Source organism: Falco cherrug, chromosome 10 (genome assembly GCF_023634085.1).
Source record: "Falco cherrug isolate bFalChe1 chromosome 10, bFalChe1.pri, whole genome shotgun sequence".
In the NCBI taxonomy this organism is placed as follows: Eukaryota; Metazoa; Chordata; class Aves; order Falconiformes; family Falconidae; genus Falco; species Falco cherrug.
This window is the reverse complement of record NC_073706.1, coordinates 1,423,616-1,564,318: the sequence shown is the minus strand read 5'-3', so window position 1 is coordinate 1,564,318 and position 140,703 is coordinate 1,423,616. Positions and strand designations below refer to the sequence as shown.

The following is a 140,703-nucleotide window of genomic DNA, read 5'->3' as shown; positions in this document are numbered from 1 at the left end:
AAGGAGGTACATCCTCCACACAGCTACAGAGAACAGAGCTAAGGGTTGAAGTGGTGACTGCTGTCTGAGGCTCGCTCTGTGCAGGGCCTGTGGCTCACATCGAGAAGGTGAAATTGAAGAAATGTGTCAGTGTTTAGAATTGAGATTATTAAGATACTTGAATGGTTCTTGATTTCTTTACAAGTTCAGTCACAGCCTGCATGTAAATGATTTCTGTGCAAGCAGGCATTACTTTTTTGTGGGCATTTCTGTAAACAGCACCCCCCAACTGCCCTATCCTTGCCACCCTGATCTGCTGTCTTCGTTACTTCTGCATTAACTTCCAGGTTGTCTGAGTAAGTAACCTTGGAAATAGGTACAAGACTGCAAATTTGTGCTGCCTCAAAGTGGGTCTTGATGCCTTTGAGGCGATTAGTGATATTGAGGCATGAGATGCTGTAGTATACAAGTACTAGAGACATGAAGGGAAGGGGATTTTTTGTTTGTTATTTTTTGTTAAAATTAGCATTAGGTAACTGAAGTTAATTTCTGTAAGATGTCTGTAGTGTAGAGAGAAAGAGTTTCCCTTGGAAGCAGTTCAGAGCAGTTTATACTAAGCTACTTCTCTAAATCTCTAAAGGAGCATAGACTATAAAGGGAATCTAGGTAGATTAGCCATATGGGCTTGAATTAGTCTTTTTAAAGATGTAGTGCAGCTGAGGTGAGTGACAAAACCACAGGAGACAAAGTTGTTATTTGTTAGAACAGAGTGGAGTTCACTGGCCAATTGGAAATGATAATATCTTTGTCTTAAGTACTGTTTTGTAGTGTAGTGTTGCCAAGGGATCCAAGAACACTCCTAATCCAAGAGTCAAATGTTGGAGGTAGGCTCGTGCATGCTGCTTTGGCTAAATGGAGGCAACATAGCCATGGTGTTTGGGACACGAGCAGTGCAGTTGATGGTGAATGTTCAAAAAACAAAAAAATGACAAAAAAACCCCCCAAAACCAACAAAAAAACCCAAACCAAAACCCAAAACAAAACATACCCACCCATCCACCCAAATTAAAGCTCTGGAGCTGCAAGTCCTGTTCAGGTTTTGTTCTTTCTAGAACAGTAAGTAGTTATTGAACTCAGAGTTTGCCTTTAGTTGGCTTTTCTGTAAGTTTGCTTTGATACAGAAAACTTACACAAAGTGCTTTTTTATGTTCTTTTCACCAGCAGTGGTAGCAATTTTCCATGATTCCTTATATGAGACAGACAGATCATGTTTTCAGCTTTTTAACAAGCAAGTGCAATAAACTCCAGGAATTCTCTTGGCTGGTGATAGACAGAAGGAGATTTAGAGGATATTTTTCTACTTTCAACACCTAAGTGCTTTTGTGGATATAATACTGAATGTTATTAATTACGGTGTCTGATGTTATAGAAGTACTGTTGTGTGATTTAGGCATTTGTGTGAGCTACAGCGTTGTATAAAATGATCTGGAATGCAAGAGTATTTTTGTCCATCTAATGTGGTTTTTTTTACTTGAGTGCTATTATCAGTCATCAATGACCTGATATTTGAATACTGAAGCACACAACTCAAAAATATTATTTGCAATTCAAATCTTACTGAATAGATAATTGTTTTTCTCTTTCTGAACAGTTATTTCAGCAAAACTAAAAGAAAAAAATAAATGGTTTGGACCTAGCCCTTATGTAGAAGTCTCAGTAGATGGACAGTCAAAGAAGACAGAAAAATGCAACAATACAAATAGTCCGAAGTGGAAACAGCATCTTACAGTGTAGGTTTGACGTTGGGGTTTTTTTTCCTTTTATTTGAGCTAAATTAATGCAATTGACAATGGACTTAAGGGTTGTGTTTTTATTTTAAGCAAGGCATTCGATGTTACATGATATGTAGGTATTTGTGTGATTTTTTGAGCAAATATACTACAATCTGGAATACATATTTACAAACTATTGCATTATGTCCTGTGGAAAGGACCCAGTGCTTACGAAGGAATATATTCTGTATTAATGTATGTGGCATATGAAAGGAGCTTTAATTCTGTGAGTGGTAAGGAAAGTAAAGTAATTTGATATTAAAACTGACAGTCCCATGCATGTTTTTGTTGTCACGTTTAAGGTTATAGTGTTTTAGAAATACTGCGGCTGAAAAGTGCAGCTGTTCTTTGTGTACCACTGTTGTATGTCATGCCATAGCATGGGTAGTTAGCTCTGTGTTGCGCCTGTCTAATTTCAATCATAAGTACAAAATCTCTGATTAATTGGTGCCTTCAGAGTACAAAACTAACATTTAAGTTCAAGGTGAACACAGCTGTTGATGTTTGCTTGGCCCAGTATTTCTGTTGTGAGATGATCTGCAGCTTCTATAGAATTTAGTTTTCTCTTAATGTGTCACATGGAATGCTGGCATAGAGGTCAGTCTTGTGCCAGCAGGTTTACTTGTGTTTAAACTCTAGATTATTATTCTTAGGGCACCTTGAACATTCCTCCCTGATAAAAACAGTTTCTGTGCCTGTTCTTTTCTTCAGATTATTATGAAGTTTTAGTTATTACTATTTACCTTACTTTCTACTGCAAAGAAGTATTTTAAGAAATACAAAACTTGGTGCTTTACATGCCTATCTATGTGCAAAAGCATAATTCTACCTTTTTAAAGCCTGCCTTCCTTCTTTTTTTTTTTAATTGAAATATCTGTGGCTTGTGTTGTGCGAGTCCACACAATAATAGATGGGTGATTTTTGCTCTTGTTCAGTAAGCGCTGAACAAAGACACCCAATGCATAACAATTTCACTGAAGATTGCATTAATGCTGTGTGGAATTTAGTGGAGTGAGTACATTGTTTTTTAGGAAGTATTTTGACACAGGTGCTTACATTCAGATTCAGAACAAAAAGGGAAAGTGTAATGGCTTCTGCAGGGTGGGTATGGGTGGGTTTTTCTTCTACGAGGCAGTCTGTTAAGTGAGCTGCATATTCTGAAGGGATTGTCTGACACTGGAAGTCGGAACTTAGCAACCATATACCATTGAAATTATCCACCGAGAAAATCAGCAGTCATTTGTAATACTTGTTTCATACAGTTAAAATAATTTAAAAATATACAAATATTAGAATGCTCCTTATAGAAAAAGAATTATCAGTATTAAAAATTACTTTGAAATTGCTGTTGGGGATTTGTAAAAAAACAACCCAGAAATGTGTTCATACAGTATCAGCAACTGATATTGGTATAAATTTGTTTCTCTGTCCTAAGGCTTCTCAAAATTCAAGGGAACATGAGGGGCAGGTGAATATTTTAATATAAGAGCAACTTCTCAGAAAAAAAGTTTTGTGAGTCTGGTCTTAGTTGTAGTATCAGCTATTTTGTGGTGCTCACCTTTCTGCTGTTGTCAGAATACTTTTAAAAATGAAGAAAAATTAGGCGTTATTGGACATGTTATATTATTCTCCAAGATTTGCCCCATCACATACACTATCTCATCTGTCATCATCTTGCTGCGAAACGTTTAGTGAGATGTGGCAGTTTTGAAATGAGCATTGTTTGATTCAGCTTGTTTTGAAGCTAGGGGGAGGAAGACTGAGTCACTGCTGTGGCAGAAAATATTTCTGTTTGCACATGTTTCTTCTCCAACAAGGGGCTCTCCCAGTTCCTAACTGCTGGCATAGATCTGGGAGTGGAGGGTCTTGTCATAATATGATGGAAGTATGTGCCAGCTTATTAGGGAACAGTCATCTTCTAAAAATCCTTGAAATAATTTTTAGTATTTTTGAGTACTCCCCTTTGTATGGGATGTCTTAAAAATTTATGATAACATCTTCAGAAAGAAAATTTGCTTGTCTTCCCTCTCTGTGTGCAAGAATCTGACATCAAGGTGCACAAATGCTGAACACTCATGAAATGTGATCCTGCAAGAATCGGTCTTTTCTTCTCATCCTGGTTACACTCAGATGCTGATTGTGAGCTGGTAGTTTTTCTATAGATATTTTCCTTAAAATGGTAATAGTAAACAATGTACTCAGTCTGTGATCAGTCTTGCAACAGTCTTGATTTACATGACACAAATGTGACTGCATACGTGAATGTGATAATTACAAATGGTTCGATTTTACCACCATTATTTCTTTATTTTTAATTAATTTTAAGTGACAGTTGAAGTAGAATTCTTAGTTAATCTGCTTCCCCTGGCAACAAATGCTCTTACACAGTGCTTAACTTTTTCTTTTCAGAATTGTCACTCCTGTAAGTAAATTAAATTTTCGAGTCTGGAGCCATCAAACATTAAAATCTGATGTCCTTCTGGGAAGTGCTGCTTTGGATATTCATGAGACTTTGAAATCAAACAGTATGAAACGTAAGAATAAGATTAACAGTACTTTGGAATGCTGCAGAATTTGTCAATAATTGTCTGTTAATGACTGCTGTGTGTAACTCTCTAGATGGCCCACAAGAATTCCTTTTGTTGCTATGGATTGCATTAATGAGCTTCCTTCTACTTTTTCAGTGTAATCTTTTTTTTCCTTATACACAGTCTGCCGCGGTGTCATTGAGAAGATGGATTTTATCATTTTGCTAGTGTGTGCAAGAGTGAAAGCCTAATTAAAGAAATGAGTGTTCCCTTTTATATAGCTTAAAAATGAAAACTGTGATATGTTCCTGGTGCTAGACCAGGAAATGTGTGAAGTTATTTTTGTTCTAAATAGTGTTACAGGGCTATGTTGTATTGTTTCATGCATCTCGGAACTAGTTAGCCTTTAGGCAATATGTGCATCCTATGAAGCTGAAAGAGAAACAGGGAATTCTACACAGCCATTACAGAACTTATGTTGCTACAGCATGTAGCTTTGTGCTGTCATACTTAGGTTTTGTCCTTTCAAGAGTGTTTGCTTCCAGACTTTCAGATGTGGGCATTGTAAATGCAGCGTGTTGATTGCAGTGTAATAAACTGTTCTCCTGACAGAGTGTTACTGTCCTGCTGAATCTGGGTGAAAATTCCTCTGGGTAGCTCATGGCTCTGTATGACACCAGATACCCTGCAGTGTTTCACTGGGTTTTGTTTCAAAACATTTCATCAAGAACATTTATTTACAGTTCTGTTTCACTGAAAAACAGTTATTTACCCTGAAAATACCTTTGATCTGGGAGTGTGATGCAAAGTCTTCACATTCTAATTACATAAGTGAAATATTTTAATCAGAAGATAGAATTGATATCTGCTTTGTATGAAGATTAAGTTGAATTACATTTCCTAACTATATTTTTTTGAGGACAGATTTGTTAATTGCTTTAGAATTGTGGGCAGAAACGTGAGACTCAATCTCTGCTGTAGTAATTAGCCTTTCTTTAGGCAGCAACCAGCTTATGCTCCCGTTTTCCCCTTTTTGTAGAATTAGTCACTTTTTACTGACATCTGGAAATTATTAGTTTTACTGTAAAAAACATAAAACATCAAACATTATGGAAAGACAGAGCTGTAGCTCTGAGGTTTGTTTTGTGTTTTTTCCCCCTTGATCACTGTAGCCTGTTACTGGCTTCTTGAATAAAAAGAGCTTTTTTGTCATGTAGTAAGATGAACTCCCATTCTTTTCTGTACTTTTTCAGTTGAGCAGGTAGTGGTGACATTGCATCTTGTTGGTGACAGAGAACCAGCAGAAGTGGTAGGAGATTTGTCTGTCTGTCTAGATGGGATGCAGGTAGATCCTGAGCTCCTAACCAATGGTGATGCCTCAAGTACAAGAAGTAAGTACCTGTCAGTTCAAATGTGCCCTCTACGTATGTTTAATATACAAAGCTTTTTTTGTCTGAAAGCTTTAACACAATGTTTTAATAATCATAATAACAGCAGTTTCTATAACATTCTGTTTGGAGAGACTAGAACTCATGCATTTTTATTTGAGGTGGAGTCATAGTTCACAGTGAAGATTTTCAACCTTATTGTAACAAAATAAAATCAACATCTTTATTTTCTGGACTTTGCGAACTTATATCTAGCAATCTCAAACTTTAATGAAAGCCTCTAGCTTCCCTGAATGTTTAATAACATCATATGTTTAATAATGTTAATGTTTAATAACAACAGTTATTCTGTTCAATAAGTTATTATGATGCTAATGATGATATCAAATTAAGTATTCTGCTCACTAGGAGACATGGATTTATATTAAGTTTTTCTTAAAATCTCATTTAAATAAATGTTTTCATAGATCTTGTTCCCTGTGGAGTGCTGCAGAGAGGGATCCACTATTCTGTTTAGTTGGTGTCTTCAGTTTCAGATAACTAGTATGATTTTTAGCTGAAAATCTTGAATATGTGTAAAATGTGTAATTACACTGAAACAAAAAGTAAGGGAGTCTAATTCCGTTGGTGCAGGACAGGTGGTGGAACATTTTTGAGGGTATTGTACATTAAGATTAGAAATAGATGTTATTTCTCTAGAAGGCAGCACTGGAGAGACTGCTGTAGCAGCTAGCTAAGCAGTCAGCGGGCAGGTTTTAGGCTTTTGGATTTGCTGGGTTTTTTAGAGGACTGTAGGAAGTTGCTTTGAGATTCCATCTAAGTACCACAGGAATGCTGAATTAACACACTAGCTTGGTAACTGTTATTTTGTAAAGCTTTTAATCTGTCTTTCTTTGCATCTTGTTAAAAGGATCAATCATATGATGTGATGGTGTGGGATTTTTTTGTAAATAAAAGCCTAGTGCTGGGATTGTGTGGGGCTTGTAGGGCAGGGCTGAGGTGTGTTTATTGAAATAGGTAGTGAAAGTAACAAGTATCTTATGCCATACTTTGTTTCCGTCTGTGCTTGCTGCCATTTCCTGAAATTCACCTTCTGAGGAAAAGCTGCTGGCGAGTAGGAAGCGGCATGCAGGTGGTGGCATTGCGGGCTGCACGCAGCGTTGTGCCTGACAGTGCGCACAGACCTGACATACCGAGCCAGGTCAGCCAAGGGTTCCCAGACAATCAGGGGACTGGAGCACATGAGGAAAGAGTTTAATATTAGTCTAACACATTCTTACTGTACAGGCTAAAGGTACTTGCAGGCAAATACATTGTTTGTTAAATAGCTTCTGAAGTTAAGATTTCTGGTTCTGGTTTTAAAATCACTGCTGTGCACAACCCGCTAACAGCACATTATCATAAACCTTTACATGACTACATACGTGTCTTTGGCATAGATCTGTACATAGTTCCCATCAGAATTGATAAGTGTTTTCTTTGTTAATGGTATTTGTTTAATTCTATGGAAATAAAGTATTTGTGCTGTCTACGTGAATGAGTGGTTCTGTGCTGCATATTCAAGTATTGCAAATGCTGGCACAAAAGGCAAGTATTTCCAAGCTGGCAGGATAAACAGTTGCAAAATGTTTGCAAATCTAGGCTGAGCTGCTATAATTTGGAGTGCAGCCATATTTTATACCTGCTTGAATGCCTTTATGCTAATTAATTTACAGAGAAAGGGAAGGGTCCAGGCTAGAGTGCCCCAGAAAACAAAGCCCCTCAGCTGCTTGCAAGCCAGCTAGAGAAGATTGTAGGGAAGGTGTTGCCCTTCCTGCTTTGCCTGTCTTCATTGATAAGGGAGAGAATACAGAAAGCCAGCTCCACTTGAAGAGTGGATAACACTGCTTGATACTGCTACAAAGACAGGAGGCAATGTTATTGATCTGTGTGTATTAGGGAATATTCATACAGTCATATGATATCCTGTTATAACTTCCATAAGGTGAAAATATTATGGTGACAGTGGTTTAAAAAAAAAGCATATGCACATGCATATAGAGACATGCAAAATTTATATAGCTTTGAAGTAAGACAGTAGATAAGCAGCGCATAGTGTACTGCCTCCACATTTGATAGAAACGTGAACATTAAAGGCTACCTCTTTTCTTGGAAATGATACAGAATGTTGCTTAAACTTTTATTGTCTTTTTCTTTCTGGTATTTAAGGTCCTACACAGAATGATAGCTCCAAAATAAGGAATGATACACGGTAAGACTTTTTTCTTCTTTTTATATGGCCTTTTAGTGTTTACGGTTTTGAAAGAGGAATTGTATGTTTTATAAAGAAGACAATTTGAAATTCTGAGTATGCCCTGCAACAGTGCCTGTTAAGATCTGAGCATGTCCTAAACAAAAGTACTCTATATCTGTACATTTACATCTGAAATTGTTTTCTGTATGAGCCCCATCTTCTAGCTTCAGTTTACTTCCATACAAAACCTAGATCTTCTAGTTTTTATCCCTTTGTGTTCCTCATCCTTCTCCCAGCGATTAACCAAAGTAAAATACATTTAAAAAAAACCCCACTGGTGAGTAAATGGCACTGGTTATTTTTATACTGTTTTGCTTTATAGCTTGGAGGTATCAGAATTATATTTAGCTTTGTTAAGAAGATACCCAAAGCTGTCTAGCAATTGCAGTGTTTTAAGGTCGATACTGGATTATGTACCTTGCTGCTTGGTAGGATAAAAGTGTGGCCATACTTGATGGTGGATTAACCTGTGTTGTACAAGTATTTTAATGGTCTGTACTATGCATAACACTCTTGGATGACACCTGGAATAGCTAAGTTAAATTTCACTTTTTTTTCAATAGATAGTAACTTTCTTAGCTATGTTGTCTAAAGTCTTCCTTTGAGAGTTTATTTTTGTTCTGTTTCCTTTTCATGCTCACAAGAGTGCTTTCATGCATGGGTATTCAGAATGCCTGAGCGTGTAATAGTACAATAATAATGGTAATAATAGCTGATTTGGTTTTAGTACGAACCAGTGGGGGTTTTGGTGTCCATTAAAGGTCCATTTTGAGGATCATGTAAATGATCTGCAATATGTCTAGTGGTGGTTATTGTTACATGTATAATAATGTTTTGGTATGCACTGTTATACCGTAAGCCAACTGGTCAAATACACTAAAGACGAAAGGTTACATTTTTTACTTTAAAGTTCAAACAGCAGTATGCTTTCTGGGACTGAGGAGAACCTAGGCTATGGCTCATAGAAACTTCTGATCACTAATGATTTGTACATACTTCCATAGCCATTTACTTTGGGATTAGTGTGGTGTGGTATGAATTATGTGCACCGCACCTGGTATAGAGCAAAAGTGTGTTTGACAATGATACTGAGGTCAAATGTACATGATTCTGCTTGATCCTCTATGACTTGGGCTTGCTTACTGGTTTTTTGTTTTGTGTACATATAAAGGAATATAATTTTAGAGGTACTGGGCTGAAACAGTAACTTGTGGTTTTATTACTGATGGCCTATGTACTTGATCTGACAATCCACTAGAATTTTAGTTGACAACATTTTTATTTTGCTCAATATATTCTGAAAATAAAATGCTTTAGAAGTAGATGTAGATACCTGTAACTTTGCTCAAGGAGCTACAAGTATATCAGGATAATACACTGCTAGGTATAACTGAACAGTACAGAACGGGTGAGTACTGCTGTTTACTGCCTTAATTCTTGTGAAGTTGAAAAGTTTGTATTCATAGCTGTTGGTCAGAACTTTAATGCTTAGTCCTAAGTTCTCCAGCTCTTTCCAGAATTGAGTTTAGGGGTGAAACTGATGTATGCATAATTAAGTTTTCTAAAAATACGAACCATTTTGTTCTGAGCATACGCTAACCCTGTGGAGTAAACACACACAGGCTGTTAGGCTGTTCTCAGGTCTTAGTCAGCTTCCCATCTCGTTAGAGGTACGTGTCGTTCATGGGCAGAAATAGCCAAGCACAAAACCCAGAGCCCGGGTTAGAGGCAGGTGTACTGAGTTGCGAAATGAAAGAGGACAGCTCAGTGACAGAGATTACATGCATCCATTTCACAACCTCTTCATCAATCGAGGTATCATACACCTCAGGAGATAAACTCTAGTATGTTTATACAGATGTACAGGTTTTTGTAATTATTATGAATGTAAGACTGTCACCCAGCCATAACTATTACATTCCAGTGTCTTGCATAAAGTCTTAACGCCATCCGTACACTGTTAGAACAGTTCTCCTCTGTCTTTTCCTGCAAAAGGACTAACTCAAATGGCCTCGAAAGCTGTGAAGACGTTGTTCCCAATGAAAACAAGACTGTTAATGGCAGCGATTCTCCGTTGCTCACAAATGGAAACTGCAAACCTACTAGACCTCCCAGGCCTTCCAGACCACCTCCGCCCACACCCCGCAGACCTGCATCCGTAGCTGGTATGTTCTGGGGCCAGGCACTCATTTCAAAGCTGTGCGCTCTTTGAATGAACGTGGACATTTCTGATGCTGATTTTTAACTACATTTTTTCATGGTAAATCCTTTGGCAGATAACTTTTGAAGGAGTAATATTTTTTTTTAGCATTCAGTGTGTGCTTAATCATTTTTCCTATTAGAAATTTTTTGTTTCCATGTCTGCTAAGTAGTGATTGCAGAGGTACTGCTGCGTGTAGTGAAGCTGGGACAAAAAGAACACAATGCTGTTGCTGCACTAAGACATCCACTGAGTTTGAGGCTTGAGATGAAATCTACTAAAGGACTTGCAGAGCTGTCTCAACTTGATAATACTGGGTTTTGGAATACTAGTTATTTGTTTCTGTGATTCTAGTTAAATTCTGTGAAAAAGAAGCACTTAAAATATTCATTACTCTCTTGCATGGAAGTGGATAGATGATTTTTTTTATTTTGTCTGGTTATTTAAAAACTACAAAACTTTAAGAGAAGTAGTCCTGAAAAGTTTTTGGTGGTTTTAGTTTGTTGCTGTACCTCCTTTACCTCAGTACACTACAGTCTGTTTCAGTAGTCCCATTATTACTACTGATAAATGCTGGGACTGGATGGGAAACTGTGACACAGTAATTGCTTTAAAAGGTTAATCCAGTGTAGTTCAATAATAAGGCCTGACTTGTGTACAACTTTTAATCCTATCCATCAAATGATAGGAATTTTTCATTCAGAAAAAATGAAAACATTTAGAGAATGTATATATTCCTCTTTCATTCTGATAATTTCTTTCTGTGTGATGTCAAATCTCTTGCAAATTGTATGCTTATAATCTCTTAAATTATTATTCCAAATAATAAATGGGAAACAATTAACTCATCAGTGCAAGAAAGTAGGGTTTTGTTTATAATTTTTTAGTGTTTACAGAACGCAGACAACTTGCTTTGGTTAATATGATTTATTCTATTAGAAAACACAAAATTGTGCTGTTGATGGCAGTTCTTGGATTAAAGCATTTTTACAAAGTGAAACAAAATTGCTTTCTAGTTCTTGTGTAAACTGTAAAATGTGACTGCATGCACTTTGAAATACCAGTTTACTGCATGTTTACTTTTGTGATTTACGACTTCTAAAATACATTGGTGGTAAATATCGGTTAAAGGCTTTTTTTCCTTCTGTCTTTGATATCTGTGACATCATAGCAAGCGTAAATGGTCCTTCATCCACATCCATGGAAAACGATGGGGCCAGTGCAGGATCACTGGCAGGTACAGCTGCAAATACATCTTCAGAACAGAGCCCTGAGGGGGCAACAGCTGCAACAACAGCTCCTGCAACTGCTGCACTCACCACTCCTCCTGTATCAAGACAAGTCCAGCCAGTAAATCCTCCACCTCAGGCACTTCCTACAGTCAGTCAAGGTCCTCTTCCACCTGGGTACGAGTTGAGTGATTTATATTTTTTTTTTCTTATGCTGACATTTCTGGTTTTATTTTTTTATTTACAGTAGGTGTAACAAAACATTCATAACATCTGCCTTTTGCTGCGTAACAAAGTCCTCCCCCACCTGATACTAGGTTGGAAGTGTTCATAACTGTTTTGTCTGGTAGGCCTTCAAGCATGGTTTATTCAAGAGATGAATTAATCTTTGAGATATTTTTGATACTTGTCGTATCTTCCCATGAAAGCAAAACATAGAAGTTTTAAATAGCGTGGCAGCTTGCTGTCTTCAAGTTGGAATGAAGTCAGGTAGTAAAATACTGGTACAGGTAAGCTGAAGAAAAGCTGCTATTGCGGTACATAATCTGCGGTATGTCCTGAAGTTTTGGACCTTCATACTGCAGCTCCAGGGGGTACTATGGGCACACTATTGTGTTTCAGGCACATGTGGAATTTGCCAGATGGTTGGTCTGTTGCCTCAAAGCTCTCATTTAGATTCTAAACGCTGGGGGGAGGGTGAAGTTTCTGGACTCTCAGTAGTGGAAAGCAAAAGCTTCCCAATGTGAATGGTGCAATATCTGCCTTAATTTGCAGGCAGCTGAACCGAAAGGTAGGAGGGGTCTGATTTACCTCGCTTACTCATAGGATTACTCTGAAACACAAAAGCTGTCTTGAAAACATTAGTAGCTGCTTTACCATTTTAATTTCAGCAGAAATGGCAAATTAGCATGCTTTTTTCCCAACAATGTTGCATTTAGGTTGATGCAAATACAGGGGTAAGTCAGTATCCTAGATGCTGCATAAGTAGAAAATATGTGCCCTTATGATGAACATGGTATGTGCAAAATTTGTATATTTTAAGGATTTAAATTGAATAAATGTTACTCTAAAAGGGGATTATGCCCTGCAGATGATTGTTCAACAGGTTATTGATATACTTGATATTGAACACAAAACTTAGCTTCATGGCTTGCTAAAATCATATAGGTGGGCATGAATTTTAGCATCAGTTTCCCAGAAAGTGAAGGTGGTCATGTAGAATGTTTTTTGTATTCTAGTTAATGTAGAATTATTGTTAATAAGAACATTGTACTCCAGTATATTGTACAACATTTTAGTGCATCTTGTGAACCAAGTGTTTCAAACATCTTATTTAGAAATAAGCATTTTATGGAAACAAATACTTCTCACCTTTATACTGTAGATGAATAGTTGAAGTAGTTAGATCTGAAGAAAGATAGATAAAAATAGCCTTTTTTTTTTTTCAGTTGGGAGCAACGAGTAGACCAACATGGTCGAGTATATTACGTAGATCATGTTGAAAAAAGAACGACATGGGATCGGCCAGAGCCTCTTCCTCCAAGGTGAGCCAGGATAAGTCATATGATTGCCTAGGATATGCCTGGATTTTTCAGAAATTGACTGTCAGTTTACTAAAGCTAGGAAGCATGTTTGTAAATAGAAATGCAAACAGTTGCTCCAGGTTGTCTCCAAGGAGTTCTGCAAAAATGCATACATAGTACATAGTAAAGAGTTGAATGTCAAAAATAACAGAATTTTAATTTCTTGTCAATGATTAAACAAGTATATCTTTACTGAGAAACGGATTTAAGTTAAAGACAGTAGGCACTCCCAACTGTAAAAGAGAACCAAAACCACTGAAAAGTATTTTGGGATTGAGGTAATTTATCAGCTTGAGCAAGAATGCCCTTGGTTACTTCTTTATCCTGAGGTTACTGTTTGCAGTCCTTTGATCTTGTCTCAGGGTTCCCAGCTGCCAATTTACTATGCTCTTATAGAACAGCTTTGGTTAGTGTGCTTTTCCAGCTGTTAGCATCTGAACAGCCACTGATGTTAGTCTCTAAATGGAAATGGTGTTCACATTTGTTCTATGTTTCTTTTTTATTTTTAAATGTAAGAAAAACTTAAGAATTTTTCTGTTGCACTTCATTCTCAAGCGGTTCAGATGCTATACAGATTTACAAAGTAAAAACATGGGGGATAGAAAAGGGAACTTGATACTAAAGAACAAAAACTGGCAGACAGTCTGACAAATGGGAACCCAGCTATCATACTCAATTTATTTTTAACTCTTTGAGGGGATTGACTAGTGTATTACATAAACTTAGAATGGTAGTGTTTTCATTCAGGTTTTGTAAATATTACTGATTTCACATGAACTGAAAATAATAAACCAAAGCAAAATCCCAGCCCAAACCCCAGCGCCCACACCTTCCTTTTCTGCAAAATCAGAGGGTGAGGAACTCTTTCATTCTACAGCCCAAACCGTCAGGGTTTTTGCTGTCTTTTTAGGAGAAACCAGCAGGCTGTTGTCTTACGGGTTGGGCAGGATAAATGCAGTAATGACAGTGTATATTGACAGTGGTTTGTGTAGCTCTTGAAAACTTATATTTTGGAATGGTCCGACTTGATACGGTATGCAACAAAGTAAAAGTGATTTTCCTCAAACGATTTTAGCTCTTACATAGTTTTGGTGGAGAGTAAAAGGAGGAAAAAAAAAAAAAAAAAGTCTGGTGATGAGCTCATGCTTTATAATCTGCTTCCAATATATGCCTGTTTGCCTGAAAGTGCTTCCGAGTCCTGAAAGTTGTGTGCTATTGAGAACTGTTGCTTGTAATTTTAAAAGCTGGGAGCGACGAGTTGACAACATGGGAAGAATTTATTACGTTGACCACTTCACTAGAACAACAACATGGCAGAGACCAACGTTAGAGTCTGTCCGAAATTATGAGCAGTGGCAGCTTCAGCGCAGTCAGCTTCAAGGAGCTATGCAGCAGTTTAATCAGAGATTTATATATGGGGTAAGGCATATAATGATGACTATAAAGGTTAAATAAGAGAGCTATCTTTTTGAAATTGTCAACCCATTAGTCTCTCTTCTGCATATTGAAGGTATGTATATGTGTGTTTGGGTTTTGGGCATGGTCGTGGGCAACTTTTTCTCATAAAGATACTACACTTTTATGGTTTTTTCGTTACGATAATGTAGTATCTGTGCATATGTAGCATGACAGGAAGTAATAATTGGTAACCTTAGGTCATGTCCTTGCAATGACTGCAGGCAGTGTGATGGGTTTTGTCAGTTGCGTGTAGGTGGTGTTCTTTCATAAAATTTATGTACAATATTGATAAAAGCCATTAGTTCACAACAAACTACAGCTTAGTAATAAGCTGTTTTATTTGTACTGTGACTTGTATTGGCTTGGCCAAAGACCGGAAAGGAAAGCAAGCTCACAGGACATATATTTCTGCTGTTGGTAAAATGAAATATGCACTGTGAATGTTATGAAAGGAAAATTGAAAATAAATGTTCCAGAATTTTAAATCCATTGTTTATCTCTGATGAATAGCAGACTTTAGATAACTCCAGCTTGTCCTACTTGTTTATCAAGAATGGTGTAGATTCTAAATTTGCTGTATGTGTAGAGAACAAAAATGGACCTCATAGATGGCGGTAGGAAGAAGTGTACTGAATGCAGGAATGAAGTGGTTTGCTTTCTGATTGTTTTGGGTGCTACTGCACTAATTTCCCTTCTGTGTAGGCAGGGGCACTAAACAAAGAATAATTATTTTCTTGGCACTGTAGTTAACGAAGCATGCCAAGGTCTGTAAAATAGGCCTTCTCTGTGGAGAAAAATAAATTGTTGGTATCTTTGCTTATATGTAACATAAACAAAAATGTATTTATTCCAGTAATTCGTAATGGCTATGGTAGAACATCTGGAGAGCAAATGACTAGTCATTAATGCACCATTTGTTTGTGTGACTTGCAGAACCAGGACTTTTCGTCCACACAGAACAAAGAGTTTGATCCTCTTGGCCCTCTGCCACATGGATGGGGTAAGACTGACTTGAAAGTGTTTTGTAATGCAGTGTAATTAAACATTAAAGCATACTTCTGCCAAATTATTTTGTCAGCTGTTCTAGACTAGTTTGATAAAATAAAAATCTAGATTAAAAATCTTCTAACATTAAATGTAATCAAATATGACGTTAAAACAGAGTTGCAACAAGGATATCCAAAGTAGATATTTCAAAGTAGATTAAAAACTGTAAAGTATTGTGGTTTAGTCCCTGTAACTATCATAATAGCTTCCTTCGTACTGTCATCCTTTTTTTACCACTTTCATTAGGCAGGATCACACCACCCCCACACCCCCATCCTGTTCTTGCCAAATCAGACCCAAATCTCCTCTAAATCAGACTGCCAAATTCCTTCTCCAAGCAATCCTTGGGAAAGTTTTGTTGGTCTGAAAATGCTTTTGATAATGACAACTAACCACTTGTCGACTTGTCCCTCTCTCTGGAGTAAATTTGGTTTTGTACTTTACAGTTTAATAATTTACAGTTAATATAATTGGGTGTGTGTGTAAAAAAAAAAAAAAAAAATGTAAGTGTAAAATTAATTTCTGGTGTGACTATGAAGCAGATATAAGAATTCAAGTTTCATGATACACAGGTAAAGTTCTCAGAATTACATAATTTTAAAGCAAGTAATTACTTGGCAGAGTTAAACCTGGGATTTTGGCTCATCTGTTTTTCAAATATAACTATTTGGATTTTTAGTTTTGCTATTGATGCAATTTCATGCCATGAAATTATTGTTCCCCACACTTGTGCTTTGTTGCATTACATATATAACATTTCAAAGAAAGTTCCCCAGGCTGGCATTACCCAGGAAACAACAAAACTGAGTTTCCGCATCGTATTGAACTCTGTTATCAGTGTAACTCTTTAGACAAGTGTCTACTTCCAGTCTTCTCTTGTAAACTGAAGCTTTTTACCTGCAGTAGTCAGATTTTGGGTTGTTTTTCATAATTTGTAGTCTATATTCTGTATTTCTTTTGCAACATTGAATAAAAATTGCATAAAGAGCTGCAGAATGGCGCAGAAGTCCAAGCCAGGCCATTTATGATAAGTTTTATTCAGTCATGGGTATACACTAAACTATCTGAGAGAAAACATGACTGTAGTTCCTTGAAAACTACATTGATGATTTTTTATTCCTTACTCATAACTTGAGTATGGTGCCTTTGTGCTTTCTTGATACTGGCGTATATCTCTGATCCCTATTTTGTGTTTACTGTCTATACTGCTTGTAAGGTATGTCACAGTAATGGAAGCAGCTGGAATTCCCTGTGGAGAAAACAGCTTAACTTTTTTCTTTCTTCAAATTGATCTTTTCCTACAATTGAAAGATAAATAGCATAGTAAAGGACCCTAAGAATCAAAGAAGGTACAGAAAACCTGAAGACTGTAGAGGCTGTAACAGGGTCTGTTGATTAATTTTAATTATTTTATTTGATGTAGTCTCAGCAACACATTAAGCAGGGTTTGATTTTTTTGGTTTTTTTTTTTCCTTTTGTCTTTTCAGAAAAAAGAACAGACAGCAATGGCAGAGTGTATTTTGTCAATCACAACACACGAATCACTCAGTGGGAAGATCCCAGGAGTCAGGGGTAAGAAATCAGTTGCAGCTTCATCTAAGTCTGGAATGAAAATGTAACAAAGTAGTGAAACTGAGAGCTAGGAAATGCTGCCCACAGCTGAAACATGGACTGTCCTGTGCAAACTTCAGACAGCCTGTTAAAATATTAAAAGATACTAGCCAAGATGGAAACTGTCAAAACACAACTTAGTAATAGTACAGTTACCGGGAAAGTCTTGGTCAACATCAGTAGGTTCACTCCCCAGAGCAGCTCCTGCTCTTTTTCTAAATAAGATATGCATGTCTAAACATTTGTGTCACTGCGGGAGGGATTTCTTTCGTACTGCTGATGGGGTAGTGCATTGGATCCTGAATAAGAATTTGATCACTTTCTAGACAGTCAATAGCTAAGAGACAGAAAGAAGACAAACTTGAATAACAGCAGCACTCCTCCTCACAGCTTTTAAAAAAAGGGAATAAAAAAAAAAGTGACAGAAAGAACTTGAGGCATTACTAAAAGTAACAGAGTACTGCTTATTTTGGGCTCTGGTCACTCTGACCCTTTGAGGTAGGGAACACAGGCAGGAAATTGAGGATGAAGGGTGATCAGGCTCGGCTCCTCCTGTTGGAGCTGAACATTTCCATTTGGTGAAGCAGCTTCATCTGTCCTCCCTAGAGGAGGAGAGGAATTGCCTAATATGTATGGAGAGGTGATAGCTGTAGCCAGAGATGACATATTTTCCATCCCAGTCACATTTGCAGCAGCTGACCGTGGAGAACACTTATTACTCTTAATACAATCTGGCAGCCAGCTGTGCGGGCCTCCCAGTTAGAAGCGTGGTCCTACGGTGGCGTTTTATGGTGGGAAGTCACTATGCCAGCACGTCAGGGTGATGCTGCTCAGGCCTTCCAGATACATTGAGATCTTTCTTGTTTATACTAAAATTGAGTTGGGAGTTGTTGAAAAATTATATAAGATCGGTATTTGCATTTTCTTTTATTTTTGTGATTCTGGAGCTCTTTTTTTGGCTGCAGTGATGATACATGAGGTACCAAAAGCTACTTATTAAAACTGTTGTGTTTAGAGTAGAAACCCAATAGTTAGAGGATAAAATTCTGTTGTTCAAGTGGGGGAAACATCCATAAACCTTGCTTACATTTTTCCCTTATGTTTCTGTTTGCTGTTATTCCAGGTAGTGCAACCAAATGAGCTAATATTTATTTAAAACAGTCATTTCTGCTAATTGAGAGCTGACATGAAAATTTAGAGGAATCAAAGGCAGAATAAATACTGGATGGAAATTTTGTCAATCTGTAGGTTTTCTAGATCTGCCAAAATTTTTACTGTCTCGGGTATTGTTCAGTTGACTTAATACCTTAAGCTGGTCAGTTACCATATGTTCTCTTGTTTCCGTAGTCAATTAAATGAGAAACCCTTACCAGAGGGCTGGGAAATGCGGTTTACTGTGGATGGTATTCCATATTTTGTGGATCACAATAGAAGAACAACTACATATATAGATCCCCGCACGGGCAAGTCTGCTCTGTAAGTGTTTTTAACATTATACTAGTTTTTCAAAAGTGAGGTTTAGTATGCATTGGTTTTGCATTTTTTTTCTCCTTTGTATGCTTTTTATGCAGAAAGCTTTACATGTAGTAATCCTTCTTAACTTCCTGGGGTTTTCTCGTGCGCTGATAACTGTCCCTGAAGAACGTGGTGTTTTGAACATTTTTAGAATCCTTCTTGCCAAGTAGTATATAAGATTTGAGAGTAGTAGAGGAGCTTCATCAGCACTGTTGATGACCAAATCCCCTCTGTCCAGTTACTATTCTTTCTTTTGAAAAGTACACTCAACCCTTTCTTTCTTTGATTTTTAGGAACCAGATTGGAGTTAAAACAAGAATTTAACTCCCAGCTTAAATTACCTGAATGTCATCCCATCCTTATTGGTAGAATGTTTTTTTGCAGTTGTTAATCAATACCATTTAAAAAGTACCATGTATGCAGTCCACAATTTACAAAGGAAGATTTTTTTTTTTTGTTTGGAAATGGCACCGCAAAATGGAAAAACGTGAATAACTGTCTTCCAACTAGATAGCCAACTAAACCAAACAGCTGTATGACTGATACATTTACAGGCTTTTACTTAAATTACAAAAACGCTTTTGAAATTCATTTTTTTTTTCTCTTTTTGGTTCCAGAGACAATGGACCCCAGATAGCTTATGTGCGTGATTTCAAGGCAAAGGTCCATTATTTCAGATTCTGGTGTCAGGTACGGATTAATTCCTTGGCAGTATTTATTTGTATTTTTGAGTTTTGCTTATGTGCTTTAAATGAACTCTTCAGTGCCTTGCAAGTAAAGGTAATAAAACCACTTTATTAAAGGCGAGTTAAATTAGAAGGGATAAAAACAGGACTTGTATAAATCCACGTATGCTTTAAAGCCAGGTAAGCTATGGCTTTAAAACTTTTTAGAATAAAGGAAAACATCAGTTTAGCTCCATTTTTTTAAGTGTGGGTTTCAGAACAGTGTTTTCTTTCTGCTGTTAATAAGGGAATATATGGAGGCATAGTATTTTTATAGGTAATAGAAGTTCTAATTCCTGCACAAATACATACTTCTGGAAGAAAATGCAGGGCATTTGACACAGAGTGTGTCTGTCTGAACACTGAAGAATAATAGTGTTGCACATTAGTGTGCACTAACTTAATATCAAATTTCGGTGTGTCACTCTTGGTCCTCTAAACACTACGTGTGTCAAAAGATTAAGTAACTTGGTGTTTAGGAAAAAGTTTTAAGTTTAAATGTTCCAGTTTTCAAGAGTCAATGAATAATCCTTTGAAAACGTGCAGAGACACTAGCCTAATTTTTCACTTCGAAATTTGTGCAGAATAACCTAAATTTCCTGTTTGTTTTTTTTTTTTTTTTAAATTAAGTTCTGGAGTAGAAAACCTTGCTGAGTTCAAATGTTGTTAAAGTTTTCTGATATCTTGTTAGCGTGTACTGTATTTGAACCTGTTCTAAGCAGGATCTGGAGGCATGTGTACCTCACTGTAGATATCAGTGTTGGAAGTAATTTGGTCATTGAGAAAATGACAATTCAAGTATCTTGATTACTGGGTTTGTTTTATATGGATTAGTGAAATTCAGCTGTACCTCTCAAAACAATGTATACAACAGATAACCATCCAAAGTCAGTATTAGATACTTTAAGTGATTGTACATTTCACCTCTGAAAAATTTCATTTCAGCAACTGGCAATGCCACAGCACATAAAGATTACAGTGAGCAGAAAAACGTTATTTGAGGATTCATTTCAACAGGTATTGTATTAAAACATGTTAGTACTGGGCATGAAAATTTGAGTTAAATAAGTAGTTATGTAACCATCAGCAAACGTAGGTTTCCGTAGGAAAATGAAGTGCCTTGTCAATAATTTAGAAGACATAATCACAGAGACCTGAGTTCATTTTGTTTGTACTTGTTAGTCGTTCATCATCGGCAGATAGCTCTGTTGGGGTTATAAAGTTTTGTGTGGTGATTACCACAGACATCTAACAAGATTTTAAAATGCAAATCTTCACCCAAATTCTGTGCCTTTCACTGCAAACAAAAACTTAAGGTATCTTGGGCATGCAAAAGTGTTGTGTGAAATTTCTTATGTAAACCTCTGACAATTGACCAAATCAGCGTAATTACAAATTTGGTCATTGTATTAAACCCACCATTAGCAAAGTTCCTTAGCATCTGTGATTCTTTCTAACTTTTAAAAACCAACCAACCAAAGCACTTTGATTTTTATCTCTTTAGGAGATGAAGCTATAAAATAAAGAAATATATGATGTATGTTTATTATTGTTTTGTTTCTAACTAATTTCTTTGAGTTCTTGATCATGTCTCTTCATTATTTGTAACTGGGGTACCATTAGCGTGGTGTTCAAGAAATACTGAATTTGCTCACTTTGGGCCCTTTATTGGCTGGCTTTCTGCCATATACTTACAGGCAGACTGCTGGCCTAAGCATCTCGTCTTTAATGTCATAATTATTATTTCCTTTTCTTTTACATGTTTTACTACTTAAGCTATGGAAATAGGTTTGCACTAACGCGTCAAATTCCATGAACGTTCCATGAGCAGGACAGTTAATTTTATGGTCTGAATTATTAAACACTGTATCGCTCGCTGACTAATAGTGATAGCCTAGCCAGTGCTTATAACTGTTTTCTTAAAAAGAATTGATTGTTTTTCTTTTACTAAGATAATGAGCTTCAGCCCTCAGGATCTACGGAGACGTTTATGGGTTATTTTCCCTGGTGAAGAAGGCTTAGATTATGGAGGTGTTGCAAGGTAAACTAAACTGAAATGGCAAATAGTAGCTTTTTCTGCAAGTTGTTGGTGTGGAGAATATCCCAAACTATATACTTAAACTGCAGTGCTTTCAAAATATTAGTGAAGTTTATTCTTTATCTTTCCTTGGAATATCTGAGGAAGACAGTTCCTTAGGGATGTATGCATGTCTTAGAACTGTATAAAATTATTTACAGTTTGCATTAGGAATTAAAGTGATTGAAGAGATGCAGTTTAGTGAACTACAGTAAGCGTTTGGCACAACTGTTAATATCAAAGTAGAGGTTTATTTGAATAGACATCTACTTTGGAGTCAGAGGTCTTTACTGGAATGTAACCAAGAAGTGCATATATTCATCAGCATTCCCTAAAACCCTAAAGCTTAAAAACAGTGGTAGACTTTTAATCTGCACATTTAGATAAGGGAGGGTTTTGTCCAAACTACTGACAGCATAATGTTGTAACTTCGCATATTAACTTGTAATTTGTGTTAGTTTCAGTTTGGTTCAGGTTTGGTTTAGCATACTTTCTGGTAAAGAAGTCAGAATGACTGCCTATGTGCCAGCAAGTTCCTAAGTCAACATGAGTTAACTGAAGTAATTTTTAAGTTGATTTATTTTGAAATGTGTTTTTGTTGTTTGTGTGATTTCAGGGAGTGGTTCTTTCTATTGTCACATGAAGTTTTGAACCCAATGTATTGCCTGTTTGAATATGCAGGAAAAGATAACTACTGCTTACAGATAAACCCAGCCTCTTATATTAATCCAGACCATCTGAAATACTTCCGATTTATTGGAAGATTCATTGCCATGGTAAGTTCAAAAGTAGAAAGAGGTTCTCTGATGTAATTTTCCTATAAATAAATATTATACCATCAGATGGATCATTAATTCATTTTTTCAACTGAAACTACTATCAGGTGTTTGGATGTAACTACTGTTGGTATAAGTTAATTCAGCATATTAGCAATCATGATATTCTAGGTTGTTTTAATTCCTTGGCTGGCAAATTCCATTGGTACAAAGTACAGAATGTTGTCATATTAAGTATTCAATCATCCTTTGCATTATTTTGTCTGTTTTCATGTTCTTCAGGCTTTGTTCCATGGGAAATTCATTGACACTGGTTTCTCTCTGCCGTTCTATAAACGTATCCTAAACAAGCCAGTAGGACTCAAGGATTTAGAATCTGTTGACCCAGAGTTTTACAACTCTCTCATCTGGGTAAAGTGAGTTTGACTTGATTTTGTTCTTGCAATAGCAATAAAATGTTTTTAATTTTCACTTATGCCAGGAAGTAGGTGTAAATTACTAAAAACCCCACTGGAAAGTATAATCTATTAATTTCAGAGCAGTACTGGAATTTATACTGTAATTTTAGGTACACAAATAATAATTTGATAATGCAGAAGCCTTTCTGGTTCATTGAATATTCTGCACAGCATCTTGCGTTGCAGTTTTGCTGTTTTTTGATAAATCTAGCTAGACGTTATACAGATGTGGCAGTCTTGAACACTTACAAATAAATGGCTTGAGTAAATTCCACTGACACTTCTCAGATAACTGGTTAGAAGAAATCATCAAAAATCCTCTCAATGTTTATCTAGTACCTGATTTAGTTAGAAACCGAAAAGTTTAGTGCTACGATAACATGAAGTTAACAAATGTAGTTTATTATTTGCTACCACATAATTCTTCTGTTAGCCATACCTGAAATTTGACTTAAAGGTTAATATTGAAGATCTAATGGTTTAAAGATGTTAATGCTCATGCATTTTTCTAGCTGTCCTTGTTTTTACGCTCCTTTCGCTCCCAGCTGAATGATTCAGGACCATTCCTATGTATAGCCTTCCATGTATGCATTGTCAGTCATCTGTCTATTCTACATTCATACTTTTTGAGTCCTCCTTCTCCACTCCTTTGCAGATTCCTCTCCAGAGAGCAACAAGTAAAAACGATCTGGAGTTTGTGGACCATAACTATTTGGAATTATGAGCTGAAAATATTTTCAAAGCCACCCCTTAGATCTAAAGCACTGTAATTCTGTACTTAATAGCAGGACTCCAGAACGTTGTAGTGCATGGTTGATGTACACAGATTTTCCTTTTCCAACAGTTAAAAAAAAACAGAAGGAAAAGACAAATTCAGTTAAAACATTTTTTGCTTCTGCTATAGTAAAAACAATTTAGCAGAAAAAGTTTTCTTTGTAGCTAGGGAGATTGTACATAAGAGTCTTACAAAACCAGAATAGTTTTAAGAATGCTTTGAGAAATTCATAAAAGGTGTGTGGGTAGATTGGTTTTTTAAATGCAGAAATAAATATAAAAGACAAAAGATTCCTGTAGCAGTGAATCTTGGAAGCACTACCTTGAATACCAGGGAGCGGGGACAGCAGCTGTATGAGCTGGTTACAAACTTGAGACAAGAATTTTGATTTGGTTTTTGAACAGTAGTATGTTCTGTAACCAATATATGTGCTGCTAAAAGGTGTAGCAAATTAAAATTCCGTTAGGAAAACTTAAAATAGTTGCTATTTGATTAAAGGTGCCATGAAACTGGGACCTGAAAGGGAAGAAAAGGTCTCAAAGCTTTTCAGTCCTGATTTCTGTAGGTAAGGAATCCTGTTACCTGTTTTGTAGTCGGAAAATGTACATGCAGTTTTTAAAAGAAGGGCCCTTTTTTGTCGTCTTGTGGCTTATGGAGACTTGTGGCTTTCAGAGACAAAGCAAATGGGAGTTACAGAGAAAAAACTCGCATTACACCGTGGGGGAAGGTATTACAATTCTGACTGAATTGTAGCAAGTTGCACCCACAGCAGTGTTTACCTTGTGAACAGCATCAATCCCTTAATGTTTTGTGGAAAGTCTAGAGTGGCAGGGTGTTATTTTAAGCCCTTATCTGTAGACATAGTTGCATCTTTGCATGTCTGTGCATATAAGCTGGCTACTTCTCACGTTGCAGAGCAATAGGTTTGCTTTGTAACGTCCCATAATTCCAAGGGCTTTCAGTGCTGCCCGAGTGTGGTACGTTTATTCTGTGTGTGGTGCTTTTGGTGCACGTGTGATTTATAACGGTCTAAAAGGGAGCTCAGAGGTTCCTGGGTGTCAGTGCTGGGCTGCTAGGGTGGCTCCTGCCTGCTGACACCTGTCACGAGGCTGGAGTTGACCTGAGCAATGCTGCTTGGCCACAGATCGTACCTGTCCTGAAACTGCTAAGACGACTTCACTTCAGCAGGAGTATTTGTACCCTGATAAGTCAGGAGCTTGGGACGTTTTACTGTGTGCTCACAAGATAGTCCCATAGATATATTGGAGTTGAAGATAATTCATTAAACATGCAACTTCTTTCTTAGTTGCCTACCTGCTATTGTCTGACAAAGTGACAGCTACATTTTCACACAGTCCTTACATTACCTGTTAGAAGAAGCAGTCAGGCAATGAAATATGCAAAAATGTCATTACCTGAATAGTTTTTGTATTCCATAGACATTCCACAGGTCACAGGCGGCAGGTGGTTTGTCAGCCTTGTCATTGGTAAATTTAAGGGTACTACTGATCAAAAATCTCTGACCAAGAAGACAATTAATGTATGCATATTTGTAAAATGAGTCAGTACGTCTTGCAAAACCGTAATTACTGTGTAAAGAACGTTGCTTTATCTTGATTATTTAGTTCCAAACCTTTTTTCTTAAGGTTCTTCATACTCATCTCCTCTACTGAGTATAAGGTCTTGACACACTTATTTAAAATGGTATTTTTTTCTTACAGAGAGAATGATATTGAAGAATGTGGCTTGGAAATGTTTTTCTCAGTTGATAAAGAAATTCTAGGTGAAATCAAAAGCCATGATTTGAAGCCAAATGGTAGCAACATTCTGGTCACAGAAGAAAATAAAGAAGAATACATTAGGTAAGAATAAATGAAGATTTTAAAATACTCTTTTCTCCATTTTCTTTCTTTAGTTCTAGCAAGAAAAGGTTGTCAAACTATAATCTGAAGTATTGTTGAAATTCTGTCTCTGAGTAATTGCAGATGTTGGCAACAAGTAGCAATTGTTTTGATATCGTATTTGAAAGAAGAATATTGATAGAAATGGGTTTTTAGAATCCACTTTTTCCAAAGTCTACAGTTAGCAGAAGGTCCACGTTTTCCTAGAGATAAATATAAGTTAAGCAGAACATCATGACAACAAATGTGATTGTCAGGTATTTCACGAAATTTTTGCATATGTTTATTATTGGAATTATATTGCTTCATAGTCTGCTGATGCTCTACTCAGCCATTTATGTTTGGGGGCTTTTTTAAACTTAATGTTTTTGGATGCTTTTGTGGTAATGATTATTTTTTTAAAGATACTTGGGATCACTACTGGTTTTATCTGAACTGGTCTTACAGTATAATGAGGTCTTGGCATTTGTAACGGGACAGTGTTGTGAATGATGTCGTAAGTTGTGTTGTCATAAATGAAGGATTATGTTTGCAGAACCAGAATGTTTTAAAGCAATAGGTTAAGAGGGAGGGAGCCTAAGAGTGATTAAAGAATAAAAATGAACAGTGACCTGCTTTGCCTTGAAATACTCCCTTTTTCCTCAATGTGCAGCAGTACATAAGCTCTGCTTTAAGGTGTGAACTTCAACCTATAAGCTTGGAGGATGTGCTTGCAAAAACAAAAAAAAAGTCATACAGTGCACACACAAAATAAACTGAATCACAGAAGTTTCCTCCCTTTCCTACAATGTGTTGTGTGAAGGTTTCTTTCACGGGAAGGGGTGAGGGAGAAGGGAGTGGATTTTGTTTGCATCGTGTAAGTAATCTGAAGAAATTTCACAGGAAGGGTGGTATTTGCAGAACAAACATGCTGACATTTTGCAGTTCTGCAAAGTATTAATATTGGGGTTGAAAATAGGGAAGATCTGCAGAAAACCATCTCTTCCAGTTTCTAGGAACCCAGGGAGAGTTCGGATTCCAGTTTCACTCATACTCTTTAGTTTTACTCCGAGTCCTGCTTTAAGTCCCCGAAGTTTCTAGGATTGAAATCAGAAAGTAGCCATCTCTCCTTTAGACTCCAGTTCTCCTGACAGGTTAGGCTTGAATTCAGCATAATATCTGCTTCTCCCTGGGTTCAGGTTCTTCGGGTCTCCTGCCTGCTTTTCACCCTTTTATTAATGGAGAGTGGAGTTTCTGCCACAGAGCAAAGTTTCATGATTAACAGAAACAAATATGGAACTTTCCAAATGGACATAGTCATTTCTTGGTAAGCTAGCAGTCCTACTTATCTTCACCAGTACAATTTGACCTAGTTTTTACCTTTTCCTGGATAATGACTGAGATTTCTGGGGAGAATATTAGACAAATACAGCTCTGCATTTTTTTTCCTTCTCCAAATACCTAGGGACTGCTGTGCTCTCATTAATGTAATCAGTGAATAGATGCTGCCTCCTCCCTCCTCTTTGAGTCTAAACTACTTTCCGTAGCAGAATGGTTGGAAACATAGGGTTTTAACTTTAAGAAAAAACAAAATTGTTTGCACAGAGTAAAGGCTACTAATAAAATTATACAATGCTCTGTCCCCAGAACTTTCCAGACTTTCCATATTTTTTTAACTTAGCTTACAGTTCATCTCAAAATAGGCTAACAAAGATGTGGACTTAGGTTACCATAAGCCATTTAAATTATCTTTCTGTGTCTTCTTTCACAGGCTAGTAGCAGAATGGCGACTTTCCCGAGGTGTTGAGGAGCAGACACAGGCTTTCTTTGAAGGCTTCAATGAAATTCTGCCACAACAGTATTTGCAGTATTTTGATGCTAAGGAACTAGAGGTAAAGGATTGTTTGGCTATTGCTAGATCCAAGTAGTTACACGTAAAATACTGAAACTCCAGTCATTGTCTGAAGAGCAGAACTAAGGCTGACATCACCGTTTTATAGGGCGTTAGGAGGGAAACTTCTATAGAGTAGCATTTCATTAGTGTGCTTCCCTTCACTTTCCTCTGTACAGCCTATTTACATGTTTCTAAAGGTTAAGATTCTACTGGTAGAAATTTCTGATCGAATGGCTTTTGTAATCCTTAGTGATTTGATTTGCCTGTGTTCAATGAATAGGTGACAGAAAGGGAGGTAAAACCAGATATGCAGTGGGTGATTGCACATTGATCGGACCAGGTTCTAGATAGCTTTGATCTGAAAATTACACTTTCTGAAGTATCTCTTCAACTTGTAAAAACATAAAACCAAACCTCCTGTTCCTAGTGGAGAATTTATGCCTGGGCAATGATAAACTGTTCCTGGCTTGAATGTCTAAATGCAAGCAATTATTCCATTTTTCATGACAGAGGAGCTTTCTGTTTTGTGGCATCTCCAAATCCACTTCATGAGCAGTCATCATTCTTTGTTGTAGAAGTTTTGGATAAAGTTTAAAATTAAAACCAAGTATACTGTCATTGCAGATGCTTCTGAGTATGGGTGCAGTTGATGTTCTGTTTTGCTATGTGGGAAGTCATAGAAGGAAAGCTGCAGCTTGTACTCATATGTTTATTTCCCTTTTTCTCCCCTAAAGGTGCTTCTGTGTGGAATGCAAGAAATTGATCTGAATGACTGGCAGAGACATGCCATCTACCGGCACTATACTAGGACCAGCAGACAAATAGTGTGGTTCTGGCAGGTTTGTAGCCTTTGTTTTAGTCTCGGACTGACAGAATCACAGAATCATTTAAGTTGGAAAAGACCTTTTAAGATCATCAAGTCGAACCGTTAACCCAGCACTGCCAAGTCCATCACTAAACCCTGCCTCTGAGCACCACAGCTACACATTTTTTAAACACTTCCAAGGATGGGGACTCCACCACCTCCCTGGGCAGCCCATTCCAGTGCTTGGCCACCTTTTTAGAGAATATTTTCTAATACCCGATCTGAACCTCCCTGGTGCAGCTTGAGGCTGTTTCCTCTTGTCCTGTCGCCTGTTACCTGGGAGCAGAGACCGACCCCCCTGCCCACAGCCCTTGCCAGGCACCTGTGGGGAGCAACAAGGTCCCCCCTGAGCCCCCCCAGCTGCCCCCCATCAGCCTTGTGCCTCAGACCCTTCCCCAGCCCCATGCCCAGCTCTGAACATGCTCCAGCCCCTCAGCATCCCCCCTGCAGCGAGGGGCCCAATCCTGCACACAGGGTTCCAGATGCGGCTGCACCAGTGCTGGCCACACTTTCAGATACAAGCCAGGATGCTCTTGGCCACCTTGGCCACCTGGGCACGCTGCTGGCTCATGTTCAGCTGGCTGCCCACCTGGCTGCGCCGCTTCCCTTGTAGTCTCCTGAGTTGCCTGCCCCTTCTTCCAAAGGTGGTAAATTCTTTTTTTTCCCCCTGAATTCCAGCCAAAGCTCTCTGTTCAGCCAGGCCAGTCTTATTCCTTGCCAGCTCATTTCAGCATGTGGGGATGGCCTGCTCCTGTGCTTTTAAGATTTCCTTCTTGCAGGACATCCGGCCTTCCTGGAGCCCCTGGCCCTTCAGGGCTGCCCCCCAGGGACTGTCAGCCAGGCCAGGGTCTGAAGCTGCAGAGCACAGCCCACTAAGTAAACAATCATCAGAATTACTGAACAGATCTGTAGTGTGTAAATATAAATTGTTGCCAATCCAACTATTCCTAATAGTCAGGTAATTTGTTAATGTATGGATGATGTGAAAATCTGACCATCAAATCTGTACCTAAATGTTTATTCAATTACTGTTTTTCAGTTTGTGAAAGAAATAGATAATGAGAAGAGAATGAGACTCCTGCAGTTTGTTACTGGAACCTGCAGATTACCAGTGGGAGGATTTGCTGACCTCATGGGTATGCATTAATAATCCCTCTAATGCAGTAGATTTTTTTTTTTTTTTTAAAAGAAGCAAGTTTTATGTTTGCAGACATTTTTCATTAATTTTACATGGAATGCTGTTTTGTAAGTCCTGCATATGCTTCAGCTATGATGGAAAAAGACATGGAAGGAGTATTTACACGTGTTGTGTTGAGTTTCAAAATCACTTCAGATTTAGCATTTCACCACATGCATACTCTGATCTAGACATTGTATAGTGAAAGACAGATGTCTGGGGGGAGTTGTGCAAGTAATGGTAACCCCGTCTTTTGCTTAAGCCTGTTGTTCTTACCTTGCAGTGTGTTACCTTCTGGTACAAAGGTAGCGAGACCTATGCCTTGTTTGTTTGAATTTGTTACAGGGAGCAACGGACCCCAAAAATTCTGTATTGAAAAAGTTGGAAAGGAAAACTGGTTACCTAGAAGTCATACCTGGTGAGTACGTAACAAATCGTGATACTACTCTTGTTCTGGTTTTGCTGACAACAATCTACTTGGAGATTTTAGTAAATGGGTAACATCCTTAAGTGGTTGAGACTGTGAAAGCAAACACTAAGTTATGCCAATAAACTTTGTTGTTGAATAATAGCTGAACTTCGAGAAACTCCTGTGGCGTGGGGTACATTACATGGTAAATTCCATGGATTTGTGTATTACTGAAAATCTGAAGTAATAACCAATACTGCCTAAAGAGGCTGGGATTGAATGTCTGTTACCGCAACGCTCTGTCTTGGTAGTGAAGTAGCAGGCTCACACTCCCTCTTCCCTAGGGAAAAGGTCGCTTCAGTTCCTCAGGGGTGTTAGTGGTTAGTAAAAAGACGCATTTAAAATTTCAAATGTGAACAACTACTCTAGTTAACCAAGTAGGAAAATTAGTAAAACTTCTTACCAAGTACAAAATTATCACTGTTCAAGTGCTTGAACTCTTAACTTTTGCTGTCAAATATATATATTTATGTCAGTAGCCAGCTTTTTAGAGGGTATAAATCCAGGTATCTGTCTATACTGCAAAACGTTTAATTACCCATATTCATAATGGATTTTTTAGGATGGTTTAATTATTTTTCAGTTCTTAAGTTTTTTCTTTATTTTCAGTTTCAATCGCTTAGACCTTCCACCCTATAAGAATTATGAGCAGTTGAAGGAAAAGCTGTTGTTCGCAATTGAAGAAACAGAAGGATTTGGGCAAGAGTAGCTAAAATTTGCACCTTGAAGAATGTGAACTCAACACGATGTATGTTCTTCACTTCTTCTGCTTGTTGCACACTTCATTGTAAAGTAGACTTGACTTGGATTAATTTAACAATACTAATGTGTAAGTAAACGGATGTTACCCTGAGGTTTTATCCACATTAACTCTGGATTTCTACAGAGCACTTTCAGAAATCAAATGAGCAATCAGATACAGCTACAAATGAATTACGACCTAAGTAGAGGTTTAATACAGCTTTGGGCTCTGCTTTGTTTTACCATTCATTAATTAGAATGTGTCCTTAATGACTGACAGATTTTTAACAATAGTTTTGTCTTTCCTTTTTAGTAGCATTTTTTGCTACTGATGCACTGGGAAGTTCATTGGTAGCTGCAATGCTGCAGCAGCATCGTAAGCCTCTTTACAGCGGTGTGACTAGAGACAGCCTTTAACCATCCTCCATGCACCGCAAGCAAATTCATTGCTTAAGCGCTTTTCTTTTTTAAACTTGAGTGTGGCTAGACTGTTTTTCCCCCGCCGGGAGCCTGCTCCCATGCCAGCTGGACTCAAGCTGCTGCTTAAGGGGATGTCAAACCGTGGCACAAATCCAGGGCATAGCTTTGCTTTGTTTTTTCCCAATCCTGCTAATTTCAGCAAAACAGACACCCGCCCAAAGTTGTTCAAACGTTTCTGTGTGCCCTCAGAAGAATTCTGATCTTTTTCTGTGTAACATGTTTAACTTTTAAATCAAGATTAACACTGTGGTACTTCACTTGTATTGCAAAAGACAAGGCCACCTGGGATTGCACTGATTCCATTTAGGTTCCTGTTTGCAGACTGATGTTTCTTGTCAACAGTGTTTGCGGACATTATTCTCAGTGTTATTCTTACATGTTGCAGTCAGTTTGCTCGGAAGACTTTATTGGGTTCTCAGGAAGAGGTACAAAACAACTGGATTCAGAAAATGAATTACTATTTTTGCTGATGAAGTGATAAGCGATACTGGCTAAGGCTTAAGAGGATTATACAGTTCAGACATGGATTGCAGATCTTTGAAAAGCTGGAGCATCAGTAAATAGTTCTATGAAGACTGAAACTAGTTTTTTGCAGAGGTTTCTAAGCCAATTCACCCTAAGCTGCTTATAGCTAGTAACTTTTGTAGTGAGTACCTACTGGATTAATTACATCTTTTAATTCCTTTTAGAATCTGTTAATATTCAGTTCACTTCTGGTTTACAATAACATTTTGCATTTGATGCTCCTTTAGACTGAATGCACTTTTTGGGTATGGTCAGCCCTTTCCCTATCCGAGGGGTGTGAAGTAGCCTGCAGCAGGTGAGCTGTTAGCCATGGTAAGAGACAGGGCGCTTGAAATGGCATGTAGCACATATTAAAGCATAACACAGCTCACAGTGTTGGGACAGGAGCTGTTTTTAAGAGGCTTCTGGGTATCAGAGCTGAAACAGGACAGTGGGAGACTGTAAAACTAACTTCCAGTCTTGAGAAGAATTCTTTCCCGCCGTCCCTTCTGGCTAAGCTCCAAGAGGGAATAATTTTTTTCAGGCCTAAGAACCAAGACTTTGAAGTTTTTAACTGACTTGAACGAGAGTTTTTTCAGGGCATACAAAGTGGTAAATGCTTATTGGAAGGCAGAATCATTAGGCTTCAGTGTGAAGAGCTCTTTCGTCACTCATTGTAAGAAAGGTGTGCAAAGGAGTTTCTGACAACACAGAAATGACCCTCTTACAGCTTCATTGATGGTGAGAACTAACCTGGCTTCATGGTTTTACTAGGAGAAAAACCTGCCAACTTCAAAACATTTGATGGATAGATTACAGTATACAGCTCATGAGGAGAAAAAAAGCCTTATAAATATTTTCTGTTTATATTAATTCTTACAATGAAATGTAGTTATCTAACATATTTACAAGAGGGATTAAATTAAGCAAGATAATGCAAGATTAAGCTATGAAAAATAGTCTGTGTTCTGCATAATGCTTTATGATTCATGTAGGGAACCTAGAACTATTGTTAATGTATAAATATCACCCAAAAGGCTTTCAGCCCTATATTTTTAAAATAAAAGAATAGTTATAATTGAAATAGCCTTAGCCCTAGTTCTATAGGGTATGGCTGTTTAATATTTTTATGGTTGAAATGTTTAGTTCGGGAAAAAGGTAAATGCTTGTATATATTTTTGCAGTCCGGGATTCCACTTATTCCATTTTTCTTTCTTTAATTTAAATGGCATGTTTGTATGTCTTTTCTGCTGTATTAGAATTGGGAAAAGGGGGCTGGATATCCCAAGATACAGTTTTTAAATACTGCAAATAAAGAATTCAGTGTGTGTGTGTGTGTGTAGGGAATAATCGGTGAAAGATTGGATTTGGCCAAAATATGAAAAAATTGAAGCAACTTTACTGTGTTAAATTGGCAATATTGCTGAAGTCAGAGGTTAAGATTACTTAAGCATTTTACTTCCTCAGCATTGTGAATGCTAACCGATCTGTTAACTTTTTACAGCGTGTTGTGTAGAAATAAAAAAGGAATCAATATAAGCCACTGGTACACTTTTCTGTTCTTTGTGGGGATCTGGTGAGAGTGTGGATGAGCCCACAGCATCCACTATCGCAGAAAATATGTTGTTATGAATTGGACTTACAAGCAAGACTTGCAGCAGAGATTAATGAATTGGTCTCCCACTACTTCAACTGATTTTAGCAACCTGAGCTGCATAAATTCATTGTAGTCGCAAATGTATATCTGTATGCAGCTGGCCATTGATACTAATTTTCAAGTATTAAAATAATATTCACTTAGAATTTTCCCTTATGAGAATGACATGAGCCGCTGATCTAAGAATTAACAAAGCCTTACTGTTCTGGGTAGCTCAGGAAATGTTAATATACTAATGAAATACACAGTAAATGAGTCATGTCTTCATCAGATCTAGTATGGAAGTTGGTTGTTTTTTTTTTAAATCCAGTTGCATGTGTTTTTTTAAAAAAGCTTTTTTTAATTATTCTGAGAAAAATATCACAAAAAATAGCTTGTTTAATTTTTTTTGTTTCCATTTTTATTACATGCTGCACTGGATTTGTAATCTCAAGCTATATTGGTATCTCCAGCCCCCTTTTTGCGGTGTCTATTAATTTTCTTCAAGAATCCCTGTTTGTGTATATGTGCTCTAGTGAACTCGTATATAAACTGGGATCAGCAGCACTGGATTGTAAAATACTGTACTGAAATTCATTGTTGAAATTTCCTTGCATTGTAATTTCAGATACTCAGGTAACTGTAACAGTATCTCAGTAAGTCAAATACTTTTATAAAACTACTTAAAGAAGCTGGCAGTCTCGTCATTATTCCTTCTGTGTTATGGAGCATACATATGCAAATAACTGGTCTGTCTGCTCTCCTGGGGGTGAGGGATCGGGCTGTTCTGGCAGTTAGTCCTTCTAGCAAAGATCTTCAGGAATGGTTCTTTCCCCAGCCCTCGGCTGCCATTGTTGGTTGCACTGGAAGTTCGTTAGGGGATTTCGGACCCGGCTGCCTTTGTGACTGGGTAGAAACTGCAGCTAAAAGAATTCCTGACTGTTCTGTGCCCGTGGTGCAGGGGGTGCTGCTCTGCTGGGGTGGTACTCAGAGGGAGGCAAGAAGCCTGGAGATGGGTTCTGCAGGAGCCGCAGCTTCAGCGTTTTCTTGTACGGCTACTGCAGTAATAACAGAAATGAGGTGGCACTGCACATTTGTGTCTCCTGTTCAGGAATGACAGGGTGACAGGGAGAAGGGAAAAAAAGCTCAGACGAGGCTGACCCTCCCTGAAGGGAGAAGTGGTATTGACATTCTTTCTGTCATGAGGGACCTCTCCTTATCACCATGACCTTTTGAAGATCGTTGAGATTGGCTTTACAGTGATGTGGGCCGGGTCCCTCAGACATCATGGGCACATCCCATCAGGTCTCACGCTTTGTTCAAATGTTCCCTGAACTGATCCTCCTCCACTGAGGGCAATCTTCCTTGCTGCAGCCCTGCTTTCACTCTGCTCACTTTCTCAGCTGTTCACACAGGCTGGGTTAATGCAGTTGTGTTGGCAGCAAATCCCAAGTATGCTTTTCTATGCCAGGTAAATACATGCAGTAACAATTGCCCTTTTCCTGTAGTGAGGGAGGTTAGTTTTGAGTTGCTGCTTCCTTCATGCTTTGCATTGAAATCACTTAAAAGCTTGTTAGTAAGTTGTGTAAACCCCAAAACTGACGCTGCTTGGGGTAGTTTGTAGCACAGCTGTGATTCTGTATTTCACATACATTTGAAGTATTTAAAAAAAAAAAAAAAAGGGCAAAACACCCAAGAAGGAATCGCAGCACAGTGCATGATAAATACACAACTGGGTGCCGCCACCGTGTTAGCTCCTTGCTCTTTTCTTCTACGATGAGGTTGTGGGTGGGGACAGCGGTGGGTTTGTGCGCGGTGGGATTCACACGCAGGACGCGCTTATTCACACAAAATTCGGTTTGGTTTCGGCGCCGGGGGCAGCTGGGCACGGCGGCTACCGGGACCGTCCCGCCGCCCCGGCGGTGCCCATCAGCGGAACCGACCTGTGCCGGAACCGCCTGCTGCGGCCAAGGCTTGACCCGGACTGCTGGGCCGGCGGGCAGAATTGACTTTAACGGGGTTGCAGCGCTGCGCAGGCCCACGGGAGGAGACACTGACCGTCTCTGCTGGGTCCCAGCGAAGGGTTTGTTCCGGGCCTCAGCAGACGCCCGGGGCCAGCGGCGGGGCCGCCCTGAGGCGCACCGGGTCGGGCTCCACGGCGGCAGCGCCGGGTCCCGCCCCGCCGGGCACAAGTGCTTCCGGGACACAAGTGCTTCCGGGGCAGGCGGCGCGGACGCGCGGGGCGTGGCCGGGCGGAGAGGCGGCGGCTCGAGATGGTGGGTGCCGGGGGCCCGGGCCCGCTCCGTTCCGCAGGGCCTGGGGGTGGCGCGCCCCCTCAGCGCCGCCCTGGGCCCCTGGGCCTCCCTCCGGGGGCCCGGCGAGCGGAGCGGCCGAGCTCGGCCCCGGGCAGCGCCCGCCCCGCGGCAGGGGCAGGCCGGGGGAAGCTGGGGCGGGGGGTCGGGACCGGCCTCCTGCGCCGAGCGCGAGCGGGGCCAGGCCGGGCGGTTTGACCCCTCTGGTTCCTCGTAACCGCCGGGTTGGGCCGCTGTGCCGGGGCCCGGGGCCGTGCCGTTGTGCGGAAGGCGGCCGGCTGTGCGGGTGTTGGTGGCTGGCGCGTGTTTGTACACTTGGGGATCAAAATGTGGGGGAAAGTCTAAAGAAGCAAATTCCGGCCTAAGCCGCAGCTGGAGGGTGCAGCGGTCCAGTCAGACGGTGTGGGGGTTAACGCTTTCCGGGTGAGGCCGGGAGGTGAAGGCTGCTGCTGGGTGGGCAACAGACGTCGTAGATGTGCAAATCGGTGGTGGCGCAGCATTTATGTTCATTTACCGAAGCGCATCTCTCCTCCCTATACTGTCTCTTGTAGTTATTCAGCCTTTTTTGTCCATTTCACGAGTTAAATCTACAACTTTTTTCTCAGTAATATTTTTTCTGCTTTGGTGAGCTGAACTGACTTGCGGAGGTGTTGGACAAGCACCAGAGGTGGCGTGTGCCAAGTGGTACGTGGGTGTCAGGGAGTAAGAGCAGGAGGAGCAAGACCCTCCCGTGCCACCAGCAGTGAACTGCTAGAACAGATCACCGCACCTTGTGACTTAGATTATCTGTTGGTTGTTAGAAGAAATTTGAAAATGCTGTTGTTCCATATGGATGCTTCTTTGCATCCAGATAGGTTTCTTAAGGTCCAGTGAAGGAAAGTATTTAATGCATCGGGACTGAAATGCTTGTAAGAAGTCAGGAGATTATTTCAGACTTAACAGTGTGCCACCATGTTTCTCTCGGCATTTTTACACCTTGTACCTTGTTCTTTGTTTCACTTTTCTTGTCTTCCATTGGAAAATAGTCCAGCATTCAGAAATAATCCAGAGCTGTGTTGAAACGACTGAATTTTTCTGTGCTGGATAAGACAAAAAACTGCTTCATAAATACCAGTGATGGTTCTGGAATTATCTCTTATTGGCAACAGCTTATGTTCCTCCAAGCCACTTACACTAACAGCACTCTGCAGAAAGTCTGCTGGTAGTTCTGAGGTTGAGGCCATGTTTTGTTAGCACAAGTCTGCTTCCTAGGGAACAGGGCTTTAACAGGACCGTGCCCATGTGCTGCAGGGTGGAAGTGGAGAGGGGGTTATTTGCAGCGCCTGAGCAGCGCGGTCCTCTTTGCCAAACGCCCCATCTGGGTCTCGCCTTCCCTCAGTTCAGGTGGTTTCTGTAGGACACTGTCTTGCAGGATCTGAAAGATGCTGCGTGTCTCTGTTTCCGTTAATGGGAGTAAAAAATTGCCAGATACTCACCAAGCTGTGGAAAACAGCTCAGGTGCTGAGGTTTTATGATCCTATTAGAGAACCCATAGTTAAATTTTGGCTGGTGTCTCGTAGCAATGGGAATTGCGCAGAAGGGTTTGAAAGCTCTTCTGAAGTTTATGGTGATTTTTACAGAGAAGGCAGAGGGACTACTTACCTTGGCCTTCATTTTGCATTTTTTCTTTTTTTTAAGTTGATTTTTCAAAGTTGTAAATTGTTTTTAGTGGTTATAATCTTGTAGCTATCCCAGCACAGATCGTAATTATAAATAAATAGCGTGTTCTAATTGGTGTTTCCCTCACTTTTCTTATTTGCAATTGCTTTTAGCAGTCATTTGACAAAAGGGAAGGTAGCCTTGCACCCAGAACGTATAATTTTCTACTTTTTTCATAAATTCCATGCATATTGTTATACGTGATTTTTGCTCAACATCTAAATTGTAGTAGTCTGACTAAGCAGTCTTCCAGTTGCAAGGCTACAGTAAGGATCTGACGCGGGAGGTTGGGGAGGGGTTGGGGAGGAGGAGAGAGGGAAAGATTTGAGGAGACCTCCAAGTTTTCACAAGATTATAATCACAGGTGAGTAAAGAGTGAAAATCAATGGAGAGCAACTGAAAAGGTCATGCAGAAAAGGTAGTACCCAAGGACAGTCACTTTGCTGTATAGAACGGTGTGGGTAGTTTGTTTGAATCATCTTTGTACAGCTTTATTTTCAGACACATGATTACAGAGCTTTAGTGGAAGGCAAATAGCAGCTGTGGTCTTCTATTGATTCTCTGTTTGCAGGCTGAGGTTGAAGAAACGCTGAAGCGAATTCAGAGCCAAAAAGGAGTGCAGGGGATCATTGTTGTTAATTCTGAAGGTACTGTCTCATTTTTCTGAGCTATAACTTACTCTAAACACGCACTTTAGGGACCACTGATTGTGCTACTTGCATTTAAATTACAGTCTGTCTTTAGCAAAGGTTTTCCTGTAGCCAAAGCAGATAGACAACAGTTTGACTACAAGAGAAAACTAGATTCCCATTTCTGCTGTTCTGCAAGCTCACTTTATTATTTAAAAAAATAAATTAAGTAAAATAAATTGCAAAAGCTTGGAAGTATTTGAGTTATGCCAGTGCTTGAGACTGTGTTCTGTCAAAACCTTTATCAGTAGCACTAAAACCTCTCATGACATCTGAAATCTTGCTGCTGTGCATGTCCAGAATGCTGCTGTCTTGGCAGACTCGGGTAGCTTAGCAGCCATCGCGTGCTCATGGCCTCACGAGACTCACAAGCTAGTTGTCTCTTTTCGGAGTGATTGAAGGGTCCAACGGAGCAGACTTGTTCAGAGCACTCTAAATACTCCGTGAGCAGCCCAGCTTCTTAAGAAGGTGACATCCTTAGGAAAGGTGACAGATAGCTATATATGAATCTATGGAAGATCAGATCACTGCATACTTGTATGCAGCTTGTGTTCCTGCTCGCTGCTTGTTCATGGCAGTGAATAATGGATTGTGCTCTGTAGGCTGAATCTGCGCTTCTCTGTACATACACCTGCAGCGGTTTTTCTGCCGTGCCAGTGTTAGTAGTTGGCTGCTGTGTTGCTCTGACATGTGAGCTGAATTTTGGCTGGCTTTCTGTGAGGAAACATGTCTGCTGGGTGGTGGAAGTATAAGGGAGGGCAAGCTCTGGCCAAGGAGTGTGTGTGCTCTCTTGGCTGGTGCACTGGAACTGAACCAGGGACCTCACAGTCTGCATCAGCTCGTGCAGCTAAACATTGGAGCCTCAGTTTTGCCACTGTATGGTGCAGCAGCTGATGCCCTCTATAAGCAGCACTGGTCCCAGCCTAGCTTGCTTGAATATCATTTAACTGTGATGTTCAGGAGCCTTTCTGAAAGGAAAAGCTGTCCCCAGTCAGAGGAAAAAAATTGAAAGATTGGTATTTCCTCTCTCCCCCCTCAAATGCTTGGTTTTGTTATTATTTTTGTTTCTAAATGTCAGAAATAAATGAAAAAGCAAAAGTAAAGCACTGATGCTACTAGCAGTGAACAGTTGTTCTCAGCTATGCGTGTGGTTCCAGATCTTAGCTTTTTCACATCTTATTTCTGTTCATGTTGTTCTTTTAAGCCTTCAAAAGAATGTTTCTAATCCTGCTGTAGCGACACCACCTGCTTAGGTTAAATAGCCAGCCCAGCTGAACCTGGTGATGCTCGAGGCAGAATTAGTTCTGGAGTTTGTCACCCACCCTTGCTGTCCCCTGTTCCTTGCAGGTATTCCTATCAAAAGCACGATGGACAACTCCACAACGATTCAGTATGCAGGCCTCATGCACAGCTTCATCATGAAGGCAAGGAGCACTGTGCGAGACATTGATCCCCAAAATGACCTCACCTTCCTGCGGATCCGCTCCAAGAAAAATGAAATCATGGTTGCACCAGGTAATAGTGAGTGGGATGAAAGCAGACGTCAGGGAATCCAGCAGAATTCTTTTCTCATGTGATTGATGCTGTCAGCCTGAGAGAAAAGTTCTGCCTGCTGCTTTATTCATATTACATAATCTTTTATTTTCCAAGAAGCTGTTTTACTTTGTTCAGTCGAAAGCTTTTATCATTGACCTAAGTTCGCTTTTTCATGTTTGAATGTGGGAAATCACTTTCCTCATTTCATGTTCATTGAAGTAGAAAGTGTTAAACAGTGTTTGAAAGTGTCTTGCTGCCTCTCGTGCTTTGTGTTTTTCCGTATAAAACCACAAGAGTTGGTAAAGGAATCTGGTTTGAGAGCGGTTTCGGTTCAGCCCTGTAGACCAAGTGATAAAGCAAAGCAGTCTAACAGATTTGTCAGTTCAGAGAAAAGTAACAGAGCATATTGTAGCTGTAATCATGAGTGGTAGAATGTAGCAGCAGCGACCTTCTTTTCGGGAAACATCCCCAACATTTCATCGAATTATGAAACGGGAAGCAGTGAGATGAGTGCAGTTCACTGATGTGGCAGGAACTCACCTTTGTTCCTTCATGCTGCACTGGCTCTGTGGTGGGATCGTGCTGGTGGAGAGGCAGGGAGAGCGGAGGATTGCAGTTGCAGCAGACTGCTCTGCAGGGACTGGTCAAGGCAGATCTTAAGACAGGCTTGGGGGCTTGTGCTGAGGCAGCCTCTGATTTCCATGTGAAGGATGAAAAGAGAGGAGTAAGTATTGGTCCAGAAAAAATGCAGCTACAGCTGCTGCAGCCCAGCAGTCTGCCTGAGGGAGAGGTTACCGTTAGTTCCTAGGCACAAACTGAGTTAAATTCAGTTGACCTGGGAGCATGCAGTTTCTGGAGCTGAGCCTTTGTCTCAGTAACGCTGATAAAAACAAGTGACCTGACATGCCAAGCATGTTTTGCTCATTGAGGATGAATGTCAGGTCTCTATAGTTCCCTCAGTGTGTCAGTGAGATGTGAAAAAAATGTTGAAATTTACTGTTGCTGTGAAAAAATACAAGCAATGAAAGAATAACTTACGCTTTTTTTCCTCCAGATAAAGACTACTTCCTGATTGTCATCCAGAATCCAACTGAATGATTACACTGACTTGGTCTGGTTTTTTTTCCCTTTGCCTGTTTTTGGGGTGTTTTTTTTTGTTTTTTAATTTAATGTTAAAGAATAGAGCATTAGTGTTAACTCTGCTGTACCACTTCAGTAATGTCTGGAAAAACAAAAGCAGGTGTTTTTGTTGTTTACAAACAGAAAAGTGGCTTTTTTTTTGTATCACAATTCGTTCTGAGGAGAAGTTGGTGAATTAGAATCAAGCAGTAAACACATGCTACAGATCCTTTTAACAGTTAAGAACATAATATAATAAAATTCTAATAATGTTCTAAAAAAGATTATTCTTTGTATGCTTCCATGCTTCTGTCACTACTATTTGAGATATGCTTTTATGCTATTACTTTTGAATGACTGTAAATATGAAACTTGCCTGTCCTCTAGTTCTGTCTTACTCTGTTGGTTTTACAAGTTACTTTGAAAAAGTCTGACCATATCAAATTAAAAAGTGTCATCGGTGACTGGTTTTGTCTTACGTGTTTTCTTTCTGATTTTAATTATTCCCATGACTGACAGAGTTTTTTCTTCAAAACATAGAACCTTCTTAGGACTAATTTTACTAGTCTGTTACTTCCCCTAAACAAAGATTTAGGCTCAGTGCATGTGCAATGTGCTCGGAATTGTCTTGTAAGTTGGAGCATTTTCCTACCACTTCCTTTTTGTTTCAGACAGAGGAGTGTTGTGGCTCAGGCAGGCCATTGGGACTGCCTGATGGAGCTCTCATACGGTCACAGTTCGGTAGCCAATTTGATCTGCTGTCTTCCTTTAGCAATTTTTTTATTGATGGCCATTAAGGACAAACAAAGGGTTCTCTGGTTGTGCCAAACAATAAAGCGGCTATTTTTTAGCCTTGAAAGCACCTTGTAATTGCATGCAGAGCTCAAGAATTTATGCAAAATGTCTTCCTTTTGAAGTTGTTTGTCAAGTGTGTGACAGACACAACTCTGGCTTGTACTGAAGAGTCCTGGTGATGCGCTGAACGTCATAGTCCAGATTCAGAAATTATGCCGATGGTCTTGTGCTGCGTTTTCTTTGCGTACTCAGGTAGCTCGACGCAGCTAACCGCCGAGAGCAGCTCCCTTCCCCAGCGTCTGTCCCGCAGAGAAGGGGGCGCTTGCGCAGGTGGTGTAGCTGCCTGCTTCTGCTTCAGCATCCTCTTGTGTTAGTGTTACCAGCCTGAAAAGGAATTTCTTCTGAAGTGCACCTGAGCCTCAGGCATGAAACATACTCTACAATTAAAGAAAAAACGTGGACTGAGTGACTGCAGTTTTGTTAGGGGATGCTGTTTCTTGTGTTGGTGAGTGATCACTTGTGGCTCATGGATTTCTGTTACCAGAAGTGTATAAACCATGTTTAGCCCTGCTTTTTCAAAATTACAATCAGTAGTAGGAAGATGTGATACAGTCCAGTTCTACACTGAGGAACAGACTAAGGGTTTATGGGTGATCTCAGCAGGTTAGCAGGAATTCCAGGCAATTGGCTGCAGTGCAGTTTTGGAGTCTTTAGCAAAAATTGGTGTTGACTTGCAGGCTTTCATGGATTTCACAGCACAGAGTGATGGGGTGGGTATGTGGTGACTCAAACAGCTGAGATAACCTGTATGTTTGGCATTTGTTTTCTGTGCATTTTCAAGCTTGGGCATTAATGTACTGACTAATTTTTTAGGTAGTGATTGTGGCCGTGAAGGTCAGAAATGCTTATTGAGATCTGTAAAGTGGTCAGTCCTGCAGCATCTGGGCAAGGGTGCTTTACAGTATTTTGGGTATCTCAGCTGTTATCATGACTCACTGTCGGCTGTTACTCAGTTTATGAACAGTTTCTCCCATCAGCATATTTCTGACCACACTAAATTGGTGTAGCCTTGGGATCACATTTTGTGCCAAGAAGTGACTGATGTTAACATCCATCTCCTAGTGTTAGCAAACCGACAGATAATTTGCATAGCATGTATTCACTGGCCCTTTTATTATTGAATCTTTGTTTAAGCCATGCCATCAAACCAAGGAATAGGGTTTGGAATAGTTCCTGTTACACAGCAACTTGCTGCCTCTGCACGTGGTCTGTCATCATTTTATTGAATGCTGTCTCCAAAAAATTCTCTCCAGCAAGCAGAAGTCTCTGGATAATAACTGAATAGTGAGACAAAGCAGAAGAAAAATGTGACTTCAGTTATCTCCTCTATCTTTTGTTATTCATAGCCATAGTTCCTTGGAGGTGGTGACCTGTTTATGTATGTTGGCTTTCCCTAGCAGGTGGGAGTGTTACTTTTGAACAATGAAGAATTTCTTCAGTGTCCTGCATTCTTTTCGACCCTTCCTTAAGGATAGCTATCCTACCAGTGATTTTGTGTCATACCTGAGTTTGGGAACCCTATTGCAAAACAAAGATTGTGCTTGTTTTCTGCATTGTGTTGAGAACGTTGCAGTGAGTTTACTGAGTTCCTGCTGTATGCTGATTGTTTGGGGTGGTTTGGGGTTTTTGCTGGTTTTTTTTCAAGGACTGTTAGCTGTCTGGCTTGAAATATACTCAGGAATTTGAATAAAGGAGTCTTTGAAGAAGTTGGTTTTGCAGTCTGGAGGAGCTTGTTAAATCCATCTGGTCAGGGCAGGACTCTGCTTATGCCATGCTCGCACTACCTTTATGCTCACATTTAAAGTTAATTCAATTTTTTTTTAAAAAAAGGGGAAAGGGTGGATGAAGCTGAAGAACAACAATAACTTCCATTTCGGTGCTTACCATGGAGAAGAAGTGTCTTACTTGGATCGGAGCATCAGAGAGTCACAGTGGTCTGACCAGAAGCAATTCCTCCATGTGCAAGTTAGGGGAGGATTTCGCTTGTCTTAAGTTACCTTAAAGAGAGTCAAGAGAGATGGGATGAAGCTTAGCTTCTTTCCAGTGTTGCTGAGTCTGGGCCTGGTCATTCATACAGTAAAATTACTGTCAAATTGAGGAAGAATAGAAAAATGTATGTTACAGTTCTAGTCCTTCTTTCTAGGCAGAAAGCATGATGAGGTGGTTCAAAGTAGGGCTTGAATAACCTTTGCGCTCTGTGCCTTAGAGATGCTTTGTGTTGTGGCTGGAAACTGGCCTAATTTGCTGTCTTGGAGAAGTCAGTTTTGATGGATCCCTTTCTGAAGGCAGGGGAAACATCTGCTGCTGAGATGTGGAAAACAGACCCCGATGCATTAACAAGCTAATGAAAGGAAGTTTGAGGTATGGCTCTGGGCTATGAACAGCAGCACTTGAGGCCCAAGGACATGCTGTCTTGTGCTGACTCTGCTCTGAGATAAAGTTCTGGCAGAGAAATGGAGATGATAACACATTAATACTGCAAAAGCTAGGCTTGCAGGAACTAATCCACAGGTCTTAGGGCAGCTGTTTTATGCTGCTGCAGCTTGTGTTTGCTCCAGCACCCTCCAGAGCAACTCTTTGCCCGAGATGGCTGAGCTCTCATTGTGCAGCGCTCCTCTTCACATACAGGACATTTATGTTTGATCTTGTCTTAACACTTCTGTTATGTATAGGTACAGCTATAGGGGATGAAAATCTGGCATAGATAGTTATACCACTATAGGCTGGCCTTATATTAGTAGAGCTAGAGCACCTCTGGGAACCAGTATAATCTGCAGGAAAAGCTATGGCAGCTGGGGTGTGCAGGGGCGGTGAGCTCTGACAAACGCTACCATGTCAGCAGAAGCCTGAGTGTCAACACAATTTCTGTTGACAAAAATACACTTCCTTTACCAGCATTACAGGGTTCCTTCAGGGAGATTTCCCTCTGCTAGCATGGTTTTGCAAGCATCCAGGGCTGCTTATTATCAATGGTGTTTACCCTGTAGGAGTGACGGCGTGTGTAGAGCTTGTTGTTGATCCTAGGTCATGTTAAGACAGCTTGCTGGTGCTGGGTTGATACAGCTGGTTCCTCCCATCTTCTTTAAATTTTTGACTGATCCAGGATTTTTTGGATCTGAAATGCACCTCCTTAAATAAGGAGTTTTGTCAATGACATCTGTAAGAACAGGCAAGAGAAGTATTAGTCTGTGCAAGATTTTTCAGGAAAGCTGAAGGAAGAAGTATGTGCTGTATACATCCTACGCTGCTGTATTAGAAGTAAAATCTCCTTGAGCCGTGTCCCATTTATGCAAGTACATTAACGTGCTGAGAAGTTACAGAGCTTCCACAAACCAGTGTCTTTTCTCCCACTCTGGCTGTATGAATGATCTCTGGAATTATGGCCTCAGTCCTGCATGGATAAAATCAGGGTTCAAGTCACTAAATTAGAAAAAGTTCCTAATGCCTCTCATTAAAACCACTTTATAACAACAGTAATAAAAAATAAAGTGGTCTGTAAAGTTGATCAGCTTGCCACGTCTAATTCAACATTGCTGCATTCCCTCATGTATTTTCTGATTAAAAGGACCTACATGGCAAACGAAGGTCTTTACTTGTGAATCTGAAGAGTTTACACTTCCTTACCAGTATGTGTGTAATTGACTACTGGTACTGGTTGGTCAAGGAAAATCCGTGATGTTAAGTCATGGAAGCAGTTGTTTCCTTTCTTTTCTCCTGGTAGAGCTTACCCAAGGATTTGTTTGGTTGTAGTTAAATATATTTTAATTTGTGACGCTTTGAATAATTGGAGCAGGTTTTTAAGAGATGCAGCTTTCGTGTCTTTTTTTTACTAAGGTTGTACTTAAGATTTTTAACATTTTGTGTTTGTTCATGTTTCACACCAGTTCACTGTAAACAATGAAACATTGCTTTGGCAGAATATAGCTTTTGCTGCTGCATGTGTTAAGGCGGGATATTAGACAGGGTTCTCTGTGAAAGGGAGATGTTGTTTGCTGTTGTTTCTCGATTCCTTTGCAGCAGCTCCAGAAATAGCCTGACCTATTTGTAGTCATGCCGTGGTCTTTAAAATATTCAGCATGGACGTGGCTCTGAATGCCGCAGGGAGAACGGCAGGCTTATTAGTTGAGAAACGATAGAGGTAGGTGTGGGAATTGCAGATACTTGGTTATCTCGGTGAGATCGGGTTACGGCCGCGTTCAGTGCCCGCGTCAGCTCGGGAGGCCGCCGGCGTGCGGGCAGCGGCCGGGCAGGCGCCCAGTCCCGGCCGGGCAGCCCCGGGGGTCGCCGCAGGGAGCCGGCCCGGCCGAGCGCTGCTGAGGCGGCCGCCGCGCCTGGAGCCGCCGGCACCTCCGTCCTTCGGGGATCCCGGCCGAGCCGCCGCAGCCCGCCACGGCCTTCCCGCCTCCCGCCGCCCGAGGGGAGCGGCGGCGCTGCCCCGCGGCCCGCTCGCTGCGGGGGCACAAAGAAGCCGCTTCCTGTGGCCGGTGGGGCCAGAGAGGCCCGGTCCCCCTCCCGTCGCCGCGCCGCGCCCCGTCCCGTCCCGGCAGCGCTGGGGGGCGGGACGCCCCGGACCAAGCCCCGCCCCTTCCGGGCGTGCCGCAGTGACGTCACGGCCCGCTCCGCCGCAGCCCCAGTGCAGGCCGCGCCGCCAGACGGAGCCGCCCGCCGGCCCCGCGCCCCGGCCGCCATGCCCTCGGACCGGCCCTTCAAGCAGCGCCGCACCTTCGGTGAGCCGGCCGGGGGTGGGCTGCCCCGGCCCCGCTCCCTCCCCGCCGCGCCGACCTTGGCCCCCCCGGCCGCGGGGCTGCCGGAGGCTCGGGGGCGGGGGATGTCAGCGTGGGCCGCACCGGGCGGCGGGGCCGAGCCGGGCTGGGAGGCGGGCGCCCCCCCACACCCCCCGGAGGCGGGTGGGCTCCGTGCCCGCCCCGGGACCTGGCCGCCGGCGCGCGGGCAGCCCCTCACCCGGCGGGCTCTCTGTGCCGGCGGTGTCAGCCCGGGCGCTGCCGCTCGGCGAGCCCAGTTCCTCAGGGCCCGCGCTAACGGGGCTTTCCGGCGGGGAGGGCGGCGGCCGGGGCCGGGCTGTGCCGGCCCGGAGCCGGGCGGGGCGGGGTGGTGGCCGCCGGGGCTCGGAAATCCACGGGGGGCGGCGGCCGCGGGGCGAGCGTTGCTTCTGGGTCCGGCTCCGCGGTGCTGGCGGAGCGCAGTGACCCGCTCCCGGCGCTAGCCTGGGGCAGCTGCTGTTCCAGCATGGATCCCAGCGCGGATCGCCCCCGACCCTCTTGTTCCAGCATGGATACCCCCCGACCCAGCTCGGCACCCAGAGGCGGCGCTGGCATCGTGCCCACCCCTTTGCTGAGCGTTCCCGGCGGGAGAGCTCCCGTGGAGGCGGCTGCCGGGGCAGGCACCGCATCTCGCTGCCCGAGCGGGTGGCGGAGCCGGGTGGGACCCCGGGTGCTGCTGGGCCTGGCCTTTGCCGCGGGGAAGGTGCTTGCTGCTGGCGGGGTGCGTCCCGCGGGCCGTACGGCCTGAGCTTTATGGCCTGAATAACGCCAAAATCTGTGTGCTTGTGCCAAATAAGGCTTCATTTGTGTTGGATACTGTCCAAAAGCAGGTGAGGGTGTGTTTCCTACAGGAGTTTTAAAACTGGAGCTTTTTCATACTGAACCACTGATCCAGCCTCTTGCTGCTCTCTTGGAACTGTAAATATTTGGTAACTTCTTGGTACAACCCTTCTGGCCTTGAATGCTCACCCAGCCTCCTTCTGCCACAGTGACTGAGCCAAGCGAACATGCACAAACAAGAATAAAATGCAGCCAGGGTGCCTTGGGAGACTTGCTTGGGACCCTGCTGTGTTCTCCTAAGCTGCTGCGTATTACAAGCAGCAAAGTCCTAGATCAAACCCTTAGTAACTACCTACTGTTAAACTGGTGAGAATCGGCTTACTATGGGCAGGAGGAGTCTGGTTTGCCTTTGCAGATTGCTCAGACTTTGCATGAGCCAGAAGGAAAACAAAATCCGAGGCTCTGAGTAGTTGAAAGAAAGCAGGATTAAAATAGCCCAGGAGGGAAAGAGGGGGGTGAGGGAGTTTGGTGCCGGCAATTGCAAGTGCTCCTTGTTTCTGTGTACTTTCCTTTGCCCTTTTGCTCTCTCAGCTGACTGGTCTGCAATGCTCAGCCAGGAGGAGGAGGCCTGGCAGCCCATGCAGTTGCTTTGGGTCAGGGCTGGAATTACTCGGTCAGAGAAAGTAAATACAGCTTGTTTTCGTCTTCAAATCATTACACAACAGGAGCAGGAAGCGATTGTTTACAATGCAGTTGGAAAGGGCTGATGGAAAACGTTGCCAGAGACACTGTACCCTCAGAATGGCGTAATTTTTAAGGCTTCAAAACTTTATAGAAGTGGAATGGTGCCTAAAAAACAGAGAAAAGGCAGTCAGGAATACGAATGTTTACAAAAGGCACCCAGGCTCCAGTTTCATGGTAAGTGGCTTGCTTAGGTCATGGTCTGCCACTCCTTGCTGAAGATTCTACTTTCCTCAATGCATGTTTTCCTCCTTGTATTTTTGAGATCTGTTTTTCCATTCATTGCCTCTGCTTGTTTATTCGCTTTGTGTTGGGTCTGTTCTGAATAAAATTTCTGCATTTCTGTTCATCGTTGTCGAGGACTTGAAGAAGGGACTGGCTGGGAAATGCCAGGGGTTTGAGCCAAGGTGTGTTGAGGGCACTGAGTGCTGACTTCTCCCGTGATCTGATGTGCCATTAGTGGTGAGAGGGTGATGCTCTGTGACCTGGTCCGGTCCTTGGCACGTCAGCAGCAGAGCATTTTTGGTCTGGGTGCACGGGATAAGATCTGACAGTAACCCTCTGCCTTCATGTGCTGAACTCGACTGTAGATGCTGAGGTGGATGTCTCCTGTGGAGTGAGGTCACTGTAGGAGTGCAAAACAATTCCCAGAACAAAGCTGTGGTTTGTATCAAAGGAACAGGGTGTTCTGTCTGTAGCGAGAGTGTGCAGCAGCCTGATGACACCATTGCACTTCCCATAAAGAGTGTGAGTCCTCTGGAGCATTGGGTAGTGCTTGCACCTCCCACTGTTCTTGAAGAGATTGTTTTGAATTGGCTGCTCTGCCGTTGCAAGGCTGCCAGCAGGCTTCAAGCTTTGATTTCAATGCAGTGCTTAGGCAGTGTGGTTACGGACGCGGACCTTAAACCTAGACCGGTCAGCTAACTGAAAGTGAGTTGGCCTCGTGCCCCAGCATCCTGCCGAAATGGAGGCGCTCCGCAGTAAGGCACAGATGTGTGTGCACTGTTGGTCAGCTGGAGCCCCTGGCTAGGTGACAAACAGTGGTTTGACCGCAGCCCCTCTAGACTGAGTGTTCCGATCCCAGGTTCAGTCCTCTGGGAGATCTACTTTAGTTCTGGGAAGCTGCTTCTCTTTAGAGGAAAGGCAGCACATAGAGCTGAACTCCCTCTCCCCTTGGCTCTGGGGAAAAGCGAAGCATTGCCTTCTCTAGGGAGTCATCTAGTGTAAGCCAGCCATGCTTGTACCAGCTGAAAGATCAACGGTGCATGAATTGTACGTCTGGTGCACCATCCTGTGCTTGTAACAATTTTGCTTGTTCAGGGCTTGAAAAAGCATCTTGATCTTGACCTGAGGATGGTTAGTGGGTCAGCTTGTCGTTAATGCTGTGCTGAGGGTGGTTAGTGGGTCAGCTTGTCGTTAACGCTGTGCTTGGGATATCCATGCTCTAGCAGTTGTGCTTTAAGAGCTGGAATTCCTTGAAACAAGGCTGCTGTTGCAACTTGATGCTTTGCTGCATCTTGTATTAATTACCGAGAATGTGATTTGATGTGGGGCTAATTATCACCATTGAAGAAAATACTGGTACAAGAAGAACTGAATAAACATCCAGAACAAATGCCAACTAGACATGTAGTCCACAAATACTGGTTTATTATTATTCTTTTATATAACAAAAGGTCCTGAATGGCAGCCAGGAACAATAAAACCTGTATGTACTTTGTTACTTAATACTTTCGTCACTACAAAAAGTTGGGAGAACCCCTTGAGCCAGAAGGGTGGAGTGATGAATCTACCATCTGTAAGACTGGTAGACTCTTGCAGCCTCTGTCATTGAGTAGCCATGAGCCACAGACAAGTCATCTCCCTTGGCTTCTTTGTTCCTTCCTCGGTCAGTCCCAGTAGGGATTACGGTCAGGAGAGTCACTGGGAGGCCTTCTGATGTGTCACCCTGCTTGTGACGTTCTGTGGTTGACCTGCAGTGTGTAAACACCTCCGTCTGTGGCCATGCAGTTGTTTGCTGCCTTTTGTTTTCAGAAGGCAGTTTGGAAATAGACTGCGAGAGATGATGAAGGAATAAAATCAAGACTGTTGTGGCTGGCACGTCTCCCCGAATAGGCTATGCATGTCCAGGCATGTTTGTGCACAAATAGCAACGACCCGGGCTGTGCAAAGTCTTTGTGCATGCACGTGTGTGGTGTTCTGCATTAAAAGACAGTTCTTTGTTTGAGCAATTTGAAGTGTCCTGAGTAGTTCTGAGAAATCGGAGCGCATTTGTGCTGTCATGGAGGCTTGTTATTGTGAAGGTTGTTAAGACAGAAGAAAAGGTCAAACAGAAGCTAGAGGGAAGCCCTTGTAGAGGACAGCCTCCTGACCGCTCTTACGGAGGGAACCTGCTGTTCTTTTTCCAGGGCTAGTGAAGCTATGATTAAACATTGAGAAAAAAACCAACAGTTCCTTATCTGGAACTCTGATGTAAATACTCCATATGCCATCCAGACATGACGCAGAAGGTATTGCCCGGTTTGCACCCCGTGCTCAGGAGGTCTAGTGAGTAGGAAGCCCTTGTTTAAGCTGTTTGAATGGTGGAGGCCCAGTGCTCATCCTGCGTGGTCCACAGCAAGGGTTACATGGTACTGTGCAACCAGAGAATGAGCCTCTTGACATGAATTTAGACTTCACAGTTGTATGGAGCCCTTATCATGGATTTGCCAGATACAAATACTCTTGCCTGCAGCCAGGTGCAAAATTGTTCTCGGTTAAATTTTGAAACTGCTCAAAAAAAATGAAGGTGGTTCCTGCTTGTCTTATAAAATCCATTTTCAAGCTTTACTCTGGAGCCAGAAAGATTGGGAACTTACGCAAATGAACAAGGCAGCTGAGATCCTTCTGCAGTCACTGGGCTCCAGGACCTAGACATTGAAAAATCCTTCCAAACGTTACACCTTGTACATTACGCCCATTAAATCTTGTAATGAGGCTGGAACAGCATTGCTCCATGGTCATGCTGGTAATACCTTCCTGTGGCAGTGAGCATCAGGCTCTGCCTCCACCATGTTGCAGAGACATGCTTTCTGTCAGACACTAAGTTCAAAACAGTGTATTTTTTGTCCCAAGTCATTCATCCTGTCCAGAGCCCCCCCAGCTTTGCAGACAGAAGTAAAATACAACCAACAATCACAGTCACTGTCAAGTTTCTGCAGTGCTGCTGTCCTACGAAGCCTGGGACAACAACCCTTTCTTACTAATGGGGGCAGCTTCTCCGGGGCACGGCTCACCTCATGAGCTCTGCCCCCCTCCCTGGGTGTGGGAGTCTGCTCTTGCTCCTCCTGCAGTGCCACTGGCCTGAGAATGAGCTCTCCAGTATTGGGCAAGGATGGGTCAGGTCAGCTGTTGTGTGAGCTGTGACACATACGCAAGGGCTTATTTCCTGGTGGTTAGAGGTGTCTGGCCTTATGGTGGTGTGATATTACAAAAATACTTATTGACATTCAACTGGAATGACCTGCATAACTTGCCTGTGTCTTCAGTAGTTGCCAGGTTAATCCAGACATACCCTGATTTCAAACCATCCAATTCCTCCTCTCCTTGCAGAAAATCTCTTGGAGAGAGGACCATGTTCTAGCAACCCTCTGCCCTGGGACTGGCCGCAGCAGTTTCTTGAAGAAGCATGTTCGTTCTTGCATCTGCCTCAGATCTGAGGCAGATCCCCCCGCAAGCTGGCCAGCGGAGTGTCTTGTGGATGGCAGTGGGAAAGCCACAGGGCTGGCAGCCTGCTGCAAGTGGAAGGGATGTCTGCATGTTCCCTTCGTGCCATGGGCAGCTGGACCTGGAGCCCCGGGATGTGGGACTACAGGGAGAGGCAGTTGCTTGTGGCTGAATTTCTCCTCTCTGCTTTGCTTTCCATGCACAGCTTTTGCTAGCTCAGGAGCTGTTGACTGATGGCATGTTGCTGATGTTTCCAGGTGGTGGTTTTTTTCTTAATGGTGTTTTCTTAACAGCATTCTAGTCATCGCAGGCAGCAGGGCTGGTTGTAGAGCCTGTCTGCTGCCCCTCAGCAGCACTAGTGCTTGACCAGTGTTTGTCTAGTGTCTCCTGAAAAATGCTGTCCCTTATGCAACTGCACTGTTGGAGGACTTGCCATGTGTTTTCCTTCTGTTCCACCATCTGTATCTTTTGTCTGATTAAGCTCTTTTGCATCCAGAGCTGTCCTTTCGTCCTGTGTCTGCACAGCCCCCAGCACAGCAGAGACCCGTCTCCCATTGCCAGAGTTCCTGGGCACTGCTGATAAAAAAAAAAAAGCTAATGGTCGGAAAGTTCGGCTTAAAATTTTCAACTGTTCTCTTTGACCATCATAACGATCTCATCCTGTGTTACCATGGGATATGATGTGTGCCCACATCTTTGAGAGAACAGCTTGGGAAGGACTTCAGTCAAGGAACAGCTGAGATTCTGGTGTTTTGGACAATTTGCAGGCTTTGCTGTTGGTACTTAACAGTTGAAACAGCAGTTGGAGGAGAAAAAGGCATATGGAATGCTACAAAAATACTCCTGTCTTTCAATAGGCCCTAGCAGAGAAATTTTTCTAGGAATAACCAATAAAAAGTGTGTGTGTTTTATCTTGATGCCACCTTGAGCTCTCACATACTGGCATGGGGGAAGAGCCTGGCTTCTCTCATGGCAGCTGTGCAGTGCCCGCAGCTGGGAGCAGAGGCGACGTGCTTCCCTCTGGGTGCAGTTCATTAATCTTGGCTCAGCTCCTTCAGAACAGCAGCTGCTGTAGCCCCTTCATCCCCTCCTGCTTGGAATCCCTGAGCTGCTGGAATCAGGTGTGGTGGTCCTGCTTCTCCTTGCAGTAAGGAGGGGCCAGGGGAAAAAATGTAGCTACAGACTGGGTTGTGTGAATGGTTCTGGTTCACTTTACATATAGGCTAAGTATTAACTGTTGCCAGGTGCTACAGAAAAGGGGAAAGTCTTAACCTCACTTTGCACAGCTATAATTTCGGAGAGCTGCCCGAGAAGAACAAGGCATGTAAAATCAGACCTGTCATGTATGTAATGTGAGCGTGCAGACACTGCTAGTGAAAGGGGGGAGGGAGCAGTGCCGTATGTGGCGTGAGCTTGGGTGCTAGGCTGACATCTCTGTTGGCATCTCTCTGAAGTGCCCTTTAATGGTTTTCTCTTTATTCCTGTGACTTAAATTAGACTACATGTACATTAAATTAAAGGTGGTATTTATAGCCATTCGTTGCTGTGTGATGTTGAAGATGCTTTCATGAGACACAGGATCAACCTCTAGTTCCCACTCCAGGCTGAGGAGGGTGTGGGTGACCATCACCTATTTCTTGTGGAAGATCTCTAGCCCCTGAACTATTGCGTGCACAGAAATTACCCTTGTGCAGGCTTTGGTGCAGGATACTTTCTCCTGATTCCTGAGCCTGATTGGCTGGATCTCCAAGGCTAGGATAGAACTGAGTGTGCTCCTTAGCCGAGCTTCAGATGTCCTGGAAACTTCTGTTTGAATCTTCAGGCACCTGAACAGCTTGGGTGGGTTGCTCCTAGCTGCCTTCCTGAATTAAGTTTCCAAAATGAGCGTCTCCTGGCCAGAGGAAGAAGTGCAGTGCTTAAGGTGCTTGTAGTTGCAGCACCTACTATCGCTGCATTGTGGTAACCTGCAAATCGGGCACCTCCTGCAGGGTCCCCTGAGATCAGAAAGGCTGCAAAAGCCCTGCACCCATGTGAGCAGAGGGGTCCTGGGCCCTGCACCCATGTGAGCAGAGGGGCCAGGTCCTGGGCACGCAGCAGGTCTTCAAGCATGGGACAGGGCAGCTGCTGCTGTGGTGCATCAGACTTCAGGCTACAGCAGCAGCTCCCTTGTCCCATGCTTTTGAGACCTTTATCACTGGTGGCTCATGCCCTTAATTCCTGCTGAGCATGGAGTCAGCAAGACCTGCAAGAAATGTGCTGGAGCAGCAGCAGCCTGGCATGCTTCTGTCAGAGACACCTGCAGTTTCTACCCCTTGGGGGAAAAAGGGCTTTGGTTTCAGGGGTGGGATCCTGAGATGGTGACGTGTAGCAGGGTGTATGATTTACTGTTTTATTCTCTGTGTGGCATCTTTCTCAGTGTGATGGGCAGGGAGCACCTCTGGCTCCTCTGTGAAAGCGAAGGTGGTGATGGCTGCCAGCCTTGTGCTGAAGTTGGTGGTGCTTCCAGGGAGCAAGAAGCGGGTATCAGGCACGTGACTGCCCTTTGGCACGTGCAGTATAGACTGGTTGGATGCTCTGAGATTATCTATGTTACTAGCCATAATATGCAGAGGCTGCAAATTTTCCTTTGGTGAATTGCTTCTCAGACCCTTCTCATAACTACCTGCACTGTTGGGGCTTCCTATGCAGACAGTTCTGTGATCCTACAGGGAAGTACATGATGTCTAGGAAGTTCATCCATGTGGCCATCTGATGGCATGGAGAGGGATGCAGTGTGGGGTGGATACTGAAGCTGGAAAAACTAGCTAGCCATGAGGGCACAGCTTTCTGTAGGCTTCGTCAATACCCAGCAAGTCAGAGTTGATTGCAGCCGAGCTGCCTAAAGTACTTAGGCTGGTAAGTGTTGTCTGCTCACGCTCTGGGTCTCCAGCCTTTCAGATGCCCTGTCCTGCTGAAGCTTGTACGCACCAAACACTTGAGAGCGGAGCTCTGCAGAAGGGGGTGCACATGCTTCTGGCTGGCTGCCCAGGTGGGGTGCTTGTGTGCTGGGTGCTTCTGCCACTGTGTGCTTCAGCGTTCCCGAAGAGGCGTTGCTGTGCCAGTGTTGCATGCAGTGCTGATTTCTGCGTAACTCCTTGCTGATTGGGACCTCAGAGGAAAATGGTCTGTATCACAAGGATAACTCTGGATGCCCTGGAGCATTGGGTTGGGTGAAAAGGAGACGTGAGGAACTCCATCTTCAATCATAAACCCCCCAAAAATATGCCTAAATTTTCCATTAAATCCAGATAATCTTGCTCTGTCTTGCTAGCCCATGGAGTCTTACAGAAGAAAGGTCTTGCAATTTCTGACAGAGGGATGTTTTCCCCTCGGAGGAGACAGAAACGGTGCTCAAATGCTTCTGTGATCAGGTGATTTTGTAGTCTTGTGGCCTCTGAAGAAACTTCAGACTCTTCCAAAGTAGTCTCTAGCCAAATTTATATGCAGTAAGGTTTTATTGAATGGTTAGAGGAGAAATCCTGAACATATGTGGGGAGAAAACACACTCAAACACATCCACTTACCCTGCCCTACACAATTCTGGTGGGTCTTGAGAAACTGGGGCTGTGTGAAGCAGGTAAGGGGAGTCAGACTGGAAGCAGGTGGTGCGCCAGCGACTGTGTGTGGCAGGATGATCCCATGACAGATCCTGTGCTACCCAGATCTTGCATTTCTAGCAGTCCTTAGTCCTTGGCCTTCACTGCCTGTCTTACCTACTGCAATCTATGAAACTGCAGCCCCTGGGCACTTCAGATGGGTCTTTGTAGGCTGTGAAGCACTTCCCAGAGTAGTGGTAATGCAAGGAAGAGCATAGGTCTGTAGTGTCTCAGGAGGAGCATGCTGAGCTGTACCTGGCCCTGGTATGGCTTCTTCCTCTCCTTTCTGTGGCTTTGAATTGTGAAAGTGGAGGGGCTGCTGATAAAGTGGTGAGGGGGCATTGAAATTCTCCTATAAGCTTGAAGAGCACGCGAGCTTTTATGTGCTGCCTGTGGTGTGTGTCAGTAAACATGAACTCTGGAGGAAATGGGTGAGGAAGTGTGAAGACAACTGCAGAAAAAAATCTTTTTAGTACACAGGTCATCTCCTTGCTTAAGTTTTTCTTCCTGTTTCCACAGCAGGGCTAGGAATACTTTCAGTCAGGCCAATAGCTGTTGTAACTACTGTGTAGATCTGTGATAGTGAAGGAGTCCTCCTTGGCAAGGTGTATCTTTGGGGCTGAGGCACTGTGCCAGACAGTGCTTGAAAGTGCACAACAGGCAGAAGGAAATGGCTAAAACCCAGCCCCAGCTGGAGTGTCGTCTCCTCTGGGGAAGCAGCCAGAAGACACCAAGAGCCTGAACTTGCAGAGCTGAGACCCTAAAGCCGTGCTGCTGCCTGGTGCTGATGGTCATGAGCTGCATTTGCTTAAGGCAGATTTAGGCATACAATTTCATAATCCTTATGGTCCCATTTAAGTCACTTGGTTTCTATGTGCGTTGCCCAGTTTTACCAGGCAGGAGAACGTGTCCCTACCTCGGGGATGATTGGGGTGGTGGGAGGCTGTGAAGGGTTGGTCACAGAGGCTGACATCTGGCTGACCATCTCATTGCTGCAAAATGTTCAGAAAAGGCCTGATGAACAGAATTTACATTTCTTTTCTAGTGTCCCTCTTTGTCGGTTTGTGGCTTGCAGGGTAGTTACCTCGTTTTTGCCTGACCTAGCACAGCCAGATGTTTCTAACTTCATTTCTTTACTTCTTTCTTCCCAGCGGATCGTTGTAAAGAAGTACAGCAGATTCGAGAGCAGCATCCAAACAAAATTCCGGTAAGTTACTACTCTTGCCGTTCTACATTAGACTTTGTTCTCATGACCCCTCTGTGCTGCTGGATAGCCTCCACCAGCCAGCCCAGAGGTTACAAAACTGCTCCCCAGAATGAACACAGGACACTGTCCAGCAGCCTCCCGCGCCTTGTACATGTCAGCTGCTCAGCAGCAGGCCACATTCTCAGCAGTGTGAAATACAGTCTTTCTCTTAAGCTTCATGCCTTCCCTAGAGGCAAGGAACTGATTTGATGTCAGGTCTACCTCCAAGCTAGTGCACAGGAGGAAACAGTTTTGGGTTTTGGGTTTTTTTTTTGGTTACAGTAGCTACCTGACTTTTCCTGGATAACCTGGTAAGGATTTCTCTGTACCTGCCTGGAGAAAGATGTGTGAGTTGATCTTTGCTGTATTGAAAGCAGAGAGACTCTGTTAGTGTAATTCATACGACAGCCAAAGTGTCACACCTGTTCTGTGCTTTCCTAGCACCTCTTGTTGACGTGTAGGTGAGACTCCATGAATTGCTTCCAGTTCTTTCTGCCCATGTCAGACCATACTGCCTTGCTCTTTGGCTGAGGGTGTGCTTCTGATATCCTAGCTGAGTATTTGCTGCTTTTCCTGAGGAGGTGGACAATTTAGAGAAATAATGTGCTCAGGGCTTGCTTGAGTTAGTATTTGCAATACCACAGCATGTATGACCAAAAAATGGGATGTGTTCCTATTTCAGCTTGCTTTCAGTATTGGATGAACATCAGCCTTGTCTTAAAATTGCATACCGTCTTTCTGTATTTAGCCATCAGGGCTTAATGTCTCAGACTGCTCTGGGCACGTACTAGTCCATTTCTGCCTCACTCTTCTTTTGATTTTAGCACAGTGTTTTCTAGCAAGAAGAAATCTTTCTCTTCCTTCTTTTCACCACCACTGTGGTGTCCACGTGTTGTCAGCCCAGCAGAACAGGACTTGCCCCTTGCAGCACACTGAATACCAGTGTGCCATATCATCTACACGTTTATTGACCCCAGCTTTTAGCATTGTTTTCATGGCATTAGGCTGGCCCTGCATTTCTCTAGAGCTGTGGCAGAGCTAATTACAGTGCCTTAAGACTCTAGCAATAAGGACAGGCTAGAAATAAGTTGTACATAAAATATGCGCACATGCATCTATCAAGTGCCTGTATGCAAATGCGTGTTGCCTGGGAAATGGAACAGAAGGAGCCAGAGCTCTGCATCCACATGCAGAATTTTACCAGCACTACTGAAACGTGGTGGGAGAGCTCCCATAGCTGGAGTGCCGTTTGTGCTGGGGTCAGACACCACGTGCCCCAGGAGAGGGCGGCGGTGCCATCAGGACCTGGCTGCTGGTGTGGTTGTCTGGGGAGCTGTGTGTGTGCGTGGAGGTTTAGCCATGGCAGAGACCTGAGCCCTCCCGTACCTGCTCCAGTGAGCTCTGTTCAGTGCTGTATTGTCCTTGGTAGTGTCCTGAGTGCCAGCATCGTGAGAGGATGAGGGACTCTGCTAAACGCTCAGCTGCTTTGCTTTCCTGGCCTGACTGACACAACAGGGGAAGGTATGTTTAGCTGCAGGCTTTGCTGGAGCAGTAAAAAGCATTGGGAGGAGAGGTGGCTGTTGAAGGCGTCGGGGTGTCCAGCTGTGTTTGTGTCACTGGTATCTCTGAAGGCCTGGTCTCAATTAGACCTTGACACCAAGTTTGATGCTGTCCCTTCTCCTTTTTGTAGCAATGTTCCTGAAAGTCAATGTACGTTGCTTTCAGCGCTAGGGCTGAGAGCAAAGCCTTGCGCTGCAGAGCAGAGCATGGTGTGGGGCAGCCATGGGTCTGAGCAGTGAGTGCAGGCCAATGGGCTGTAGAAAGGTCTCGGCCTTTTGTGAAAGGCAGGACCTGGAGAGGAACTTGGGATTGGCAAGGGGGGTTGAGCCCACAGCCCAGGGGTCGTTAGGGAGAAGATGGCGCAGGCCGCACCCGTACTGCTGGCAGAAAGCACAGTGTGCTGCAGCTGCTGCCCGCTTCTCCCATCTCCAGTTTCCACTCAGAGCCCTTGAGCGAGTCCCCTGAGATATACTGGAGTCTTCTGATTCTCTCCCCCACCCCACCGTGACGCCAGCCAGCTGCGTGGGGCCAACTTGCCAGCTGGGGTGAAACCATGACACGGCCCCAGTGCTCTCTTTCTGGGGCCTGTTGAGGAGCAGCTGCAAGTTTCAGCTGGCTCTGGTGAGTCTTGGAGAGCCTGATATCACTGGGGTGCAGCTTGTGCTGGGCAGCGACGGGAGAAAACCATTTCCCAAAGCACTGTAATGCTAAATTCAGCGAGGCCTAGGGAGTCACAGGCTGTACTGCTGCAGAGGGTGGGCTGGGGAGAGCCACCCCTCGTGCCGATAAGGAAGACTGTGGGTGTTTGGGCCATGCAGAGAGCTCTCTGTTAGGTGATGTGATAAAAAGCTCCTCTGCACACCCACAGAGAGGCAGTGGCAGGTGAGGGAGCCCACATAATGCCCTGGCCTGGCACATTGGTGGGTGGAAACCCAAATTATGGACTTGGAGGAAGGGACAACCTTCTCTGGGCTCCTGTGAGGGCTGTTCTGAGGAGCGGCAGGCCCAGTGTCCAGGGCTGACGCAGCTAAAGATGGATCAGCACCAGAGCACCTTTTGTACTGAAGGGGGCTGCTGTATATATTGCCACTAAAGGACCACCTGCCTGCTCAGCCGCAGGGGACCAGGATAAGGCTGCTGGTGCTGCCTCTGTGTGAGTGCTCTGCATGTCTGGGTTGCTCTCTGTGGCTGGCCGTGTATCTAGGTATGTATGTGTTCATGTGTGTGTGCCTGCTGGGAATACATTCTCAGCTTTGCTGCTGGTTGGACCTGGGGGCATGGAGCAGTGGCAGCCTTGCCTCTTTTGGGCTCCCAGATCTGGCCCCACTCCCTGCCAAAATCCCTTTCTACCTCTTTAGACTGGCCCCAGAGCAAGGCTTGAGTTTATAAATGCTGCCCAAGTACCCTCTGTGAAGGGACTGGGTCGCCAGGCTGTGCCCTACACCGTTCCGCCTGTGCCCAGCTCGTGCTGTTTTTGCAGTGACATCTATGGTGGGTTCCCACTGCAAGAGCAGGTGTCCCACAGTGAGGAACCCCCTGGTCTGAGGCAGCAGCTTGAAAGTGGACACGGAGGGGAGGTGGCTTTGTATACAAGCCCTGTGGCCAAAGGGATGTAATATTAGCATATGATCATGCATTTCCCTCCAAAGCTAGACAAGAATGCTTTGTCCACTGGCCACCTGTTCCCATAACTGGGTTACCCAAATAGCAGCTCATGTTCTGGAAACAGAAGCTCTTGGAGCTGTTCTACATGATAGGCCCTCTGTCTGCTCAGGGCACAAGACAGCTGCTGCTTTAACAGCCACTATATCCTTCTCGGCCCATCCTGGGACTATTGAGAGGCTTTTCTTTGTGGCATGAAACTGGCTGGTAATTAGAGATGCCTGTGCCAGTTTGTGGTAGGCGTTAAGTGAGAAATGAGGCACAGCCCAGGTATACGGGGGCCTCTCTGCCTGTAAAGGTATATGCACAAACAAACAGTTGCTGCGTAGCTGCCTCTTTGTGCAAGCTACTTTAAAACCTCGAGGTCCTGCTGTTGCCCCTGTGTTTTCCAGTGGCCAAGGCACTGTCCTTGTATGTGACTTGCGAGTGTTCAGCTCCTTGAGACTATTTATCTCCCTGTAGCCAAAATACTCATCTGTCCAAGTAAGGCTCAAATTAAATACAGCAGGGTGGTTGTGCTTATCTTTGTCCCTCCTCTGCCCTCCTCTTGGAGGGAGGAGGGGCATTAACAGGTTGGTAAGGGGCACCCTGATGCATAATCTAGTCTCTTGCAGAAAATTGTTCTTTCATCAGGTCCCCATCTTGCAGAAGGGGCCAAAGGAGCAATATGTGGCTTTCCCTGATGTTTTTCTCTGGCACTTTTGCTCTGTATCAAGAGGATACATGGCCAAGGTGAGAATACATGGGTGGACTCATGGGGGCTTTCATCTGCTGCTTGCCTGGCCCTTAGGCTCCTGGGTTCCCCTGGTGTGAGCTTTGTCCAGGATGCGCTTCTGAGAGGGTATTTAGGTGCAGAGCTCTCACCAAGGAGCTTCACACCCCTCCCTCACCCAGGAGCTGCCTGCAGCACAGCTTTGCCCACCCTGGTGGGCCCTGAGATAAGCCCTGCGGCCAGGGGAACGCATCAGACACTGCCAGCTCGCTGTGGTGCCGCAGACCCCAGCCAGAGGGGCTGGTTACCTGTGGTGTAGACAGGCAGCAGGAGGTGATGCTGCCGCTGACAAATGAGGGTGGGAAAGGCCAGTCGGCCTTCCCAGAGGTTTGCCTGGTCCGGTTGGCTCCGCAGAGCCATCTTCTGGGCATCCGGATCTCGGCGCGTGCTCCATCCCTCCACTGACCGAAGGCATTTGCAGTCTCCCATATATTTTTGGAAATGACCTGGGAAAACGATTTACGGGAGCTCCCGATGAACTGATAAACACGCAAGTGTCTTTCTGCGGAGAAAACAACTAGGTAGGTACTGGAGAGATGCGAGATTCGGAGTATCGCTGTAATGGGAACATATTGAGCTTTCTAAGTAATATCATTACTTACTTTAACTGCCTACCACCTTGTTTCTTAGAATACAAATAGTAAATTTCCAGGCTGTTTTAGAGCAGCGATTGTAGCAATCAGCAGACACTCCTTAACAGAAGATACTCATTAATTATCACAGTAGGAAGACTGAACAGAAATCGTTGTTTAGCTGTTACAGAAAGTAGATGCTGTAAGAGCTTTCCCAGGCAAGACCTCTTGCAGGCGAAGACAGGCTGGGCTGTCCCTGTGGTGGCACCATGCTGAAGCGCCCTGGGAGCTCACCACACAGTTGTGTGTGGCATACGGGAGAAGTGGCCATGGGTTTCTGAGCCTTTTTGGAGTCAGTGTGTCTTGAGTGTCAACAGGAGTGGGACTGGCAAAATCCAGACTGCCCCTTTCTGAAGGAATGCCTTGGGTGGCTTCGCAGTGATTTCTAAAACCTGCTTGTTTGGGAATATCTGCAGCAAATTCTAAAACCTGCTTGTCTGGGAATATCTGCAGTTCTTCCTGAGCAAGCAGGGTGATGCTGAGCGGCAGCAGCTCAGAGTAGTGGCACAGAAGGGAAGGAAAACATCTCCTGCTGTGCACTGTGAGTTCAGTCCTTAGATCAAACCAGCAAAACCTGTGGTTTTGGTCAGCCTGAAAGTGATGTTAAAGTACACTTCACTCCTCTTTCGGACCTCCTGCTTGTCAGGGGAGGTAGCTACATAAATCCACTATGCCTGCTGTTCTCAGCCAGCCCAAGCAGTTGGTGGTTTAGTTCGCTTGGATGCTCGCCACTGTCTGGCTCGGGCAAACAGATGAAGAGCTGTCTGCAGCCAACCTGATGGTCACTGCTCACGTCCTTGGTTTTGTTTTCCTGTGAGAGTGAAGCAAAGTGTGGCCTTACCTCAGCTTTTCCACTTGTGCTAATTTGATTTGTGTTTGCCCTGGAGGCCAGTGCTGTGAACTGTGGCTAACCCTACCATTGCCTTTCTCCCCAGGTCATCATTGAACGCTATAAAGGGGAGAAGCAGTTGCCAGTGCTGGACAAGACCAAGTTCCTTGTCCCAGACCATGTCAACATGAGTGAATTGGTCAAAATCATCCGGTGAGTGGGGTGGCCCCAGTGGGCGTGCTGCGAACCTGTCTGCACCCCCAGGCCCTGAACACGGGGTGGTGGGTGAGGATGAGGTGGAGGTGGCTGCCGGAGATGGGGATGTGACAGCCACAGCATCCTTGTGCTGTGGTACAGACTGTCTGGGGAGTCCAAGGGGGAGAAGGTTCTTAGCAACTGGTGATGGGGCTGTGACCTGTCCCTCACAGGGACACTGTAAGTTCATGAGGGGGAGCTCCAGTCCCCTTCTTTTATTCTCCAGCTCAGATGGAAGAGGCCTCTCTGCTCTGCCCTTGCCAGCAGCACCTGGAGAAGGGGGCTGTGCGGAGTCCTGACTGAGGTGGCCTTGGAGCCCCAAGCAGCTCAGCTGGGCCCAAGGAGACCATGTCCTGAGCGTGGTGGGGAGGTCCCAGCTGCGCAGGCCTGGCCCCCAGTGAACAGCATCGCTGGGGGGAGGTAGAACTTGCTGTTGCAGAGTCTGCCGCAGGTGGGCTGACCCAGGCCCTCCTGCCCTTGCCCCCACAGGCGTCGCTTGCAGCTGAATCCCACCCAGGCCTTCTTCCTGCTGGTGAACCAGCACAGCATGGTGAGCGTGTCTACCCCCATCTCGGAGATCTACGAGCAGGAAAAGGATGAGGATGGCTTCCTCTACATGGTCTATGCTTCCCAGGAGACCTTTGGCTACTGAGGCGTGCTGAGAGGTGGCATGTGGAGACAGATGAACTGTGGCGCACAGGCCCCCCGTCCTTGGAAGACAAACAGACCAGAGGCTCACAAGAGGGGGGACTCTGCTGGCTCCCTTTTTCTCCCTCCCTCCCCTTCCCATCATGCTGTCACCAAAGAGGCTCGTGGCGTGTGTTGGACTCGCACAACCCTTCAACTCTGTGTAGATCAGTCCCACTCCCTCCACACACGCACCCACGTGTGCGCATACATGCAGACACCCACGCACACAAACAGGGCCTCGGCTTCCCATCCCATCCCCTTCGTGTAACCTTCAGCTGCTCTCACTGTGCTGTGTACATGTGTGTGCCTGCGTGTGCGTGTTTGTAGCCTGCTGCCAAAACAGTTCGGCCGGTGGTGGAGAGAGGACAGGACACTGTCGCCTTCGCTTTCAGCACAGGGAGAGCCACCTCTCCTCCAAGACACCAATAAAGGGCAGGAGGTCTGCAGCAAACAGATGTTACCATTGCTCCCAAATTTTAATTGATTTTAATTACACCCATATCAGATTCTTGGTGCTACTGAGTAGATGTAGGCATCTCTGTAGGACTGTGGATAATGTATATCCTTTAGATTTATTAGGGTTTTTGTTTGGTTGTTTTGGGGTTGTTTTTTTTTAGGGATAGATTGGAATGGGGAGAGGAGGTAATCTTTCCTGTATTCTGTAGGTAAATCAGGCTTCGTTGCACTTTAAAGCATAGTAGATGTCAGAGTGGAATTTACTTTTAATTTATACAGGTTTGCCATATATAGTGCTGCTCCTCTGTTGACAGTTGTACTTGGTTGTCTTAGTTTCTTTTTTTTTTTAATAAAATTAATTTCCCTTCTCTCTGTCTCCCCATTGCATGCAATTTTTCAGTCTCTGTGTGGCAGAGTTCACTCAAGGAATGTAATGATTTATATTTGCTATGTTCCCGTTTCTCATGTATTATACCAAAAAATGTGTACGATAAAATCCCACCCAGTTTAATCTATACAAAGGTATATATATAAATATATAAAATAAAAAAATTCAAGTCGTGTCTTGTAGGAATGTTCTGTTCCCATCTCATTTGTCTATGTTAATGTCCCTAGTATCAAGTAAGAGTGATGCATGTTTCCCCTGTGTGCTGGTGCATCGTGTGCCTGCTTGGGCTTTGGAAGTGGTTGGTCCAAGCTATGGCAAAAGTGGCTGGCTGGGGTTGAGGCAAAGGCAGAAGCTTGGTTTAGAGGACAGAGCACTGGATAGTATGTGGGAAATGTGGCTATCCTTGCCCTACCTGTGGCACTGTGTTAGGTTAAGTGTCTTGTCCTGTGACCAAGTTTCCTCATTTGGGGGGGAGGGAGGGCATTGAGGTGGAGGGCATTTGCAAAGTCTCTGCTTTTAAAGGAAACTTTGAGCAGTGCAGGAAATCTCCCCAAGCACTGTCAAAACTTCCCCAACCATCAGTAGAAGCTGATGGCCATTGAGCATTTCCATGTGTTTCCCTGCCCCTCACTCACTCTGCTTCCTTTGCACTTCCCAGGAGAAAAGGGTTTTGATACTGTTTGCCTGAGCTGCAGCTCTGTGTCTTGTTTTGTCCTAAGCCTGCAGGGAATCTTCTGTCCAGGGAAGGAGCTGGCGTAAGGGACAGATCCAGCAGAGCACACATAGGTGGGTATGTAATGAACAGAGATGGTGGGAAGCCAGCTGGAAACAGAGCCCGGGCGAGAACAGTTGCCTCAGTGCTCTTGGTAGCTGGAGCAGCGGTAGGGGTTGCCCCTTGTTAAGCACCCACCTTGTGTATTTAAACTGTCGCTCCTGAGGTACGTCTCCGGGCCACCTCCCTGTGGGATGGGCTCCTGCAGGAAACGGGGCTGTGCTGTTTCAGTGTCAAGAAATTCAGGGTCAAAATTCATTGGTTAAGCCAACGACAGAGCAAGAGATTTGCCTGGTGTCATGGCATCTCCCCCTGACCAAAATCCCTGATAAAAATAATTTATTAAGCTCTTGTGAAAGCGCAGGCTGACGACTACCCTTTCAAACGCTCTGAACTCAGTGAGGCTGGGCCAGGGCGGCTGCCGCCTCCTTCAGCCTCTCACCGTGAGGCATCATTTTTGGTCCCAAGGAAGACGAAGGAGAGAAATGGAGTGTGACCTCGGGCCTCGCTGAGGCCGCACAGAATCCCACGCCTCCCCCGGGCGCACACGTCCGAAGCGCCCCGCTGCTCAGACCGGGAGGGCCCCCGGGCAGGGCCGGGACTGACCGGCTGCCAGCCCCGCTTGCTCCCCTCGGGCCCGCTGCCAGGCGCAGCCCCCCCCAGCCCGGCGCTCCCGCACACCTTCGGGTGCGGCCAAAGGCAGCCCTGGCCGGGAGCGGGGCCTCTGCGGACGGGAACGGCCCCGCCGGGAGAGAACAGCCCGCAGGGAACAGCCCCGGCCCTCCCGCTCCGGTGCTGCGCCAGGCGCGGGGCCGCCGCCAGCCCCGCCGCGCTCGCCCCGGCCTGCAGCCACCGGCGGCTGCGGGGGCTGCCGGGGCCCGGCTGCGAGCCCTCCCCGCGGGGAAGGGCGGCCAGGCCCCCCGCCAGCCAGGCACACCTCCCGGACCCACACTGCAGCCCCCGGCGCCACCCGCCGACGAACTGGCCGTGTGGCCGCGGCTTCCTTCCGCTTCCGGCCGCCCTGTTTTCCGCTTCCAGCCGTTCTTCCGCTTCCGGCTGCCCCGCACAGCCGCAGCCCACGCCGCTGGGCTGGAGCCCCGCCGCGCTGCCATGGCGCCGAGGCGGCGCCGGGGCCTGGCCGCGGCGGGCTCCCTGCTGCCGCTGCTCTGCGCCCTGCTCCGCGCCGCCGCCGACACCGGCACCGGCCGGGTAGGTCTGGCGGGGGCGGGGGGGCCGGGGGCGTCGCGGGGGGGCCGGGGCGGGCTGGGCGCTGCGCTGGCCCGGGGCGCGCTGGGAGCTGGGTGGGCAGCGGCTCCCCGGCTCCTCCGCGCCCGGCCCCTCCGAAGCGGCCGGTCGCGGTTGCTGGGGCCGGGCTGGTGTGCGCGGCCGCACCGCCGGCAGCTTCTCCGGCCGGGCCTGGGCGGGCCGGGGGCCGGCAGGCGAGGGCAGCCGCGTCGCTCCGGTGGCTCCTCAGCACCAGCCGCCCGGGAGCGGCTTCCCGGAGGGCCTGCGCGGGCCCCGAGCGGCCTGCCCTTCGCCTGCGCGCTGCCGCGTCCCAGCCTGGCCGGGAGGGACGGGGGCAGCCGGGGCGGCCCGGGCTGGGGCCGCCGTGGGCAGGGTGCCTGCCCTTGCCGCTCAAGGACGGCTCATGCCGCTCAGCCGCGGCCCGTGGCGGGGACAGCGGTGCCAGGGCGGGTGGCACATGTCCGCCCCTCGGGCAGTTTGGCAGCTTCGCTTTGCCTTGACCTGCTGGCGATGTCCACCCTGAATAGCGCTGCGTGTCCCTTTACTTGGTGAGTTTAACGTGCCCGGACCAGGTACTTTCTTGTACCTTCTTTCTCCTGCTTTGGAAGTAAGGCCTTTCTCTCTTTCCAGTGGATTCTGGTATCTTTTTGTCGCCACAAGGAAATGGAGATTGTTCTCCTTCTTGTGTTCCTCCTGACCCAAGTCCCTTTCCCGTTGCTGTGTTATGTTGGGGGAGGACATACCGCTCCTCTGCCCCCAGCTCTGAGGGATCAGGCTGCTGGTGTGAGAGCAGCGCAGGCGGGTGGCTCATCAGCACTTGCGTGTTGAGGGCTGTGTCCTGTGCGTCGGGTGGATTGTCCTCCTGGCTGGAAGAAACGTACGGGATACAGGTCAATCTCATAGTAATCATGACCTAAGTATTGAATCAGAGAGCCAGGGTATTGGCCAGAAGAAAGGAGCGTGGGAGTGTGTGCATGAGAAGTTATGGTGAGAAGTTTAGGAAAGCAAGCCTTCGTTCAGGTTTTATTGCCATTTGCCAATGGTCAATTAATATTCCTTTTTCTTGTGGTATCAAAGCGGGGGGCGGAGGAAGAGAGGGGAGGAAAAAAATCCTGAATTAATGGGTGTTTTTGAAAATGCTGTCCTTAGGATTTTGACAAGTTTGACATGTGGTTTTATCTAAGGCTGCATTTTAGGGGGGAGGTGGGGAAAAGGGACAAAGCTCCTTGAGTAGACTTGGCTTGCTTTCCTGTTCTGACAATTTTCTAGATATCTGCTGTTAGTAGAGGAAAAGTCTGGCCAACCAGAGTCTGCAAATTTTCTGTGTGGGTTTTTTTTATTGGGGTTTTTTTGTTGTTTTTGAAATAAATACCTCTGTGCTCAGTGCAAGCGTAAAGCTGACCTGTGTCTGCAGGGATTGCCCAGGCCTGTTAAGCTGTTTGCTTGGAGTGATGGTCCAGAGGCAGCAGTAGGTGGTGGGCAGTGGGTTATTGGGAGCATGCTGCTGTGGGACTGGCAAGGTGACAGGGTGCGCAGGTCTCTGCAATGAGGACAGAGCTTCTTGGGCGTTTCTGGTGTTCGGAGACCTAAGTCTGCCCCAGTTACTCAGCAGGGACGATGGCCATTTTTAATTGGCAGATCTGCATTGTCCTGTCAGGACAGGTGATATTAAGCTGGGTCTTCATCCCTTCCCGGAGATCAGATGATATTACCAAAGCTAACCAAAAAAAGAGAAGTGGTTGATTCTTTGGGGGCTAGTTTGTCACTCTCTTTTGAGGAAGCGTTCTGATCTGTTAAGTTGAAAACTTACTGTGGCATCTTACCATCTGTTTCTTTCTTTTTCAGGGTTGGTTAAAAACTTACGGCTACTTACTTCCATCTGACAGCCAAATGTCTGCCTTGCAGTCGGGAAAAGCTGTGCAGTCAGCAGTTGCTACTATGCAACAGTTTTATGGGATCCCAGTAACAGGAGTTTTGGACCAGACAACTATTGAGTAAGATTAACGTGGGCCAATTTTGTCTTTCCCTTTCTTAATGCATTTTCTTATCACCTGGGTAGTTATTCCAGCTACAAGAAGCCCTCAGAAGGGATATAGTTCCAACATGAAGTCAGTTGTTGTAGTCTGATGATGATAGTCAAGACTACGTAGCTGTCGATAGTTGCCATTTGTTGGACATTAGATGTTCTCTGCTGTATGTTGGCCATGTGTTACTTGTTGTTTGTGATCAGATAGCACAGAAGCATTGGTCTAAATCACCTAGGCTGGAGAAACTTTGTTCTTTGCAAGATGTTGCATTTAGTTTGCTCTTCAGTATACTGCAAGGTCTGGGCTGGAGGTGGTGGTTGTTGCTGCTACCTGACTGGCTTCTGAGGCGTCTGAGTGCCTGGATGTCATGTATTGGCTGAATCTGTACGCTGTTGGTCTGGACTAGGGGAGCATCTATTGACTGAAGTAGAAGCCAATAAGGTCTTACTAATGCTTTCTGGGGGAAAGAAGCATCTCATGGTGAGCAAAAAAAGAAAGGACAAATAATAGAACTTGCTTAGGCCCTGCCTGAGAGTTTTGCCTTGACCATTTCTTATAGGAGACCTTTCAGAGTGTGCTCTGCCTAGTTCTTAATCTCTGCTGTTATGGCGCTCTGCTGTCAAAAGGGACCCAGCAGCACAGAAGAAGGGGGCACAAAGTCAAATAGTGTGAAGAACAAAGGGGTTTGGTTGTGCACCTTTCACAGTACAAGAAAGAGGGAGAAACAGAAGAAATTAGTGAATTAGGCAGGAGGGGGGACATCTTGGACCAGGAGTGCCTCTCTAGTGAATGTAACATTCCCTCCTTTAGCTCACAGGAAAAGCCCCTTGTTCTCCATTGACAGATAGAGAAAAACCTGTTTGTTTCCTTTTCAAATGAGTTGAAAATTAAATGCTTTTTAAAGGTGGGGATTTTCCATCCAAGATCTCTTTGCTGTTAATAGCAACACAGTTTGTAAGTGAATGCTGAAGCGGAGCCAGAGAGCAAGGTTGTGTATGTGCAGTTGGTGTGTGGAGGTTTGTGGATAACTGACTAGCTGAAAAGGGTCACATAGACATAGTCCAGCTGGCTGGACAAAAATGCACGTTGCTCTCAGCTTATCTGAAGTAAAGCAAAAATAACTGTCTTTGGCTGTTCTTGTTACACAATAACAGGAAGATTTTGGTGGGAAAAGAATGTTGCAGGTGGGAACAGATAACTACAGAAGAGAAACTAGGGGCGGGCTTGGTATTTAGGCAACTAACCAATAATGAGCTTAACTTTTGTAATATGTATGAGCTAATTATAAGAAGGCATAAAAGGTGACTGTAAGGGACAATAAACGAAGTCTGCTGATCACTCATATTGAGCGACTGTGTCTTCCCTCCGTCGCAACAGAGGTTTGCAGCTGGGATGCTTAAGAGTTGGGAGGGGGCAGGGGAAGAAGGGCCTATGGTATCTGGGTGCTAGTTTGGAAGGCTAGGGAGCTGCTTCTGCTGCCCTGTGGGTGATGGGGAAGGGAGCAAACTGCATATGGGAGTCCCTGCTTTACTAAGTGAAAGTATTTTTCTGGAGGAAAGCAAGGTGTTGCCCCGTGTTTTACTGAGTTTATGTTTGGGCAGGGGTTTATATAGTGCATGAACTCCCAAAGGCTGATGGGTGAATAACCGAGATGGTTCCCTCTTCTGAAACTCATGTCTGCAGAGGCTTGAGCCCTCAGCTGCAACAAAATGTGGCTGTGCTTTGCAGGTAGGCGTGATTGCTCTGCCTCCATCTGTCCTGAGTCGGTAGGTCCATATGTTGTATGGCAGGGTGGAGCAGGAGTACCTACCTAGAAATTACGTGAAAGGAAGAAGAGGCCCTAGTTGCTGTTAGCCCTGAGCCTGTATTTTGAGCTGGAGACACGTCTGGCGAGGCCTGGCTGGGCTGTCACTTCCTCGGACCTGGTTGCAGAAGCTGAGCAAAAGAAGATCTGGCAAGGCAGGCTGGCTCAGAGCGCTCTGAATTGCTCAGGCATTTGCTAAGCTGTTATTTCAGTCTGTTAAGAGTTTTGAGATTGCAGTTATGATTTTTTCTGTCATTTCTGTCAGCATCATGAGCCCTGTCCCTTCAAAACGACTTTAGAATAAGTCAAAGTGTGAAGTAGGTGATTGAGAGTGACAGCTTCCTCTATTTAGGAGTCTTGTGAACAGCTTGGAGCCTGAACTGGGGAAAGCAGGTGTGTCTGGATGTCACTGCTTTTGGACATTACCTGTTTTCTGCATGCCAAGCAACTGGAGGAACACAATAGTCTACTCATAAACAGTGCCAAGTATAAATTTTGGTGATCCAGCATTATTGGTGCCCCCATTTAAAAAAGAAAAAGCGGGGTGGGGTGGGAAGAAGGAAGCGACCATAAGTACCTGAATCCTGCTTCATGTAATTGTCTTTTGTTGTTGTTTCTGATGTGATGTGTTTTCATAAATCCCCTGGAACACAGAAAGCGTTATCCAGACTACTCAGTAGAGAATGGCTGTCAAAAAGCTCAGCTAAAGAAGGTCAACGGCAGCGAGCTGCAGCTTTGTAATTATTTTGTGGTAGATCTGCCCTGCTGAGAAAAAAGAGGTGGCTGGACTTGTACCCTGGCCCATGTGATCAGACTAGAGCCCATATGTCAGGGAAGTAAGTTGAATCAGGGAACTGATCCAGATAAACATTCTCAGCTTGATATTAGCACAGGCTGTTGACAACTTGTGTACTCTCTAGCTCTCATCAGGTAGTTGGGCTTTTTTACTGAGTCTGTTTCAGAAAGCCTGTGGCTGAGCTCTGGAACAAGCTGTGGTAGAATGTGGGCATTTGGACAGGCCCAAGTGTAAAGGAGTTGAAAGAGGAGTGGGGCAGCCGTGCGTAGCGTAACTACCAGCAGCTCTGCAAATGCTGGTACCTTGGAAGCTTTGGCTCAAGAAGCCCTTAAAGCCCAGGATGCCGGTATCGCAGCTTGCCGCTGGCACAGCCCTGTGTCCCTGCATTATGATGGAGCTGGCACAGGGACAGAGGGGTTGACTGTATTTGAGGGAATTAACTTTTGGGCGGGTCTCTGTGCAGTTCTGATTGGCTTTGATAGCGTGGGACTGATGAGGGGGGCTGATTTCCTGCGGCCTGCTTGGCATAGGGCAGGGGTTGGGAAGGGCAGTGGTCTTCATATGTGACACAGATGTTGAGATGTGAGGAAACTGGTGATGTATTGCTGGTGTGTCAGCATAGATAGTACTGTCCTGGAAAGTCCTGGTGGCTTGTCCTACACATCCATGTAGGTTTGGTAGCTCTCTCCCCTGTTACCTTTTTTGTCTTCTAGATGATACTAATAAAGATAAAACAGAAGGTAATTTTATGACTGTAGTCAGAGCCTGATGATGGTGATGTTCAGAGTACTGGAGTCCTCATGAAGCTCAGGAGATGAAAAACTAATTCACACTGAGGTTTGTGTAAGGTTATGCTAAAACCTCTGTACCATTTGATACAACTGCAATTTTTTTTAAAAAATACTCAGGAAATGTCTAGGAGAATATAGGCTACTATAAGCCTAACGTCTCCCTAGAAGAGTGGTAGAAGCAATGCAAAAGGACACTTGGAAAACCACAGTGTATTGAGGTTGAATTAATATGGTTTTTCTAAAAGCAGACTTTAGATGTAACTGCTTTTCTTTGAAGGTGGCAGCAGTTGTGTGGGCAAGACAGATCTGATTTCTACAGGTTGCTCAGATTTCTGAAAGACAGGCCATACTGATAAATGTAAGGTAACCTAAGTGGGGAAGATCTGTGCTAGTTTTATTATATGCAGCTTGGGTTCTTGTCAGGTACAGTACAATATGTGTAACAGTTTTCATTTGCTCTGTTCTTGGTGGAGAGGAGATGACAGGTGACCGCACTGAGATTTGTAAGAACCAGTAGTTTTTACATCTCAGAAGTGGACTAAGGAAAGGTCAGCTGCTTGGCTGCTGTGTGTGTGTGTGCTGTGAGAGAATGTTCTTGTGAGGCTGTACAAGTGTCTGTTTGGGTTTTTATTTAAAAGGTGTCCTGGAAGGAGGTCTTGTAAACCATCACTGGTGATGGAAAGACACTCCCTTCCTAAAGCTGTGGAGCTAATATTTTTGACGGATAATATGTACATTGTTAGACTCAAGCATGTGGGCACACATGTGCTACTTGCCATTGGCTGGCTGCAGGTGAAGGAAAAACATGCATTTGGAGGCTAAAATTGTCCTCCAGGTGCCCAGGGATGTGGGGGAAGCCCTGCTGAGGAGATAATTTGGTGTCCTGTGTGAGAAATCTGCCAGGACTGGCTACGGTGCTCTTCTCGCGTGTGACCAGGCAGTGGCATGTTTCTGCATCCCATGTCCTGCAGTGTGTTCCTGGGGGACCTAACAAGGTTTGGTGACTGTGACCCACAGACTGGAGTGATCTGTTCTGGCCGTTGTGTGAAAGGTGAAAGCCTTTGTCGTTATCTGGGAGGGTTGTGTCTGCAGTGATTCAGTCGTACCTAGTGAGTTATGAATTGGAGGTTTTTTACTGGCACATGAGCACTTTAACAAATGGAGAGTGGGTAGAGTAGGTGGTAGGAGAGTTTGATCCCACTGCACGTGCAGTTTTGATCTGGGTCTCTTGTGGCATTATCATCATTAAGCTCTTTTCAAGCATAAGGGCTACTCGATCTGTATCTGTGTTTCCAAAAGGAAAAATGAATTCATTTTGGTGTGCTGAGGTGTGTGCATTGCCAGCAGAGGTGGGGTGTACAGCTCTGTGCAAAAAGCCTAAACTCAAGAGAGAGAAGACTGAGCCTTTCTTGGTCATCCCTCCGAGGTCTTCCAGTCACCCTCTGAGTTCTTTTGAGTCTCTTTTCAAAACTCTTTGTTAGGTTGCTTTTTCTTTCTTTCCCTTCCAGGTGGATGAAGAAACCTCGATGTGGAGTTCCAGATCATCCCCACCTGCGCCACAGCCGGAGGAAAAAGCGGTACGCACTAACTGGACAAAAGTGGAGACAGAAGCATATAACCTACAGGTATAGCCCCTTCCCTGCCCCTTTTTATTTGGGGAAAAAATTGTTCTGTACTTGTGTGGTATGCAAATTTTGGAAGTACTTTTGAAAACTGGATTTTCCCTGTAATGCCGAGCTGAGGCTTTCATTCTCAGAACATGGAGAGGGGGAATACTTTCAGAGCACTGGAGTAACTGAAGAGTCTATTCTCAATGATCAGTAAAGATGCCTAAATCCCAGCCATCAGTTGTGTAATTTTGGCAGGAAAATCCTAGTAAGCCCCTTTCTGTTCCCTTGGAAATCTAATGCTGTAGCTGTTGGATCATTTGTCGTCTTTAAGAAACCATTAAAGCAGAAGGAACATCATGTCTAGAGGTGCGATGCTTTCTCCCTCTACTGATTTGCAACATTTTACTGAATATTTATTTTTGCAGATGTTTTACTTTTGCTCATGTAGTAGAAATCTTGCTTTTGTCCAGCCTTAGGCCTGCTGAGGCAATACGCTGAAGGTGGGCTCCAGGTGTCAGGTGATGATTGTTTCCCAGAGATGTATTTTCTTTGAGTCATTTAGGCCCTTAGCTTTTGAAAGGCAATTGCCAAATGACGCCAGTGGAAATTTCTGACAATAAGAATGTCAATTCAAAGTAAAATTAACACCCCCCCCTAGCTGAAAGTTTAGCCTAGCCTTTTAATTTTTTTGGAGGGGGAAGGGAGGTTGCAGAGGAGTAAAAATTAGGAACGTAGACATTAAGGAGAAGATATGGGTGAGCAAGGCTAAGACAGTGAGTTTGTGGTGAAGAGGCTGAAATGTGAGTGACCAGCATGGAGAGGGTGCCAGAATGTGTGGGAAGAAATATGATGGTGTGAAGGGAAAGAATCGGGGGCTGGGGCACTCTGTTGCTTCTGCTGAGAGCTCTGAGATAGGAGGAAGGGGATTCTTCAGGTAACAGTGAAGGACTTGCAGAGACTGGAAGGAAGGACTAGTTCAAAGCTTCCACCAATAATAGTTCCTTCAAATTGTAAAGGGACGTGTTCTTTTATGCAGAGATCTGAGAGTCAGATCCTGCTTCTAACCTGTTCTGGACCTTAGAGAAAACTGGTCTATAATCATATGAATCAAGTATATCTTGAGCATATGTGTAACCACGGGAAGCAGGTTGTCAGGTGGCTTCACTTCTGCCATTGTCAAACTAGCAGTTGTTTAACTTTCCAATTTCAGAATTTGTAGCCTGCCATTGAAGTGATAGGTATCTTGTTTTACCACTGGATGTGTTTCAGCTGTCAGTCATATTAAATTAAGCCAATTTCATTAAAGACTGGAAGTTGTTTCTATGACATAGGTATTTCATATTCCCCAAGCTAAGCTTAATAGGTCTTGAGTCTGTTATATGCACGCACAAAAACCACCCTAGGAACAGCACTTTCTAAGCTAAAGTTTACAATTATGGGAAATTTATGTGCAGTTAAACTCCACCTTACCCACCCCCAAACTCTGTATCATCAGCTGACATGGACTGGGTTGCACAAAACTGGTAGGTCAATCACTTCTGGGAGCTCTTAAGTATTTTGAGTAGTCCTGAGAATGAAGCTGCTCATGTAACTAAGGTTGTGCAGTTTACTGAAAGGTTTGTTTCTCAAGAAGAATTTTAGTAAGCCTTTTTCATACACTGGATTCCATTTTAGCGTAATAATTTCAGACAAAATCTGAATTTTTAAACTGAGTTACTTAGCTGTCTACACCAAGATTTTAAAGGTTGTCAGGTTTTCAGAAAGTGGTAGAAGATTGACTAAAGAATTGGGAAGATTCTTATTAAGAAATGTAGCCTTCAGATCAGGGCTGTAGTTTTGTTGGTAACTTTGTTTGTAAGAACAAAACTTTGCATGCACAAAGTAGTGTCTGCAAAAAATAAAGACCCTTTGGAAATGGAAACTATGTAGGTGTAGCTATGTATTGGAATTATAATATGAAGTCATGAATATATTCTGCAAATTTAAACCACCCTTCTTTCTCATTCACGCAGTGTACACAACTATACCCCCAAGGTTGGAGAGATTGATACAAGGAGAGCCATTCGTCAGGCATTTGATGTTTGGCAGAGAGTGACACCACTTACCTTTGAAGAGGTCCCTTACCATGAAATTAAAAATGACAGAAAGGAGGCAGATATTATGATATTTTTTGCTTCTGGTTTCCATGGAGACAGCTCTCCATTTGATGGAGAAGGTGGATTCCTAGCTCACGCTTACTTTCCTGGACCAGGAATAGGAGGAGATACTCACTTTGATTCAGATGAGCCATGGACCCTGGGAAATTCTAATCATGATGGTAAGAGTGCAGGTCGTTTTTCAAAACAAGGATGAGTTGAATGTAGACACATGGACAGGCTCTCAACTAGAAAGTATTTGGGTAATGGAGCTTTCCCCTCCCATATAGCGGTTCAAACATTTTCTAAAATGTGTATTCTGTCTTAAGTGGGGAAATAATTTTATTAGTAAGCTTGTGACTCTGCGTGCCTCTGTGTGAATGGTGAGGAGTGAACAGAAAAGTGTGTGCTGGCTTTTTACATCTCAAGATTTCGACCATAGTTGCTACAGAAATCATGGCTCTGGGAGGAAAAAGGTGAACAAGAGTGTTGAAATGTGAACTCCGTATGTCGTGGAATACTTAACAAGGGCAGTTAGTTGTAATGGTGATTAGGAAGTTGATAGAGTGAAGACATTTGAATGTCAGGTTGGTTTGATCCATATTTGTTTTCCCAGTCTGGGTATGGTCATAATTCCTTCCATCAGAGGTTTGGGGCTGGCTGATTACTAAGGAAGACTGATGATTAGGACAACTGGATTTTGTCATATTAAGCAATGAAGTCTGCATCTTTCCAGCTTTATCTTACTCCAATGGCAATGAGCACTTTCTGATCTATTGTCAAACCTTTGAGGATAGTGATGGCTTGTAAAAAGTTCAAGTTGGAAAACCAGAGTTTTACAGTGGCCTCATAAAACACCACACCAATTTCCACAGTCTTAGTAATTTGGGAAGGACAATACATCTTTAAACTTCTAGGGATTCAAAATCACGTTTTGAAACGTTTATAAAGATGAGAAATTTACTTGGAATGTAAATATGGCTTGATTTTTGAACTGCGTAAAAACCATAGTAGTGTTGTTGTGGCCGTGATGTCTAAGGACATACGCAGAGGTAATGTCTTTCATTAGATCGGTATAATTTGAAAAGCAGAAAAGCTTTCGGGCATGCAAGCCACCTTCAGGCCTGACCTGAAGGTGACAGCTTTCTTTGAGAATGGAATGCAAATTGAGAAAATCCCTCAGAGTTTTGAGTCTGTATTTATTAAGTCATCTTTGAAAGGAAACAGGGCTGGCAAGTTCAATGTGGGAATGCTAATTTGTGGGAAGGCAGAAATTATATACTTGTCTTCTTGGGGAAAGGGAAGTAATGCTTCCTGGCAGGTTTAAATGTCTAGATTGGATGTAGACAGAGAGAGAAAGAGGCTATAGCCTGTGGGATGGAGAGTGGGGAGAATGTGGAGAGTGTGGGAGAGAAGCAGTGTCTTGCTGTTTTGAAACGTTACGAATTTTTATTCCTGTGTTTGCGGCTGGAGGGCAGCCTTTGAGGATCAGGACTGACAATCAAAGGCTGAGTTACTACCTTGTGAGAGCTGCTTTTGCAGCTGTTAGGTGTGTTTGTGCTTGGTCAGTGGTCTGTGCGAGTTCATTCTGGTCTTAGTTATTTGATCTCAACTGTGGGGTGTGAGGGCGGCTTGTGGGCTGGGTATGACAAGGCAAGCCTGTGTGCGACACCTGGGAGCACTGGTGTCTGGCATAGAAGGTCCTTACAGGAAGGTGGAAGGGAGGGTTTTGACAAGTTGTACATGTTTGGGTTTTTTTTTTCTTTTCTCCTTTTCTGCACAAAAGGCTTCCTTCTGATGATAAGCTTAGAAGGGTTGGGAGGTAGCTTAAAGACTGGCAGGGATGGCTCTGGGGAGGATTTTCCACTGGGTGGGATGTTCTAACACAGTTAATCACTTTTTTGAAGTTTTTTCTGGTATAGTTTTTTAGGATGGTATTTGAGAACAACGTATACAATGAGTAGAGGGTCTTTTTTTTTTTTTTTTTTTTTTTTAATAAAAGCTATTTCTTATGGAGTATCCATGTGGCTCTTTCAGAAACATGATATATTTCTCTATGCTGAGTGACTGTCATGAGTAATGTCCTCAAAGTGCATGTAGTTGGTATTTATGGGGCTGGTGTGCACTCTGAGTGTGAAAATTGATAGAAGGGTTGAGATTTCCATTCTGGACGATAAACACCATTTGTGTATTTGTTTTCAGATAAAGTGCTGCATAGACTGGGTGGCACAGTTATTTGAAAACTCTTTTTAAAAAAGTCACCAGTGAGGGTGTTGAGAATGGTGGGGTCTTATTTGTCCCCTCCACTGGGGGAAGCACTGATGACAGAAAGGGAATTTTGGTTTGGGTATGATGGGGTAAGCCTGTAATCAGAGCATTATAGATGAGTGTTAAATGCAAGGAATTTGGTTTTGCTTGTGTTCTTAGCCTTGGTATGCAAATATGACAATGTCCTGTCTCCTCGCTGGATGCTCCAGGGCTTTTTAGGAGGGTTTTTCCTTCTCTTTCACTATTTCTTGTCATTGAAGCTATTGGCTAGCTCCAGGTTCTTGTTTATGATGTGTTTTACTTGAGGTGCTTGTAGCTGGTCTCAAAGAGTTTCTTCTTGGTCAGAGGTTTCCTGCACTGTGACCAGTTCACTGCCTTTTTTTTTTTTTTTTTTTTTTTTTTTTTAATTGGAAATAAGGTGTTAGCGAGGACAGTATTGTCTTTTTAACAGGAAGTATTTCTTCAAACGTGCTCTTGCTTGTCCTTGTGATATGTCTTGTGGGGCAGTGGGGTTGTTCAGTCGGGAATTGAAGAAGTCTCTCAGTGAGAGAATAAAAATACCCTACCATGAGCTCAGTAGCAAAATTCTCATTCAGACACAAATAAGGAATTGTTTTGGCCATTGAGCATCTGTACACTGATTACAGAAACCTTAAAATAGTCATGAAGTAACAATAGTATCTTTACATCGACCTGCAAAGTAGCACCACGTAAAATGTTCCATCCGGACAGGAACGTGTATTGGTTGAAAGGAAGATACGAACAATCAGCCTAAAAGCTCTCGTAGCATTGCAACAATTGTGAAGGTAAATCTCTGCTCAACAGAGTAGGATGCTGAGACTGGCACCGTAGGTCCTTAGGTTATTTGGCTGATCTATTCAGTCCATATAGTTTTGTTACAAACTAGTATGAACTGAAGCTTTTCTTTTGTTGGTCTACATCTGTCTTACTGTGTTGTGGCATCTGAGGAGTTTCAGTAAGTCCATGTTTGGATGCAGCTGTCACACCACAAAAGAACTGTTTTGGAGTCTTCATTAGCAGTGCAAATTATATGGATAAAAGTGAAACATTTCGCATGACGTTTCATCCAGTCAGGAAGAAAGAATTATTTGAACAGATTTTCTGTGAAAACAGCTATCTCTGATTTGTACCTCAAGAATGTGATATATCCTGTTGATGAAAACTTCTGCCTTGTAAAGATGCTTTGTGGTAATCTGCTGTGGTTCAGTAGCAATTTTATCACACCAGCTAGTGGACAGTTAGTTGAGATTTATATACTCATTATTGTTTTGCATGATCGTTATAATACTGATTTTGCCCTTTGTGGACAGCAAGACCATTACCACGTCCTTTAAAATTACTAGTATAATTGTAATAGCTGTGATGCGGTTTGTTGTCTTTCTGAGACCATGGTAATAGGAGCACGTGCACCAACACTTCTGTTACTGTCTGCTGTGAAGAGTGATCCTGCCTAGGCTTTCAAAGTAAATGCAAAGCTTCCTTCCCCCTGGATATTGGTTACAGTTCTGCTCATGCATACAGTTCCCTTAGCTGAGTAATACTGTACTTTCAATTCATGATAGCTGATTTATCATCTTCGTTGTACTGCCTTCTCTGTCATTCCTGTAAGCAAGCTGTGTAAGATGAGTTTAGATGGTATTGTGATGAAGATGTGTAGAACCAGGTAGGAAGTTGGAACTCCCGGAGCAGCCCTTGTTAACTGGGGTCATGGGGTATGGAATGCATTTGTTAAGTTTTCAGATGAGAGCGCAAGTGCTAACAGCTAGAAGCATGAAGCAGAGCACTGGAATTTGGAGGGATCCAGGCAAATCAGAAGTGATATGGCAAACAATGCAACTGAAAAAGAGGAGGAGTGTGGCTTTACATTTAGAGATAAATCATCTATACAACCACACAATGAGGAGCAACTGGCATGGTCACAGTTGGAAGGTGCTCCTCAGCAGAAATGAAGGCAGCTCTTGGCCTTTAGCTTATCCCAGACTTGTAGCAGCAAGGGCTCCAGCTTATTAGATTTTGATGTATGGGCACTGGGAGGTAACTGAAGCTGGTTTTGGAGTCGTTGTCTTTTAGCGGTATGTGGTGTAGCCGTCGCAGGCCAAGCGGCCCCTCCTGGCTGCTTAGACGCAGCACGTGGTCACCGAGTTACTGAGACTGCCCGCATCGACATGCGTCCCAGCTGCTTGCATTACCAGAAGGGACACCAAAGGTGACTTTGCTCTACTTTCTTCAAGTCTTGGACTTTTTTTGCTTGAAATGTGCTGTAGGAACAGCCAAGCAAACTTTAAACCACCCATCTCAAGACTCGCAGCCACTGACATATGTTGCTCGCTGTAGGCAGCAAAGCCTGTGCCTGAAAGAGGCAAACAGCCCTGGCTGTGCTGGGATCTCTTGGCTGCCTCAGGGTCTCCACTTGGCTCGGGCACAGAGGTGCTGCACGAAACCCACTATTAACTGGCCAAATCCAGTATTGCCTAGCCTTTGTATGAAAATAATAGTTATATGTGTGTGTATCTCCCAACAACAGGTTGAAGAGGAATCCTGAGCGGCTGAAAGTAAGTTCTGTCAGTTTAGATATCCACATTGCACGTGGCTTCTCTTTCACTCCTCTGACAACTCTAACATTTGTTTAAACCAGGTTAATTACAGGAAGTAAATCTTAATCTCCGGTTTAACATTTTAAATAGGATCAATAATAATCCCAGGCACATCTTCTTCGTGGTCTTTTAAAAGTAAAAGTCTTGCTGTTATCCATGTGGTCAGCACCATACCACTAAATACGTGGTGCCGGCCAACGCGCTGCAGATACTGGCTGCATAGCTGTGTACGTATGGCAGTATGTAGCTGTTGGCTGTACTCTGTTGGTAGTGACACCACCTGCCCTGCCACTGTCACTGAGAATGGCCGTCCCTCTGTCTTACTAGTGCTGGTGCTAACGGGCCGCTTTCAGTGCCAAACCAGTGCAGGAGCTTCTGCAGGAGTTCTGGAGGAAAAGGGCCTGAACCACCTTCTGGGAAGGCTTCTGTTAGCCACAGAGGAGAGGAACGGGACAGTTTTTCTTTGTGTTTCTGCCCCAAGGACTGGCATTGTTTCAGTGGGCATCTATCTGGACAACAGAGCAAGCACTCCTGAAGCCACCATCTGGACATCGCATATGTTCAGGAACCTGAGTGTTTTTTTCAGGACAGCCAAATACTGTCTAAGCTGACCCGTGTGAATGTTCAGCAAGGATCTCAAGGAGAATGTTTTGATTAGAGTAGCTAATTTTGGAGAAGAGTCTTACTGGTAGCCAGTGAGCACAACAGCCAGTTGTGCCTGTTGGTAGGGGGCACGCACAGCTTTGTGCTGACGTATGATCTGCCAGCCAGTGTGTTCAAAGTGGTGTCTTCACTGGAGTTTTACAGCAGTATTAATGTCACAGACCTTCTTGATTCTTTTGACATGTGTATCCCTAAAGGGGGATTCTTTTGACATTTGTTCCTAAAGGTGGGATCGTCTCTCACCTCTACGCTTACAGTGGAATCCAGTTGCACAAACAAAGGCATTTAGCCAAGCTTTGAGAGCCACTCTGCTGTCACAGCTTGGGCTGTTCTTGTTAGAAATCGGGTGTGCCAAATCAACATGAGGTTGAACCTGAATGTCCTGGTATTCTTTTTATTTCTGCTATAAGTACAGTGTTCTTAAAATTGCCCAGACACCTACAGATTTTCTGCTGCAGCAGTGCCTCTGCTTGGTGTCTGTCCCATTTAGATCACTGACTCTTGCCCTGATCCATTTGGTGCATCTTGGGTGTCCTACAGAGGATATCCCATGCTTCTGTTACTTGTTGCCTTTACGGTCACGTCAAAGTACTTGATTCTGCTCACTTGTCTTGAATACTCCAGAAGACATTAGAGATAAAATATGGAAGGTTTCTTCTCAAAAAATGCAGTTACTAAGCAATGGCATTATACTTAATAGACTGTCTAGCTAGAACAGGTTCTTCTACAGACTATCTCAAGGAATAGGTGTGTGGCTTTCCCCGTTCAGAGTCCCGAATCTTGGAGGTATGAGTGTCTGTCAGAGCCCTAAATAGTTTGGCCTTGAACGAGAAACAGAACTCAAGTACCATGCTTTTTCTTTCTCAGCTTCTGAAAACTAGTTTGCAGACTAGTGCTCTAGGTCTCCAGTTAGATGCTTTAGGTTTTCGCTCAGTTTAAACTCTTACACAAGGGATTATGCACGTGCTTCCTCCCATCGCTGTCATGGTGTTCCCAGCACCTCTTTCTTCTCCTTTCAACCAGGGGAAGGTTGAAGTGGCCCCAATGTGAACCAGGTAAGGGAACAGGTGTAGCCAAGCGTTTTTCTCTTGCTTTCTTCTGACCTGGTTTACCTTAGAGCCACCCCAGCTTTTGGAGTACCACCTCTTACTGTTTGCTCTATTTTTAACTGCAAGAATGTACAAGGTTGCTTGTACATTAATCACTAGATTAATCATGTAAAAATTGTGTGTACATTAGAATGTATTATATAACAGACCCCTAACAGTAAGCAGTATGTGTAAGTAGGTTTGGCATTTTTTTACCTGGTCAGGTAGTTCTTCATTATCAAAGACTTCCAAATGTTTCCAGTCACTTAGGAAACATTGCTGACTAAACGTTCTTCTGTTTGATTTGTTTGATTACAGTTGTGATATTTCAGGTGGAGGGAGGGGACTAAGAGGAATGAAGAGTATCAGTTGTTGGGTTGGTTTATTTCTTTGAGATTTGTGTTGGTATCCGCTGTTCTAGGCTGACTCTCTACTATTTACTTACAACCCACTTACCTGACTTGTACAGGTACAGTGCATGCTTGCCGAAAGAGAAAATGCATTTTCCCTTAACCTCTGTGCCTTCACCCAGCGTACTGCCAGAACTTGGTAGTCTTTTCTCCTCAATTAATTCACGTTTCCTGTACCTTTTGCCTTGCTTTCGGTCTTGTTTCTTTCTTATTTTACCACTTCTTTTCATTTTCATTTTCTATCAAAATGCTGAGGCCAGCAAAGACAATCTACAAACTATCAATATAATGAGCAACTTGACAGCGCATGTACTCACAACACAGTACACACATAATCTTTGTGCTATTTGGCTGTTAAACACTTTTTTTAATTTTCTTTCTCTGATTTCTCAGGTATAGAACATCTCCACATCTAAAGAGTTTTGTTCTAACAAATGGCATTTTGAATCCATCATTATTTTTCAGGCTTCTGACACTGTTGTTGAAAAGGAGCATCAGTATTTTTCAGAGTGAAAATCAGAGCTGCTTTGAAGTTACTCATGTGTCCTTTAACGCAAGAGACCTGTTACATGAAAGACTTTCATATAGATGCTGGAAGTCAAGTGCGGCATAAATTGTATTAAAATGTCAATTTATTCTGTCAGGCCTTTTTATGATACTTCACTCCATCAGATCATGCTAGATCATGTTAGCCAGTACTTTTGTTCATTAATGAAGACCAGTTCAGTATTTAGTCTCTAGAACATACCTACTTAACATTGGTTTCATTCTGTAACTACCTGAGAGACTTGTTCCCATAAGCCAGAGTTCTCTAAAATCCCGGAGTACTCTAAAATAATTTACTAATGTTGAACCAAATCTGAGCAAGCATATAGATACATGGTCTCAAGAGAGTAAAAAAGAAATCAAATCAGGTAGCTTAAATCAGTAACAGTTTGAGATTATATCCCTGTCACGTCAATCCAAACACTGAAGGCCAAAAATAGAGACCTTGCAAATGAAAACTTTTTACAAAAGCGAAGTGAAGAGAGAAAGCCCACTGGCACACGTGGCAGACTTCTGTCTTCAGATTCTTCTTCTTCACTCCCGGACAGTATCTCTGTAAGTAGTGCTTTCCCTTGTTGTATATGCTGTCGTCATACACACATAGAAGTGGCATTATAGTAGTGCTGTGCTAGTGCAGTCTGGATTTTAAAGCTTTGCAGTATTTACAGTGCTAGTTTTTGATGAATTACATTAATAAGGATCACTTACAAATTCCACTTTCAAAACAATGTACTTGTAAAATACACCTGATGTTCACAATGTTCTGTAAGGGAAATTATTTTCCATTGCTTTTGTCAGTAATTCTTTAATACACAGAGTATGAATACAGTTATGTAGGTATTTGGAATGCTATTGATTTCTGTGTAATCGAAGTAAAATATTTTACTTCTTTCCACAGAGAATGAAATACTGTTGAGTTTCATATGAAGGAGACAGTAAGAATCAAAATGATGTGTCGTTCCCTTAAAAAAGAAGAGAAAAAAATCAACTGTAAAAAAGGCAGGTCACGAGAATCAAGGTGAGCCAAAATGTCTCTTTTTGCCACCCTCCTTTGTAAAGCAGAAACAGATGATGTGAAACAAGCCAAAACGCAGCAGTATCTCTAATAAACTTGCTGTATTCCATTTGCTGAAAGGGTGAGGAGTAAAGTAACAGGCACTGAGGAAGAGAAAAAAATGAAAAATAGATGAATTCGTGAATAGAGTTTGCTGGTCATTGCAGTCAGAGGTGGACTGCAGCATCAGCAGACACCCACTACTCTAGATCTTGACATCACAACCAAGCAGCAAGCTTGGGAGTTGTTTATTTTTTTTCTCTTCCGTTTGTGAAGAAGAGCGGAGTTTTTTAACTAGTATTGCCTTCTCTACCCAAATCCACCAAGAATACTACTTTGAGGGGGCAGTGCCTCTTACATGCCAGTTCTCTTACTTCTCGGTCCTACTCGGTCCTTACAGCCCCATGAGGAACCTTCTGTGTCAGGGGAGGACAGACAGTAAGTCGCCTGTCCTAGGCAGAAATAAATCTCCTGTCCTAGGTAGAAGGCACCCTCTTTGTGGCAAAGAGCTACTCTCATAGCTTCCAGAACAGCACTTTCTCTGTTGCCAGTACCAGGAGTTGAATATAATTTCAACCTGGCGGACAAAAAAGAATCCCAAATAGCACAAACTTTGTATCTGCACTGCCTGTGCCAGGACCTGTTTGGAACATGCTGAGCCAGCCTTCTCACTGTTTCAAAATACTGGTTTTGGTTTGGTTTTGTAGTTGCCTTCTGGCTGTTTCACAGCTGGGTCAAGTATTAAATTCTGTCTGTAGACCCTGCTGTATTTTAGTACTTTTAAAAAATAAAACCACCAGCATAGCTGTTCAAGATTGATGGAATGAAAGTCATATCTACATTTTTCCGTGGTTTTATGAGTATTTTTCTTTACCATCTGTTCTACCAAATAAAGGAATGATATGCTAATATAGGCAAATATGAGTTTTAATTTTAGGATTGGTAATTCTTTGGTATTGACTTGCAACCTATACTTGTGAAAGATACAGGAAGATTTTTCAGCAGAACACTCTTATTCCATTGAACATCAGGCTGCTGAGCCAGACGAAGCAGTCACGACTTCCCCTCTGTCTGGCTGCTCACTCTTGCCTCCACATCACTCAGTCAGTTTTGGTCTCACCGTTCCAGAAAAATATTTTATACTTTTCCTCTGATTTTCTACAGGAAGTTGTCCTCATAGTGCCATCTGTGCCATGTCAGATAAAGCACAGCTTGCAACATTAATAGGTCTGTAGCAGAAGTAACAGACCGAGTTAGCCTGCTGCCTTTCGGGGACAATATGGCAAGCTACCTGTCTTTCGTGATGACTGGTAATATAATGCGGTTCTTTGTCCTTCTGCAGTCACTTGATCCCGTGGAGATCAGTTTAATAATGTGGCTGTGGTACAGTTTTTGTTAAGACTGTGTATCACTCATTCTTCTTTCTCTAGTGAAGTTGTTTAAAGACACTCTTAAGAGTTTTTGTAAAGTCCTCAAGATGCATCATATTCGTTGCTACATTTATAACGATAATAGCTTACGAACAAAATGAAGCTTATATTTTTTTAACATGTATTTCCTTCCTTTCTAGATAGTGAAGCTGTTTTCCACATCTCATTTGACGCAAAAAAGCAGTATCACCACTTCTTCAGGATCTCCAGAAGACTGAAAAACTTTCCTTGAGCGGAGCATGTTATAGTGTTGTGGAGGTGAATGGAGGAGTACAGACTAATCGCATGTTCTTCTGATTGACGGTTCAGACCTACCAGGTCTGAAGATGAAGGAGCCAAGGCATAGCTTAGAGTAGCCCTAAAGCTTCTTTAAGTTGTGCTTGGAAAATGAATGTCTCTACATGGCTGTTAGAGCGGAAGGGATCATTTTAGTGTATTTAAAGCATGTTTAGTTCACACCATCTTTTCTGTAATTACCCTAGGCGTGCTATTGTCACAACCAATGATCTGACTTCTTCAGTATCATTCTTACTTTAATAAAATCTCAAATTTTAACCTTCATATGTCTTTTCAGTAATGTCTGAGCAAATTGCAATACATAGATGTGTTAGCACAATAATACAATTCATAAAGTGTGAAACTAATACAAGAAAGATCAGTGATTCACAGTTACTTTTCTATTATTAATCAGATATACAGTATTATTTAAACTTCCCTTGTCTTAGGGCCCCGTCCTGGATTTACGCTCCACTGTGCTAGGTGCTCTACAGAGTCTACCTACGCTCATTACAGCTATATATATAGCTGTCATGCTTGGGGGTAAATACTAATAGTAGTGTCACAACATTGCCATAACAGCATCCCTGTGACCTATTGCTGTAAACTGATAGGCATTTGAGTGGTTTTGCTGACCTGTAGCAATTGGATACCCTGTTATGCAGTGAGTTGCTTAGCCAAATAAAGAAAAGGTTTTTATATGGATTTTCATAATTAAAATGAACAAAATGTGCAAGGCACGTGCTAGCAATTTCACAAAGAAGAAATTTTCTCAGGATGTCTGTTAACCTGATTTAACAGCCACTTTTCCAGCTGAAGATGAAAATCAAAGAAGCATGAGTGATGGAGTGTATGACTAGAAGGAAGATCATATATAGATCAGTTTATCTGTGACTACCGTGTTCTCTGTGTTGTAACAAAACCATGTGTTTCTTCTCTCTGCAGGAAAAAGTAGTATGTTATAAACAATTTGAGAATGCTAAATAGAGCTGGTTTTGATATGTGATTATATTGCAATTTATCCTAAGTTAGCTCAATTGGTAATACATCAGCTAACGGGAGGTTTATTCTGAACACAAATTTAAATTAGTTTTAATTAAGAAAATGTAACTAAAAAGTATGTTTCAGGTTTTGTGTGTTTTGTGTCTGGTGTGTGTATGGGGAGTATAGAGCTATTAAACTGAATGTAAGGTAAGCAGTGTATTCACCTGCTTTGGCATCATGATAGTGAGCGATGCTTTGTAATGCTACAGGTGTGTCCTCAGTTATAACTTTGGATTATAACATTGTTTTGGAAAACACATCAGCAACTTCAAAGCTAAATTAACTGTGTTCCTTTGTTTTAGCATAGCCCGTCAAGCTAGTTCACTCAATGAGCCAACTTGCAAAACTACCCCCAGTTTTACAGGGTCATCCTCTCTCTGGTACTTACTGGTGGATTTTTTGGATGCCTCCTGAGAATCAGGAAGGAGAAAGCTCAGGCAGGTCTTTGACCAGACTGGTTTGTTTTGTACCAGTGGTGCAAATGAGGAAAAATGGTTGGATTTCTCTTGGGACCTTTCCCTGCACATGCAAAGCAAGGGTAGTCAGTTCCTTCTTCACCCTACTGTCCTACCCAGGCAGCTGCCATACAAGTTTTACTTCAGTCTTGGTCCTGGGAGAGAGGGTTGAAGAGGAAGTTAAGGAGCTTTATCTGATTGCCTGACCTTGTTTCCTGATGAGTAGCAAGGTATCGAGCGAGGCTGTTAGTTCTCTCTTCTGAATCTTGCTCCAAGGGGACAGGCATTATTAAGAGTGCTGCTCAGACAAGAACTGTGGAGAACATGAAGGTCAGAGACCTTATTGCATGTTCAAGAACTAACAAACAATTTGAGAGGTCCAGGCTCCTTTCTCTTGAAAGGATCTGTAGATCAGCTGAGTGGACAGCTGCCAAACAGCAGTGGGTAACGGTACAGAAAGAGTTGTCACAGCTCCAAGCCAGGGGCTGTGGGAGGAGATAAGTATGCTGTCAGGCAGTAGTTTTGTACCTTGACGTTTTCTTTTCAGAGCAAATCCTAGCCAGCCTTTGAAAAGAAAATGAACAGTGTGTTCTTCTCCACGCTATGAAACTCCGTACCAGTTACAAAAGTAAAGGGAACTTCTTGTTTAAAAATGTTACTGGTGAAAACTGACCTCTCAAGAGAAATAGGATGATGAATCCAGAGCTGGGTTTTCAAGCACTCTGCTTACGGAATGATCTTAGACTTTTTTTTCTCCTGTCTCATCTTACAACAAAATGCATGCTGCCCATTTGCCCTCTGAGAATGACTTAGCTCTTTCAGAGTCGGGACCCTCATGGAATACAGCAGGGTGGAGAAAGCAGATGACATGGGCATGTTGGAAGGATGAGAACTATGGATGTGTCTGGGAGGAGGCTAGAACAAAACAAAAAAAAAGGTGAGGTGATGAAACGGTGAGAAATCTGTCCAGAGCAGGGAGCAGGAGAGGAAGCTGTGTTTGCTAGTACCATCCTGCTGCCTTTCAGCAAATGTTTTGAGATGAGAAGCAACCACAGCATTGAGAATCAAGAGTATTTGTTGGGAACAAAGGAGCTTCTTGTCCTTTCTGTGGAAGTCGCTTCATTTCCTAGAAATTCTCTTTAGCTCTGCTTCATCTGTTCCAGCCGCCACCTCCCAGCACATTGCTCCTCCAGTTTGAGTGGCCTCCTAGCGATGTACCCTCCCACGGGAGGACAGCTTTTCCACCCCAGCGTTGGCCTGTCCTCTGTGGCTGTGCTAGTACTGGGAAGGTTCATTTCTGAGTGAGTCCCTTACTTTCAGATGCGAAGAAGCAGAGCTCCCCAGCCAGAATTTTTTGTGTCCTGTGGCATCCTCGTGCATCGCTGTCAGTCAAAATGGTGTTTTAAAACTGGACAGCAGCAGCTGTTTTCCACACTTGTCTGTGTTTCCAGATACAGGTATTTCATAAGGATAACTAGGAAAAGGTGCGTTTCTGGTCAATAGCAGAAGAGCTGGTTGGCCTGACCACCACAGTTGTTGACGTAGTTCTTCAGGTATGAGTCTTCATCTAAGAAGGAAATTAACTCTATCCCAGCTGAAACCAGGACACCTATGGACTTTCATGTGTGAGTAGCAGTGAAAATTATGCTTTCTTGAGCATTTAAGTGATACATGAGAGTAAGTCCATTTAATTTGCAACAGGCTGTGCATCTTCTAAACTTAGTGTTTTTGAAAACCCATGAAGAGCGATCAGTCCTTAAGACTTTACCATGAAACTATTTAATGCATTTTTATACTGTGCTATTGGATATTTTATTGACTTGTTCTGTACACACCAGATTTTTCAGCAATAGATGAGAAAAAAATTCAGTAAGTCACCATTTGGATTTCCTGAATACAGAAAGTCTGGAATTTTAAACACACGTGGCTAAATTTTAGCCCACATATGGTTTTGGACATTTGTATTTGAACATTTGAAATGCATTGGTATATTGTAACTTGTCATGCATATTCAGGTGCTTAGACCCTCCAACTGAAATGTTCAGACAACTTAACCATTTTGGTGTGGTATATCATGACCAGTTGAGCACTCTTTGTTACTGACTTTAGGTGTCTGGAGATGCTGGCAAAGCACCCTGCTGTGAAGACTTGCAGACCCCTGAACCTATGCTGTCACATTTTGAGGGGTGACAGCAGAGAGCTCAGCTGTGTACGAAAACTGAACTTTGTTAAGCTAGGTGCGCTTTGGAGATGTGAGGAATGGAGATGAGCTGCTTAAAGATGCTGCAAAGCAGCTGCTGAGCTGCCACTGCCAGCAATTTTCTCCCATGTCTGGGTTGCAAGTGCTCTTGGTTTGTGCAGTGCCCAAAAAAAGGAGAAGCCTGATCCAGGTGGAGTTGAGGGCTCAGGCATTTTATTGGCATGGGGAGAGTCTTACATCTGTCCTTGTTGGCTGCGTCGTCATCCCTCACACAGCGTGGCCTGTGTCACCTCCCATGGCAAGGTGCCCTCACGAGGTAGGACATCCAGGGACCACACCAGATCAAGGAGATGAAGGTCCCAGATCCGTGGGACTGAAGAGGAGTGTATGCCTGTAACGTAGCATTGAAGGTACCCCTGCTTCGCACTCCTGCCGCCTTCCAGACCAGACAAGGCTCCTCAGCTCTCTGTTACCCTGTCAGGAGCATGTCCTTTCCCTCTTCCTACCTCCTCCCTCCTGCCGCGGGGATCCGACCCAGCCTTTCCCGATGCGGCTCTGCCTCCTGCAGGGTGGTGCTACCTGTGTCACCTCCCGCAGCCACGGCAGTGCCAGGAGTCCAGCAAAGTAAAAGCACGTTGAGGAGCCTGTGCTAGAGGAGATGGGCTTGTCCCAGGTACGACACATGCTACAGTGGGTGTTAGCCCTGGTCTTCTCTGTCCTTCTGCCTTGCCGGGTGCCTTACAGATCTCCCCTAGGATCTGGTGGTCCAGGTCAGATCAGAGCGTGGCAGCGGAGGCCCCAGAAGTGGGGACAAAGCTCCCTTCCCACCACGTACCCTTGTTGATTAGCAGACTGGCAGCACTGTCACCTCTCCTGGCAGCACTGGGATAAGGACATGATGGTGTCGGACGGAGCAGCCTGGTGGCCGCTTTCTGTAAACTCCCTGCAAAGGAGTCTACAGCCAGTGCCCTTTCGCTCCAGGCAGCTGCCTGTTTTAGGTGGTCTGAGGGTGCTCGTGGTCACCGGTGGTCATGGGCTAGCAGCCTGCTGCCCACTCTGTGACGCCGCCTGTAAAAGCTGTGCAGAGTTTCAGGACAAACCGTCTCCAGGAGCTGACCCTGTCACGGTACCTGCTGTGCAATGGGATAGCAAAGCATTTGCTTCTTGCTTTGTGAGTAAGCGGGGCTTGGGATTGCGTCAGGCTGTGGCTGTGCGCTAACCGGGCTGTGCCTTCCTCCCACAGGGAACGATCTCTTCCTGGTCGCGGTCCATGAGCTGGGTCACGCGCTGGGACTGGAACACTCCAATGATCCCAGTGCTATCATGGCTCCTTTCTACCAGTACATGGAAACACACAACTTCAAACTGCCCCAGGATGACCTCCAAGGAATTCAGAAAATCTATGGTGAGCAGCCCTGTCCACTCATCTCTTTACACTGAGCTCGAGTCTAGTGAGGCTTTTACAGCCACAGGAGGTGGCCACCAGATGCTGCTGCTGGGCTGGGTGTCCTGCCACGGCCGAATGTGGAGCCTTTCAATGCCCTTGAGCAGCGAGAGGGCTGGCTGGGTGGCACAAGGCAGGGTGACTAGACCCCTGTGATCTCGCTGCCGCTCCATCCTTCGCTGTTCCCAGTATCAAGGAGCACTAGAAAGGGAACAACAGGCAGTCGCTGTGCCCAGGGTTTGAGGGAAGGATGTGAAGAACAAGGAACGTCAAGGAAAGGTAAAAAGTATTTATGTGCTCAGGTTTTTTTTCTCTGTATATAGAAGGCAGGAAAAAAAAGTTTTATCTTCTTAGGGAACACTTCTTATTTGCATCGTTCTGCATCATGTGCCACACAGAGATGGGCTCAAGGGAAAGAGAGAAAAGGAGGCAGAGGGATTATGGCAGACAACCAAGGGGTTAGCGATGATGTGGTACCATGTGGTGGGATCACGGGTACTGGGGTGTGAGGGCAGGGACCCCCGGAGAATTCCTCGGTGGAGGAGACTCTGGGAGCAGAGGGAAATGCAGGTTTTAGGAGCCACAGCCAAGGGGAGGCTGAGCTAGAAGATGCTAACGGCCACAGTCTGTGACAGCGCATGGAAAACAGGTTTTGTCAAACAATGCTGATTTCATTCTTTGAGGAAAGTATAAATTGGATGGAGAAGTTACTTCATAAATATAGCATAGAGCACCTGTGCTGTGTAGCCATGCAACGTTTGCAGCTGCTTGACAGCCGGAGTCAGATATTGTGTCCCTGTAGCAGCAGAGCAGATATTGTATGAACTAGACCTGAAAAAAAACTTTATAAGATGGTTGTCAGTGGGAGAGCTGGTGTTTCTAAGGGATTACTGCTGGGATCGGTGGCAGACCTGACACTAGTCAATGTTTGCACCAGTGATCTGCCAGTGAATTTTAAATTGCTGCTAATAGAATCTGGGCCAAGACCTGTAACACTCTAAAGCAGTACAGCAAGACTTTAGAGGTCTAAACTGTGTGTCGTTTGAGTCTGGGGTTTGTTGGTTTTTTTTGAGACTGGAATGAGATTCACTTGTTCAAATGTAGATGCCTAAATCTGTTTCTTTGCTAGCTTCCCTGGCTCCTGTCAGGGCAATGGGAAAAAACAGGCACTTGTAGAGTGCAATTCGTCCTCAGTGTAAGGCAGATATCTAAGTAAGGTCCAACATTTTAAATAAGGTGGCTTGAAGTACACCCAGGGGGAACTGGCTCTTCCCATTAGTGCAGCTGAAGATTTCTCTTTTTTGTTCATTGCCAGGATGAAGTTGCATTGGCGGTTGTCCTATGGTATCATTTAATTGTGCATACTTTAACATAGCATATATACAAATACTCAGGATAATAGGAGACTCTGGATGGTTTTGAAATAAAGTTCTGGGGTAGTAAGTATTGAACTTTTATTAAATAATACACCTAAGTTTTCATTTATGAAAGCTGCTAAAATGTCATTATACTGTTTCTGTTTTGAAATGTTAATTTAGTTCCTGTGAACTTTGACTAGTCAGAAAAAAATAATTTGTCACTGACAGTAAAAGTGCAATCAAGAAAAAATAGTGGCTTCTGTTTTCAGATACTTTTCTGGAAAGGGAGCAGATAAGGAATAGGCAGCCATGCTTCTTCGTACTTGTGGTTCACGCAAATACCAGCTGTGGCTGAGCTGAGGACCAGCACTCCCCCAGCCAGCTTGGGCAGGGACCCAGTGCCCAGGGCGGAGCTGATATGGGGCTCCTGACCCTTGGGTGGGCATGGAGGTACCGGGTGATGCTGGTCAGGGCCCTGGCAGTTTGTGAGAGCCCTGCACGGCACCGGTGCACAGCTGGGACAGGATTGCTCAGTGCTGTGCTGCCTGTGGCTTGGCAGCACGACTGCTACACTTCCACTTATTTTTTCACTCATACAGTGATATTAAACTTTAGCCACGCTCTGTGTTAAGATTCTCTGTATGCAGTATAATATGCTTAAAATTTTAACTTGGCTTGAAAAAAGGAGTGTGAATTAATTGCTGCCTGGTGCAGGTAGTAATTAGGTATTAGTTGATTGACTATCATGGAATCACACAAGGCTCTATCAGAGGCCTTTGAACTGGCGTGGATTGGGGGTGGCGTTAGTGGCTGTAGGGATAACTAGTCCTGCAGAGAGAAGAAGGCGCAATTTTGATTCCCCAAGTAGAGATTTCGCCCCGTAGCACAGAGTTACACTCTAAAACCTAAAATTTAGCTTACAAATAAGTTTTACTCTTACGGCTCACAAAGAGAAGATGGAAAATGCAGGTTATGTTTCTCTGTGGCACTGGCGATATGAGAACAGATACTTTCATCTGAGCTTCTTACAACTGAGGAGGGACTGCTGCCATACCCATCTTGTAGCTTTAGAGGAACATTCAACTAATGTGTTTTATTTCCACAGTGCCAATCTGCTTTGTTGTGCCTTGGCAATGCCCCCCCCAAAAAGCCCATCTACCAGGGCATCTGTCCAAAAATCAAAACCTCTTGCTTTCTGCTGCTTTGACATCCTCTACAGTGCAGCAGCGTGTGCTCAATATGTATTATTTAGGAACCTGCTATGCAAAATAAGTCATAGAGCCAGAGCCACTGCCTTGCCTGTAGTGTCCCTTTTAAAAATATAAATTCGATTAAAACTTCCCATTTTTCATTCCATAGAAGTTGCTAGAACAGAGAACAGAGGCTCTACTAAAGTTAAGTCCATTGTCTCCTTTTGTGAATGGTGCATTTCAAATGTCTTTTTATGTTGTGTCTGTGTTTATCCATTAGAAATGTGTCTAAATCTGTCGTATAATGATTTCGTGAATTATTGAGTTATTTTCTGCTGGATTTATTTCAAAACTCGCCTAAGAGGCAGTAGGTGATGTGAACTTGTTTGTGCGTCATGCTGCTTAGTATAATGTCAGCGTTTAAAATGTTATTTCCATGTAGGAGCTAATGATGAAAAGGCCAGCAGCTCCCCCTGTGTGGCAGGGTAGGCTGGAAGGCGGCAGTATTCCCGTCTTCTGGCAGTATTCCCGTCTTCTGGCAGGTGCTTCTTGTAGCATGTCCCGTGACAAGATGAGGAAAGCATCATGACTGTTCTTTACCTGTCTTTTTCAGAAGGCTGTCTCCCGCTGTACTTATGTGCCCATGCCCTAAGTGACATGTCCAGGAAGGAATTAAACTGGAAAGAATACCAACCCGTAGGCCCCCTGGAGATCCTGTTGGCTGCCTTTTTTAATGATGGCTAGTGTTGGAGCCAGAGCTGCACGCAGCTGCAGCGCAGGTGGAAAGAGGAGACGTGCTCAGCCTGGCCTGGTCACACAGCTGAGCTGACCAGCCTCCAGCGCTGGGGCTCCTGTCCTTCACGCCTGGCTCCAGGTGCCCTTTTGCAGTAGTCTGGGAGTGAGTCCTCTGCCTGGGGAGCAGAGGGGCTGACGTGAGGTGCAGGGAGAACTCATGTCCACACGGATGCTTGGAGCTGGCAGACCATTACCTTCAAGGCCCTTTCAAAGCCTAAGGTCACCAAGGAAAGGTGTCCTCACCACTCAAAGATAGACCCCATCATTAAGCCTGGAGACAATCTCAAGGATCTGGGTCATCCCAAATCTCACTGAGGTCAGCGCAGATCTTTTCTGCAGCTCAAGAGAAGAGCTCCCAGCCATGCTGCATCCCATGAGGGCTGATGTCCAGGGTGGTCATGAAACCACACCAGCCCCCGGCCAAGGAACTAGATGACACCAGCTCTGACATCCAGGAACAGGGTATTGGCAGGGCACAGCGTCCATGAGCAAGTAGCACCTTCTGCTGGCATCATTATTCCTGTGCGGGGAGCACAGGTTTCATAACCTCCCTGTCCTTTTCCCAGTGGTGGTCCATAGAGCAATCCCAGATCCCTGTAACCTACAGTATGTGTGAGATGGCTTGTGATGAAACAGCAGAAAGACCTGATGTAAAATGGCCTACATGGTGATGCTGCATTGTGAGTGGGACCGTCAGCAAGCGTTGCTGTCGTGCAGGACCTGTGGGCATGAGGCATAGGACTGTTTTCTGATAACGTCCTCTTGAACGTGGGACTGGAGTAACTCCAAGACCTTGTCTGTAGAAGCTGCAAGATCTGGGACTTTTGGGTCTGTGCCCCACGGTGCTGTGCTTGTAGGAGGGCAGGGGAAGGAAAATGTCTGGCAATAAGAGAGCTGGAGGGATCTGCCCTGGTGCCACATCTCTGGCATGCTGCAGAGCTGCCAGACTCCCTCTCTGTGTTGCATCCCTTCATTTGCACCAGTCGTCCTGTCCAGACACTCTCTTGGACCCAGCAGAAAATACCAGACACCACCTCTGATGCATCCGCTGAGTCCCACCTGCCACATGCCATGTCTCCATTCCCATTCCTCTGAACAACAGGTAGGGAGTAGCCGGGTGGTTCCCGGTGCTGTCTTTGGGGTCCGCCTGGCACCTGGAGGGCTCTGCCTTGACACAGGGACTCGCCCGCACCCCCCTTCAGCCCTGGGCTGCACACAGTGGGTGTGAGAGGAGCGAGCTGATGATGCTGATCAGCTGCCTCCCGGCACAGGGGGAGCTGAGGGGGAGCCCACCTCTTTTTGGGGGGGTTCCTCAGCTGATGAAGAAGCGCTGCTTTGTATTATGGCCGGGCATGAAATACTTCTCTCATCCTGCAGATCTTTCTGAGTATAAACAAAATGTTCTGTTTTGCAGTGGAGCAGATGTCAGGCTTCTTGAAGTTTTTCCAGAGGGGAACTGGGCTGCAAGCACCACAGCTGGAGCATCTTGCAGACCCCCAAACTCTCATCATTTGCCTGCCTAAGCCTGGGAATTCTGGACAGTTTTCTTGCACCCAAAGCAGAGAACCCAACCGTAAGGTGAATTGCCTCATTACACAGCCCAGGAGAGCATTCCCTTTGGCTTAGAGCAAGGATTTCAGCCATGGATGCTTGCCTTCTGGGTGAATGCTCTGTCACCTGGGTGGCAGTTGGTCATTCGGAGGAGAATGTCTGTGCAGGAAGGGCTCAAGAAACCTTTCCTGACACCCAGCGATGATCATGAGGGCCTTGGCTGTCCAGCCAGTGGGTACGCTGTGGGTGCTGGGGCTTGTTCTGCAGACTATAGTGCCCTGTGGCAAGAACACCCAAATTAAAAGAAACAGCTAATTTACTTCACTGCTGAAGTTTGTCCCCGGACAAGCAAAGTGCTCTGTCGACAGGTTTACCAAGCGAGCGAGGGAGATGCATCCTTCCTGAGCTCTGTGCTGTTGTGGGTGCACTGTCTCTCGTCCTGAAGACAGTTTGTTGGCAGCTAGCTCATTTAATATGAATAGAATCCTCTCTCCACTGGCTTGGTGTCCGCAGAGCAGCCAGGTGGGTTTCTCTCACTCGCCCTGGCTCATTTGGATCATACATTTTGATTTGAAACTGAGGAGCCCTTCCTTGTGTAGCTGGACAGCCGGTACAGTCCTGCAGAAACATGCAGGCAGCTCAGCTTTTCACAGCCAAAAAACTCCTGTGTGTTATTCAGAAGCATAACTGCCTGCCTGTAGTCTGGATGATAGTTTTGGAGTGAATATTAAGAAGATAAAAGAGAGGCCTTTGTTTGCAGGTGGATTGTTATCTCCCCTGATCTGAAACAAAGGGCATCCTCTGCAGCCAGGCTGGGAGAGCCTGGCCCGCACGGGCTGGCTCTGGCGGGTGCTGAGCCGCGCAAGATGCTGAGCCTCCAGGCAGGCAGGTGTTGTGCAGTTGAGGGAACACTCTGTCAATAGCCAGGAGGACAGTATAATTATATTTTGTCCTCAACTATCGACACAGTGGCTCCTAAATGCCTCCTCTCTCTGTGTTATCTTCACAGGTCACCTTGGTATTCAGATGGTCTGCGACAGAGGAAGCATGAAGGGAGGAGGCTAAGTGCCAGTGGTGGAAGTCATACTCTGAAGGTGATCTGCTGTGACCCAAAAGCTTTCTGACATTCTTTGCTTTGGTTGTGACAGAGAGGAAGAAAGTCTTCTTCTCCACACCATGTCTGTCTGTAAAGTCCCAGCAAGTTGTTTCCCCCAGAACACAGGGTTTCCAGCTCCAGGAGGTTTCTTACCTGCTTCCCATCTGGAAGCGGCTGCAGGTTTAGCCCTGGGGGTGGGTTCGGCTCGGTGCTGGCATCACATGCAGTAACTAGGAGACTGGGCTCAGGCTCGGTTGCAGATTCATGCAATAGCCTTTCTCGCTCTATTTTCCTCTCAATGAGATTTGCTCTGACTGATTCTCTGAAGTTGCTTGAAACGTAGTGACAGAGGCTGTGATTTGTGTGCGATGCTGCCTGGTTAGTTGTGTCAGTGGTGGGTGTGATCAGTTCCTGTAACACATACCAAGGTGCGAGCATCTCTTTAAGTAACTCTTTGTTTGCACAGTCATCTCTGCTGCCGATAAGCCTGTTACACCCTGTTGTTAGCTGTCTGTTTTGGAGGCAGGTTACTGTGACGAGATTCTGGAAATAGGAATGACTGGCAAACTCTGTAGGGTCTGTTCATTCTGTTTTATGCCAGGTTGTGCTCTGGAGCAGCTTCGGTCTTATGAGACAGCATCTTTCTTCAGCAGTGGACAGGCTGTGCTTCTGCTTTCCAGCCTCGCAACTGCAAACCAAATTCCGCCTTCCTAGCACTTGGATCTGAGGATTTTCATGTTGTATGTGTGCTCCTCTGCTTCTTGCATGTGCATAACTGTAGGATTACCTTCCACCTTAGCTGCCAGTCGACCCTTGCTCGGTGACAAAGCAATGGCAGCACTGAAAAATAAAAATGCAATTTGTATAACCACAAAAGGAGAAAAAGCTTCAGTCAGGATAAATTAGAAGGCCCAGAATGCATAAAAACAAGAAGAGAAACAAAAGATAGCAAGGAAAAATCCATGGCTGGGAGGGAAAGATAGAGGACTATTTTAAGTGAAATGACAAAGTCTGCATCCAGTCAAGTTGCAATATCACCTGCAAAATGTGCGGGAAGCCTTGTCCGTGCGAGGTGCCCCCTCTGGAGTAGGATGCCAGCACTGATCTGGCCATTGCAAGCAGCGAGTATGTGCCCAGCTTGCATTGCTGGTCCCACCTTGTGACCTCTTTCCACTGCTCCAGCAAATGTTAATGCGGTTAATGCAGGTCTCTGGTTCACCTGCATCATTACTGATTTGCATCGTTCTGACGGCAGAGTGTACAACTGCCCCTGCCTTGCAGTTTTACGGCATTCTGTTCCAGTGGCATCTTTGGGCTAATTAAAACCTTTACATCAGTCCCCTGGGATGCAGGTGCTATTTTAACTTCCCTTTTATCTGCAGACCACTGTGGCAGACTTTGGGCACTGAAGTTGAACGTGAGAGAGTTGCACGTGGCTGCTGCCCTGCCGCAAGGGCAGGGTGGGCTGTAACCTGCTTTCTTTGTGCAAGATCTGTCTGGGGCCTCCTTCCCCATCCCCATCCTTTCCTCTGCAGCATTTCCCACTGCACCATCTCAATCCTTTCTCCATGAGCTTTCCAGCCTGAACCAGAAGTGCCAGGTAGCGTGCCGCTTGTGGGAGGAGGTGTCTTTGCACAGCCCATGTGCTTCCCACCGCAGTAAGTTGCCTCTGACTGTATTAGCAAACAGTGTCTGTGGCTGCTAGCAAGGGTAATAGCACATCTGTAGATACAGCAGTACTTAGGGATGATGTTAAGTAAAACAGGACTTGGCCACCCACTGTGTATGCATTTTGGGGAAGGGGTGGTTACTGTGGATTAGCTCTAGCTGTGCCCTGCGATGCCTGTTTGCAGCTGCAGTATGTCCTAGATGCACTCCAGATGCATCTTCAAGTTTAGCCTTGTCCAAAAAGAATGTGTTTCATAAACTTCAGTGGGAACCAAAGCACAGAAATTGTAAATGGTGGGGCAGCTCTTCGAAAGCAGCTCCTGGGCTGAACTGAACCACTAGTGTGGAGCGCCTGTGCTGCCTGGCGAAGGAGGGGGACCGGCCCTGAGGCTCCTGTGACAGGCTGTGTCTGGAGACTTTGCTGCACAGCATTTGGGGAAAATTCAGAGATCACTAGCGGCAGCAGTATCACAGCTGAGGGATTTTATTCGAAAGAAAATTATGATCTGCTAAGATACTGGGCACTGAACAGCTCTGAATGGAGGGGGATGAGAAATACACAGGATCAATGTAATATTCTTATCCATTCCATGTAGACACTTTCCAAGAATAATTATCAACAGAGAATCCTCATCTAAAGGATTTCTGTTAGCACTATTTGCATTCTTTTATAAAAGTTCTAGAATAAAAGTAAATAAAAATAGTTGCTAATAAAAATTGCATATGGCACAAAATATCATGTTATGAGGACAAGTCACTGTGAGGAAATATAATCCATCTGAAAAGCTTTAGAAAAGAGTTGTAAGTCTCAAGATCTTAAAACCAAAATGCATTGCAGCAACAGACAGAAGGAACTGGTCTAACTTAAAAAGCATCCTCATCAAGATCTGTAAATGATTAAATGTTGAGATCCTAGAGATAAGAAAAAAAAACCCTGATTCTAAAGCTGCATAAATTCAGACAGTAGGTAAGGCACGGACTTTAGCAGTGACAGGGCTTAATCATTGGAACAATTTGTTGTGCATCATAGAGATTTTCTGTGGGTTGAAATCTGGAAAATGTGCTGTATCTGCACTGGATGCTTGGCACCAGGCTCACCGAGGACTTGCAGGTGGCTGGCCTGGTGCTGCGGGGGGTCGGGCAGGATCGTGGTGGTGGTACTTTCTGAACATAACATCCATGGTACTCTCTGAATGTTAAACCTACACACAGGGTTCTTAACATTAACAACCTTATTAACATTTAAATGCGATGGTTTTCTCTGATGACTTCTTTGTCGCTAGCTGTGATGATTTTCACTAATGCAGTCACTCTACCAGGACGTCTTAAGCACTGATTCATTATAGGAACTATTTGAAAAATGTAACATTTAATAGCTGAGTTGACATGGGGATGTGGGCACCTAACCGTCATTTTAGGTAGCATAGTTCAAAATGTTTATCTGCAAAAGCCCTTTCCTACTCCCACAGGTGTAGCCCCTGTGGCTATCTTAATTCCTTACTTGTAAATCCCTCCGGCGGGTATGGCAGGGCAGTCACCCCACAGGGTAACAGCCGGGGGGATGAGCCGTGCCCAGTGCCAGCGTTCAGCAGTGCCAGCGGGTGTGCAGCCCCTCAGCAGTGCTCCTGAGCCCTTGAAACAGCGGGGCTGGGTCAGCAGCCGTGAAAGCCCCCGGTTTGCCGCGCCTGGAGGTTTGCCCTGCAGTAGCAGGGCTACGTAGCCCCTTCAGAAGCACTGTTCAGGAAGAGACTGAAACCGAAATGCAGGCAAATAAATAATCAAATCCCATTTGATTACATTAGGTATTAACTTGTGGCCTTCTTTGAGAAACAACGAGAAATCTGTGAGTCTCTTACATTTGGTCCAGATTTTGTTGCTGTTAATGAAGTTGCCCTATGGCAGAGTCGGTTTAAAAGCAGACCTCTGCTCCAAGTCTAGGTCACTTGTATTTTTGTAACTCTTGACATTCCTGCAGCCTTGTCAGATCTCGGAGCTGAGATGGGTAAGGATCGAAGGGGAGAGCTGTGCTTGTGGGGGGCACAGTCTGACTGAGAGCACGGCCCCTTGTCACCGCTGTTCATCAGCGTTCCCGTGGCGTTCTGAAAGCAATGACTGGTGGCCAAACTGTAATAAAGTAATTACTTTCTAATTTCTGGGTTGCCCTGCAGTTCCCCTTAGATTGTAGCATGGGTTTTCACACTCTGATTTTTTTCTGGTTTTGCTTTGAGTTTGGCTTTGGGTTTTTTTGGGGTTTTTTGTGTTGGTCTTTTGTTTGGTGGTGGGGTTTTTTTTTGTGTGTGATCTACTAAACATTTCTAGGGTTATTACCTTTCATTTCAGTTTGGAATATGGTTGGTACGGGTTCTCCTTCCTTTTAGCTCCAGCTTCCTTGGGAAGACCTACAAAAGCATACTGCTCTTCAGTTCCTATCGCTCATCTGTTTTGGGACATCTTTCACATGTGGATGAATCTTGTTCTGCTCCCCGTTTCTAGGGAATGATCTCTGCACAAGGAGTATGTACATTCCTCGCAATGCTATTCATCCAGCCTGTTGCCTTTTAAAACCTGCGAGGGAAGCACAGAAAAGCCAAACTTCTCCACTTTGCTATACATTTTTCTTTTCACTTCTAGGTCCTCCTGTGGAGCCCCTGGAGCCAACCAGGCCTTTACCGACTCTTCCTGTTCGCAGAATTCACTCCCCTTCGGAAAGAAAACATGAGAGACAGCCAAGACCTCCCAGTCCTCCTCTGGGTGATAGGCCATCTCCTCCTGGCACAAAACCAAACATCTGTGATGGCAACTTCAACACCGTTGCTCTCTTTAGAGGAGAAATGTTTGTTTTCAAGGTACTAAGAATTCCTGCTTACTCATGAGTCTGTCTTTGGTTTTATTGCTGGAAAAAATTAATAGAAGTATAAGACAGTGAGATTTGCAATGTCTGTGAAATAGCTCTGTTCCTCTGAGGCTGACGGGAGAGCAATATTAAAAGGAAATATAAGCAGATCGACTCTGTAATATTTGGAAACAGTGCTGATGGGATTCACAAAATATCCAGGCAGCCAGTGGACCAAAATGTGAACTGGACGCACTAGTGGAGAGAGAATTCAGGCACCATCAGGCTCAGAGAGGAGCCCTCTGTAAAGCCAGAAAGCAACAGCAGTGCCTAACCAGGGGGTACGGCTCCTCACCTCCGGAGGTGGCACGCTCGAATCCTGGGCTTTGGGCACACTCAGCCCACCAGGAGCTGTTGGGGCCTTTCAGCCGACCTTGCTTGTGCAGCCGGGGAGGAGTGAGAGGCTTTGCTCATAACCTGCATTAGAGTGCCTTGAATATGGAAATCCATGGTCCCATCCCACAATACCTGCGGCTTTCACTCTGCCCAGTGGGTGTGAATGTGGAGAGGGATTATACTGAAGGTCATTAAATGGACAAACCACATCAGTGGCAGAAAATGCCTGAACTGAAAATAGTTGAAGGCTGGGACAGTACCAGGGAGAAGTCTCACAGGCTCTGTCCTGCTCTTACTCATCCATGAGCATCCGCTATGGCGTTAACTAATGATCTTGTATCTAAAGGGATATTCCATAGTGCCTTTGGACGCTGTGTGCTTCACACAGTCACCAGGTACCGTTAAGGTTGTGTGGCTCTCTTGGGGTCTGACAGCTGAGCACCAGTTGTACCAGCACAAGTGTGACACCTTGGTGTCGAGACACACAGAGACGTCACTCGCAGATGAGTTCGTAACGCATGTAACTGTGGACTTGCTTCCCCCTGCTCCTTTTTCCTCTCCTTTCCAGCCTTTTTCACAGTGCCAGCAATCAACTTCTCGCCCTCTTGGCTGCCATCTTCCCCACGAAGCGCTTCCCTCACTGGAGACAGTGTTGGGCTGCGTTGGAGCTGTCATCTGAACCAGGACTTCTTTAATGGTTATGGGGCCTAGGCAGGGGTTAGTAATGCTTGCTGCTGGGCACCCAGCCTGATTTGACTGCAAGATAAGAACAGTCAGTCTGAAGATGCTTCTGGTTTTCTCAGGATCGCTGGTTCTGGCGTCTGCGCAACAACCGAGTGCAGGAGGGATATCCCATGCAAATTGAGCAGTTCTGGAAAGGCCTCCCTGCAAAGATCGACGCGGCCTATGAGCGGTCTGATGGAAAATTCGTTTTCTTCAAAGGTACAGTACCTTTCCGTGCCAGCCTACCCCACCTGCCTCACACTGCGCTCCTCTTTTATGGCATGAGATAGTGAAAAGAGTTATGCTGCATCCTTGTCCTTTTCCTTCAGGCAGCCGCTAATGCTTAAAACATAGTTTGATGTGCGCTGGCCTTGCCAGGAAGTGTCTGTGTAAAGCTAATATTGATCAGTGGAAGTTGGCTTCCATGTGGTAACAAGAAATAGCTCCCATTTCCCCGGGAAGTACTGCCTACTGTCTCCTGCCTACTCCTCGAATACGTTTCAGCAGGGCATTAGGGCCTCTCCAGGTACAGGGCTCTCCCAAACCACCTTTCTGGACAAGTGTCTCCTAAAGAGACAAAATTCCCACCCGATGCTGGGCCCCACGTGCGCTCCCTGCGCTGTGCCAGTGGCTGGGCAGGATCCTCTAACCTGACAGCACCGTGAGCACGGAGGGGCAGCTGGAAAGCTTCAGCAGGCATCCACACACATTGTTCCTGGTCTTCTGAATTCATGTCTGCAGCTTCGGTCCCTCAGCTTGATAAACTGTATTAGAACCTGAGAAGGCTCAGGGAAAGGCAACAGAAAGGACTGAGAACTATGGGCTGAGCTCCTGCAAGGAACGCCTGGGCCTGGGCGAGGGCTGCCAGAGACGGGGTAGGAGAGAAGCCTTTGAAATCACAGCTGGCCTGGAGGAGGCAGATGGGACAGGGTTGTTTAACATCTCTTCCAAAACAAAAGCTGAGGAGCAGCAAATGAAATGGGGAGGTTTCAGGTTTAAAATGGAGGAGCAGCTCTTCCATGTAATACAGTAAAGCCTGGAAGCCCTCCGCATGCTGTGGTTCATTGTGGCTATTTTATGTTTATATTGATTTAACTACTACTGAGGCAAATTGTTTGTTCTTTGTGTGTCCCTGTTCATCTCTAGGAGATAAATACTGGGTTTTTAAAGAAGTGACAGCAGAGCCGGGCTACCCACACAGTCTGGTGGACCTGGGAAGCTGTCTGCCCCGGGAAGGCATCGACACGGCTCTGCGTTGGGAGCCGGTGGGCAAAACCTACTTCTTCAAAGGCGACAGGTACTGGAGGTACAACGAGGACAAGAGAGCAACAGATCCAGGATACCCAAAGCCCATCACTGTGTGGAGAGGAATCCCCAAGGCTCCGCAGGGAGCTTTCATCAGCAAAGAAGGCTGTATGTATCTGCAGTTGTTACACCCACCAGACCGGTAATGGCTTGTCTGCCTTGGCAGTCGGGTGGTGGGATGTGGGGTGGTTTATTTCCTGAGATAGGAATCAAGGCTCAGAAGTCCTAGGGTCACACCCGGCCGTGAGATCCTTCCTGACCCTCAGCCCAGCCCAGGTACCTCCTCAGCTGCTAGACCACATTATCATAATGCCAGCTCTGGGAGGGGGAACAAGGGGACTTTTTCTGGGTTTGATGCCACAGAAGCCCCTACCCAGGTTTTCCCAGGCCCTGATTGCAAGGATGCTGAAACTTATTTTCCTTGTAGCTCCCTGCCTGTAGCTAGCTCACTGTTACAGGCTCCAGCCTGCCTGACGTACTTTGAAGGCAGCCATGCTCTGAGCCGGGGGTTGGACCACCAGAGGCTCCTTCCAGCACATTTCTTTCTCCGATTTGAAGATTTCTTCCTCTTCTTCCAGTTGGGGAAAGAACCAACAACACTGCAGTGACAAGCCAGGGTTACAGCTTCTCCTTTAAATCCTAGCTCCAAATCCACCTTCACTTTTCCATGGTTTTAGGATGCCCTGGATGAATTTTTGTTGGCCCAGGCAGCTCCCACCGCCAGCCTCTCAGGCTCTCTGCACATCCTCACACAAGCACAGCTTATCAAGTTGGAAATGGTGTGGTGAGAAAATATTCTCTATTTTGTCTCCTAGTTTATACCTACTTTTATAAAGGGAAGGAGTATTGGAAGTTCGATAACCAGAGGCTGAGTGTGGAGCCAGGCTACCCCAGGTCAATCCTCAAAGACTGGATGGGCTGTAACCAGAAGGATGTTGAACGAAGCAAAGACAGACGCCTCCCCCACGACGATGTGGATATTATGGTGACAATAAACGATGTGCCTAGCACTGTAAATGCGATCGCAGTTGTGATCCCTTGCATTTTGTCTCTGTGTATCCTTGTCTTGGTATACACGATCTTCCAGTTTAAAAACAAAGAGGTGCAGCAGAATGTTGTGTATTACAAAAGACCTGTCCAGGAATGGGTATGACACAGCCCGCTGCACACCTCAACTCATTGATCTGATGAGGACTATGGACAAAAAAAAAAGAAAACAAATGCATTCAGAAGCCTACCAAACTACTTCGGTGACCTACAAGTTTTGGACAGCCTGGGACTGAAAGAAGCAGGAAAACTGGAAAAAATACAGGCAGCCTTGCAGTGTGGAGCCTCTTTCCTTCTTACTGCCTCAAGTCACGTGTCAGTCTTGGTGTGCCATCCTCCACAGGCTCACTCTAACCTCAGTCTTCAAGACAGGTTTCAACTGACCTGGGAAACTTCCTTCAGTTCCCTGCACCCTGTTAAACCCAGCATTCTCCAGTGTAGCTAAACCACCTCTGAACAGAACCATTTTTTTAATAGCTGTCTCATAAATGAATTATGATCATGAAACCTATGAACAGGAACAATTCAGTATCGTAAGCAGAAGACATTCTGATGCTGAACCATTCTAAAAGATCTTCTTAGTTTATTACAAAATCCAGGGAATTACCTGGATACAATTTTCCAATACCTGCTGGTCAGATGTTTTGTACATTCATAACTAATCAACGCTGCCACTCAGCACAGTGCATGAGGAACCACTAAGCACTCAAAGAGGTAAATGAGTGCAGAGCAGAAGCCCAAGAAGCACCAAACCAGACACCATAGTGTTAACCCAGCAACATCAAGCCCTAGATTGGGACAATCTGAAGGCAAAGTAATTGGATCTAAAATACCATCATGGGAATACATGTTTTTGTTTTGGGAGCCATTCATGAAAAGAAGTATTTAAATATCATACATTGTGTTAAGCTCCCGTCAGCAAGAAACAATGAACCAATATACTGAGAAATACGTATAGACGTAGACTGCACTCTGCCCCCGTTAAGATGCTGAGAAAAGATGAATTGTTGTTATGTGGCATGTATAATTAGATCGTGGAATTTATATGTTGGGTTTCAGAAGAATGGAAATGTTTGTTTGGAGTGAGATCGTCCTTATATTTTGCTGAAATAGTCAAGATACAGTAAGAATTAGGCCTGTTTATAAAACTAAATCCAATCCCTGTAGATGTTATAAACATTGTATGCCTTCGAAGTTCTTTTGGTTTTGCTCACTTCTTCACAGGCAAATATTTGGCAAAGACCAAAGGAAGCATGCCATGCAGTAGAATGAGTTCATCACTAGCTGCATTTGACAGAGACATAAAAATCAGGTAAAGGCTAGATAAATATCTGAACTTCTGGCTAGTAACTTCTCACAGCTCTCTTCCTACAACAGTAGCTTCTGCTTATCCCTCTTACAGTTGTGAACGGTTTAGGATGTTATGTCCTAATCCCAAACTTAGTGCATTTTGTTGTTGATGCTGATATTTCTGCCACGTTAAGAGTGGAAGAAGAGTTTCTTGCAATGCAATGGTGAAGTCCAGCCCTGTACAGAAGTGCCATTCATGTAGGCATATGAACTGCTTTGCACGCTCACGGTAAGGAATAGGTGATTAGTGTAAGCCCTCTGCCTATAACTGAATTTTATTCAGTGCAATGGAAGTGCAATTCACAGAATGTCCAGTTAGTATAGAAAAAGTACAGCTTTATAATGTCAGCTATGAAAAAAAACCCCAAGGATGAAAAACATGCTAAAAATATTCCTAATTACAATGATGAGGAACAAAGAAGCAGAAAGCTTGTTAGCACTCTGGATTTCTAAATAGTGCTCCAATATTGCTATGTGAAGCCGGATAGACAAATAGACATTTCTAGCAAAGCCCACTAGCACTGCATAACACGTGGTCCCAAACTGTATTTTGTCCTCCATAATTGATTTCCATAGCCAAGCTGTTTGTGTTTAAACATAAAGATATTACACACATATTACAAAATAAGTGAGAAGCTAGTAGATGCAAAACTTTGAATTTTAGTGAAGAATACATGATAACATCTCATGATGGGTGAAGGAGTGCAAAGGACCAAATGATATCGGAGCTACTAATTAGACACGCACCCCTCCACATGCTACTCCGTACATTGCTATGTGTACTATATATGTGGTAGAATGCAGACTACAAACGCCACAGCCACATGGCACATCGAACTCATTGTACGCTGCCATCTCTTCTGGGACTGTGACAGCCCAAACCTTTGAGCAACTTCCAACAGCCATCATTAAAAAAAATTAAAAATTTACAACCTACAGAAATGTCTGGTTTTGTTTCTATTTTTTCCTCCTGCCCAAAGGTAGATTTTTGCTCTGTTCAAAACCCTGTCCTGAGTAAGAAGCTGCCTGTGCCTGCAGCAAGCTGAGCCATTTGCGGGGCCAGGCACCTGCTGCCCCAGGGCACACCGCCTGCCCCTGCTGCCTAAAGTCAGCCTTCCGCAGAGAACTGCTGCTTCAAAGAACCAGAGGAACACCTGGGTGCCTTTTCTAGCTGCTTCATGACCAGCTCCCAGTGCAGATGCTAGGTATTTGAGCCTTCCAGCACCATGAGCTATTTGTGTAGGTGTTTAAGGGGCCAAGAAGCAGCGTTCTGCAGTCACAAGTGCTGACTCGGGGGCAGGAAGGCGCCCAGTTGACCCACTTCCCCCAGTACAGCTGCACTCACGCTGCTGCCATCTCTCTGATAAAGATCAGCACCTGCGCAGTCCTGGGGTGACCCGAGTCTGGCACAAGCATCAGTATTCACGTAAGGGATAACTCCTTCGTATTCCCACACCCAAGCTCTTTGCTGGGATTTGGTATTACGCTAAAACCAGCACGTGACCAGCAGAGCATCAGCTCGCTGGAGCACCCCAGGGCCAGGCGGTTGCGTTCCCATTCCTGTCCAGAAATGCAGCACCAGGCCATATTGCCCCCATGGGGAGCAGGGACCGGGGGAGCAGGGACCGCACTGCTCACTCAGCTCTAACCCCACCACCAAAAGGCTCTTCCAGGTGCGCTCCTGGGCATACATCCCACCCTGCAGCCAGGGGAGTCCTGGCGCACCTTTACCTCCAGCAGAGCCGCAGCAGCCCCCAGGCAAGCTGCCTACCACACTGCACTCAACAGCCTTTTTTCCCCCCCTCCAGTTTCTGACTACTTTGAATGATTTCATCGCCAGTAAAGCATGCTCATTTTTCCAGGTACATTCGGAATGTGCTGGGACACACAATCGCTACAGTCAGAACAGAGGTGGTCCTCCACTGTAGGAGGGATTAGTTGTTCCTAACTCACAATTAGTCATCAAACCTCAGGGGGATCTCCCATCTCCCATTCACGAGGACTCGGGTTTTTAAAAACCTCTGTGCAGGATCCTGACAAAAGGTTTTGGACATTAAAGCCCACGATGGCAGCCAAAGCTACACACGCTATGACTTCTCCACTGAACCTGCAGTTGCAAGACGTTCATTCCTCCCTCAAAACCTCAGGACAACTCTTCTCCATCCTGCCAGGTTCCTCACAAGGCTCAAACCTTTCTCACAGTATCAGACTTCCGTGTCCAGCACAGCTGGAATCAGCTACAGTTCCTCACATCATTCCTGCAACCCTTCGTAACACCTGAATTCACACGTTACCTCCCACTGCCCAACAGCAAAGGCGGTCTATAGCCATGGGCGTAACCCACGGCCACACAGGTCAGCAATTCCATTTTTAAGAATCCCCAGAACCCGCAGGAGTGATACCCAGCACTGGGGACATACAGCTTGATTTTACTGACTATTCCTCAACACCTCCTTTTGGCATCGCCACTGCAGATCGCTGCCTTTGAGAAAAGCACATCAAAAGGGTCAGTCAATGAATGCTTCATTTCACATTCAGCCAGACTGAAATTACCGTTCTATCGACCCATCAGTCTGTCCTCATCCTTACTAGTCGGAATAAGTTAGTACAGACAAACTTCCCTGCACGAATCCACCGCCTTTCCAAAACAGAACACAAGAACACTGAACGTCGTGGCTCCCAGCATTGCTCCCTGTGAAACTCCTGTAAAATTTAACCTTTTACTCTTGTTCCCCCATCCTCAAGCCTGTAAAGGGCTTCCCTCTCATTCCATGGGATCACTCAACCCACAGTCCTTAAAAGCCTTTGGCACAAAAACCTGCCAAATGCCTTTCACACATACAAACAGTGTTACAACAGACCTTCTCCACACCCCTGTGGACTTGTAAGACATGACACCATTAAAACACCAAGTTTATACTCTCTCATGATATCATGTATCCATGTTTCTACTAATTCTTTATTACAGTTTCTGTTTTCCTTGTACATAGGTCCCTCTTACTAGTTCAAAATTCCCACAAACCCCTGTTTAGAATGACTATCATCTTTGCCACCTTTCAGTTCCCAAGCTTCAATGCGACTTTTGTAAAAGGTCACGCACCAGTTAGCAATGCCCTCTTCTCTCTGTGTCCAACCCTCTTCGTCATACCACAACCCCAACACTGTACCAGTATCTTTCTTATTTAAAAATCTGGATTACACAGAGTGTGGATTATTTTTCTTGTTTACCTCTAAGCACTATTTACCACATAACACACATCAAGATCACCAACACAAACCAGGATTCCTGCCCATCAACTGGAGTGAAAAACGAGTTACAGAAGTTGCAGGGAAAAACTTCAGCCTTACCCATTCCACGCTTGATGACATGCTAACACCAATAGCAGAAGTCAGACCGTTTGCCATTTATAGAACAAGAACAGAGAACAGAGCCCTGCAAGGCAGCCAAAGGAAAACAGCTTCTCACTCTCAATCCTGAGATATGCCAAGAGGAGGAGACCTGGAGTCATTGTCTAGAAAGGTAGTCCACCCTATCAAAGGCACCACAAACACCAAGAATTGTTAGCTGTAGCAGCAAGGAGCTATGAGCTGCTTACAGGCTTCCCGGAATGGCAGAGGGAAGGCAAGCAGCCTGGAAATGGCAGCCCCTGGCTCGGTTACCATTACAGACAGCCCAGACGGCAGGACTGCTATGATCAGGGAAGATTCTGTGGCAATCTTTATTAAGGAGCAACCCTTAATCAACCAAAACTTACAAAACCTTCCGTAAACATCCAGGCAGTAAAACAAAAAAGGAAGTTTACTTAATTTTCTGCAAAGCCTGAAGCACCAGGGCCAAAAAAGAGCTCTGCCCACACTGCCTTCAGGACAGCATTCCTCAAGAGAACCCAGCTGAGCAATGCAGCTCTTTGGAAGCAAGCGAGGAGCTTCCACATACCCTTAAGATGGGAAATGGAGACATTTCTGTGCCTTCAGGACACCGTTAACAGGCAAGCAGAAGTAAAGCAAGTGAAGTAAGAGACCAGCGAGCAACAGCTCTGTTTAGAATGAAATGACTCTCTTCTACCTGAAAGCAGTACCTATAGGTCCTTTTCACCACCATCACTCCCTGGCAAGGGCAGAGCTCCTAACTGGCAAGCTCCCAAATCTATAACATCTGACTGAATGGAGTAACTGGTTAGAACCGTGTGACTTAACATGTCTCCAAAATAACTCAAGATGAGGTGGTTTACATCTTTTTCGATTTGCTAAGAGTTTCCCAGGGTAGGTGGCTAACTCCTATAGAACAGATGAAAGCCCACTGGCAAGAGCATGCAGGGTGCTCTCTTGCGGGTGCCTCCGAAGCAGCACACATGGCACCAGGCATCTGCAGGCAACAGACCAAATGTCTGTTCCACAGACAGTCACACATTTTTGCTGTTAGAAGCTCCTGGACTAGCTTTGAGAAACTCCAGGTTTAATCAGGGCTGATCACTCAAAATCATTGGCCCTGTGGGAACAGCTGCCAGTCAGGGCAAGAGAGCAGGTGATGGCTTCTGAATTATTTTGTTGCAAGTAAACTACTATGGTTTTGGTATTGGACAGACAAGAGGCTCTTAAGTCTACCAACATGAGAAACATCGCTCTTTAGCAAGAGCAGGAAAAGAGATCAGTGACATGTATGTGCTGAAACAGACTGCTGTGCAGCAGACACCAATGCATTATTTAAGGCAAAATAATCTCTAGTGATCAATACTCAAGAGTATTATATACAGGAGTAAATATTGTGGGCTTATCTGAGGGGCTCAGTCAGCATCACAAAACGAGAAAGCACAGCTGAAGAACTGGAAAGTGTCAGCAAAGGGATAGAGAGCATTCCTTATTTGTAATTTATGTACGTTATTTATCAGTTTTTGCAATAATACTTAGTTTACAAAACACTACAAAAAGTTGGTTTTGTAGCCTCTTCCTTGGGCTACGCCTGCAGAAACAATACCAGAAGGTCTAGATGTCTGTAATCCAAAGTGCAGCTTTCCAAAGGACACTTCACTCCTTAGGAGCTTTCTGGATTGCAGGAACCAACACTGCTCATGTCAAGCTAAAAAGACAAAAGAGAAAGGAGATTTAGCAGACAAGTGCCAGAGAAGGCATTTCAAAACACCAGCAGTCAGTTCTCAACCTCCAATTACAAAGGCCCAGTAGTAATTTCCCTTCCTAGAACACAAGACTGAAAAGAGGGAAGCAGACCGGCCAGCAGCCAGCCATGAGAACAGACTTGTCAAGCTGGCAAAGGCAAAATGTACACTCAGCCTGGCCTAGGTAGTTATCAAAAGCTCAGAGCAAGATTAATTATGGCTCTGTTATGTTCACAGACATCCAGCCTTTATACAAGGACTGTAAAGGGGCAACAGAGAACTCTTTCAAAGGGTTCTTCATTCAAGGAATTCCTTAGTCTTTTCTTATGCCATAAACCATTCCCATACATTCTCACAATAACTGAGAACACAGCCACTAAGCTACAATGGCCTAAGTAGCTCAAGAACACACCTCTAGCACCACAGCAATGATTTAAGAGTTGTAATCAGATGAAAACCCAAATGTTTGCATTTGACATTCATCTGTATGTATGCCTAAACCTTGTTTGTATACATTAATGAATGGGGAAGGTCCTATATCACTACCACTCTCCAGGCACGACACAAGAAAAACCACCTCCCATTAAAAGGCAACTTGGACAAAGCCTTGACAACAAAGTTTGAAAAAAAGATTTAAAGCAGCAGCAGACAAGCTCCTAAGTCTTCGTGGCTCCAGAAATGGTTGCAGCAGGCATCTGAAATAATTTTATGGGTTAAAACAATCATAGGCCACAAGGCCAAGCAAAGCCACTGGCATCTTAACTTTTAAAACAAAATTTGTTTATAAAAGCTCCATTCATGTCATAGCTAAGCACTGAACAGTTAGATTAAAAAAAATGTATCTGAAAGTTGAAATGGATACTATTTCTTACAAAAGGTGTAACAGGTCTAAGAAGGCTCATTAGTTACAAGGAAACAAACTCTTCTGCAACAAGGCAATTGTCAGTTACCCAAAGAGGAAGTAAAAAAATCAAATACTAGAAAAAAAAACAATAACAAAAAAAATCAGATGTGAGAATAGCTAGCTTTATAGTAAAATCTTGCCTGCTTTGATCATGATCACACACAAACCTGGGTCCTCCTTACCTGTCAATCAAGGAATCTCTCATGTTGGTAGCAATGGTACTTGGCTGAGCTTCATTCAACCTGAAGATACTCTCGATGACAGAGAGCTCAGTGCTGGTTGTGTCCAGCCCGCAGAAGGCACACCAGTCATTTACAACCATTCCTGCTGCAATGACCTCGCTGCCACGGTTCACTGTTCCAGCCTAGCCAAAAAAATAAAGCAGGCAGAGTTAACAGGGTATGCTGACAGCAGCACGTTTCATTACGTCTCCTTATTACAAGTCTTCAGTGGAGTGCCTAAACTCACGCTCCTGAAAAGATTAAGGCTTTGGCCATCAACAAAGTTATAAAGATTTCAGATAAAAAGATTAATGGACAGCACTTAATCTCTTGAGAGAAAATTGCATGACATTCAGTGAAATAAAATCTAACAAATAGCAAGCATAAAGGCACAGCAATTGTGAAACTCACAAATCCAACTGAGCAGGCACAGGATTTTATGGCTTAATTTTTTTAAACACTGCCTTTGGCCAAACCACAGACAACACACATTCTGTATGAAGCAATGGGCGCAATTTGCATAATCCCAGCAGAGCAACGTTTCAGAAGCAAACTAAAGGCACTAAGCAACTTGTTTTCCCTGTCTTTTCTCAGTCTGAATGTCTCAGAAGACTTGCCCTGTTCAAGTCTTCTCTTCACCTCCCACTTGGAATAGCTCCGCATAGGGAACAGTATCCAGGAGCCCCCAAGATACAGAAACATTAAAACTGAACTGGGTTAGGAGGGAGTGGCAAGAGAAAACACAAACGCCTTACCACAAGTGGGACCTGGAGCAATGAAGACAGTTCATCCTGATCGTCAATTGAGGTTTTAGGGTGCACAATTCCTCCTTGGTTACTAAAAACACAGTAACTTCCTACTAGCACCTGATCTGCCACTGTTTGTCTGAAAACTTCAACCTTCAGTACGTCTGCCAAAATCTCTTCTGTCTCCTGCAAGGAGAGAATAAAATCCTCAGCAAAACAGTATCACAGAATCCAAAGTCAAGCTATTGCTGCATGCAACCTTCAGCTGGGATCCTCCCCTTTGAAAGCCTGCCCACACTCTCACAATCCATTGCAATCCAATCACTTACTCAGCATCTATACTCCAGATGTTTCCAGTTACCTGTGTGTACTGAGCTGGGCCACTATAACTAACCACAACACCACGCCTTTACTGAGAAATGCTCTTGTCCCCTCTTTCTGGAGGATGCTGGCAGCACATCAGTTGTGTCAACGCCTGTTCTCTGGGCATTCCCTGTGAACCAGTCCTCTCTTGTCCCAGGCCACTGGGACAAAACTGTCTTATCCTTCTGCATAACTCTCAAAAAATCCTTCCCCTCCAGGTTCGCACTGTGAATTCTTTTGTTTTCTCCCTCTTTGGCCATCTTGCCTTACCTTTTATACTTATTTAAAACCTAATATGCTGCAGAGATCCACACCCCCTTTTTTTTTTTAACCTTTGTACTCCTAACACAAAGTCCCACTTCTTCATCACCTTTAGCACAAACCGAAAGCAAGCACTGTAAGGACCTTCACCACCTGCAGCCACACCACACCCCTCTCCCTAGTGCTATTAAGATATCAGTTCTCAAACATAAAGCAGCAGCAGCTTTGTCTCCTCTGGCCTTATTATAAACTTCCATACAAGAACCTTCTAGTTTTCTATCACCCCTCTGTAAGCACGCACCACCATCGCATCCATGGCCTCTTTCAACTATTACAAATTTCAGCAAGCTCAGCAGTAGCTTATAATTACTGCTGTAGTCCTGACTAAACTCTTCTTTATGGTCTCCTTACTACACACATGCATACTCACTTTCATTCATTCAATTTTACATACACAAAGCAAATGGCACCTGACAATATACTTCCACAACCCACTCCTCCTCTTCTACAAAAGGGCATTCACTACAGCACGCTGAACAAGAGGGCACACGCTCTACTTAGGGCAGGATCCATATCCACCAATACAGAAAAAGAGGCAGATGAAGTGAAACCAAGTCAGAAGTCCAAAATCCCATTTTGAGACTTCTGTCTTGAAAAGAAAGGAAACACAAGGCAGCACAGCCTCCTAAGTGACATTAGCTCAGCTGTTAATACAGCTCTTCTGATTCCTGTGCTACATACAGAAATCCTCAACAACCATAAACCCAAACTGCAGCTTGGCAATCATTTCCCATGCATCCAGCATGAATTTAAAAGCTTTATACAGCCATATACCCTGTCAAGATCTGGATGTACAAGAGCTACATAATCATTGCAGGTAGTGACATTGCCCAGCGCTGAGAGCCGCTCTTCTACTCGCTGAATTCGCACAGAATCTGGAAGACTATTGCGGATATGTTGAAGCTCTTGGTCTGTCGTACTGCTTGGCACCAACAGTCCGTGCCTGTTTCCTATAATGACAAAGACAGAAAAGAAAAAAATAATATTTCCACGAGGCTTCCCACTTTCCTGATGTTTATAAAACAAAGGCTTGAATTGTCCTTGCCCTATCCGCTCCTCCCAAGCCCCAAGCTCAGCCCAAGAGAAATAACGTTACCATTTAAAACCCTGCGCCACAGGTAAGGAACACCAGGACGAAGCATACTTATCTCACAGTAGAAACGGGTGAATGGCACTAACTTTAACCACTTCCCTTTTCCAACAGAACTAAAGGTTGGTTCTCAATGAAACACTCTGACTAGAAATTTCCCTGCAGATGCCGATTACCCTACAGCACCCCCCGATGCTGCCCGTTTGTACTACTTTACTGCGGCAAAGCAGGAAGATGGCACGGACAAAGATTTTGACAAGAACAAAGCTCAGGCAAGAGGTTTGTCTGCCAGAACAGGGTCGCACTGGCCAGAGACCGACTAAAGACTTTTCTCTGCCTTTCACATTTGCTAACGCCTGGCCCCTCTCGGGCCCTGCCCCGCCAGCGCTGGCACTGAGCCGCCAACCCCAACGGCTCCGGCCCCTCGCCCCGCTCCCCAGAGCGACTTACAGGTGTCCTCGGGCCCCGAGTGGCACACATGTCCACTACCCCAGCGCCGTCACCGGGCACGTTTGGGCTTTTCCCTTCTCAGCTCGCCCTCCCCCCACGCCTGACCCCAAGGCCTCCGCGGCCGAGGGGCGCCGCCCCCGCCAGGCGGCGATCCGCTGTCCGCACAGCAGCGCCGGGGCCCCAGCCCCTGCCCCGGGGCCCGGCCGGCCGGCACCTACCCACACACATCCTGCCGATGATGCGGCAGCCGGCGATGGAGGCGTGCACCACCGGGATGGTCCCGAAGAGCTCCCCCTCGAAGACGCTGCAAAGAGAGGACGCGGTCAGGGCGCGGCGGCGGGGCGGCGGGGCCGGCCGGGCCCGCGGGGCCTCCTCACCTGTAGAAGTTCTCGGAGCCGCCGATGGCCACCAAGCAGTAGGCGTTGGTGAGCTTGGCGAAGCAGCCCAGCTCGTTGTTGTTCTCGAAGCTGGCGCGGACAGCCATAGCCGGGCAGCACAGCGGGGACGGGCCGCGCTGCAATGGGCGCCGCAGCCTCGGCCGGACGCACGCGGCACGTCCGCTTCCGGCGGCGGGCAGGCGGAAGTGCGCGGGTAGAGCGGCCCCGGCCGCGCCGGGCGGGCACAGCGCCGCCGCCGGCCGGGAGGGGCCGCCGCAGTGAGGGGGAACGCGGGAGGGAGCAGCCGCACGGGAGGCCCGGGCGCTGCGGCACAGCACGTGCCGGGGCACCGCCCGCCGCCACGTGCCTGCGGGTACCGGTACGGGCCGCCGCCACCGCTGCGCCCCCGCAGGCCACCCGCACCCGCTGCGCGGCGAGGGTCGCTGCCAACCGCGTGCCCACACCCGTCCCGTTGCGGCAGGGCCGTGCCCAGGCGCCGCCTTCTCACTGACACTGGCCGCCCGCAGCGTCACTGGCCGCAGACGTGTCACCCCACCATCCGGGTGCCGCCCCAGCACACCGCTCGCCTGGGGGCCACCCGTGGCCAGGTGTGACCCGTGTCAGTGCCGGCGGGTGCCCCGCGGGAGCGTTGTGCAGGTGCCATCCACGTGGTGACCCCCATCGTGCAGGCAGCACTCACACAGTGACCCCCCTGCTGTGCAGGCACCACCCGTGCAGTGACCCCCACTTTGTGCAGGTGCCACCCGCACAGTGACCCCCCCATGGTGCCGCCCACCTGCTGCCAGCCTGGTGCAGAGGGGCCCTGGCCCAGCCCACTTCCCCAGCAGGGACTCAGCGCAGCTCCTTCCAGCAGAACAGCACCTTTATTTCTCCCCGTGTCACCTCTGGTCACCTCACCTGCAGCATGTGGCTACAGGGGGGCGAGTGCTCGGTATGCCCCAGGGGCACCCTGAAGCCCCGGTGGCCGGTCTCCAAGCTGTAGCAAGTTCTGCTGTGAGCCTGGGCAAAATGGTTCTTCCCCACACGGGTACAGGTGTGGATTATGTTTCTGTCATCTCCCGCCTCCCACCACACTCTTGTAACTGAAAATTTGAGCTGTGCTTGCTAATCTCACCTGAACCAGTCATCTGCATATATTAGAAACAGCACGGACAGCTTTTAATAGGAACAAGACTAATTGCCACCCATATTGTGATTTCGAGCCCCGGGTACGATGATTAGGGGGGAAAACCAACGGCTTGAAAATAAGACCGAAGGACACCTCGAGGCCCAGGTCAGAGTTCGAACCGACTGTGTACGTGTTTAGATTTTAACTTGTTGTACTTGGTGATCAGATCCAGCTTACTGTGCCCGAGGGTCATTCTCTTCTCAGCCCCATACACGCTGTTCTTTTCCATCAGCATGTCCTCAGGGAGCTTGTCATAGCAAGGGACGACAGGCTTTTTCTCTCGTTTTAGCTGGCTGTATGGGGACAGCAGGTCCAATTTTCCTTGTCCAGGACTCTGTCGTTTTTCCATCCCATAACAAGGGGTGTCGTTCTCTGCTGTCGGTTCCCTGGAGGCAGCAGCAGACCCTTTCTGCTTCGTGCTTGTCCCGTTGCTGCTGGCACCCTCTGACAGGGACTGCAACATCTGCTCCTGTCTTAGCGGGGAGCAGTGGCCGCTGTTGTCCCCTTGATAACTGGGTTTATTGGAGCTCAAGGCAGGGGAAGGCTCTGGCTGCAAGAATGTCCTTGCTGTCACGAGATTTGATTTGTGATACAAGGCTGGGGTGGGTTTATTTGGAGGATTGTTTGGTGCGTCTGGCGGTTCTCCTTGCTGCTTCTGGCAGGTGGGCTTCAGAGCTGTGTCTTCCTTCCCCTTCTTATTACCAGAATCAGAGTTTGCATCTTGATTTTCCTGGTGTACATTGCAGCTGGAGTTTTTCAGAAAGGGAGACACTTTTATGCTTCTGATGCTTACATTGGAAAGGCTGCTGGAGGGGCTCAAGGTTTCAGCATCATTCACCTGTGGGGGTTTTAAAAGGAAGCTGGCAATGTTTGAGGTATTCTGAGAAGAGGGGCATGTTCCAGGATCTGGTACACAGAAACTAGTCACTGCTCTGGACTCTGCGTACAAGTACCGGAATTCCTTGTCAAATTCTGCAACAATTTGACCACGGAAGTGGGTCACCAGGCTGGTGTGGACTTGGCTGCAAAGCCAGGTGAAACTGAAAAAAAAGAACAAAAGAAAAAAACCCACATGTAACTTCAGCTCACAGAGTGCCAAGATACCTAGCACTGATTTTAACATCTGAGTGGTGTATTGCTACTCAATTTATGTCATTAAAAACTTTCTCTGAAGTATGCAAGTCTGAGATTACTTGTAGAGATGAATATGCTCATTAGATAATTACAGAAGAGCAACCCTAAAATGGTCATACTTTGACCATCTTCCATTCTGAGCTGCAAAATTTAATTTCCTCTAAGGCAACCAGAACAGCCACATAACTCCCTTCCAGGCTGACAATGCTGCCTCTTTTCTCTAGTGCATTTAGAAATGCACTCTTTTCTCTAACCTGGCAAAAGTTTACTCGAGGCTTCCTATTCGAGATCCTGTTTAGCTCTAGCCCCACCTGCCCTTAGGCTCCTCTCACCTGCTGCACTGGTAAATGTCTTCAAATCCGTCACTCTGTTACATTAAATAAGTGCCCAAAGAAACATACTATTTATTCTGGTGCCTAGAATAATATTAAATAACTATATATTATTATAATTAGGATTTCAGATTATTGCTTTTTCTAGATATCTCAATGAATCCTGTTTTCTCCTAGTCTTCATTTAGAGGAAATTTACTGTTAAAGATGGAAGCTACAGGGAAATAGTTAAATCAATAAACACATACGAGTTGAGGGGTCTAAACCAATTTGCTACAGTTGTTTCAGGTGAGAGCAGTGAGCTGAACATTCAGAAAACTCCCAAAGCATGCCTGATTCATACCAATAGGCAGCAATATGTGAGTTCAGCTTGCCCAGAGTATTTTGGAAAATAAGAAGGGTTTTTACAGAACTATAAAGGAAAATGTCAGCATAAAGAACAACAGTATCAACATACGGGGTTCCATATGAAAATGTCAGTAGGTACACTACCTTTGCTGCACACATGTAATACTGCATTTAAAGAAGAAAGAATCTGATGGCTAGAGATGTAGCTAGAGACTAAAAATGGATTTGGGGCATCATTTGAGCATGCATGTGAGGAGAAAAAGAGTCTCTTCTTACAGCTGAAGAATTAAAAGACACTGAATACCTGAATAACCAAGACAGAGTAGGAAAATACCCTTCTGGAAGAGAGGATGAGGAGAGACAAGGCATCTGGATTCACTGTCAGCATGGAAGGATGCATTGAGACTTCAGAGGGACCTAGAATCTTGGCTCTGGTGCTATGCAATAGCTTCATGAGCAGCGTAAGTAATGGAAGGCTCTGCACTCATTAAATTCCCAAGTCATGTCCAATGGAGAGGGACTGAACAGTTATGAGTTTGAAAAAGGTTCTGGAAAAAATGGGTGCAGATCAACAGGAAAATATTCAAAGAAAATACATTCCAAGCAGTCACAATCAGGTCACAAATACAGGCTGGAGAATGAGTAGGCAGCAGCTCTGAGAGCTAGAGTATGTCTTAAGGAAAACATACATCCGTAGTGTCACAGTATTGGGGGAAAAAAGAAAATATCCTGGGGGTGTGTGAACCCCATTGTGGCCTGCGAGACATGCAAAATCCTTTCACTCAGCTTGAATCCTCTGAGGAACTGGAGATGTTGAGTCCGGTAACTCCGCGTGGTCACCGTCCCCAGGCTGTACAAACCAAGCTGTATGGAAGGTACTAAAGTGTGTGGATGTCCACAGGAGACAGACAGCACACAGATGTAGTCCTCCATGATTCAACGCTCAGGGAGGATGACAGCAAAGAATGAAGAGGGAGTTGCTCGCTGGGATGAAGGATAGCAGAGGCATTTGAATCTAAGTTATGGAGCACTACAGAGAAGCCACTAGTCGATGTCTGTGTATCCTCCCAGGTATAAAATAGGACAGAGAAGTAAAAGAGCATTTCAGGACATGGTTATGGAAATTCTGTTAGGGAAAGGCTGGTAGAATCATAGGGACGTGGAAAACCGTAGGAACATAGTGACTCTATAAAGAAAGCTGGGTTCCATCTTAACCTACGTGAAACCTGACTGCTGTACACAATATAATGTAGAAGATATAGGGAGGCTTTAAATCAGAATCTGGAGCAAAGCTGTGATGTGTAGAAGGCCACACAGTTTGAGATTGACCACTTTACCTTAGCAATAAAAGCAAGAAAATGGTATTCTGATGTAAGGACAGGATGGAAATCAATGACACTTAGGTAAAAGATTAGAACGAATGAAGAAAATCTGAACAAACAAAACTGCATTTAGAAAAGTGGACGGTGGTCAACCAGATCAGATACAAATGTTTACATGCATACATAAATTTTATGAGCTAAAAAACCAGATAGATGTTGTGAAATACCTGAGCTGAAATGATGACTGACACAAAAGGCATCTCAGAAACTTATTGTGTGCAAGAAAATCAAGGAACAGTATAACTGCAGGGGTAAAAATTACACAGAAAGGACAAACAGAGGATATGTTACTGGTGCAATATGTTACAAAAAATACAAGTAAGGTAAACGATACATCAAAAAATGAAAAATATTCCTGATGGATTAAAATTCCACTCTCAAATAGGAAAAGCATAGTATTAGGGCTATACTGTGAACTTTCTGAGCAGAGTGCTGGTGGGAAATATGCCATGCTAAGGAAGTGCTGAGAGGCTAAGGTGGCAGAGAAAGCAGAGGAATAGAGGGAGATTCAGTTATAGCCATGTTGAATGGGCTCATTACTAGCAGAGTTGCAGAAACTGCATTTTAGACACTATAAATGACTGCTTTTTGGAGAAACTAACCAGAAAACCAACAAAAAGAGAAATAGCATTACCAGTTCAGAAGGTTTCTTTGGCAAGGCCACTCAGCAAAAAAATAACCATGAGGTACCCATATGAAATATTCTTTCAGGACCAAAATAATCCACAACAGTAATACTTAACTTAAAAGAGAAAGTGAGGAATGCTATTAAAAAGAAATTTAGAAGAGTAACCAAAAAGGTTAAATGCTTGAGGCAGCATGGAGCTTGTTTAAAGATGCTATATTAGAGTCTCAGAGAAAATGTACCTATCAAAAGAAAGACATTTAAAACATCCAAAATGTCACCATAGTTAAAAGGCAAAGTTAAAGGAAAATATTAAAGTAAACAGCCTTCAAAAACTGGAAGTCAGCAGTTTTCCAATTATTAACCAGTGAATAACCTATCATTTAAAATAGAACACAGTAGCAGAGGAATGGAAAGTAGTAAATGTAAACCTTTTTAAGAGCTCCTGGAAAACTGCAAACCAGCCAGTCTTATTTCCATACTGAACAAACTGGTAGAAGCAAATACAGAGTAAAATGATTAGATGCATAAATAACTATAATCATAATGCTGAAGACTCAGCATATTTTTGTGGAAGGAAGCCATACCTCAAAAGCCTCTTGCGCTTCTTTGAAGGAGGCAGCCAGCAGACAGATGCGTCTGATCTGCTTGGTGCTGGATACTTGAATTTTCAAAGAGATTTTGACATGGTCATTCAGCAGGGACTCTCAGAAAAATGGAGTACAAAAGACTGTTCTCCTGAGGAGTAACAGTTTATTAAAGATAGGATACAAATGCTAGCAATTATTTTCATTTACCCACTGAAATCCCACAGGTTTTGTGCTAGGATCACTGCTGTTCAACATATTCAGAAAGTCCTGAGAAATGGTAGAAACAATCCATGTCAGAGCTCATGGCAAAATTGCTGTGGGTGGTCAGAAAAAACCTGGATAATCAGAAGCTGCAAGACCATCTTACGGTGTGGGGTGAATAAGTGACAAAACAACAGACAAAATTCGATGTCAATAAATGCAAACTGTTGCAAACTCCCTGACTGTGTCTGTATATTGATGAGTCCTCGGATATCAACATCTAGGAAAGAGGTCAGGGCTCCCATGGGCAGTTCAAAAAACTGACCGCTTCCATGCTTCACTAGTCAAAAAGGCCAACAGCAGACTGTGACCTGTATCTGCTGTACTGGTACAGGACCAGGCTGCAGTATGCCCAGTAGAGATTCCCTGATTTTCACCTGTGGAAGTGCTTCTGACCGCTTTGAACAAATTCCACAATGAGAGACTGTTTCTTTTAGTCCAGAACATCATGTACTTACTACGACAGCAGAGAATTAGATATAAGGCCCTGTTCAACTGAATAATGATCTTCCAGAACTCAAGAAGTTTCAGCTACCCAGAGCTCTATAGGAAGAGAGCACACTGCAGACCCAGACCCCTGCCCCAGCACAGCAGACGGAGGAACTGACCCGAATCTGCATTTTAAGCAATACCCTGACTCTGGGCCACAGGGGAATAAGATGTTCCCCCAGCTGTGGTGTTCAATCCAGCAGACACACACTCAAGTTTTAGCCACTCAAAACCAAGTGGTGCCAGTTAACTCATCCCCACGCCTGCCGTCAGTGGAGATGGACAGATGTTTCCAGGCAGTGACTCACTCCATTGCTTTTAGATACGTGTCTCAGGATGGTCAAAATGCCACCAGACACTGCTCTCCGAGTGTTTAGACAGAGATCCTACATAACCAGTTTCAACCAGGTACTTCATTTTTCACTGCCAGAATTTGCTAAGGTGAGACCTCCACACTGGGAGATTCGGAAGCAGAAGACAAGGTGCAGCTCGGAGTGACAGCACTGATGAGGACACCAGTAAATTGAGGGTCCAGCATGGGCTGGCTGGGAGGTGGAAAAGGGAGAAAAAGGGATAGGGAGAACAGTGTTCAAGCAGAGCTGGTGGAAGGAGAATAAAGTATTGCCAGGGCACAAAATTCACAGAAACATCAGAACAGTCTGTCCTGGGGGGTTACACTGTTTGTGAAAGACAATATGATGTGCAACAGCATGAAAATACTCTGGGGAAGATCTGTAGGTGAAAAACTCAGAATCTAGTAATAAAAACATAGCGCAACAATAGTACTCGTGACCCTCTGATCAGAACAGTGACAGTGATCAGACAATGTTGACTGAGATTACAGAGGCTGCAAAATTAGGAACGGTAGTAACAGCGGGAGATTTCATCCACTCATATACGTACTAGGTTAATGCTTCACTGAGATGAGCTGTGGAGAAAAACTTTGTGGAAGCAATAAATGATTACTTGCCAGAATTAACTAGCCTAAATTGTTAGACCCACAAGAAAAGATGCTATTCAGGATGTGGTCTGGAATGATGCATAAGACTGTTCCCGAGTTAGAAGGGAAGAGCCCAATTGCAATAAAGCGTACAACACAATTTTAACTCTGTGGTGGGAAAGAGCAATCTAAATAAATGCAGCACCTGGATATTCCATTTTAAGAAAAGTAACTATGTAAGAACGCAGCAGTTAGTGAAAAAGAGCTGAAAAGGAGCAGTCCAAAACCCCAAGATGACTACACCTTGTAGGTTGCTCAGAACTGCTGTACTGGCAGTTCAGGAACTGGCGGGTCCATTTGAGATCTCTAGGTCAAAAGGGGCATTCGGTGATGGCAAGAGCATAGCAGAGAACCTCGATGAATTTTTTGCATCCATGGCTAATGCTGGTGACACTGAGACGTGCTTCACTCCCGTGTACCAGGGCCACTCTAGACTCCTTTGCTGAGGACTGGGAGGTTCCCAGCATGGTTCCATCTACAGAGAGGGCTCTGGCCATGATCTTGAGGCCCACATAGCACTGGAGCTGACCTCCACCCTGGGACATGGCAGAGTGTGCCATGAAGAACAAGATTACTGACAGCATGGAGGAGCACAGCCTCTTGGAAAAAAGCCGGCAGGGCTACTATAAAGGCAAGCCCTGCCTCACAGACCCGCTGGCATTTGGTCAGGGAGCCAGCGAGCACACAGGTGAGGGACCCGGGCACATACCTTTTTTGGGGGTTTCAAACAGCCTTTGACAGGGTGCTACACCAAAGCCTTTTAACAAACTTAACTTGCCACAGACATGGAGGAAAGGTCTTGTTATGGACCGAGAGCTGGTGAAAGCACAGAATGCAAATCAGCGCTTGACGGTAATTTTTCCACATGGGTAGAGTCAGCATGAGGCTCCAGAGACTGTTTCTCATCCATCGGTGACCCAGGCATGGAGGGGGTGCAGTGAAATCCCCACGTCTGCCAAGATTCCTTCTGGTGACTGAATACTTCGCCGAAAAAAAGAGGAAATCCAGAAGGACCTTACACAACTGAGCAAGTGGACAAATATGTGGCAGATGAACTTCAGGGTAGGAAAATGTGGTGCACCCAGAGGGGAAAATGTTCTGTGTCAGGCCTGTGTGACACTAAACCTGGAACAGCTCAGGAAGAAGCTCAGAATCACAGTCAGCAGTTCTCTGAAATCATCAGCTCAGCATGCAATGGCAGCTAAACAATGCAATGAACGCTGGCCACCACCAGCACCACGGTAATAACAGTGCAGAGAGCGGCGGTTTGACCCCCTGTAACATGCTGGTGCAGCCGCTTCTTGGGGCTGCATGGGGCTCCAGTCCTGGCATCTCACGAAGGCACTGTGAGGTCAGAGAGGGTGCAGGGAAAGACAATTAAAATGACCCAGAGACGCAGGAGCTGCCATATGAGGGGAGACTGAAAAGGCTGAGGTCTTTGCTTTAGATAAGAAAAGGGCAGGGAGGGTGGCTGAGGTGGAGGCTTAGAACATCGGGAAAGCAATACCCTAGCTGGATGTAGGGCAGCTGTTGCACCAGCCTGCAGCACTAGAACCAGGGGTGGTTCATGAAATTAGTAGGAAATTGGTTTAGAACAGACAATGAATTCGGGCTAATTCAGGGGCAATCAGTACCGAACAGATGCTGAAGGGAGTAAGGGGGATGTATGCAACAGCGGCGCATGCGGTGGAGGGAAGGAGCCCACGGGGAGCAGCTGGGGTGGCTCACCCTACACAGCATCAGCGGGAGCCGGAACCTCGGCCAGGTGGAGCAGCACCTGACCTGGTCCAACATTTTTTACATTTTTAAGGAATGAAGCAGTACTCACAGACAGATGTGTCCAGGAAGCATCAATGCTGGCAGATGAGCAGTTAATGCTATCTGAAAGCTAAACAAGGTAAGAGCAAAAGGGGGGAGCAGGAGAACATAAAGCACCAAAAGGAAACCTGACATTTATAAGGGGAAATGAAGAGGAAAACCAGTGTATCATTATTGTGGAGAAAAAAAATAATGAGCTACATTATTCAGTATTTCGGTAATAAGTATTTTCTCAGTGTCACCAGTCTTTGTCACAGTAGTTGCTACTTTTTCTTACCTGTATGTACCAGCAAGAACTTGGTCACAGTCAATCAGGATAAACTTCTGCAGAACCTGGCCTGCAAATTTCTTGCCTGCTTTGCTGTAGTATGTGTCTCCGCTCAGACATCTTATGCGCATGTTCTGAAACCAAAGAGAGCAGGGTTGGCAAGGGGACGCATACTGAACTAAACTGAAATGTTCCCTTATGCACCACTGATGGACTCCCTTGAGCAGAGCTCTGCTCCCAGGGGTAGAACGCAGCAAGGCATCAGGTATTTCTTGGCTTCTACATACCAAATATTTTGTCACACTCTCTGCTGTTATGAGATAAAAATGCCAACAAATATTAAAAAGTTGCACTTAGGTACAAATATCGGTTTGAAAAAAATCTGGAGAATCCTATGAGCCTACAGATCATTTCTGAAGCATGTAGGACTACACAATTTCTTCCAGATCATTGATAATATTCAACTAACTGTACTACCTTATGGGTCTGCATTTAAAGTAAATTTTGACCCGTAACAACTAGCCAGTTTCTAATCAATGGAATGTGCTGTTCTGCTTTTATGCAGTGACAGGCTTCTTAAAACTAAAATATCGTTCAGTAAAAAAGATTTACAGAAAGGTATGCCTACATTTTAAGAATTGCCTTTTATCAGTATACTTAAGAATTTTATAAAAATTTTCATCTGCTGTACTCAGGTGAAACAGAGCTGATCCTCATCTGTTTTAAAGATGGCAAAAAGCTGGTCTGATACAACTTCAGCTTGTAAAACAGACTCCCCAGTACAAAAAGGGAAAGAAGGCTCTCGGTATCCAGCAGGAGCCTTTTTTGTAATCTGAGGGGTTTGCCCCTAATAAAAGTTATTTGCACCTCAGCTGGGGCAGGCAGAAGAGAACAGCCACCGGAGACAGTTACTGGCCTGATCTATATGACAGAGTGCCAAACAAAACATCTCATGTGTAAATCACCACCCCTGAGGCAGCCCCTGCGCCGGGCTGCCACCCCCGGTGCCCCTCCGGGCCAGCTCCCATCACCAGCGGCGCTGGCACCCCAAGCGCAACACAAACCGCCACCGCCCGTGTTTGGCCCGACAGGTCCCTTGGTGGGCAGCTCGCCCCTGCCTAGCATCAGCCCCGTAAAGGACGAAGAGCCGTGGCCACCGGTAGGGCTGCACGGGCCGCCGAGGACGTCTGGCCATCTGTGGCCAGTGGGCGCTGCTGGTGGGGGCGGCAGCTTCCCTCCACCATGCCAGCGCGGTGGGTGATGGCCAGTGCTGCAGACAAAAGACAAGCATGAATAGTGGCGGTTTGCCTACAGCTCCGCAAGGTGCAGACCCCCGCCCCCGCCGCCCCCAGGGCTGCTCCAGGGCACGGCTGCCGCCCCTTCTCCCACTGGCCTCCCAGGCGGGTGAGCACGCAGCCAGCGACGCTCACCCTAGGTCTGGCATCGTGCGGGGCTCACGGCACCCAAGTTGTGCCTCGGCCTGAGGAGCCAGAGGCAGCTGCCCCGCGGCAGGAGGCTCCATTCCTGGCAGCTTTCCTCTTCCACCCCCGCGGGCAGGAGGCGTCTTCCAGAAACATCTGCGGAGCTCAGTGTGGCAGGGTGGGGGAGCTGGGCTCTCACGTTGTGCTGAGGGAGCCCCTCCACCTGTGCAAGGGGCACCATTGCCCCCCCACCCCTGCAAGGGGCACCATTGCCTTCAGGGCTTCAGCACAGCAGCAGGTCTCCTCCAGATCGGGTCCCGCCGACCTGCTGTCCCTCGCTCACAGCCCGGCAGCGGGGGAAGAGCAGGATGAAGGTGATCGCCTCTTGGTGCTGCCCCCGCTGCTGCTGCTGCCTGTTCTCTGCTCAGGGCATTTCCTGAGCCTCTTGTGGTCTGTCTTAGCGGGAAGCCCACCTGGACCTCTTCTCCAAGTACTTGTCCAGGCTTGAGTTCATGGAAACTTCTAGCAGGGACAGAGCTGAAGGTTCACAATCCTTGCACTGCAGATCTCACTTGTTGCCTTCTGTGTCCCAGGATGTGTCTTTATCTGTCCCTTAGGAGAAGGGAGAAACTTTCCCTGTAAGGACAGTTATGCATTGGAACAAGATGCTGTGACATCTCCGTGCTTGGAGATTTTCAAGACTAGACCAGGCAGGGCCCTGAGCAACTACCTCTGACCTCACAGGTGACACTGCTTTGAGCAGGAGGTTGGATGAGACTGCCTGTGGTCCCTGCCAACCTGCACTAACCTATGATTCTCCTGAAATGCCACCACAATTTGCTGATACAGAGCAAGATACCCTGGACGCCTGGGGAGGCGTTCATCAAATCCTGTTGCCAATCAGTGCAGGGATTCTTTCCTTCCGGTGCTGAGGTTTCAGTAAAACTAGTTCTCACAGGGAGGAGCTTCACCTCCCCCTCCAGGGAAGTCAAACACACTTCAGGTAAGGGGTATCCCACAGATTCGTTGCCACAGTATTGCATCACTGCATTCGTCCTTTCTGAGGCTGGGCGACTTTCTGGTATGTGGCTCATTTTTTCCATCCTCTTCTTCCTCTTGGCAATCCAGTCCCTGAATTGCCCAAACAAGATGAGAATCCTGCAGCCTTGCAGAAAAGCCGGACTACTGTGTACTGGTCTCACTCGATTTAGGCAGCAGATTTAAGTTCAGCAGATGGCCACTTGGAAATACCTGACAGCGAAGCCTTCTGCTGCGACCGCTGCCAACGCCCGACCACCACAGCGGGGTTTGCTGAAGTTCAGCACCAGGATTTGACGCCAGCAGGCTCACGCAATGTTCTTAGGAGCAAGATGCTGGAGGGGCAATTGCCCCAAATTCCCCACTAAGCCCCAAATTGTCACCAATTATTCCAAATGGAGATTTACCATAACATCCTGTCACAACTCAGGGCCAGGAACAAGACATGTACAGTCATTCCACTTAGATGTGAATATCAAGCACATACGTTAACGTGCTGGTCGAGAGGCATCAGTTTAAGAGGCACTTCACAGTGAGACCTGCCAATGAGTCACTGAATGGCAGAGGCAAAGTGTTAATTAGCCATTCAAGCACAAGACATGACATCAGGTCTAACAAAGAGACATAGACATCTCCATGGACGCAAACTCATTCTAATTTTAATTAAAAACAATAGCCAGGCTCTTGGATAAGAAGCAAATAAAATAAATTTTGGGGAGGTGGCATTAATCTGGAGCTACCAGGTGACTTCAGTGATGCAGTTCTTCATGAAAGCAAACACGCACCAGCGTGAAGCAGTTTTCCCTAACAGTTGCCATCTCAAGAGGCAGGATAAAATGGGTCTGGCTTGTGAGAAGCGAGAAAGGGCAGAGCAACAGCAACATGAGGGAGGAAGGACGCCTCTCTAAATTATCTTTGTGTAGAGAGGTTAAAAATGAGGGGAAATGAAGACATTTTTAACTGCATCTTTTCTGAACGCCATAAAACTTTTTTTTTGTGTGTGTGTGTGTGTTCTCTTCTCTAGCCTGTTTTTTAGTTAAGAATGGTTTTGAGGTAACTGGGTAATTTCCAAGCATTTGCCACTAAGATAAAGGGGAAATCTATGAAATCGGTGGCTGGAAGAGAATCAGTCCTCCAGGGAATCCTGTGCACCCAGTGAAGGAGCACAGACTGCTGGCCTTGCAGGACTAACAAATGACAACAAAACCCCAACTCCCACTGACAGGCAGTACCCACAAAGGCTGCGTGGGCAGCGGCAAGGTACCGGGGTGTGTTTCTGAGTCTGCACGTTCCCAAGAGAGCTTGTCACAGTGACACGTTAGTTTTTGTTCACCTGCTGTGAGCACCACACACCAGTGCTGATGAGCACCCCACCAAGTGGGGAACTGGGCTCTTCACAACCCCCTCATGAACCCACAACTCAGTCGCAAGGGCTAACAGGAGATCTTACCCTCAGGCTTCCGACACCTGGTTTGCACCAAGGCAGCGCAGCAGGGGAGGACGCGGCAGGTTTTTCACCAGGACATCGGAGGGGAATCGCCGCTCCCCTTCCCCACCCAGCTATTGCACTGCAGCGGCTCCGGCCAGAACCTAACCTGAGCTCAGGGACCTGAACAATGAGCAATTCAGGTCTTGCAGTCCTATGTCCCAGAGCAAGGGCTGAGAGGGGACAAGGAGAGGGGACGATACAGGTCCACATGAACTTAAGTTTTCTGGTTTCTGCCTGCACCAGACCAGCAAAGCGTTCAGTAACGCACTGCATCTTACTGGCCTTGAGCCCACGCTTCTTGTGTGTAAAACTGACATGAGGACCACAAAACATGAAGATACGGGACTAGGAGTCTTCTCCACTCCTTCCTCTGCGCTTCCAGACAGATCTCGATTTCCTAAACCAAACAGCCACAGTTTCTTAGCCTGGGACACTGGGAGAAGGGGTAGGTCCTAGGGACCAGGCAGAGGGAACAGAACAAAGGGTACACATTTTTTATCGATTCCAAGACCCATTTATCATATCCAGTGTGTGACTGAAAACTTACTGGGAAATTGTCCTGAGTAAGAGCCATTTTGTTGCACATTTCCACAAAATGCTTCAAGTACTCTTCATCCAGGATCAGGTAAACGGGGACGTGCCGTCTGCTCGAGGCCTCCAGCAGGTCACACAATATTTCCATGTCTGTAAACAGGTCCATCACAATCGCTATCACCTAGTCAGGAGAAAAGGGAGGGGGAGGGGGGAATAAGAGACTGTTGAAATCTCATGCCCAAGTGAATTGTGCTTTCAGCTATGAGTTAAGTGTTCAAATCTGTGTTACTGAGTGTCTGTGGCCACATGAGTGGAGATTGCTTCTACACCTTTGTGTTTAACAGCCTTTCCCCCACCATGGCAGGTAACACTAGTGTTAATAACTACGAAGATATTCCCCATCCAGCAGCCTCCCATCTCAGCTGCCATTCGTACAACCAAATAGCTGAGAGGGCAATGCATGTGCACAGGCTCCAAGTACCACTGCTGCAACAAGTATGTGTTGCCTTAAGCAAATACACCAGAAACACAGCACATAAACAGAAGAGCTGAGACCGACCAAAATCATTATTCCATCAGTATGAGTGACTCTGCAGATGACTAGCAGGTTAATACAAAGAAGTATCATTTTTTTCAGGAAGGACACACTGCCAGGTAAGGGAGAAGGTATCCTGATCAAGTATGTACATGTCCTTGTTCCAAGATTACATCCCAGGGGTGACTAGGCAAAACGGCAGAACATCGTGTACAGGAAGGATCCCTTCCCTTTCCCTGCGGGCAGCACTCCTGCTGATGCAGCCTGGGATGCAAGTGACAGGAATGAAAACTGAGAGTAGGAAGAAGGAATAACACTAACATTATCAGGGAAAAAAGTATCTTTTTTTCAAGAAAATCTGCCTCAAACTGAAGACTTGCAAGGCAAGGTCTGCAAGGGAGGGGTTTTTAAAAGGAAAAGAATTTTAAAGAGATTGCCAGTTTTTTAAAGAATGAGATTGAAGGCGGCCATGGCAACCCTCCTTGCTGTGGCGATGGGATGGGAGGCAGCAGACCCTCTTGGCTAAATGAATTCTTCAAAAACTGGAAGGAAAATACAGAAAATGGAAGATAGGTCATGACCAGTACCTACTACAAGTGAGCTGACCCAGAACTAGAAAATTCAAGGTACAGCATGACCTGCAATGAGAACAACAGATGCGGGGAAATCAGCCATAAATAGATGAAGCTGTGACTGGAGAAGCTGTGTCACTGCCCTCACAGAGGGAGGCTGCCAGCAGACACCAAGGCGCCCATTATTTGGGGCTGGCAGAGACCACTGGGATCCATCTGCTGCCATCACCCTTCGTGACAGAAGTTGGGGGAACACCTCGGAGCAGGCAGGAGAGCACCAGCCCAGCTGGGTGACGAGTCAGGGCGGACGCGCTTCCCTCAAGGGTGCTTGCGGAGCAACCTGGTGACTCAGACCCTGAGCCACTCACAGTTAGCACGGAGAACTCACGGAGGATACAAACACATGGGGGACTGAAAAGGTAAAGCAGTGAAGGGTTTACCAACAGGCCAGCTTCGCTGCAAAAGCTGCATAAGTAATGGAGCTACTGTCCAAACACTTCAGTGTCAGTCTTTACCATATCTTATCAGGCAAGCGTGTATATAATAAGGTAACTGTTTGGTACTTGTAAGGTTCTGTGCACTACTCCAATTTTCAGTTTCTGCGTCTAGTAGAGGATGCCCAAATAAAGATGGCCCAAAAAGCAGCGAGCTGGAGTGAAGCTCCAATGGCCTACTTTATCCACGTTCATGCCTTGCGCTACATCTTGCACTCAAAATGCGTGACAGTTTCTTTTGCTTCTCATCATACACCCTGTGATGAGATAGGAATCCTGTTTTTAAACACCTGGTCTGCCTGTGGTAGAGCATGGCCAGAACACAGTTCTCCACGGTGCACATCACTGTACAGCACAGACCACGCAGGGTGAGCTTTCCTCTGCCGCGTCTGCTCAGCTGCTTCCCTTCAAACAAAGAGTTAAGGGCAGAGGACAGCAGTGAGGTTGACGTGCACCGTGGTTCAAGCTTTAAATAGGAACAGGCTGAATCACATTCACGGGTCTGACCTGGAATTGCTTCATAAAAGAATAGAGGAGCTCCAAGTATCACTGTCCTTGGATGCAGGGACAGGCTTGCATCTCTGCTCCAGCCTGGCACGCTGGCCCCAGACTGCCTGCTGCCCAGTGGCTCTTCTGCTGTTTCTTTAATAAACTGCCTGTTTCCAGGCTCATACCCATGGCTGAGGTGCTGAGTGAAGAGGCAGCTGCAGGGGCAGAGCGGGGCCCCATTAGCTCCCCAGCGCTCTGCTCCCAGCCATTCGCCTGCAAGCTGGCTCCTGTCGGTGCCCGGTGCCTGTGCACCCCATGGGAGACCCTCTGCACCGCAGCCGTGGCACAGGAGGGCAGCAGTGCCAACACAGGCTGCTTCCTGCTCCCTTGGGCATTTATCCCTTTTGCAGGTGGAGAAGATTTCTTGGTTCCACTTGATTTGTCCCCCAAGACCATCTCCGCAATGATGCCTTACACAGTGTCATTGGTCCTCCACATCTTGCAGAGGACCCCAGGCCCAGCCCACCAGCTTCCTGGAGGCTGGTTTAGTCCCAGACGTCCACATGAGACACAAGGCAGCTGTCACCAAGGGCTAAAAACATTCCTACTGCCCCGAGGCCAAACCCACATCTCTACCCTCTCACCCTGGTCCTGGGAGATACAGGCTTCGGAGCCTGACTCCGAAGGCCACCTCTTTTGTAGCCCTCATCAATGTTGTCTTCCCAGAAGGCAGCTCTGGCAGACGCCTCTCCCGTCCCGAGATGTGCCTATCCGGCTCGGGCAGCAGTCAGCACTGGAAGAGCTCTGAAACGGTCAGAAGCACCTTCAACTTCCCAGACCAATGTTGCTGTGTGGGTATCGGCATTAGGTACCGCTGAGACCCCCACAAAAAAGCAGGACTTTACCATCTCCACACTGGCCTTCAGCCAAAGACCAAAGGAAATTTAGCCAAATGACTCTGATGGGCCACCCGTCCTCTAATGATGAAGCACCAAGAAAACACTATAGCCCAAACCTTGCGTAAGGCCTCGGGCAAGTCCCTCTTGGCCACACTGGCCTCACGATATTCCAGCTCATCCCATGCTTAGGCAGGCTTGGCCCTGAGGACAATTTAAGCTTGGCTTGGGAGGTCGGTGTGATGGAGTCAAGAGAGACTGACGCTCCTGCGTCCCCAGCCCCCACGTGTTCACAGGCACTGCCGGCGCCCACTGCTCTGCACGCCCTTGCTGTTCTCCACCAGCGCTCACAGGCTTTAGCAGAGTCCCGGGCTGCTGCTTGACCTAAGCGCTGGCTGAGGGCGACGGGGCTGACAGGCAGCACAGGGCTGTGCATGGCATGTGCCCGTCACCCCGGCACTGCCGGCCCTGGGCTGGGCGCAGAGCTGCACCTCCCAGCAGCCCTGGGGCACCCCGCGCCAGCACGGCAGCAGGCGCCCAGGCAGAGGGACGCCCGCTTGTGCAGGCCGGGTGGAGCTCTGGGGGACAGTCAGACTCATGTTTTTCAGACTTTTTGAAACTTGCTTGGCATCAGGAGGCAGAACAGACTAGTGCTGCTCACGGCCTCCTCGCTGCCAGGATCCCCATATCTGGGCAGATCTGGGGGATCTGGCTCCTGGTGGTGCTGCCAAGCACCCACAGCTGATGTCGGGCAGGAAGGCTGGCAACCCACACGCACTGCAGCCTGCGGCGAGGGGCACTGCGGCGGGGGGCGCGGAGGTTGTGCTCTGCCTCAGCCTTGCGTGGTAGAGGTGCAGGTGCCCACGGTGGGGCTGGTCACTCTAAGCACGGGTGCCACGGGACAGCCATAAGGGCCACTCAGTCACCATATCTGCTCGGTAAGCAAAGCAGGCAGCTCTTACTGTAACAGCTGCTCAGCCTCAAAGCCAAGAGGTTTTGGGGGAAGACAGCCCTGGAAGCCTTCCCCTTGAAGCCTCCTAAGAACATACTGTCACAAAAGGGAGGGCTAAAGCCTCAAGCATAATTTCCAACAGCTCTGTAAAGCAGCAAAGTTAGGTACCCCAAGGCCCACCTCCAGTGCAGGCTCCTGACAGCTCATGTCTACATTCAAAAGCCTTAGGCATCTACGGCAGCCTGGCGTGACAGACCCAGTGCCTCCAGCCCCTCGGTCTCAGTGGTGGGAGCTGCAAGCCTGGGGCAGGCTCAGAGCATCCCTGTTCCTCACCATGCCAATCACGGCCCCCGAGCCCATGGCACAGCCTCGGGGGTCAGGACATTGCACAGACACAGCTGCCCCACAGGCTCTAGAAAATTCACACCTTGCCATTGTAGGGTTAAATCATGACATTTCTAAATCCACTTCTGGAAACTCACAATTCAGCAATTACTGCAGTCATCACTTCGGGAATTACAGCACTTACCAGCACCCCATTGGGGTTGCCATCTGTCTGGTTTCTAACCAGCACAGCTGGTTTTACTGGTATTTGCCAATAGCAGTGTGGTTTTGGTCATTACCTAAGTGTTGCCATTTGAAGCGATACAATGCTTCTCTTGGGGACCATCAGGAACCCTTCTACAATTGCACATAAATGCAGACCCCCAGCCAGTGTCAAGAGTTGTACAAGAAGGGTGAAAGAAGCAGCATGGTTCAAAATTGATTGGAGCTCATCCAAGAAAAGTAAAATAGTAATAGTATTATCAAATGAGGGCTAAGGTGTGGCTGTGCTGCATCTTCTTATGTCTGCAAAGAGAAAAGCTCAAATCTGAAAATACATCTTCAAAGACAGCTGGTTAAATACAGCAAAGTAGAAAGATAAACCACAGAAGCAAAAGGTACCAATAAAACAAATGCTCTTTTTGCTCATTTGTCAGTACAAATACGCTGTTGCAAAATATGTCAGCTGATGTTGTTCTGTATGACTGTACAGGAGAAAACAGCAAACAACATTTCAAGGCACACGCCTTCCTGCCTACAGGACCCAGGAAAAGCATTCAGAGATCTCAACATCCTTCCCACATCCCACCAGCACTGCGGCCCCCTTCTATGTTAGCTGTAAGCATGCAGGAGGGAAAACACTCTAAAGGAGGGATATATGATGAGCACTTAAAGTCTAGTGGAGAAAATATTTTAAATGCAGAAACAGCTGTTGAGAAGCAAAAAAGTGGTTCTCCACACAGTTGCTACTGGTACTTCAAGCAAAAGATGTTTTTACCTCTGGTTGCTCTTTTGTCATTAAAAAACATACAGGTAGCATCTTTTTTTGATGGTTTGATGAGCAAAATGACTCAGTAACTACTTAAAGGTGTGCAGCTGGGATTGTAAATGAGCTGGAACTGCCATCAATCACACAGTGAATCATGGGAAGCCCTGGCCAGAGCTGCTAACCTAGAAGCCAATAAAACACCAGTAATAAACCAATATGATGGTTGAAAACTCATTCTCCTGTTTCATGCAACAGTCAAAAACGCTGCGTGAAAATCCCCAGCTTGAACATAAAGGGCTGAAGACTGTCAGTGCTTTTTCAGGCCAAGCAAAAAAAGCATAAAAACTCAAAACGTACTTAAAGTACAATAAAGCACCTACTGCCTGGGCACCCTCCCTGCAGCAACAGCGAAGCTCCCGTGAACTGAGAAAGCAGCAAGATGTTTTTCATGTGGTTTAAAGGATTATAATATAATATTATCAGCGATTTGGGACACATGCTAAGTGCCAAGGGGACATTTCCTGCTAGTCATTTACTTTGTGCATTCTGCCATGACTAAGTCTTAATGCCCATTGCTGAAAAGGATGCAGGAATTGTCACAGGACTTCTCAGACCATTTAAGATATCATAAATCAGCTGCCTGCAAGGACAAACAAAGCTTTTTGTCACTTCCTGGACAAAACTTCTCCTATTTGCCTACAAAGGTGCAGTAGAAGTATGGGCATTAGGCAATAGCTGGTTACAACTGAGCAGCAGCTTACGTGGCAAAACGGTCGTCTTTTTGACAAAAGGGTAAAAGATCCCCATTTGCCTCATATCACACCCAAATTTCAATGATATGTGGTTCTTCGATGATGTTGTGATGCTGCACAGCAAGCTGAGCTGTTGCAGGACTGCAGTTTCATCTGCTGAGGCCAATGTAACTTTGCTCAGCACTGCAGATGGGGACAGAAGATAAAACTTTGGCTCAGTCCACCTGGAAACAGCTTGTGCTCTTGACACAGCTGAAGTCTGGGCTTAACAATTCTTTATCTCCTGCTTTCCGCACTAGGCAGTAATGAATAAAAGGAGTGACTTTAAAGATAAATAAAAAACCCTACTGGAATGATAAGAGAAATGGCCTAGAAGTTCACTGGCTAAAAGTGGACTTTGCACTAGAAGTTTACTCAGTATCGTCACACTATTGAAATGAAATACTACAAAAGAAAACAAACATGGAACAGATGCAAAGAACAATAAAAAGGACAAAGACAATAAAAGCTGAAAACGCACCTGAGAAACAGTTGTCCAAGCTGCTGCTTTAGTACCCAGTATAGCATCAAAGCAAAAAGGAATAAGAAGGAGCACAATGAGTAAATCCATTGTGGTTGTCCAATTTTTATTACATCCGAGGGTTAGCAACCTCTACCCGGCAGAAACTGTGCGATGGGGCAGAACGGGCTGATCTTACTCATCTTCAGAGAGATGCAGACGCCAGGTCTAGCAGATGGGATGATGTATGCTAACCTACTTCAAACCACAGGCAGGGATTTTCAGTCCCACAAGTTTACTCAGGTCCTATGTTCTCCCACAGCACCTCACCAGTGGTATCCTCTTGTCCTTCTTAACGTGGTGGCCAGGGGCCAAGACAAGCCCTGGAGGAGCAGGCTGGCTGGCGGGGGCAGAAGGGCTGGCTGGCGCTCAGGCGCTGAGCACCGCTGAGCGTTAATGCTGCACACTCTGCCACTCGCTCGCTCTGGGCTTCGTCCCGTGCTCAGCGTTCCCGCAAACACAGACCCAGGGTGCCTCCCAGGGCACTGCCTGTCTACCTGAAATCCCAGGCGGAAAGAAATTACAGGAAAAGAAAGGAGCAGTGACAGTTACAGGTCTGGTACAGAAAAAGCAATCGCATCATGCCAGACATCTAGAGAGCAGCAACAACCTGGAGCATGTGGAGTACAGCTGTGGGACCGGCCACCAGCACTTGGGTGCTGCGGCACAAGACCCCACTAAAGGGACACAGCTCTATACGTACCGTCCGTGCCCGGCTGATCAGAGAACGGAGCAAATCCTTAATGCTGTTAGCTTTGTTTCTTTGGAAAATCACAGTGGCTTGAGTCTGGCCAGACACTGTGAGCAGTGGTGCCCCTGGCCACCCCAGCTCCAGCTCTGGAGGGTGCACATCAGACATGAGTGGAAAGTAGGTGCCAGATGTTAGTTCAGAGCTGAGGGAGGACCCGTCCCCAGTGTCCGCGCTGCCAGGGTCAGCCTCTTTGTCTTTCGTTGAGCTGGGATCTGGAAAGCTTTGGTTTCTCTGATGGCTCATATATTCCATGTCCAGGGTGGAAAGAAAAGGCAGCTCCCGTTCCTCAGCGATGGCACTCAGGTAGCCGCGTTCCCCCTGCTCAAGAAAGGCGTCTATGGCAAGCCTGGCTGTTTCACTGTGCTGGAGCACCAGTGGGGTGGGCTCCCTCCACCACGGCTTCTTCAGCTGCTCCAGGCGGCTCTTCAGTGGCCCAGACACCCCTTGCTGGCCCCCATAGCTACGGTGGAACTGGGGTCTCACCTCTACCGCCAGGTAGTTGAACATGACCAGAGCTGTTGATGCTAAGAAGTGCCTCTCCACCCGGATTAGTCCTGTCTGACTCCAGGTCTCTTCTGGCCCTCTTGCGCTCCGGGGCTCCTCCCAGCTGGTTCCTTCAGGACTCAGCATGAGCTGCACTCCTCCGCCGGGGAGTTAATCACCAGGTAGGCACAGCCTCCCACTCTGGGGAGGAGCTGGCTCTTACCGGCTCCCTCAGACACACACCTGACACTGGGAGCTCAGAGCACCCCTTTTGCAAGGGGAGGAAGATCAGCTCCTCAAGGTACTCCTTCCCTCTCCCTGTACCTGATGCAGGTCCTGCCCTCCCTTCCCTGCCGAGAGCTCCCCACCCTCAGCCAAGCAGGCTCTAACCTGTTCTGTCCCTCACTGTGCTCACCGTGGAAATGCAGATGCTGAAACTTGTTCCTGCTTGAAATTTGTTCCAAATCAAACATGTGTCTCAGTGTCAGTTATAATGAAATACAAATATCCCAAGTGGGTAATCAGACTTGGCCAAGAAACTTAATCATCCCTGAACCATAGCTAATGCTCCTCCTTGACATTTTTGGGGGAGCCCAGGCTCTGCTAGACTGGCACCCAGCAGAGAAGCCAAAACACCATCTTTTTTAATATCACAGGCTCACAGTGTGCATACGAAGCACAGCAGGAATCTTAGCACAGCTCACGTCATTAGATACCGCAGGCATGAGCAATAATAGCTCATGGGGCCTTCTAGCATCTCCCTGGAAATCCTTCTAGGACGGGACCTTCAGACTTATGAGTCTGGTGCCACACGAATGACAACACTGTCCACATGCTGTGTGTTTTGGGATTAGTTAACTCCAGCTTCCCAAAAGCACCACGGAGCTATTTTTGGAGAAACAACACAGGCAGACATTAATAAGTGATTGAAAATGCCACGTTAGGAACACACCACCCAGAACACAATGCAGGACATGAAAAATTGCACAGCAGAAGCACCCGGGTGTCCCCAGACTGCAACGCCAACCTCCCCCACCCCCTTCAGCCGACTTACCCTGGAGCTACTGAACTCCACAGAGGCTAACCAGAGAACGAAGAACTGGCTGGACAGTTGATCTAATCAGCTAGCCTTTTATCTAGAAGTTACAAAACCCCTGCAGATTAAATTCATCCAGGCTAAATTTAGTCGTCTAAAAGCTAAATGTCTGCTCTTTAATGTAACCACCAGGCTAGAGTCAATGGAGAGACAGCCATGCCCGAGTGTGAACCAGCACATTCAGACACAAAGTTCTAAGTCAGCTGGGATGAATCACGTCCCCAAGGGACTGTCACTCTCCATGGGCTACAGCTGGAGTGGGATTAATAGTTTAGATTAACTGCCTAGTCTTCAGGTCCCTGAAGTCTGAAGGAACTCTGACCAGGACTATGCAAAAGTACATTTACCCAGAAAATCGAAGTCACCTGCCAGAGCTATGCTGCAATGCAGCAAGCAGGTGCAGAATTAGCAGCTGTGGACAATATATAGGGGACAAAATTATAATAAAACTGCTGGCATGGAAGTGTTTCAGGTGTAACTGTTAGACCAGCTTAAAGAGTAACATTAATTTAAAGTGTGAACAGCCAAACACAATGTAAGGAAGTTTGGGGAAAAAAAGAAGGGAAGGAGCTATAACATGACGAGCCTTGTCTGGAGCTGCTTTGCCAGGGGGATAACGTCACCATGGTGATAACATAAAAGGAGGTAACATCACCCTTTTTTGCCTTCCTAAGGAGTTGGAAAGAGTGTGAATTTTAAAAAAGTCATCAAATACGTGTTTTCTGCCAGATAACACACTGCTGCTTATTCTGTGAAGTGATTTCCACTGTCTTCAACTGGTGTTTGGTAACCATCTACTCTTCCTCCAGTAATTTCTCGTGGACCTCAGCATATGAAAGTACATACAACGTACACATCTCTGGCTGAGCTTGTCAGGCTGGGCTTCTGCAGCGCTGGTGGGGAGATGCAGAGATTTCCAGGGAGTCAGTTACCTCACCCTGCAGCAGACATCTGAAACAGGGTAGATGAAATGCACGGTGAAAGCACTTATCTCTCTGCACTGAGCAGGAGAGCTCAGGCTGCCACTGACAGAGGTTTACCATGCAGACATCTAGAATTAGATGAGAAGTATCCCATCCCTGCTGTCTGGCAAAGAGATAAACATCTATAATTGGCACTTCACAGACTGACTGGCCAACAGGGGATGTAGGAATCACATCAGCCAATTCTTGCCAGATAAAAGCAAGGATCTTATCTGCAAGCGTTGTCCACACACCTCCTGCAATCAACAGAGAAAGGCAAGAGGAAAATTCCCTCTGGCTAAACACACACACCAAGTCCCACTTCCAAGGCAACGTCCCCAGGCAGCTATAAGCTGGCCCAGGTATTAGGCAACACTTCATTCTTGTGTCCCACTACAGATGCTCTTGGAGCTCACCAAACACGAACACCTCGCCTGGGCTTTCCACAAAATGTACCTGCCGCTTCCTCTTTGAAGGCAAACGGAAGGGAGCCCGCCAGCCTGTTCCATGATGGTACAGTTCTTTGGGAGCACTCACACACAAGAAGCCAGATTTGCTTTTTTCCCTTCATTTCAGACTGAAATCCACATCTTCCACCACAAACATCAGGGTGCTCAAACACACTTATCTACAGATGTTTCTGGAAGGCACCTGCATAGCAGTGTTCCACAGTGCAGCGTTCACCGGCCAGATGTAATGAACAGCAAGCACAGTTAGATGAGAAAAGTCCAAATTTTAGTTACGGCACTGAGATCTGTGTCAGCACGGAACTCACAGACAGAACAGTGCAAAGTCTCCCAGTGTTTTGTCCAAGGTTCCCGACCACGGCATTACAGATTCATTCTTCTAAACACAGTGGCAGCACACAAATTCCTTGCTTCATTTTTCCCATGCATATGTTAAGACTCTTCCAAATCAGGGCAGATAGCTTTGCCCCCGCTCAGCAGGAGGGCAATGGACACCAGCTGCCAGCTCTAGGCCAAACGATCTAAGCACTAGTGATGGCAGGGAAACAGACAACCCCACCTCCTCCACCGGTCCCTGCTCAGCGGTGTGCCCAGCATGCAGGCTCTTTCCAGTTGCCGCTCTGAGGCCCCTACCACCCATGTGCCACGCAGGGAAGCCAACGTGTGGCCACTGAGTCGCGCTGGTGGCCCTTCGAGGTCCAGCCCCTAGCTGCTCAGGGTGCCAATTCGCAGCTGTCATGAGAAGGACCATGATGTGCCTCTTCCCTAGGCTGCTGCCCCATAGTGAACATGTGAAAAAGCGCTTTCAGACACCTTCCCTCCTTCCAAAGGAAATACACAGAAATAGAATCGGGCATTGTAACAGCAACGGGTCCAGTTACTGGCAGGAAGACAGTATGAAGGGGAAGGATGTGGGACAATGAGCAAACCCTCATCAGATGCCTGGCTTTGACAGGATGTGGAGCAGCCCAGGAGGCTGCAGGTGGGATGAGGAATGAACAAGCCCAGCTCACTCTTTTAGTCACCCATGTAATCATTAATGAAGGCTTTGCGTGCGCTAGACTCCTTGCTTCTTAAAACAGCGTGAAGGAGCCCTTAACTCCTGTGAGAGCTGCAGTAGCACGCCAACACCAACAGGATCTGGTCTCCGCAACATGTTGCAGGTTCACGAGACAGTGAAAACAGGACAGTAGATATTTCTGGTTCCTGCACTTGTGTGCAGGAAAACATTGACAGCAGCCTGCCCCAGGCCCCTCAAGCAGATCTATTGCCACTTGACCTAAACTCCCTGGCTGCTCCCAGCATATCACATCTGGAGCAGCCACTGAGATGTAACCACAGAAGATGGATTCACGCTCATGTGAACTCCTGCTCTGTGTTCCCTGTGGAAGGATGAGGCCCAACCATCTCTGCTGCCCCACAAATGAGCAGAG

General features: G+C 45.4%; 6 protein-coding genes across 8 annotated transcripts in view; 4 read left to right on the top strand and 2 right to left on the bottom strand.

Moving 5' to 3' along the window:
- The window catches only part of ITCH (itchy E3 ubiquitin protein ligase), a 58,932-nt gene extending 25,121 nt beyond the window's left edge, over positions 1-33,811 (top strand). For 2 of the 3 annotated variants that reach the window (XM_055721545.1, XM_027799335.2), the window contains exons 3-24: positions 1,631-1,769; positions 4,221-4,345; positions 5,593-5,730; positions 7,936-7,978; positions 10,016-10,185; positions 11,392-11,626; positions 12,898-12,993; positions 14,277-14,451; positions 15,424-15,490; positions 17,025-17,109; positions 18,496-18,624; positions 19,281-19,353; positions 20,334-20,405; positions 21,341-21,429; positions 22,082-22,241; positions 22,524-22,657; positions 25,196-25,336; positions 27,126-27,246; positions 27,983-28,087; positions 29,153-29,249; positions 29,636-29,708; positions 30,369-33,811. In XM_055721545.1, the coding sequence (XP_055577520.1) occupies positions 1,631-1,769; positions 4,221-4,345; positions 5,593-5,730; positions 7,936-7,978; positions 10,016-10,185; positions 11,392-11,626; positions 12,898-12,993; positions 14,277-14,451; positions 15,424-15,490; positions 17,025-17,109; positions 18,496-18,624; positions 19,281-19,353; positions 20,334-20,405; positions 21,341-21,429; positions 22,082-22,241; positions 22,524-22,657; positions 25,196-25,336; positions 27,126-27,246; positions 27,983-28,087; positions 29,153-29,249; positions 29,636-29,708; positions 30,369-30,468 (2,567 nt within the window). In that variant the 3' untranslated portion in view covers positions 30,469-33,811. Of the gene's footprint in view, positions 1-1,630; positions 1,770-4,220; positions 4,346-5,592; positions 5,731-7,935; positions 7,979-10,015; positions 10,186-11,391; positions 11,627-12,897; positions 12,994-14,276; positions 14,452-15,423; positions 15,491-17,024; positions 17,110-18,495; positions 18,625-19,280; positions 19,354-20,333; positions 20,406-21,340; positions 21,430-22,081; positions 22,242-22,523; positions 22,658-25,195; positions 25,337-26,553; positions 27,084-27,125; positions 27,247-27,982; positions 28,088-29,152; positions 29,250-29,635; positions 29,709-30,368 lie in introns of those variants that run through there. The other variant, XM_055721546.1, reaches the window with a different exon arrangement.
- A 1,460-nt stretch (positions 33,812-35,271) lies between these two features.
- DYNLRB1 (dynein light chain roadblock-type 1) lies at positions 35,272-40,938 on the top strand. Its single transcript, XM_055721548.1, has 4 exons — positions 35,272-35,396; positions 37,702-37,777; positions 39,167-39,334; positions 40,410-40,938. The coding sequence occupies exons 1-4, from the start codon at positions 35,394-35,396 to the stop codon at positions 40,451-40,453; spliced, it is 291 nt and encodes a 96-aa protein (XP_055577523.1). The 5' UTR covers positions 35,272-35,393; the 3' UTR covers positions 40,454-40,938.
- A 4,953-nt stretch (positions 40,939-45,891) lies between these two features.
- MAP1LC3A (microtubule associated protein 1 light chain 3 alpha) lies at positions 45,892-63,643 on the top strand. The gene is made up of 4 exons (XM_055721544.1): positions 45,892-46,056; positions 56,123-56,178; positions 61,779-61,885; positions 62,417-63,643. Exons 1-4 carry the CDS (start codon positions 46,017-46,019, stop codon positions 62,577-62,579), a joined length of 366 nt encoding a protein of 121 aa, XP_055577519.1. The 5' UTR covers positions 45,892-46,016; the 3' UTR covers positions 62,580-63,643.
- Positions 63,644-65,271: 1,628 nt separating this feature from the next.
- On the top strand, positions 65,272-104,266 carry MMP24 (matrix metallopeptidase 24). The gene is made up of 9 exons (XM_055721542.1): positions 65,272-65,442; positions 67,324-67,472; positions 72,405-72,521; positions 74,519-74,823; positions 89,934-90,095; positions 100,424-100,638; positions 101,825-101,963; positions 102,891-103,157; positions 103,865-104,266. The coding sequence occupies exons 1-9, from the start codon at positions 65,344-65,346 to the stop codon at positions 104,200-104,202; spliced, it is 1,791 nt and encodes a 596-aa protein (XP_055577517.1). The 5' UTR covers positions 65,272-65,343; the 3' UTR covers positions 104,203-104,266.
- A 1,439-nt stretch (positions 104,267-105,705) lies between these two features.
- EIF6 (eukaryotic translation initiation factor 6) lies at positions 105,706-115,217 on the bottom strand. The gene is made up of 6 exons (XM_055721543.1): positions 115,033-115,217; positions 114,874-114,959; positions 113,890-114,065; positions 112,441-112,617; positions 111,647-111,828; positions 105,706-110,523 (listed from the first exon to the last, which is right to left on the bottom strand). Exons 1-6 carry the CDS (start codon positions 115,137-115,139, stop codon positions 110,514-110,516), a joined length of 738 nt encoding a protein of 245 aa, XP_055577518.1. The 5' UTR covers positions 115,140-115,217; the 3' UTR covers positions 105,706-110,513.
- Positions 115,218-116,185: 968 nt separating this feature from the next.
- FAM83C (family with sequence similarity 83 member C) lies at positions 116,186-137,732 on the bottom strand. Its single transcript, XM_005434988.4, has 4 exons — positions 136,215-137,732; positions 128,964-129,131; positions 124,478-124,602; positions 116,186-117,261 (listed from the first exon to the last, which is right to left on the bottom strand). Exons 1-4 carry the CDS (start codon positions 136,890-136,892, stop codon positions 116,328-116,330), a joined length of 1,905 nt encoding a protein of 634 aa, XP_005435045.2. The 5' UTR covers positions 136,893-137,732; the 3' UTR covers positions 116,186-116,327.
- Between the last annotated feature and the right edge of the window lie 2,971 nt (positions 137,733-140,703).

Coding starts and splice junctions, on each gene's coding strand:
- MMP24 (XM_055721542.1), top strand. CDS start 65,344: ATGGCGCCGAGGCGGCGCCGGGGCCTGGCCGCGGCGGGCTCCCTGCTG. Junction 67,473..72,404: donor TTGGACCAGACAACTATTGA/GTAAGATTAACG, acceptor TTTCCCTTCCAG/GTGGATGAAGAAACCTCGAT. Junction 72,522..74,518: donor CAGAAGCATATAACCTACAG/GTATAGCCCCTT, acceptor TCATTCACGCAG/TGTACACAACTATACCCCCA.
- EIF6 (XM_055721543.1), bottom strand. CDS start 115,139: ATGGCTGTCCGCGCCAGCTTCGAGAACAACAACGAGCTGGGCTGCTTC. Junction 112,618..113,889: donor TACATCCAGATCTTGACAGG/GTATATGGCTGT, acceptor CTCTCCTTGCAG/GAGACAGAAGAGATTTTGGC. Junction 111,829..112,440: donor TGCTCCAGGTCCCACTTGTG/GTAAGGCGTTTG, acceptor TTTTTTGGCTAG/GCTGGAACAGTGAACCGTGG.
- MAP1LC3A (XM_055721544.1), top strand. CDS start 46,017: ATGCCCTCGGACCGGCCCTTCAAGCAGCGCCGCACCTTCG. Junction 56,179..61,778: donor AGCATCCAAACAAAATTCCG/GTAAGTTACTAC, acceptor CTTTCTCCCCAG/GTCATCATTGAACGCTATAA. Junction 61,886..62,416: donor GAATTGGTCAAAATCATCCG/GTGAGTGGGGTG, acceptor TTGCCCCCACAG/GCGTCGCTTGCAGCTGAATC.
- FAM83C (XM_005434988.4), bottom strand. CDS start 136,892: ATGCTGAGTCCTGAAGGAACCAGCTGGGAGGAGCCCCGGAGCGCAAGA. Junction 124,603..128,963: donor TTACTCAGGACAATTTCCCA/GTAAGTTTTCAG, acceptor CTTTGGTTTCAG/AACATGCGCATAAGATGTCT. Junction 117,262..124,477: donor GTTCTTGCTGGTACATACAG/GTAAGAAAAAGT, acceptor CTTTTTTTTCAG/TTTCACCTGGCTTTGCAGCC.
- DYNLRB1 (XM_055721548.1), top strand. Junction 37,778..39,166: donor CATTGTTGTTAATTCTGAAG/GTACTGTCTCAT, acceptor TGTTCCTTGCAG/GTATTCCTATCAAAAGCACG. Junction 39,335..40,409: donor TGAAATCATGGTTGCACCAG/GTAATAGTGAGT, acceptor TTTTTCCTCCAG/ATAAAGACTACTTCCTGATT.